At 37.7% G+C, this 127,506-nt stretch overlaps 4 protein-coding genes and 1 long non-coding RNA gene across 11 annotated transcripts in view; 1 reads left to right on the top strand and 4 right to left on the bottom strand.

The window, feature by feature from the left end:
• Positions 1 to 9,349: 9,349 nt before the first annotated feature.
• Positions 9,350 to 55,526, bottom strand: GFM1 (G elongation factor mitochondrial 1). Its single transcript, XM_058730333.1, has 18 exons — positions 55,310 to 55,526; positions 53,918 to 54,070; positions 52,240 to 52,372; positions 51,598 to 51,802; positions 49,077 to 49,193; positions 45,674 to 45,824; positions 41,780 to 41,937; positions 41,118 to 41,202; positions 37,872 to 38,009; positions 35,736 to 35,837; positions 34,054 to 34,110; positions 30,993 to 31,130; positions 30,030 to 30,112; positions 19,006 to 19,168; positions 17,210 to 17,354; positions 11,561 to 11,721; positions 10,528 to 10,581; positions 9,350 to 10,375 (listed from the first exon to the last, which is right to left on the bottom strand). Exons 1-18 carry the CDS (start codon positions 55,397 to 55,399, stop codon positions 10,244 to 10,246), a joined length of 2,265 nt encoding a protein of 754 aa, XP_058586316.1. The 5' UTR covers positions 55,400 to 55,526; the 3' UTR covers positions 9,350 to 10,243.
• LXN (latexin) lies at positions 23,823 to 29,998 on the top strand. 2 transcript variants are annotated; one of them, XM_058730335.1, is made up of 7 exons: positions 23,823 to 23,913; positions 24,078 to 24,321; positions 25,607 to 25,669; positions 26,735 to 26,912; positions 27,206 to 27,342; positions 29,352 to 29,414; positions 29,676 to 29,998. In XM_058730335.1, exons 2-7 carry the CDS (start codon positions 24,193 to 24,195, stop codon positions 29,772 to 29,774), a joined length of 669 nt encoding a protein of 222 aa, XP_058586318.1. In that variant the 5' UTR covers positions 23,823 to 23,913; positions 24,078 to 24,192; the 3' UTR covers positions 29,775 to 29,998. The 2 variants fall into 2 exon arrangements, with proteins under 2 accessions (XP_058586318.1, XP_058586317.1); XM_058730334.1 differs by lacking the exon at positions 23,823 to 23,913 and having other exon boundaries at positions 24,014 to 24,321.
• A 7,386-nt stretch (positions 55,527 to 62,912) lies between the features above and the next one.
• Positions 62,913 to 101,570, bottom strand: MLF1 (myeloid leukemia factor 1). 6 transcript variants are annotated; one of them, XR_009261923.1, is made up of 9 exons: positions 101,395 to 101,570; positions 78,394 to 78,541; positions 73,670 to 73,711; positions 70,030 to 70,113; positions 68,584 to 68,712; positions 66,709 to 66,868; positions 65,007 to 65,145; positions 64,192 to 64,254; positions 62,913 to 63,034 (listed from the first exon to the last, which is right to left on the bottom strand). XR_009261923.1 is itself a non-coding variant. In XM_058730327.1 (8 exons), exons 1-8 carry the CDS (start codon positions 101,439 to 101,441, stop codon positions 62,929 to 62,931), a joined length of 855 nt encoding a protein of 284 aa, XP_058586310.1. In that variant the 5' UTR covers positions 101,442 to 101,570; the 3' UTR covers positions 62,913 to 62,928. The 6 variants fall into 6 exon arrangements, 5 of the variants coding, with proteins under 5 accessions (XP_058586310.1, XP_058586311.1, XP_058586312.1 ...); XM_058730327.1 differs by lacking the exon at positions 64,192 to 64,254; XM_058730328.1 differs by lacking the exons at positions 64,192 to 64,254; positions 73,670 to 73,711 and having other exon boundaries at positions 101,395 to 101,569.
• Positions 101,571 to 106,768: 5,198 nt separating this feature from the next.
• Positions 106,769 to 111,386, bottom strand: LOC131511368 (uncharacterized). The gene is made up of 3 exons (XR_009261487.1): positions 111,226 to 111,386; positions 107,535 to 107,607; positions 106,769 to 107,020 (listed from the first exon to the last, which is right to left on the bottom strand). It is a non-coding gene; the product is annotated as an uncharacterized LOC131511368 (long non-coding RNA).
• Positions 111,387 to 125,076: 13,690 nt separating this feature from the next.
• RSRC1 (arginine and serine rich coiled-coil 1) overlaps positions 125,077 to 127,506 on the bottom strand; it is a 421,618-nt gene continuing 419,188 nt past the window's right edge. Inside the window, exons 9-10 of the mRNA XM_058730324.1 lie at positions 126,122 to 126,274; positions 125,077 to 125,444 (exon numbers count right to left, since the gene is read on the bottom strand). Coding sequence (XP_058586307.1) covers positions 125,352 to 125,444; positions 126,122 to 126,274 — 246 coding nt within the window. The 3' untranslated portion in view covers positions 125,077 to 125,351. The remainder of the gene's footprint in view (positions 125,445 to 126,121; positions 126,275 to 127,506) is intronic.

Raw genomic sequence — 127,506 nt, 5'->3', positions numbered from 1 at the left:
GGCACCTACCTGGTTCAGTCGGTTAAGTGTCAGACAGGCTCAGGTCATGATCTCACAGTTCGTGGGTTCGAGCCACAGCTCAGAGCCTGAAGCCTGCTTCGGATTCTCTCTCCCTCTCTCTGCCCCTCCCCTCGTTCATGCTCATGCTCTCTCAAAACTAAATAAATGTTAAGGAAAAAAAAAAAAAAAAAGGTTGTGGTCAAAAGACTTCATTTTAGATTTTAATCCTGGCAAGTTTCTCAAAAAATAGCAGAAGGTTTGAACATTTGATTAAATAGGCTCACAGATCATTCTGAAACCATACTTGTCTGTTTAACCAAAGTGATAAAAGATTTCAAAGGCAAGTGCAGAAGGTTATATAGTTGTGAGTAAAGCTTAGCTCTTTTAATAGTAAGATGAGACTTGGGTTTTTTGATAATCAAAGACCCAACAGAGACAAAACACAGAATCTTTGTTTTTCTAGGCAGATTACATTAAAAGTAAAGGAAAACTTTGTATACAAATTTTATAAAAAGCAAATCAGGAACTTAAGAAAAGGTTTTCCTTTTAAAATTTTTTTTATTTTTAATGTTTATTTTTGAGAGAGAGAGAGTGCAAGGAGGGGGAGGGTTAGACAGAAAGGGAGACACAGAAGCTGAAGCAGGCTCCAGGCTCAGAGCTGTCAGCACAGAGACTGACACCAGGCTCAAACTCATGAACCACAAGACCATGACCTGAGGCAAACTTACTGAGCCACCCACATGCCCCTGTTTTCAACAGAGAAAAACCAAATTCTAATTTTGCAACAGTGTACTTTTGATAAAACACATCCTTAAGGAAATTTATTTTAATCTTAGCCAGTACTGGACACAAATAAAATTCCTTTCCAAAGCTTCTTTTGCTATAAACCTTTCACAACATTTAAAAAAATAATTTTATTTATTTATGAGAGAGAGCCAGAGAACATGAGCAAGCAGGGGAGGCGCATAGAGAGAATCCTAAGCACGTTCGGAGCTGCCAGCGCAGAGCCAGACGCGGGCTCTATCTCACCAACTGCGAGATCAGGACCTGAGCAGAAATCAAGAGTTGGACGCTTAACCGATGGAGCCACCTAGGCACCCTGAGATATACTGGCTTCTTATCACAGGTGCCAGAGTCTCAGCATAACAGCCTTTTTAGCAGTTTTTATTTCAAAAAAGCCTCTTTTCCCTTTTTAAAATTCTATCTCCGGTGAAATAAAAGCAGAAGTAAACTATTGGGACTACATCAAAATAAAAAGATTCTGCACAGCAAAGGAAATAAGCAACAAGCCTAAAAGACAAACTGTTGAATGGGAAAAGATATTTGCAAATGACATACCTGATAAAGGGTTAGTATCCAAAATATAAAAAGAACCGATACAACTCAACACCCCAAAAACAAATAATCCAATTAAAACCAGGCAGAAGACATGAACAGACATTTCTCCAAAAAGACATCCAGATGGCCAGCAGATACATGAAAAGATGCTCAACATCACTCATCATCAGGGAAATACAAATCAAAACTACAATGAGATATCACCTCACACCTGTCAGAATGGCTAAAATAAAAAACACAAGAAACAACAAGTGTTGGAGAGGTTGTGGAGAAAAAAAAACCCTTGTGCACCGTTAGTGGGAATGCAAACTGGTATACCCACTTTGGAAAACACTATGGTGTTTCTCCAGAAAGTTAAAAATAGAACTACTCTATGATCCAGTAATTGCACTGCTGGGTATTTACCCCATAAATATAACAACACTAATTCAAAAGAGTACACGCACCCCTATGTTTATAGCAGCATCGTTTACAATAGCCAACACTTGGAAGATGAATGGATAAAGAAGAGGTAGTACACACACGTAGCAAAGGATGAATTCTTGCCATTTGCAATGACATGGGTGGAGCTAGAGGGTATCATGCTAAGAGAAATCAGAGAAAGACAAATACCATATGATTTCACTCATATGGAATTCAGGAAATAAACAGATGAGCAAAGAAAAAAAAGAGACAAACCAAGAAACAGACACTTAACTATAGAGAACTGAGAACAATAATGGTTACCAGAGGGAAGGTGGGTTGGCAGATGGGTGAAACAGGAGAAGGGGATCAGAGTTCACTTACCATGATGAGCACTGAGTAATGTGTAGAATTGTTGAGTCACTATATTGTACACCTGAAACTGATATAATACTATATTCTAACTATACTAGAATTAAAATTTAAAACCTAAAAAAATAAAAAACCCAGGGTGGGCCTGAATGGTTTCTAGAGTTCCATTTCTGGTTTTGTAGCAATGTGTAAGACAAAGACTGTTGTTTCCAAGTCCCTCAAAGAAATGAATTATAGCCTAAATATCTATGGGTTGACCTGCCTTTTCCTTTTTAAAAGTTTTTATTTTCTTATTTATTTGGAGATAAAGTAGGGGAGGGGCAGAGAGAGAGGGAGACGGAGAATCCCAAGCAGGCTCTGTGCTGTCAGAGGGGGGCTGGATCCCATGAACCGTGAGATCATGACCTGAACCAAAATCAAGAGTCAGACGCTTAACCGACTGAGCCACCCAGGCACCCTGATCTGCCTTTTTAATTAAAGTTTTAGTTTTTTATAGCAGGAAGATTTTCAACTAAAAAGGGAATCAAAAGATTTATTATGCCTTTGTAAAATCTGTATCAAGCATTTTAACAAAAGCCTTTTTTCTGAGTATAGAATTTAACCTTGGCTTCTATTAGTGCCTGAAAATTGGTCTTCCCCAATTCATTTGTAGGAGGGCCATGAGAAATTTTGGTCTTCTGTTTCCTCTCTGAAGGGAGGGTTTCTCCAGGGGACTGCCTGGACTAATAACCATAGTATAATCATGGGGTGGTAGAACTCACCTTAGAAGCCAGTCAAGGTCTCTGTGAGTGGGGTTGTAAATAACCATTAATCTAATTCTTCTCTAAATTTGGTAGGATCTTCTGAAAGTGGAGGAAAAAAGGCTTTTTAATTCACAGGATCTGCTGCTGTTCAGGAGACATGCAGTTTTTATAATGGCGGGGTCTAGGATACATCTGTGAAGGTCACTGCACAGAAATGCCTAAAGCTGAAAGAGCCTGATTGCAGCAAAGCGAGCCCTATGGCCTGTCCCAGGTGATTCTACTGAATTCCCTTTCTAGCTTTCAGCGTTTGCACAACTAGCCTGAGTAGCCTACTTTAAAACTAGAGATTAGACCAGAGTGTTCTCTGTAAATCTTCTAGGGAAAGTTAACACAGGCAGATGGGGCTGGATTTTAAAAAAGTGAATTTATGTTGGATGTGGACACTAATGTCCTTTTTTTTTTTTTGAGAGAGAGAGGTTGGGGGGGGGAGAGAGAGAGAGAGAGAGAGAGAGAGAGAGAGAGAGAGAGAGAATGCACAAGTAAGGTGGGAGGTGGTGCAGAGAGAGAGGCCCAGAATCCAAAGCATGCTCCAGGCTCTGAGCTGTCAGCACTGAGCCCGATGCGGGGCTTGAACTGGTGAACTGGGGGCTCACGACCTGAGCTGAAGTTGGACGCTCAACCGAGTCACCCAGGCGCCCCTGGACATTAATGTCTTAAGTCTAATTTTTTTTTCGTTTCATCCAGGGAGTCCCTCAGGTTAGTCATTACACTAATCAGATAATCAAGAACTCTCCATAAATAATTTTTTTCTTTCAAATTCAGCCAATTCAAAGGATCTCTCTTCTGGACACTGACAAGTAGGATCTTATTAATTTCAGTAGCAACTCAAAACAATAAGACCTTTTATGGCTTAATCAAAGGTACAAGATGTGTCCCTAGACAGGGCATAGATGACGCAACCCCTGTCATACAAAAGTTTACTCCCCCAAATTATCTAATTAAGCAAAGGACTTTGTTGCACAGGCAGTAAGGATGCTGTAGTGAAAATGGTGTTGCTGGTCTCCCACAAAAATGAATAGATCTGCTAATCTGTGACACCAGGCAGGCACAACTACAATGGAATTTTCCAACACTAACAAGCAATGAAGGACGAGACGACAAAGGCTCAGGACCTTATGGACCAGGACGTTTTATGAGAAACTCCCCTTGAGAACTGGCACAGCCAAAGTTCTTGTAAAAAGTACAAAGTGCTGCTTGTAACTGCACATATCAGAACCCAGGTCTATTTGGCCACCAAGGTGCCCCCAGTAAGTACCATCCAGGCGGCGAAGACCAGAGAGAATATTCTTACTGACCACAAAGTCAAGCTCTTAGGACATATGACAGAATAAAAGGAAAAATCTCGTCTGGTCTTTCTAAGCTTTAGCTTAGTGTTGGGTCTCTCAGAGCCAAATACCCAGGAGGGATGTGCCGTGCGGTTGTGGATTGTGTAGTGTTTGGCAGATGACTTACTGTCAATCTAACCTGTTCTGTGACCAACTTTCCTAACATAGGGGAGTCCCTGAGTTCGGTGGTGAGCACTCTAGCAGCTTTTAAGTGCTCAACCCATGCCCACCCATTTTGAAGCTTTGGCTTCCAAGATTTCCTCTGGCAACAGCCTTTCCCTCATGTGCACATTAACCCACAGCAAAGTTTATCTAAACAGACAGCAGTCTGATAAGAACCATTATTTCATCATTCTGTGAGGTTGGCTCAAACAGCAGGCTTCTAGAACCTATGCCTGCTTTCTGCCCTATGATTCGTTTTCATAACAAATGACACAAAAGACACAAAAGAGACAAAGGAAAACCAAGACCATCTCTGGGAGGAAATGGATCACTAAAACCGAGAGTACTCACCCACATTTTTACCAAGACTTGCTAAGCCCAATGACTTAGTTCCACATTATTTTTTCCTGCTAGTCTAAAGGAAAAAAAAAAGATTCTCATTACTCTCACTCCACTAGATTCTGCAGATTCTGGGAGGCTAACATGGTAAAAAATCTTACCTTCTGCTGGTTGATCAGATGTCCCAATATTTCAAAACTGCAATCTTCAGAGCAATTCTCCAGTGGAAGTTGATCCTGCCAAATATGCCAACTGTAGGGGAGGATTTTAAATTTTATTCTATCCATCAAGGTTCTTCCAGCTAGTCTAAGAATTTAATTGATATGAGACAGATTAACAAGAGGGGGGGAAAAAAAGGTTTTTTTACATGTGCAGAGAGGCCCAATAATGCAACTGAGACCTAAAAAAATGGGCAGTTTTTGGTTTTTTTTGTTTTTTTTGTTTTTAGCTTATAAACAATCTGTGAGGAATTAACGGGATAAAGAAAACTTTGGGAGCTTCAATTAGTAAAGAATTCTAAACTGTATTTGGGCTGGGGTGGTAAATTAGTAACAAGTAACAAGGGTTATTTGTATAGCTTTCTTGGCTTTGGCTTTAAATTTCCTATCTCTGGTGATAGGCTGTGTCTTTACCTTGTGTTATAGAGAGGGTGCCTTTTTGCATGATTTATTTCCTGCTTTCAGGGGCATAGACGGTATGGTCCAAGTGTCCTTGTGCATAGTCTGTCTCTTAAGCAACTTTTATTCAAAATAATCAGTATACCAAAGCGGGACATTGTGGGGCGGCCTGCCCTTGGCCATTTAATGGAATGCTTATATCGGTCTCAAAACTTGTTAGCCAGGTTCCTTGGCCAGTAACTGAGTAGGAGGCATCAGCTTTAAAATATACCAAAATATTACTTTTAAGTCTACACTGTTAGAAAATTAGAAGAGTTTATACTGAAGCAAAAAATTTTTATAGACATGGACTATCACAAAATAAAAACTAGGATGATACAGTCACTTTTTAGATCTAGTTTATATATTTTTACTTTTTAGATCTAGTTTAATCTATTTAAACCCCAATCCTTTGTATTCACCTTCCCAAAATCTGCCTGATTTATTTAAAGTTTTTTTTTCTTTTTATGTTTATTTATTTTTGGGACAGAGAGAGAGCATGAACGGGGGAGAGGCAGAGAGAGAGGGAGACACAGAATCGGAAGCAGGCTCCAGGCTCTGAGCCATCAGAGCCCGACGCGGGGCTCGAACTCACGGAACGTGAGATCGTGACCTGAGCTGAAGTCGGACACTTAACCGACTGAGCCACCCAGGCGCCCCAAAATCTGCCTGATTTAAAGAACCATTAAGTATTCTGAAGCACCAGAAACAATCATTTAAATGAAACACCAGATCTGCCACCTATATAATAATGCAAAGAAAAGACCTTTTCTAAAATATCAGTCTACAACGATTAAGTCATGACAAGACCAAGTCAAAACCAAAACCTCTACCTGAAGTTCTCTAAGTAATCTTCAAAAAAGGTCTGGAGAGCATTATAGTAATAGCATATTCAATGTCCTGTGATCTTTAATCAACTTTTTAGTATCACATTAAGGGCCAGAAAGGGCTTTCAGCTTTCTAGTCTCACTTATCTCAAAGTCCTCTTCCTCATAAAAGCATTTTTTAAATTAGTGAGATTAAGCTCACAAATGACCATTATTCAATCAGATATTAACCCTTTTACAGATTTCAGTATAACAGATTATGAAGAGGAATTCTACACATACAGACAACACACAAACACAATTGTCTAAATTTACAAAACATCCAAAATTTAAAGCAACTAAATATTCCTAATATCACTATTAGAACATCTTAAATTGCTGACCAAATTTTACTAGTATTGATTTTGTCAGCTAACTGTAGAGAAAAATTACTTCATCTGCCTTGACATAAAATGAAAAACTCTTAAAATCCCTAAGTCTTGTTTTCATTAAGAGCCTAAATTCTTCCAGGGCACCAGGATGGTGCAAGTTGGTTAAGGGTCCGACTCTTGATCTCAGCTCAGGTCATGGTTCGTTAGTTCAAGCCCCGTATCAGGCTCTGCACTGATGTTGCAAAGCCTGCTTGGGATTCTGTCTCTACTTCTCTGACCCTCCCCCACTTGTGCTCTTTCTCAAAATAAATAAACTTAAATTAAAAAAAAAAAGTCTAAATTCTTCCAAGTCACTGAGCCAATAACAGGTATATACAACATCACATTTATTTTCCTTATCTCTAGAACTTTCAAAATTTTAAGACACACAAAATAATACCAGGATTTTGTCTGCATTCCATTGACTTCTACTTTCTTTTTTCTTACCTGGATTATGAATTGTTAGAAATGAAACACATTCTGAAAGTCAGTTGGAAGTTTCTATATTTGCTCCTGAATGACAGTTCTTCATGACATAAGAGTTTATTCCACAGTTTCCCTCAGGTTAGAAAATTCTATGACCTGTTCTGTGACCTTGCCTAGCTTTCAAAGTCATACTATCACCTAACTTGCTTCCTGGCACTTATTTGAATGGATAAATGAATGAATGAATGCTCACAATAAATTGTAAATACAACAGACTATTTCAAGGATGCACTCCAGTGTTAGTTATTTGAAGACACTTTAAAAGCAACAATTAATGCTCTCATTCAACAATTTATAGTGTTAGCAATGCAAATAGGTGTCTTCTATAAAGGGATATACTTCTGCATGTCACAATTTACTACTACCTCGTGGATGTCTGGTTCCATTTGCATCAATTTAAAAACTCATCCGGATTTTAAAAATATTAAAGATGAAAAAGTCTAACACTTCAGAATTGATAAAATTTTAGTGATTTAAAACTAAACAAGTGAGCAAGGAGGAAAGAAATGGCGGAAAATTGACCATATTTCTTTAAAGGTAAAGTTATCAAACTGAGAACCTATATCCCAAACTCTAACATCATACAAAAGAACATTAATAATACAACACATCTAAACAAATCTTCCATTTCATGTCTTGGAGGTGCAAGATATACTGGTCTTTAAACTTTCCCGTATATTCCAATCAAGTGGAAAACTTTTAATGATTTTTTTTAACTTTTAATGTTTATTTTTGAGAGACAGAGAAAGAGAGAAAGAGAGAAAGAGAGAGAGAGAGAGAGAGTGAGTTGGGTGCTGAGCTGTCAGCACAGAGCATGACACGGGGCTCGAACCCTTGAGCCATGAGATCATGACTTGAGCCGAAGTTGGAGGCTTAACTGACTGACCCACCCATGCGCCTCTCAGGTGGAAAACTTTAGATCTTGAATCCAAAGGATCCAAGTATCTGGGGGCTGGAAATGGGAGTTTCTTCTTAAACTCCCCATATGACTTTTAAAGTGCAGTCAGAATTAGTGGGTTGGGAATCACTGCAATACTGACTGCCTAGAGCTGTTACTTGTCTCCAACACAAGTGATACGGTCTTTCTTGCAGCGCCCTCTTCGGATCCTCTGTCCCCTTCTCTCTCTGCCCCTCCCGGCTTGCACTCTCTCTCAAAAAAACAAATAAAACATTAAAAAAATATTAGCCAACAATTATCCTTCATTAGAGTAATAGATAAAAACGCTCATTTATGAATATTCTCTTTTTTTTTTTTTTTTTTGGCTACAGACTTTGGTTCGGATGCGGTCTCTTCCAATTTTAACCAAACTAATTAGCAAGAGATGGCACAAGATGCAGGTTCTGTTCCTACATCTGTCCCTACGTGATCCCACTCTTGTTACTCCCATCAGCCAGCCTGTGTTTTTGCCTATGAAATGCTGGTGTTAGATTAAATATCTAGGTTCTTTTCTGATGGTCTGTCTTTATAAGCAGAACGTTTACCAAGTTAAAAACACATCAAAATTTATCCATCACAGTTCCGATATTCCTAACTATTGGCAATAGCCAGAGAAACTGAGCTAAATTCTAGGAAGGTATTTCCTCACCAGGAACAATTTTCAAAGTCATCATTAATGGTACAAGAGGCTGACGAAATGCCAAAGCAACAGTATTATTCAGGCTTGATGCTACTATACAGCAACACACATATTCATAGGGAAAATGCACTTGGTTTGATGAATACAGCTATTTATCAACTTGAAAATTTAACAAGCTGTGTGGTTTTAGATGAATTACTTACCTTCTCTGTGTTTTTGCTTCCTCTATTACAAAACAGACACAGTAATAGTACTTTCATAGGGTTGTGAAAACTATATTAGATAGTGCATTTAAAGCATTTAGCAGATGCCTTGAAAACATGCTCAATACTTGAAAAAATCTTTTTCTAGAAACCTTAAGTTATAAAGCCAAACCTGTAAGTCAAGAACAAAAAGGAATTTAACATAATTATTTTATCTCTATCATCCACTAAGGGAAAGGACCAGGATATGTCTGCCACATCAGATGATTTGGGGATGAAGTAATTCTAAACAACATGGTAGAACTGTCTGGGAAAGTCCCACCTATTCTAGAAACAAAAACTTAACATTTGTTCTTTCACCATGTCAGTGAATACAATATATGATAAATTCCAACAGACCCCAATTCAACTAGCATTTACCAAGTGAATGAAACTGACAAGGCAGCAACTATGTAAATTATATTTTATTATTCAGAGCTTCGGAGAGATTAAAATAGGTAAGAATAAAATATGCAAGCATCTGCTTTTCATTTCAAAGGTCCACAAGAAACTGACATAAAAACAGGCAGTTACAAATGTGCAGAAGCCACAAGTTGAAGCAATCACCTATATATAAAACAGCTAGAAATTTACTAGCCATTTTAATATCCCTATGAAGAATCTGAGAAATGTTCTCTATTAAGAACATATGAAATCCAGTGTTAAACAAAAAAAGTTTGTTCAAATGTGCGTTGGTGGTACAGTGGTGAGCACAGCTGCCTTCCACAAAAAAGCCTGCTCATTAAAAGAGGACACCCCAAGAAGTGTCATGATACATGCAATTCACTTTCAAATTATTGTTCAGAGCAAAACAATAATTTAAAAAAATTTAAATACAAAGGTATGAGATATAAACAGATAAAGCAAATATGACAAAATAATTACTCGATGAACAAACTGTTAACAAGGTTGTTCATTATTATAAGGTCTAGATGGATTGTACAGGCCTGTTCTTTGTACTGTTTTAGCTCTTCTAGATGCTGAAAATTCTTAGGACAAAAAATTCAGAAAGGAAGTTGACATACCGTTCTAAGTTTAGAAGTATAACTGAAATCAGTCTCTTCCCTTAAATATTAAATATATTTCAGTAATAATATTTTATTTGAGGTGCTTCAATGAACTATAAAACCAATCAACAGAGTTGAGATATACATAGAATTGTCTTTGAATATAATAGAAGTTCCTGAATATAATAGGAAGGGCTTCTAAAATTTGTTTCAGCGTGAGTTCTTTCCACTGGAATCCATTAAAGTATCTAAATCTTACAGATTCAGTTACAGCTAGTAAGCTTAAAGTGAGGGAAGTTAGTTCTTGGCTTTTCCTTTTTTTATAGGAAGTTGACCTGTAGCTTCTAAATACTTATTGATGAGGTCTTCTTGTGTGGCCGGTGAACATGGCTGATATCTGCAGTACTCCATTGTGTATTCTCCCTTTCCCTAAGAAATTAAAACAACAAAAGAGATTTTGTTTGTTTGTTGTGGTACAACTACCAAGGAAAAGTCATGCAAAGACAAGATCTCACATATTTGAGTGCTGTGTAGGGTGGTTTCTTAAAGAACACTAAAGTAAAGTTTAAACACCTGCTTACCTCTGTGCATGACCTAAGTTCAGTGGAATAACCAAACATATCATTTAGAGGGACCTGAAAACAAACACAGTAGATATTTTAGTATTGTTTATTGAAAAATATTTTAGAAAAGACTTGTAATTCCTTTAGACTTAGGTTTCTACTAACCACTCTTGATTTAAAAGAATTAAAAGACAGAGAAATCTATTTTTGTTTTACTGCAAGTAAAAGCCTTATTTAAAAATAATTTCATTTGAGGGGTGCCTGGGTGGCTCAGTCAGTTAAGCATATAACTCTTGATCTTGGTTTAGGTGATGATCTCATGGTTTATGGGTCAGAGTCCCATGTAGGGCTCTGCACTGACAGCATGGAGCCTGCTTGGGATTCTCTCTCTCCCTCTCTCCCTGCCCCTCCCCAGCTCAGGCGTACTCCCTCTCTTCCTCTTTCTCTCTCCCTCCCTGTCTCAAAATAAATAACACACACACACACACACACACACACACACACACACACACTCATTTGACAGTCACAACTAGAAACCAAATCTTTCTGTTTCACAGGGTGGACACTACTGATGGCCTTCCCTCCTCAGAACCTCCACATTCTGGCTGCAGCTCAAGCACTGAGAAGTGTTTCTCCCATAAAAATGTCAATACAGCTTCCCTCTGGACACCTCAATATGCTGATAGTAGTGTGTTCTAGGCGGCCTTATGTAATGTGATATATGCAGGCAATGGACTTCAATATGATCCCAGTAAATCAGGGAGAAAATGATAAAACAGCTATACAAATAAAGCTTATAATGAGAAAGACACATAACTATGTAAGAAAACGACATATTCATAAAGGCACACATAAATCTTATTTTTAGCTTAGCAACTTAAGAGTTGCTCTAATAGCAAATTATAAAAATTGCCACACATATCTAAGCCACAAATACAACACTCAAGTAACCAGGATAATGTGTCAATTTGCTCTACACTGTCCAAAAACAAACTTTCATTTCCTTCTGTAGTTACTAAAAGCAAGATTGTCAGTGACCAATAGTACTTACCTCTGCATACAGCGTGAAATAGTCCTCAATCCCATCTTGTCCTGTGATTACCCCATGGCGCTTGTTAATTCCCGCAATCACTGGTCCCTGAAATTCATTTGGGGCTATGACTTCCACAGACATAATAGGTTCAAGAATACATAATGTTCCATTTGCCAAAGCTGGATTAAAAAAAAATTTACAAATTAGTTTATTAATCTTTAGACAAATGGTAACTCTTTTCTACTAGATATACAAAAAGGAAATAGAGGGTGTCCTCCAAAGGTATACACATGAGTGACAAGGTTAAAATATTTGACCTGGACTTTTTTCTAGTAGCAGTAATAGTCCCTCTCCTAAACAGAAATTCCAATAAGATAACACATAATTATAGTACTAATATTTCTATTACTTTATTTTCATCCTTAAACATTACTAAGCCGCAGAGAATAATATAAAAGAGGTCTTCACGCAACATTCAATCAAGTCCTTTACCATCTAAACTATCCAGTTGAGGGTTACTTATTTTCTCCCTCTGAATACTTTCAGGAATAAAGACAACTAACTGTTAAGTCTTTGACCAGATAAACTGATTCTTTATGGTTGGTCCCTAGAAGATGATTATTTTTATCATCAAATAACTTTTATCACATATTTGGAGAAAATTATCAAGTCACACCTGAGATCTGTCTTTCCTTTTCTAAACAATTCCAACATGGTATTGAGAATCAGAAGACCAGGGTTCTAGTTTCTGCCCTGTCCCTAATAAGTTATATGCCCCTAATAAGTTATATGCCCCTCATAAGTTTCTGCCCTGCCCCTAATAAGAAACCAGGCCTCAAGTTTCTTCACCTGCAAAATAAAGACCCTGGATGCTAAGAGACACTGAAGCATTAAAACGTGTATGTCCAATGTGTGTGTCCAGGCTGCTTTTTTATCCCCTTTAATATGTAACCAGAATACTTCTTACTGTGACAAATGCTGACTGAGGTTTAACTGTAACAATGTGAAGAGAATAGAATAAAATTTCAAACATTCATATTTAAATTTAATGTTATGATAGTATGGAGTATTACTTCAGCCTTAGACTGGATGAGTTATCTCTAAATAAAAACTGTAAGCAAAACACAGAAAAGATGTCAAAATATTTTAAGATAATCATAGTTTTCCCAGCATTAATTTGTTTATAATTAATTAGCAATCATTCTTGTATATTAATTAAAGCACTTCTCCTAAAGACACTCTTAGCTTAAGTGCAATAACTGTAAGGAAGGCAATTTAATATACTTGGATCTCTTTGAAATATTTTCTAATTCAAATCAAAGCTCAGACCTATCTTTGACTAATTAGTCCTAATTAGTGAATTTTGTTCTAAAAAAGAGAAATAACTGAACTTTGCAGACTCCTAAGCTCCATCATCTAAGCCCCGGAGAACCCTATACAGACATCTAAAACAGCAGACTAACAATTCTATGCAGTAGAAACAGCTCTATTTCTCATGACGTCTTGGGTTCTCACAACAGCAGAGCTTCCTTGGCTCTAAATAAATGCAATTAATGCAGAAAAAGGCACCCAGCAAGATGTGTGCAGACAAGATTTAGTACACACTATCTAGTATTTTCCATAGGTGAGTAACATGAGAGAGCTAGATTGCGAAAGGGTCAGTTTTAAAGGGAAGGAAGGGCTAAGTACACAGTGCCCATACTTAATTGTTGAGGATGTCCTGTCCAGTTCTCAGTTTCATATTCTCACATCCTGCTTTTCTCCTTTTACACCCTTCTTCCTCCCTCAATTCACCGGCTGACTCACTTCCAAAGAATCTTGTCCTTACTCACGCCTTCTTCTAACCCCCTGTGACAACACCCCAGAGATAATTCACCCTGCTAGATTCAATAGTCACATGGCAGCCAACTCCTAAAAGCATTTTTTCCTTCAAGCAGATCCACGTATGTGGTCTACGGCTTTTTACGATAACAAGTAAAGATACCAGTATCAGCATGGGAACTTTTAAGCCTGAAGTGGTGGGCAGGGGGGATATTATTTTTATTTCAGCCCACCAGGAATAACACCAGGATATTATTTTTTATTTCAGCCCGCCAGGAATAACACTGATAACACCAGGCCAGATTCTGAAGAAGCCATATGAGGCGGTAGTCAAAGGCTAGGACTTTTGTCTGGGGTTTAACTCTCAGCTCCGCCACTATTATGTAACCTTGAGCCATTCAATTAACTGCTCTGAGTCCCAGGTTTTCTCAGCTGTAAGGTCATTGTGAACATTAAGATATGCTCAGCATAATACATAGCACATAAGTGATCAATACATGTTATAGTGACCACTTGAGGCAAGAAGCTGGGGAATGGGTGGCATGTCACAGTACTAAGTCAAAGGTAACGTGAAGGAAAGAGTGATCAGCATTCACTGCCCAAGTCTGCATGTTCAAGTGTTTTCAAATACATTCTTATATTTAATTTTACATTCTTTCGTTTAATACTGTGGAATTACCATCTCCAAGCAGCCTGGGGGAAGTTCCAATGACTTGCACATCTCCACACAGTAAATGTGGAGCAGAGCTGGGATTTAAACTCAAAGCCCATCACATAATGGGGCAGGAGATCAAAGAAAGGGGACTGTCAAGTTAAATGAGCTAACCCTTTTTTCCAGGCTTTTATTTCTCTTGTAGATTGCCACAAGTGTGATGTTTCTGGGGAGACCAAGCATAGTTCTTTTTGTAAAACCTGGCCACAGAAAATGATGGCAATGGTCACACCTGTGGCCAAGCAGAACCTCCAATTTTATATTTCAGTTTTAGTTACATCACTGATTAATCTCCGGGACAAAGTTTAAACTGTGACTCAACACAGTTCCAATTTTCATTTTTTTAAATGAAAACATACCTGAGAATTTGAATTATTTTTCTTCCAATTTTGATAACAGAGAATAGCTCATAAGCCTCAGCTACCCTGATACGGGGTTCATTTATTAACGTTTTTACCCCCAAACTCTCATATGGCATTCAACAGAGGAATGTGAATGAAAAGTTGATTTTCTTACTGAACTAAGAACTTCCTTTTACCCTCATACACTTTTGTCTTTTAGTCATGGGTGATTAAGTAACAGATGGGGAAACAGCAAAGTAATTAATTTTCATGCCAGTATCCTGCTTATTTACACATTTACCTGGCAAAAAACAAAATTCCCAATTACCATCTAGTGCACACCCACCAGGCAGTTAATCACACTTAAATAATTAAAAAAGCAAATGGCACATATTCAACTGTTTAGTTAATATTCACATACAGACTGTTTTCATGGATATGTATGTGTATATAATGGGCATATATATCTACATTTAATTATATTTCATACAGGAGCAATTAAAAAAGATGATAAGGCTAGTTGTTAACTGACAACCATACCAATTATCTGGCTTTGGGTAAATTCTATCTTCAGGAAAGCTACCAATTTCCAGTCAAGAACCAGCATAGAACAATTGGTGATTTCTAACTTAACTGTAGTTGTAGAATGTATCACTATATATATATATATATATATATATATATATATATATATATATATATATATATCAAATCATCATGTGTACACTTAAAATATCTTACAATTTTGTCAGTTATACTGCAACAAAGCTGAAAAAAGTACATAAAGTGATTATAACTAATTTGTCTATCTTAATATATATTAAAGTGATAAACATCCTAGAGGGGAAGAGATAGGTGTTTTAATGTGAATCATGCCTAACAAAATCTTATTTTCTTTGTGACTTAATTTCCCATTTTCCTATCAACACAATCTTTACATTATGACAAGATTTCCAAACCACAGATTTTGACTGCATTTTTTAATAAAGAAAATGAAGGATTTTCTCTCCTATTCACAAGTGAAAAACTAAAACACAAATTATGAATGGCTTCCACTGGTTTAAGTAATATAAGGAATTAGAGCCTGGTCAAGAAATGAGCGACCTTCTCCAACCACTGCCCCACACCTGATCATAGATGCAAATGGAAGAACAACATGAAATCGAAGTCCAAAATTCATACAGAATCAATAAAACTGTGATTTATAGAATGCTTAAAAAATGTGCTATGATTTATCTGATTTTCCACTGTCCATTTTGATACTCTTTTTTTTAAAAATTTTTTTTTTCAACATTTTTTTATTTATTTTTTTGGGACAGAGAGAGACAGAGCATGAACGGGGGAGGGGCAGAGAGAGAGGGAGACACAGAATCCGAAACAGGCTCCAGGCTCCGAGCCATCAGCCCAGAGCCTGACGCGGGGCTCGAACTCACGGACCGCGAGATCGTGACCTGGCTGAAGTCGGACGCTTAACCGACTGCGCCACCCAGGCGCCCCCATTTTGATACTCTTTGATAAAAATATTTCTGAGATGTTTTGTGAATCATAATATAATTGCCCTGTGTTAAGACACTTATGGACATTATTAATAATGACTACAGAAGAGATGACAAAGAGAATAAACTTTCTGGGTTCAAGATACAAGTTTCAAGTTCCTTTGTTGAATAACCCCGATGTGAAATTGCTGTGTTACTTGCTTTTCTCTTTTAAAAGCAATGGGTCAGGGGCGCCTGGGTGGCTCAGTCAGTTGAGTGTCTGACTTCGGCTTAGGTCATGATCTCATGGTTTGTGAGTTCGAGCCCCGTGTCAGGCTCTATGCTGAGTGCTCAGAGCCTGGAGCCTGCTTCCAATTCTGAATCTCCCTCTCTCTCTACCCCTTACCCGCTTGCACTCTCTCTCTCAACAATAAACAAACATGAAAAAAAAAAAACAATGGATCAGATATATTTGCCATTGTTTAGGTTTCTGGTTCATCAGGGTTTTAATACACCTTTATTCTGTGTGAGAAAGGGTCACAATGTTAGCAGTTTTGCACAAGGTCTGCACTGTAAATAAAGTTTACTGAGTTCTTTCAAAATACTTTGCCATCCTCAAAATACCTAAAAGCCTACAATATCATACATAAGAAAATTACTTATAAATTATGGAATTCCTGACATCTAAATAAGTCACTAAAAATAGCATGACTGTAATGTTTCTATAAAATATTTCTTAGAATTCCGATCATTTCTATTTTCCCTATTAAAAACAGAACTTACAGATTATCTATAAATTTTAAGCAGACAAAAATTACTAGATAATTTATGAGAACAAGGTAGGCTTTTAATTTTGTAAGAAAGAGGGGCGCCTGGGTGGCGCAGTCGGTTAAGCGTCCGACTTCAGCCAGGTCACGATCTCGCGGTCCGTGAGTTCGAGCCCCGCGTCAGGCTCTGGGCGGATGGCTCGGAGCCTGGAGCCTGTTTCCGATTCTGTGTCTCCCTCTCTCTCTGCCCCTCCCCCGTTCATGCTCTGTCTCTCTCTGTCCAAAAATAAATAAAAAACTTGGAAAAAAAAAAAAATTAAAAAAAATAAATAAATAAAAAAATAAAAAAAAAAAAAGAAAGAGAACACAGCAACCTGTCCTCACTTCGATTCTATAAATATATGCCCAGAACCTGCCATGTTCCCTGGTGGGTTGCCTAGTGCTCTGGGGGGACAAGACTGAAACAGAAGGCAGGGCTGCCCTCTGAGGCTCTGATGGTCTATCAGGGAAAACAGACACAGTGTTGGAACAAGTGCCAGGACTCAGAATACCTTGTTTGAGAGCACCTTCTCCTGCGCGGATGAAAGAGATTTCATTGGAATCAACCATGTGATGTGCCCCATCTTGCAGAACAAACCGGAGCCCAGAGAGCTTGTGACCAGAAAGGGGGCCTTTCTCACAGGCATCCAAAAACCCCTGTTAATGAATGAACACAACCTCTGGAGTGAATGGATTTCACTTGCAGATGAATTATCAAGAATACCCAAACATTTTACTGTTTAGAAGTTAAGCATTTTTATGAATACTACATTTCATCCCTCAAGAAAAAAAGAAAAGTTTTAAAAAGTTCAACACCCTAACTATTTAAGTTTTATCACTGTGGCATCTAGATGAACAATACCTTGGAAAAGCATATCATTTAAAGGTGTGAGCTGTTTTAAAAATGATGCTGAGAGTGCTAACCCTTACCATCTTCAGGAACTGCATACCTGTCATAACCCATTATACAGACAGTCTGCTCTTAATCTTAAAAGGAGGAAACAGAGGAAAGGCAAGTAAGAGTACCTCCATCAAAACTGGCATTGGCTCAACAGCTATGACCTGAGCTCCAACCATACACCCATCCCTGTTGCGCCTCATTGGCAGATCATACATTATAGCTTTAGCATTATATACGTCAGTAAGAACCAGAATTCAAAAGTAATTTTATTTTTCCTAATGCAGTTCTTTTTTTAAAATAAAAGCCTCACTGAGGTATGACTGATAAATAATAAACTAAACATATTTTAAAGGTATAATTTGATAAGCTTGCAATTCTTTTTTAGTCATTTCACTTAAATATTTGTAGAGTTCCCCCAATTCAAGTTAGTTTTTCTTGGCAAACAATCACATGGCTGCACATGCAATACAAGGTATTTACGACACTGCAAGACTGTACACTCTGTATGTTGAAAAAAATATATGCTCTCCTTCACCTACATTTATCTTGGAGAATAGAAGACAACTTAAAAGTATGAGAATGACAAAATATTGTCTTGAAATTAAGTATATAATGAATGAAATACACTGATCCCCCCCAAAAATGCTTCCTCCACTAAAGCCAAAATTAAAATCTATTAGTAAATATTTCTAAGTTAAAAGGGTAAATGAAAACCTAAAAATCTCAATCTATGAGAACAGACAGTTGCTGAAGGATTACAACAGTCTTAAAGCCTATGACCTGATAAGCCAACAAAGCACTAACCCCTTGTATGTGCAAAGCACTTGGCAATTTACAAAGAGATGTCATAGAGTATTATCTGGTCCTCAAGTTTGTGAGGGATTGAGGTTTAAGTATTTTATTTACTCTCAGTTGAAGAAACTGCCTCTGAACACCATGATTTACCAAAGATGACATTAATAAGTAGCAGAGATGACAGGAGAACCGAGATGTTGGGAATCTTAATTATTGATTACAATTAATGAGGTAGGTTCAATTTATCAAAAGAAATATAATAACTATGATTAAGAAACAATGACTTCCCCCACATTGTCATAGCATATATTTATAGCTCTTGAACTTAATGAATTGAAGATTCTAAATCAGATGGAAAGCTTAACAATCAGATAAAGAAGCAGGACTGTAACTAAAATGAACTATGGGAGACAATGTGATAGAAATATGATTTGAGGGGTGCCTGGCTGGCTCAGTCGGAATAGAATGCAACTCTTGATCTCGGGGTTGTGAGTTCAAGCCCCACGCTGCGTGCAGAGATTACATAAATAAAACTTTTAAAAAATATATGATTTCATACCTTTATTAATAAGCTTGTTGAAAAAAATGTAAGAAAGTTATTTTTGTTTTTACCTTTTCTACTGCAGGCACAAACTGCTTTGGAATGTTTGCCCCAAATGTTTCATCTGAAAATTCCAACTTAGTGTAGTTCTCTGGGTCCAGAGGCTCCAGTACACCTATCACTTTTCCAAACTGGCCTGCACCACCAGATTGTTTTTTATGTGTAAATTCAAACCTGAAAGTGATTTGGGAGGAAAAAAAAATTAAGACAGCATTATGTAATTACCAAAACGAAATAACTCCTACTGGTTTAAATGAAAAACCGCATTTCACCATTTTTACTTCTTCTTCTTCTTTTTTTTTTTTTTACGTTTTTATTTATTTTTGAGACAGAGAGAGACAGAGCATGAACAGGGGAGGGGCAGAGAGAGAGGGAGACACAGAATCAGAAGCAGGCTCCAGGCTCTGAGCCATCAGCCCAGAGCCCGACGCAGGGCTCGAACTCACGGACCGTGAGATCGTGACCTGAGCTGAAGTCGGACGCTTAACCGACTGAGCCACCCAGGCGCCCCTTTACTTCTTCCTTTGAACATAATGACCTTGCCATAAAACTTCATTACAAAATTTATTTAAAAAGTCATTCTTTCCTGGGGTGCCTGGGCGGCTCAGTCGGTTGGGTGTCCAACTTCACCTCAGGTCATGATCTCACGGTTTATGAGTTTGAGCCCCTCGTTGGGCTCTGTGCTGACAGCTCGGAGCCTGAAGCCTGCTTTGGATTCTGTGTCTCACTTTCTCTCTGCCCTTCCTCCACTCACACTGTGTCTCTCTGTCTCTCTCAAAAATAAAATTGGAAGAAAAGTTCTCTCTTTCCTGTTTTTACTTGGAGTAAGTATGGTGGCATACAACACCAAAGTAATTCATGGGTTTAATTATGCCAATTCTTTACTTCATAAGTAGGAAAGTAAAAGTATTAAAAGTCCATCTAAGGTTCTTGTTCTTATAACCTACATTCCAAAGAACTCACCCTCTTCTTTTGGAATGCCTCCCTTCCCTGGGACACAGTGTTTTCTTCTTAAATCTCCACAACTGAAAACAGTCACTTGAAAATAGGAGCTCTGCAGTTAATCAGATGGTTTCTATTTGTGTTTACTACTTGGAAGTTATGGAGTGATAGAACACCAGAGAAGAGAGTTGCAGATGGATAAACACCCAAAAAGAATAATGGCAAAATAATGACCAACATTAAGTAAGTCATTTAAAGAGACACATATATAGACAGCTCAGTGTTTACTTCAAACCACTAATGATGACGTAAAAAGAATATGCACTTTATATGCATATTAAACATTTGTAAACATAGACTATTTCACTGAAAAAAAAAAATGTCACGAGTATCTACTGTCTGCAGGGCATTTCTTCCTTTAAAATGAAACCTTCCTAGGGGCGCCTGGGTGGCTCAGTCGGTTGGGCAGTCGACTTCGGCTCAGGTCATGATCTCACGGTTCATGGGTTTGAGCCCCCCATCAGGCTCTGTGCTGGTGGCTGGGAGCCTGGAGCCTGCTTCGGATTCTCGTGTGTGTCTCTCTCTCTGCCCCTCCCCTGCTCGCTCTCTCTCAAAAAAAATGAATAGACATTAAAAAAAAATTTTTTTTTAAATGAAACCTTCCTCAGGACCCTAAGATGAAGGAGGCCAGCCGCTATCAAAATTATCTCAGATAACTGCAGGTAAATGGACATTAATGAGTGTATTACATACAGATCTGTGAGTGGTTTGGAAGAAGTAAATGTTAATTTTGGTAGGAGATGCCAGCTTGGAATACGCAGATTTCATTAAAAGCCTAAGTGTGAATGTGCCTGATAAACTGCCTTTATATAATATTCCAGCTGCCAAGACTTTCAGGATGGGCTGTGAAAAACAAAATGCTGAAAGGTTAATTTTCCTGGGAGGGAAAAAACCATTTTTCAGAACTAAGAGAACAGAAGCAGAAGAGAAACAGCTGCCAAAGCACCACAGAATTACTGAAGGGATTCCAAAACCATGGTCCACTGACAAATTCTTGGGTATGCACAAGTTCTCTCAGACATTTAAAATTTTGTTTTCAACTTGACATAATAATATAACATCTGTACAAATATATTCTCGACCTGTGCTATCTATAGGTTAATCACTAACCAGGGATGCTTACATTTAAATTAAAATTTTTTAAAAATTAAAAATCCAGTTCCTCAGTTGTACTAGTCACATTTTAAGTGGTCAACAGTCAAAGGTGGGAAGTGGCTACTGTCCAGGGCAGCACAGACAGAACATTTCCATCACTGCATGAAGTTCTATTGGACGGCACTGCTCTGAAGGACCAGTTCACAAACAAGTAATCTATGCAGTTGCAGGGACTGTGTCTGAATCGTAACTAAGCAGATGCCAAATAATGGAACATGTAGGTACCAGGCTGTGCTAAGCAGTTTTTATGGACTGTTTTATTGACTCTTCACCACAAACTATGACGTGTGTACAATTTCTATCACCATTTTACAGATGAAAAGCCTGTGGTCAGAGAAGCTAAACAACTTGCCCAACATGATACGGCTATTAAGCAGCAGAGCCAGGATTTGCACCAAAACCAATACTCTTAATCAAACATTTTCCTAGAAGGCTAACAAGAATATAAACTTATGTAACCTGCAAGTGATGCATTCACTTCAAAAGGTATTAGAGGCTGGTACACTAAGACAGACTTTATAATAGCTCAAAAAAGAAGTGAGAGAACTAAGACATCACTTGGTAGGCAGCTAATAGGCCTGCTGATGGTAAAAGAACCCATACCTGCCATCAGACCACTAGCATGCTGTGAAAGGCAATTTAGTTTTGGCAAAACATCATCTCTCACGATAAAATTAATGTTAGTTAGAACTGTGTTGGTTTTATCTCTATTTTGTAGATTTATTTTGATTTTATTGTTGTACTAAGGTTGCAAGCCATAGACATTTTTACTTAGTTTTATGTTCATGTAGTTATATAAAATTATAATAATTTACCTGATCCCGGAGGGCCACAATGATTGTTACTTTAAAGGTAGCCCATACATTATTCAAATCTGAGGATAACAGACTTTTGACTAACCATTCATAAAGCTTTAGTAAATAAGATTTGAAGGACTCAAATATAGGAATGAGAGTCTCTTAATGCAGTTTATTTAACATCCAGGTAAATAAATGTTTTATTTAAATGATTTTAGTAATGTTAAAACATTTTAAAGTGATAATTTAAAGTTAAGTTTTAAAGTGATAATTATACTTACAAAAGAACATAAATTAGCATGTGTGCTGTTAGTAAATGTCTAATATGTTACAACCTACATAATTAGCTTTGACCTGCAAAGATAGTAACCATACTCATGCAGCTTCAAATGGTGACTTTATCTAGGAAACTCACATATTGTATTTCTCACAACTCTAACAGGTAATAGCCAGGAGATGTTAACTAGCAATTGTGAAACTAAAAATGTTATCAGCAACAAGCTCTTTCAGTATCATCAGAATGTACTCAGCCTTTCTTTCCTGGACATTATCATAGAAACACATGATTCAAACAATTCACACACACACACACACCCCACCCCCACACACATAATGAAAACCTAAGATGTTGACTGATAGATGAATGACTCACCTCCTCACCTCGCAAAAAGGAAAACAACCTTCAATTTTTTTGAGAAAAAGCCTTAGGAGGAGAAACTAACCCTTCATCCCCTACTTACTTGACAGCTATTGGCTAATATAACTAGAAAAGACAGAAATGCCTCACTCCTTACGTTTTTAAAAATATATACTTACTCCAAATAAGGACTTTATTAGTAAATTAAAGAGGGTATTTGAGGAAGACAATACATTACAAATACATTTTTAAACTTATTTTTAAAAGTGCCACAACACACATGATTACCCAAAGAATCTTCAAAAATCTATTTTGAGGAAAAAAGCAAAGAATCTTTATTTCCAAGCCAACAAGCTAAAGTGAAGGTTTGGCCATACAGATAAAAAGGAACCTTAACTTCTTGATCTAGAGCAAATCCAAACAACAGCCAGGCCCTTGAAAACTAAAACAAGAAGGTAATTAAGAAAACTGGAGAATGAAAATGCACTGTCTACTGAAAGTTTGTGCTTGCTTAAGCAGCTTTAAAAACTCTTGCCTTTGTTAGAAATTACTTCAGTGCAGTGCTTTAAGTTAAGTATGTTTTAATTCTTAAAAAAAAAAAAAATTGTTTTTTTGAGAGAGCAAGCAAGTGAACAGGGGAGGGGCAGAGAGGGAGAGACAGAATCCAAAGCAGGCTCTGCACTGTTAGCACAGAGCCCTATGAGGGCTCAAACTCACAGATGGTGAGGTGAGATCATGACCTGACCAGAAACCAGGAGTCTGACTTAACCGACTGAGCCACCCAGGCGCCCCTATGCTTTAATTCTTAAAGTAAAATTTTCAAAGTGATTAATAAAGTAAGAAGCATGGTTTATAGCAAAACCTCATTTTTCTAAGGTTAGTAAGGGAGAGAGGGGTGCGGGTGTATTTTTTATTTCTCCTGATCCCCATTAATACTATGGTTTGCAGTTTCTCATACCCTGATTGGGCAGCATTGGTGCAAACCCCACAGAAAGGGGGGATTAAACAGAGCCGGCTCTTGGACTCTCAGAATGGGAAGAAGAAAGTAGTAATGAACTCACTACCTAGAGCTCCTTTGCACTTTGTCCCTTTGCACACAAGGAAGGTGTGCTCCAGGCTGTGAAGCAACCATACTTCCATGGAGAGGAAAACGGAATCCCCAGAGGCGCTCCATAAAGGAAAAGGATAGAAAAGCCCTCCTGGAACTTCAGTAAAGGTCAATGAAAGGAAGACGTCCCTGCCAACCTAACCCACCTCCCCACACCTCCACCCCCTCCAGCCGGAAAGGCGGCCAGGACCCTCGCCCTGGCAGGAACCAGCGAGTAAACGTGGGCAGCAAAAGGGCGGTGCCGCAGGAGCCAGCGCCCCGCGGCAGCTTCCCGAATCGGAAGGAGGGAAGGAGGAAAGGGGGGGGACTTGGGGGGGGGCGGTAGGAGCTGGCGAGCCTGCCCACACCCAGCCCGAACCAGGCGTGCCGACTCTTCCACCTCAGCTACCCGGCAGGAGCCTGGACCAGCGAAGCCCCGGTTCTGTGCGCCGGTTGGGTCCCGTCCCTTAAGCTAGAGCCTCAGAGCCTCGGTGCATTCACCACCCGCCGCTCACCAAGAATGGAAATCCCCCCGACCCACTTCCCGGCCTCCAGGGCGGCCTCGGTGGCGGAGAATTGCATCAACTACCAGCAGGGGACCCCCCACAAGGTGTTTATGGTGCAGACTATCAAACAAGCCAGCATGGAGGTGAGTCCAACAGACGGCAGCGGGCGGGGGCCCGCACCTACTCGCTTTCCCTCCACTCCGGAGGGTCTCAGCCTCTTTCTTCGTGCGACTTCCCTTCCACTTCACCCTTGCCCGTTTGGGGACTAGGCAAGTCTAGGGAAGTTAACAGTTCTGGAGATAGTTGCCACTCCAGGGCAGTGAGGGCGGTTTGTTTTTTTCTTGGCAAGGCAGAGGCCGTTTTTTAATAGGCACTATTACAAAGAAATGGGAAAATGTTCTAAATGTGGGGCGGCATTTTACCCTTTACAGAGTGAAACCTGTAGGAACCATTCAAAAGAACCTTAAAACTGCTACTGTGTTTCTCATCTACTACGCTAATCTGAACAAAAACTCGTCTTCCAAACGATTCTTCTTTGCCTAAAATTTAAGAACAATCCTTACCAGACCCTTTGACCGAAATGAAGGGGAAGCAAAAGCAAGAGAAACCGACAACCAAAGTCAGAGAAAAGCATTCTGGGCTGAAGCGTTTCTTTAATTACCCAAACACCACTGCCACTGACTGCTGTAAAAGATGTGCTCCCTCTGGCAAAGGGTTACATTAAATGCTTACGGCCAAAGTTACCACTAACCAGCCTTGTTTCCATTTTACTAAAAGCTTAGTTATCTGATATAAAATACAACTAATAGGCTATAAGAGCTGACAGGGAGTAGATGTTACTTCAAAACTGCACCAGATAATGAGGTATAAACTCTTAATTGTATCTTTGATTCAAAAGTGAAATACCTAAACATTTGTCTTACTTGCTAAAGTTTCATTTTGTAGGTCCACTAATGTGTAAGTAAAAATAATACTTAACATCTCTAGCCACTTTGCAGTAATCTGCCCCAAAATGGAATTCACCTTCATTGAACACGATTTGGAAGGTACACAGGGCTTTCTGAAAACCTTTTCTTTGGTATATCCTGTTTTTCGTCTTAGAATCAAAAGATGTTTCACAATTTCTTTTGTAGAGAATTTAGGATCACAGATCCAGAGGCTGAAGTCCTCTGATGATTAAAAGTGAATTATAACCTGTATATATATATGTTTTTAATCCCCTCTCTGTTCTCATCCAAAATAAACCTGATAGAGGACTTCCTGAATCTGAAGTTCTATACATGGTGACATGCCTTTTTCAAGGTCTAAGGCTTTGATCATTTACCCCCGCCAGTCAGCCCTCTGCCCCCAACCAAATGAGAGTGTATTCTTCCAACAATACAAATAACTGAGTTACTGTTGTAATAACTCATCACGTTTTCTTAATAGGATATTCCAGGAAGAGGACATAAGTATTGCCTTAAATTTTCTGTGGAAGAAATTATCCAAAAAGTAAGTGAAATGTCCTTTATTATTAAATATAATTTGATTCTAGAAATATTTTAGATCCCCTTTGCTGATAAAATCGTATTAAGTTGTTGTGAAATCCCTGCCTTGAAAAAAATAATGACTATGCATAGGTCAGATTTTATGCTTTTTAAAATATATTGAGATACATGAGGTAATTCTATTGAGCTAGTTAGCAAAGACTCTACACATTTCAGTTCAAATAAATTCCCTTAAAAAATGTTATATACTCATAGGACAGTCTGAACTTATGCCTAATATGAACAAGTGAAGTAATTTACTCTCCAGTCATTATCACTTTCTTATATGTCTGCCTTTCTCATTCTGTTTTGGATTTATTTGAAAGATATTTATGAGCAATAAAATGACCAAATGATACCACCATGTCGGATAAGAATCTTTCAGTAATGGGGCAAGGAAATTTAAAAAAAATGCACTCCTGCCAAATAATCAGTGAGACAAACTTAAAAGAAAGGAACTGCAATTTGTAACACGACCATCTTGAAATTTTATAAAAAGCTTGCCCTTTTATTGAGCATAATTCAGAAGAGATACAGGCTAACATGAGATTTATTAAAAGACATCTAAGCTGCTAGACAGCCATCTTTCAAAGCAGAACCAATGCTACATTTTCTAACTTTATATGTAGATAAGATTACTATATCTGGGTTTGAGAATATTTCTGTTATTTCAGAAGCAGAGAGTGGAGTAACAGAAAGACTTAAAAAGTAACCAAAGGCTAGAGGTAGTATATAAAATCAGACTAAAATCTAGCCTTCCAAGTGGACACCCCATTAATACTGAAATAGTTAAAGTTTTAAGAAGAACTTATAAGATTATGAAACCCTGTAAGTTACAAAATAAGTTATCTATTTTAGATATCTTTAAGAAAACTGTAGGCCACACCCAATTAGATACCTCTGTAATAGACACTCTGAAGTTTCAAACACCATTAGAAGGCCAACACTTTTAATGTCGTACCTCAAGAATGACAGCTAGTGATGGATGGCCTTCTACATGTAAAGATATTTTGCAAAATGTTTCAAACAGCAAGTTACACTGAACTGTACAGCTGAAGTACTTTACCCTCTAACGGGACAAGATACTGCACCAGAAGTCAACTTCACTTTTGAAGGAGAAATTGGAAAGAACCCAGATAAAGAAGATAACACATTTTATCAAAGACTCAAGTCTATGAAGGAACCACTTGAAGCACAAAATATTCCAGGTATATAAATATGGCATGGAAAATTTCCTTTCAACTTTAAGATCAGTATTAATTATCCTCAAAACTGTTAGATGTTAACATTATGTTGGAAATAGACTGGCCTTTGCAAAAATATTCATTACCAATCTAATTCAACAAAAAAGGGCCTTGCAACTTTGTAGATCCAGGGCTTAAATTATATTCTGTACACATTTGAAGGAAACAAAGACATGACTTAGATTTAGATTTTCTTAAAGGTTAATACTGCATATATAAAGTAATTCCATTTATCATATAAATGTTTCCCTCCCCAGACAGTTTTGGAAATGTATCTCCAGAAATGAAGCCAGTTCGACATTTAGCCTGGGTTGCCTGTGGTTATATAATATGGCAGAATTCTACTGAAAACACATGGTATAAAATGGTAAAAATACAAACTGTCAAGCAAGTGGTAAGTGATTTGTATAACATATACTATTAACAAAGTTCATTTTACAGAAAGTGTGATGATTTATAATTGGATAAACAGTGTTCCTTTAGTCATTTTATATTAAAAATAGTGAGCCTGTTATTTTGAAGGAGTGAGACTTACAACCAAGGCTAAAAACAGTGAAGCTGCAGTTTCCAAGAGAGTGAAATATTGAGTTATAGGCAGTACAACATTCAGTTCTTGTGCTCAGCTTAAAACATTATATCCTTTGGCAATCTAAATTTTGTGTTCAAATTTCTATAGGTATGCAATACTGAAACTACCTCTGTTTTCCTCCTCTATTGAAACGGTGGTGCCAGTGTTACTCAGAGACATGCTGGCATTTTTTTGCCCCAGGGATCAGCCGGAACAAAAATATTACCATCTTAATCTTTGTGAGGCTTGCTGTATATAACTTTCTCTTATAACCTCTTTAGCCATAATCTACAACCTCCTTTCTTGTTGATAGCCTGGTGTTCCAAGTCTGATAGGACTATTGAGAACTGCCTCTTTCTAGACTTTAAGGAGATAAAGTCAGCTTTACATTTTAGCCTTATTAAGAGGTTAAAAAGTCAACTGTTGGTATGTAAAAGATACAAAGAAAAACAGTACAAAGAAACCACAACAAACAGTCTGAGCTCTGTCAGTGAAAAGGACTTTCCACATGACTTGTTTTGGCTTGCTGGTAACAAACTGCAAGGCAACTGGAGCACCTCTGCTCCACAGGCTTTTGTAACCACATGATACCTACGGGCACTGGGGGGCAGAACACCCTATCACAGTTGTCACAACATGATGCCAAATCCCTAACAAATCTACAACAACATTTTCAGAAACAGCCTTTTTCTAATGCACTTCTGTAGATATCAACTTTGGTTACAACATTCCTGTAGGGGTACTGAGGCCTCAAATAATTGAGTAACAGGTCCAGGTTACAGAAATTATACAGTCATAATCATGGTTTTCAAGGCATGTTTTTGTAGCAAAATATACACAAGACAGTACTAGTAGTTTTATGAAAGAAAACTCCTGTAACCGTTCATCCAAGTTTTAAAGCATTAACTAAAATTTCAGCAGAAAGGTTTATTGCACATTTATAATCCCTGTTAACCAAAGGAGCCACAGCAGCTCGTGCTGTCCCTCGGAGGCTAGGGTTTGTTTCAATACATCGATGATAAGCCAAGAACCTTGTACAGCAAATCTCTGGTGAATGTAGTTTAAAGTCTGTGGATGCGGTATTTCTGTGTATATGGTGTACATGGTATAAATACTTTGTGTGTCCAAAGCAATAAGCAGCACAAAGCTTTAATTATAAAACCAGATAACTACATTCATTAAGTTTCACTATTCTCAATTTTTAAAAAGAAAATTTCTATTATAAAATTGGTTTCCTTTAATGTAAACACTCATTCCAGTAGTTTATCCCTTAAATAATGCTTTTCTGCATAATGGAAACATTAAGGAATCTTAAATGACACTCTTTAATCATAATACTCTAAAGCAGCTACCGCAGCCCAGAACCTAAAAAGGGTACACAAAATTCATTTATTTAATTTATTCTGTGAGAGAGTGTGTGTGAGTGAGGGAGGAGCAGAGAGATAGGGAGCAAAAGAATCCCAAGCAGGCTTCACACTGCCAGGGCGGAGCCCGACATGGGGCTTGAACTCACGAACCATGAGATCATGAACCGAACCATCAGGCGTCGTCTGCTGAAAAGACTGAGCCACCCGGGCACCCCAAGGGTACACAACTTTTAGAGTACCAGGTGGAAAATCATGATTTTAAAATGTAGGTTGAAATAAGACTTACTTTATAAGAACACAGTTTATCTGATCAGGCTAAGTAAATCATAACATTCAATTTTTAAATTTTTACTTATTAAATGCAAGTATTATAATCATCTAGTAATGAAAGCTCAATTTTAAAATGAACATATCATTTCTGCCAAAGATATGAAGTTTCAAACACCAGGTTTTTATTTTTTATGATAGCAAAGAAATGATGACTTCATTGAATTCGACTACACCATTCTACTTCATGACATTGCATCTCAGGTAAAGTACCTATTACCTTTATCTGTTGGGACTTTCAAAATGGAGACTTGTAGCCACAGCGTATGCCTAAGTCATAATTCTGACTCTAAGTAAGAATTCATGTAAATTAAAATAGATACCAGGCTGAAGTATATTATACTGGTAGCCATTTAACTTCTTTTATGCTGTTCTTTGTAAAGACTATTTTGTCCTATAAACCCAACACTGTTTTCTTAAATGTTTTCTGAATTTTATCACAGCGTTAGTTTCCTTTACTTGCAGGAGATTATTCCTTGGCAAATGCAAGTTCTCTGGCATCCACAATACGGTACTAAAGTAAAGCATAACAGCCGTCTGCCAAAGGAAGCACAACTGGAATAAATGAAGATCCTAATGCTGGATGAAGTGTCAACATGCTAAAAATGCTGTGTATTCCAGATCTTCATGGATCCCTAGCTTATGGGGCCAAATTGCAAAGTGTCACTCTGTATAAATGTCTTCATTACAGTATAGAACTATACAGATTCTGTAACGGTGTCATGATGTAAAAGTGTCCCAATACTAATAGTGGTATGTATATCCCATAATAAAAAGCTTCAGTCCCAGTCTCCTAGTACGTTTGTGTTGCATACTTACGGGACGGGGGCAGTAATGGTCTCCCTGAAAGCAACCTTTGGCTTTCCTGTGACACAAGGACAGCCATATTCTCTTTCCATCCTCTAAAAAGAACAGGGGAGATAATATTTTGGTATGTTTAAAAAAATAAACTGAAAGAAGAACAATCTTAAGAATCTTAACTACCTCTGAAGCACTTGTCTAAACATAATAGATAAAAAAAAAAAAAGACAAACTTTAAATCACTTAAGTATCTTAGAAAGGTTAGAGACATGATATTAAGTAATACAAACTGCTTTTAAAGATTTTATGTAAATGAATTCTACTTAAGACTCATGAACTTACACTTACCTCTAATCTATCCACTAAAACTTCACACCTTTTTTCTATACTATTACATATTCACTGGAATGTTGTCAGTTTTCTACTGTCTTAACTTCTAAAATGTGATCACAACCAGAATTTTTAATCGTAAGTCATACAGCTTTTGTTTTCATTCACAGATACAGAAGAACTTTCCTAGGAAAATATGGCCCATCTACTCTATTATCTATATTCTAATGATCTTCAAGTACTAACTTGAAAAGAAAACAGGCAAGAAATGGCCTGAAGAGTGGATACTGATGGGCCAACTTCCTCAGCAGGTCTCTCCCAACAGGAGGTCTCCCTAAGGCTGGGTCCAGGATTTACCTGACCCAACTAACAATGACATAGGGAATGGATGGATGGTCTTATCGCAAATACTGAGCCTTGATTCTAGCAGTCTGCAATATTTTACAAATAAAAGGATTCAGAAGTCAAAAAGAGTTAACTTGTAACACATAGTAACATTTGGAACACAGTATGCCACATCTGGATAGAAACCAGAATGAAGTCTGAAGAACTACTATTAGTTTACAGTCATTAGACTGAGAACTATTGACTTGTAATAAAACAGAAACATAAATACAATGAATTTAAGTTAATTTTCTTGTTATTCATTACCTGAGCATAGATTTCCAGGTGTAATTCCCCCATTCCAGATACGATTGTCTCTTTGCTCTCAGTGTCGAAGTGGACTTTAAATGTAGGGTCTTCTCTTGTAAACCTGCTAATACCTTTTGAAAATTTTTCCAGATCATTCTTTAAAAACAGAAAGTCATTACACATTTTACTAAGCATGATAAGCAATAGGACTGTTGAAAGAACTTTACTGAATGAAATCAAATACATTAACAGCTAGGAAATAACAATGATCCCCACCTAGCTCCTAGGCCATACCCTTTCAATATTTATTTGAGCTTGGACACCACACAGTCAAGACAGCAGTGAATGGCTGGCTGATAGAATTCTTTCTATAACAAGATAGAAAACAAGAGTCCAAGACTTACCTATGCCCTTTCCTATTCTCAGATATACAGAAACTATCCACTTGTGGGGAAAACTGCCCATGAAGGGGAAAGAAGAACCTATGTTACTGTTACGTTTTAGAAATCCTATACACAATCAAAGGAATCAGTATATTTACCAAGACTTGACTGTAGCTTCAAGCAGAACAGTTAAGACCAAGAATAAGGCAAATGCCACAGTGGGACTTCCCCCTTTCAAAACAACCTGCTTGGATGTGGCTGGATGTGCCTTTATTCTTCTTAGATGTAATTCCATACATGGTAAGCAGAATAATGGTCCTCTAAGGATATGTCCTAATCCTCCCAAACCTGTGAATTTACTTTATGAGGTGAAGGGGACTTTACAGATATGATTAAGGTTACAGACACTGAGATGGGGAAATTACCATGAAGAATCTGAAGAATCTTTAAAAAGGAAGAGGAGTACAGAAGGTTAAGTCAGGGAGACAGAATGAGGGAAGAAGAGGCAGAAGACATTTGAAGCACAAAAGGGACTCATTTCATGGTTGACAGCATTGAAGACAAGACATAAGCCCAGGAAGATGGGCAGCCTCTAGTGACCGTCATCTGGGAAATGGAGACCCCAGTTCTAACAGCCACAAAGAGCTGGATTTTGCCAACAATCTGAGTTAGCTAAAAATAAAATGTCCCCTGGAGCCTCCAGAAAGGAAAACAGCTCTGTCAATACCTTGATTTTAGCCAATTAAGAACTACCTCAGATTTCTAACACTGTAAAAGAATATACTTGTGTTATTTTAAGCCACCAAGTTTGTGGTACTTTCTTATGGCAGCAATAGGAAACTAACACACCCTGGATCACCAGTATTTAACAGCTATCACATGTGCATGGAATCATTCTATATGTGTATGCTCTGTGTATGTTCCTCAAATTCTAACTACAATGCTGCAAGACAGAATTATCCACATTTCACAGGTGAGGAAACTAGGTGTAGATAGGTGAAGTGACTTGCTCAAGGCCACAGAGCTAGTGCATGGCAAAGCTGGGACTGAATCCTGGGTCAGTCGATCTCTGAAGTCTCTTGCCTTTTCGCTACACTATGTATTTTCAACTTACTAGAAAATCATCCCTGCCCCACTATCGAGATTCACAACTTTATGCAGTGACTTCATGATTTGAATTAAATTTGACTTTACTCCAGCAAGCAGATGGCCCTAAGACACCAAAAAACCTTTTAGATACTGATGCCTTTGATTTCCCTCCACTGTTGTGAACTATCAACAGTTAAATACCTTACATAGACTCTAAATTAGGAATGAAGAAGCATAGTATCATTAACTTCTGTCCCTGAACGTTCTGAAGGGAAAAGCGAACAATTTTGCAAAGTACCTAGAACTGTGGCATTTCACTGTGTGGTAAGATGCAAGGTTTGCCTTTTCTCAAATTTCTGATATGGAAGGATTTAATGTTTCTTACTCCCTCAACATCCTCTTTTCTGTATCGAGAAGGGTCTGGAAAATCTCATTTCCTCAAAAAAGAGGAAGTAGTACCTGTTAATGTATTCACAAGACAATAAACCAGAGTATGTTCTGTAAACAATAGCTCCCAAATGACAAGAGGTCATAAAATGTTCACTCAATGCATGAATGAATTCACTTCAATTTACGATATTAACATGACTATTATGAATGTCAAAGCAACTTTAAGACTCAGTTATGACAGCAATGCAAATTAAACCTATTCAAGCAATTCTGGTTACATAAAAAGCAAATGACATCAAGTCCAATCATAGAAAGAAAAACAGTCTTGTTTTAGGCTTTCCACATTATAACCAGACATGTACTTCCTAACTACCACAAATCCAGAGATGTATTATAATCCATGAGGCAATTATTCTATACAGTAATCTAATGTACTTCAGTGGGGTTTTACTATAACTTAAGACAAATGTCCCTGTTTCCCCTTTTCATTCCTTTATGATGTGAATCTAGGAAAATATTCTTATTACTTTGGAGCTAGTGATATTGTAAAGAGTTGGAAAGCACAGTCTCATACCAATTTTAATACCACCAATTTTTTCAGATATAGTGTGAAAAGTAATTACTACCAACAGACTGGTTGTTTTTTTTTTTAAGTTTATTTATTTATTTTCAGAGAGAGAGAGAGAGAGCGAGCAAGTGGGAAAGGGGCAGAAAGAGGGGGGGAAAGAATCTCAAGCAGATTCCACACTTCCAGTATAGAGCCTGATGCGGGGCTCAAACCCACGAAGCCACAAGATCATGCATGACCTGAGCCGAAACCAAGAGTCAGATCCTTAAGCAACTGAGCCACCCATATGCCCCCAGACTGGTAGTTTTAAAAGGTGATCTCGGGGCGCCTGGGTGGCCCAGTCGGTTAAGCGTCCAGCTCTTGATTTCAGCTTAGGTCATGATCTTGTGGGTTCCTGGGATTGAGCCCTGAGTCGGGCTTTGCACTGACAGTGTGGAGCCTGCTTGGAGTTCTCTCTCTCTGCCCCTCCCCTGCTTATGCATGCATGCTCTCTCTCAAAATAAATAAACATTAAAAAAAAAAAAAAAAAAGGTAATCTCAATACCAAAAGAAATAGAGACCATGAGATTGCTGGTTATCATAAGATACTATATGCATTGTGAGCTCAAGTTTTTACTGTGATACACTGAGTTTGACACCCATCTCCTACCTTGTTAGAAGGCTTCATTGCTATTGAAATGACAGGATCAGGAACATGAATTGACTCCTAAAATATTTTTTAAAAGAACAGAGAAGAATTCAAATACAGTACTGTTTGGTCCAGGAATGAATTAATTTTAATGTGCTACTTACAAAAGTATAAATACTAGTCAACATGTTTAGGCTAGACGATATATAGTGTGATATATAGTGTGGTCTGTTTCATATTAAATGTATCAATATAATACATTAATAAATGCACACATTTACATTATCTCCTCACTCCCCAAATAACAAAAATAAATTATTTATTAACTGTTTAAGACCTCTAAGTTTACTGACACATTCAGTTTAAACATAATCATAATGAACCCAATGCCAAGATGTGGAATTTCTTATTGGCTAGTGGCTACATGTACTGTTGCCATCTTTTGATAAGTTACTTTATTTAATCAAAATATACCATGACCACTGATAAAACAGAGAAAGGGCACTAGATTCTTTATACGTATGATACCTCATTCAATCAATCACAACTCTGACAAGCAGATGTTATTATCCCCATTTTACAAATTAAATTATTAAGGGCTTGGAAAGAAGACAAAATAACTTGGCCAAGGGTCAGTAAGGAGTATAGGGCAAAGGTGAGACTCTAATCAAGGTCTATTTGCTTCAAAGCCTAAGCACTTCCCACAACCTCCAGTCCCTCATATTATTAGTGACAAATATTTAGAGAAGGCCTTATCAATAATATTTGTTTACAAAACATGCCTCTTCTCTAGATCCCCCCCAAAACCTGTACAGATTTTGACTTTTTTGTAGTATCTTAAGTCAAAATGTAAAACCATAGATATTAGAGAATATTTATTTTATACAGAAAAACTAAATTATAAAATTATGACTGAGTCACATAATACAGGAACTATTATAGTGCTCATCTATTAGGGATAGACCAGTTCTTATGTAAAGAACCCACTATAAATTCCTTCACTGCAAATTCCTATCCCCCTGTGTATTCCTATTCTTTCTTTACTGAATTCAGCTTGAACAGATGATTTTACTGTCAGAGAGCCTGCTCTCCTACAGGTGCAAAAAAGGGAAATGAGTGAAGGGGATTCACAGGCAGGAACTGCTCAAGCATGCTCTTTCCTTTGGGATCCTTCAGCGACAAAAAGCCATTGAGTTCCACAGGGCAGCCTGTCTGCAGTAAGACTGTTTAGTTGCACTTTGCCTTCAAGCAGGGTTCCACTCTGTTATCCCCTAGTCTACATGTTCCAGTTCTCTGGGGGACTGAGGCAAGGGTCCACTCTGGCTGCTAGATTAGTAAGTAAGGGGCACTCCACTGGGACCGGCCTGATTATGGCAACAGGAATTAGAAGGGAATCCCCTCTGGGGAGGCAGATCTCAAGAGCAGAGGAATCGGCACTACACAGTCCCGGTGTATCTAGTGAAGAGTTCTCCCTCCATGCTAAACCTAACAGGACCGTGGAATTATTTTACTAAGAAAAACCAGATAACTTACATAGAGCATTTGTCTGACATCCAAAGAGTCACCCACAACAAATCTACTGATGCCTGTGGCAATAAATAAAAACTTCTGTGATTGTTTTTTCTGAAGTACTAAATGTACTATATAAAAACAAAGACTTTTAAAACTCAAATGACAAACAGCTTTGAAATGAAATGACATACCATAGAAAGGCCACTATTATTTTTGTTTGTGAATGTGTCTCCGCTAGCACAGTCGATGCCAAACAATGCACAGATGTCTCCAGCATACACTTCCTCAACATCCTAAATAAAGAAATAACACAAAATAATGCTTGCAAGTAATACAAATCAGGACATAGTAACTAAAAAGTAATTACACAATAAACACATTGTACACAAAGAAGTATGGCAGCATCTCACCATGGATTCTACAGAGAATGAATTATAGAACCAGTGCAATACCAACAATCAACCACAGCAAGATATAGCTTGAATAGGGCCTTTATTTAAACCGTATCTTGATTGACAAGATTTTACTTTAAATGGACATTTAGAGCTATGGCATCATTATTTGGAGGATATGTAGTAGTGACAGTACACAGAGCCTCACACTTCTAAAGTGATTTCTATGGATTAAAAAGGATGTATTACACCTGGGTGGCACCTGGGTGGCTCAGTAGGTTAAGTGTCCGACTCTGGATTTTGGCTCAGGACATGATCTTATGGTCGTGAGATCGAGCCTCGCATTGGGCTCTGTGCTGACAGCATACAGCCTACTTCTCTCTCTTCTCTCCTCTCTCTCTCTCTCCCCCTCTCCCTACCCCTCCACTGCACTTGTGTGCATGCACGCTCTCTCTCTCTCAAGATACATAAAAAAACAAACAAAAAAGGATGTATATTATACGTGTTGCCACAGTCCAACAATGACATATGTATGACAAAGACGTAAGAGGAAAAACTGCAAAGGAAGTTTTGAAAACAAAGGCAGGGGAATTCAGCTCATGTACTTAAAATAATTTTAATTTCTCACAGATGCAAGCAGTCAAGTAAACACAGGAAATCAAGAACAAAGCACTGGTGCCTCTTAAGTTTCCTAGTTTTTGTCCACTTATATTGACAGTTCATTCATAACAGCTGTGGCTGTGAATGAACAAGTGTGCCTGAGTCTAACATTTACACAGATAAACACATCTCCTAGCCTCTGGCCAGCCCATAAAAACAAACAGCTGTGACAATCACCAATCCCTCTATAATGCCCCTGCTGCCTATCTCACAAAACAGCAATTGCATCCAATTTTGAAAGACTGCTCACTCACCTTCCAGGAGAGACAAAGTTATGGTTACCACAAATTTCTGAATGTCATAAGCTTTTGCTGACAAATAAACCTCTCTAGGAATAGAAGTGACTTGGGAAAGAGCAGGAGGAGGAGACAACTTCACACACTTAGCATTTCTACCAAGACTTAATCCTAAAAGACCACAGAAGGCATGGATAGACTCAGAACCAATTCAAAAATTCAAGCCATAAACCAAAGTTTATTTCCCAGATAAGATCTTCAGAGGCTCTAAATCTTCAGATGGATTTCAGCACCAATAAGGTCCTTCTGGGGGGCTGGTTCTATAATAGGAATAAAAAGCTCTAGGGTTAAATAGGGCTTTCACACAGGCCATACTTGTGAAAGTTAATTCCCTGAAATGTTGGACACTGTGTATGAACTAATTACTCTCAATTGCCTCTGAAAACCACTTACGTTGTCCTAACACCTATTACACACTCTTTGTGATGGCAGTTCTTGAGAAAGGTGCTGAATCTTGTGTTCTGAGTCTTAGGGAACTAATTGTCCTTTCTCCTTAACCTTAGCCATTGAGGAAATACAGCTAATCACAAACAGTGGCATAAAATGTGTCCTTAACATCTAGTAATTTAGCCCATACCAAAGTGAGACATCAGAATTATAGCAGGGGCACCTGAGTGACTCAGTCAGTTAAGTGTCTGACTTCGGCTCAGGTCATGATCTCACAGTTCATGAGTTCAAGCGCCAGGGTGGACTCTGTGCTGATAGCTCGGAGCCTGGAGCCTGCTTCAGATTCTGTGTCTCCCTCTATCTCTGCCCTTCCCCTGCTCACACTCTCTCTCTCAAAAATAAATAAATGTTAAAAAAAAATAAAAAAAAATAAAAGAATTATAGCATATCTAAGTAAAAAGGAAGAAGTTAGGAAAACACATTCAAGTAGAAGTGATTTTCTTGTGGGGCTCAGCATACCAAGAAGGAAGATCTATTTCACGTGAATTGCATTCGCGATATTTCTGATCTCCCAACAAGGACCTCTACTTGCCTCCATCATGTCGGCATGCATGCGAACCAGCCGTTGCACCCGCACTTTCTTTCCCGTCCGCGTGTTACAGATGGTGTCACCCTTCTTCAGTTCTCCTTGATAATTGCGGACATATGTTAACTGTCCAAATCGCCCAGCCTAGAAGTCAAGATTAGGTAAGGGCAGAAAGAAGAAAAAAGAGATGTAAGAATCAAAATTAGGAGAAAAACTTCACAACAACCTCCAATTATTCCCTATCAATTTTAGTAGTATACTTTATATATGTGTTTTGGTTTATTGCCATAAAATACTTAAAAATATCAGCTTTGAATATACATGAGTTAAATGGTTGTTGCTGGTCTTTTTGGTATCACAATCCAAGATATTACTTCTGATTCTTCTGAAATAAAAATTAGAAAATAATTTTAAATTGTATATGTAATAAGGAAATATCCTTTTGCCTTCTAATATTATTTCATAAGTTCAGTTTAATACAATTAAGATGCAAACACAAATCAGTTATAATTATTGGAAAGACAATATATATTGGAAAGAGCAAAAATATTATCAGAAATGGTAAAGCTGTACTATACACCTAGAAAACCTTTGATAAGCACCTGGAAAGCTATACAAATAAGCATTTTTTTTTTTTTTTTTTTTTTTTGAGAGAGAGAGAGAGGGCACAATTGAGCAAGGGACAGAAAGAGAGGGAGAGAGGGTGAGAGGAAAGGAGAGAGAGAAGTGGGGGTCACCCAAAGCAGGGCTTGAACTCACGAACTGTGAGATTACAACCTGAGCCAAAGTCAGATGCTTAACCAACTGAGCCACCCAGATGCCCACAAAGAAGCATTCTTTAAAATAACTGAATATAAAATAATCAAGGATCAATTCCTCCTCAATCTTAACACTAACCAATTAGATATGCTTTAAAAGTTGCCAATTCTTCCCATGCTAATTTACAGGTTTAACACAATAGCAAAAAAATTCCCAAGAGGAATTTTTAAACATTTGATTAATGATTTTAAAATTCATTTAGAAGAATAAATGGATAAAAATAGAAATTTCTGAAGAATTAAGGCAGTAAGAAGCTAACCCCGACTGATATAAAAATATATTAAATATTCCAAACTTAAAAAGTACAGAAGTACTATTAAAATGTCACTAACATTCTTTGCACAGCTAGAACAAACAATTCTAAAATTTGTATGGAACCACAAAAGACCCTGAATAGCCAAGGCAATTCTGAAATTTTAACAAAAACAAAACAGGAGGCATGATGATTCTGGATTTCAAGCTACATTAAAATGCTATGTCATCAAGATGATATGGTCCTGGCAAAAAAACACACACATAGATCAATGGAACAGAACAGAGAACCCAGAAATGGACCCACAACTATAAGGTCAACTAATCTTTGACAAGGCGAGAAAGGAATAACCACTGGAGAAAAGACAGTCTCTTCAACAGATGGTGTTGGGAAAACCAGACAGCAACATGCAGAAGAATGAAACTGGACCACTTGCTCATACCAGACACAAAAATAAATTCAAAACGGATGAAAGACCTAGATGTGAGACAGGAGGCCATCAAAATCCTAAAGAACACAGGCAGCAACTTTTCAACGTTGGCTATAGCAACTTCTTACTAGACATGTCTCCGGAGACAAGGGAAACAAAAGCAAACATGAATTACTGAGACCTCATCAAAATAAAAAGCTTCTGCAGAGCCAAGGAAACAATCAGCAAAACTAAAAGGCAACCAACAGAATGGGAGAAGATATTTGCAATGACATATCTGATAAAGGCTTAGTATCCAAAATCTATAAGGAACCTATCAAACACAACACCTAAAAACCAAACAACCCAGTTAAGAAATGGGCAAAAGACATGAAAAGACACTTTTCGAAAGAAGACATCCAGATGGCTGACACAAGAAAAGATGCTCAACATCATTCACCATCAGGGAAATACAAATCAAAACCACAGTGAGATATCACCTCATACCAGTCAGAATGGCTGAAATTTATTAATAAGACAAGAAACAACAGGTGGTGGTAAGGATGCAGAGTGGAACCCTTTTGTGCTATTGGTGGGAATGCAAACTGGTGTATCCACTCTGGAGAACAGTATGGAGGTTCCTCAAAAAGTTAAAAATAGAACTACCCTATGATCCAGCAATTGCACTATTTGGTATTTACCCAAAGAATACAAAAGTACAGAGTCAAAGGGGTACATGCACCCCAATGTTTACAGCAGCATTAACTACAATAGCCAAACTCTCTCTCTCTCAAAAATAAACATTTAAAAAAATTCTTAAAATAAATAATACTCAATGCTGATAAAGATGCACTGAAATAATACATTACTCTGAGAGTATGACAGGAATCTGGCAAAAAAGCATTCATTCCTTTAATTCAGTAATCACCATTCTAGGAATCCTAAGAAGACATTCTTACATATATATATTTTTAAAAGCTTTACACATAAAAATTGTCACTGCAATGTTATTTGTGCTTTTTAATTTAAAATTATCTTTTTCTTTTACAAGAAGTGTATTGTAAAAATTTTTTAATGAAAACTAAGAAAACGCCTCCAAAATATAATCCCATTACAGAAATAACCACTCTTAACACTTCGAAATTATCTACCTTTTTTCTCCACTTACAACATATGAATAGAAGCAACGACACCCTAACAAAAAGTACACCCCCGTACTCAAATCTTGGTTTCTAATATCATTCTTGATTAAAAAGAACCAAAGCACCTAGAGAAATGGTTGATTCTAGAGCTGGGACAGGGAGTACACATGATAAGCCTGGAGGATCCTATAGTGCCACAAAGTCAGGAAGTATTCGAAAGAACACAGGAGCAACCGAAAGAGCTCCAATGGCCAAACCTGGGCAACAAAATAAATAACATACTATTCACTGTATCTCACAATAAATATCCATGAGGCCATATTGATACAAAGGAATGACTGAATAAAAATATAAATGGGGGAAAGAAGACAACACCCACATAACTGACAGTGGATACTGTTCCCTCAAGGGGGTAGAGCATAATTCCTCCCCCCTTAAGCATGGGCTGTGTACAGTAACTTCCTTCTAAAGAGGCTGTATGGAAGGCGGGGGGGGGGGGGGGGGAGAGGGGGGAGCCTTTTAGCAGAGCAATCTGTAACCAAATCTTTCATAGTCATTTTGTAATAGGAAGAAAACCTTAAAAGAATATTTCTACATATAGCAATTAAATACATTAGAAAGCCACTTACCTCCAGTTTAAAAGCCAGGCCTACAAATGGGTGGGAACTGTTTCTTTCAGAGTTCATTAAGATTTTGTTTTTCTCTTTTGAGTCACTTAAAAGAAATGTAAATCTGTGAGATGCAGTATTTGATACTTCTTGTATATCAATTTGTTTCATCAGAGTATTACCTGGGCAAAAGCACATGCATGCTAAACATTTATACCTCCCATAACTGAAATTTCACTGAAAGAGATGAGTAAGAATAACTTCTCAGGGCTTAATTACTACATTGTGACAGGACCAGAGTAGACTAAAAACACAGAAGTGCCAGTTTAAGAAAAGAAAAATAATCAATGAGACCTTTAAAAAGTTTGTTTCTCAAAGCTTTTTTGGGGGGGTATGACCAAAACCAGCTGGTCCCAAATGAAAAAATTTACTAATGATGCAAACCTTGGTAGATAATAAACCATACTTCTTTCTAACTCACAAACAGAATATGATATGGAAAGTGGTATAATATTTTTCTAGATGTCAAAAGTGTTATCCAAATAGAAATGGGCGATTGATTTTAGTAAATTACAGGGAAAAAAACACAAACACAACTTAATCAAAAGAACCACTCTTAAATTCTTTCATAGTACGTGTTAAAATATTTGTGTATAAACTAAGATTCAATTTCCAAGACTTACTCGTCCTGATTGAGAATAGCATAATTTTGGACTTCAGATGGATTTGGGAGGTATTCTAAAACAGCATCTAGAAGGGGCTGAACTCCCTTGTTCTTCAAAGCACTTCCCAAAAAGACAGGAGTAAATGACCTATTTAGAGTAGCTCTTCGGATTGCACGCTACAAAAGAAAAAAAATTTAATAATTACTAACTTTAAAAAAAGTTTTGTATTTCAAATCAATTAGAAACCAACAAGTGAATAAAATGAACTGGTACTCGTTGGAGTACAGGCTATTGTGCAGACTAGAATCAGGTCCTCTATAACTTAAGGTCAAAATACAAGAAAAAAAAAATCAGTTCCTTATTCAGGGCTAGGAAGCGATTCACTGTATAACCACTTTTGACACTCTTGCAGTGTCACCAATTTTCAATACGACCAAAAATACATACATACACATAAAAAAAGAGGCACACACACACAGAATTGTATGAACAGTATGCTAACAATTATGTAAAACATAAGGAAAAGTAAAACACACAATCTCTGGAAAGATACACCACAATCTATTAACTGGTAACCTGTTATCAGGAAGAGGCAGAGAACTAGGCAAATGGGAATCACATGAGAGATTTTTTCTTTACTGTATACTTTTGTATGTTTTTAAATGTTTAAAACAATGAAAAATAGCATCTATTAAAAAACGTTTAATTAACAGATTTTTCTTTTTTTAAAAATAACATACATACAGGAAGCCAAGGAGTACAAATCACTCACAAATTGAGGGCCATGATTGTAACAGGCTCTAAAATAACAACCTCCAGGTCATACCCCACTCTATTGCAAGCACTATTAATGTGTCCCAGCTGTATGCCCCAGGTGGCCCTCCCAGCTAAGCAGGCCTCTGAGGAGCTGTAGGTCTTAGCAGCCGGAAGAGGTCAACAGCAGTGCTGTAGCCACAAGCCGCCACAGCAGAAATACAGAGCCAGTGTACAAGTCTTTCTCAGTCCTCATGAAAAAATAGAAAACTAGCTACTCCAAGAAACATGTACAATCACAATTTTCTAAACAGCACCACAGTGAACAGTAGCATAACAGCTGCATACGATAAAGGGAGTATAAAACAGGGGAAAATATGCATAACAAGAAAGAAATTGCTATATGAAATTATCACAAAAGCTTGTTTTTGCTGTTGCTAGGATCCACAAATGGCTACCTTACTAACGGCTTAGATTATCCCTATGCCACATGATCACAACTCAGACTTTCTGCCCCTCTCTCATATGCAAGTAGGGACGTAAAAGAATCTTACCACGTTTAGTTTAGTTGAATAGAGAAAAACTTGAGGGTGGTAGATTTAACAAGAGGTTTATTTTTCCAAAAATTTCCCTTGTTTTCATAAGAATCACTTGCACACTTGAAAGTTATTGCCTTTCCACTGTCCCTAATAATATATCCAATAATACATAAAGTATACCCATGTATCCTATGCAGAAAACAGTAAACAGAGCAGCCCTGAAACGACTAGGCTTAGAAAAGCCTGTTTGCAAGGCTGGCCCCCTGGAAGGTGTCTGGGAACCTGGATTTCAGGAGGGTTCCCAGCATTCCAAGAACCATGAATGGTTTGCTGGGCCTACACTGTTTGCACAGTGTGGTGTAATGCTGAACACCTGCTTTCCTTCTGGGAGTCTGGAATATGGGTACACACTAGGCAGAGGATGTCTGTGACCAGCCCTTCATAACACCCAGGGCACTGAGTTTCCAGTAGCTGGGATTTCACAGGTGAGGTCACCACTCACTGCTGGAGGAATGAGGCCTGCCCCGCCATGACTCCACTGGGAAAGGACTCCTGGAAGCTTACACGTGGTTTCTTCTGGACTTTACCTCATGTGCCTTTACCCTTTGCCGGTTCTGCCTTGTATCCTTTCACTGTATTAAATCATAGTCATGAGTATGATAATGTGTTGAGAACCCTGGGTGATCCTCATGAATCACTGAACCAGGGAATGGTCTTGGGGATCTCTGACACAACCCCAGTAATAGATAAAATCCTAACTCTGCGCTGAGGTTCCCAGGACACAATGCTTGACCTATACCTTCCTACATAGTTTGTGAATGCTAAAGGACTCAAGTTATGAGATATATTAAAGCATCCTCAGCTTCAATAGGGTTCTTCCCTTGTGCATCTGATCTACTATAACCCCCATGAGTACAAGGTCTTACACACAATAATTATTTACCTGATCTCTGCTAAGTGTACCATGTGGTTTGGTAAAATGAATGTTTTTTTAATGGTAAAATAAACATAGAATTTATCATTTTAATCAGTTTTCAGTATACAGCTCAGTGGCATTAAGTACATTTACACTGCTATGCTATGCCACCTCCACCTCTATCCATCTCCAGAACTTTTTCATCATCTCAAATTGAAACTCTGACCCATTAAACTCTCCATTCCGTAACGCACCCCTCTGCCACTGCCCCTGGTAACCACTACTTCTGTCTCTAGGAATTATGACTATTCTGGGTACCTCATGTAAGTGGAATCATACAATATTTGTCTTTTTGTGTCTAGTTTGTATCATTTGTATCATTTGTATCGTCATAGTTCATCCATGCTATAAGGTGTATCAGAATCTCATTCCTTTTTAAGGCTGAATAATATTCCATTGCATGTACATACTCATTGTGTTTATCCATTCATCCACTGCTAAGCATTTGGATTGTTTACTGGTTTTTGCCATTGTGAATAGTGCTGTTATCAACACAGGTGTACAAATACCTGTTTGAGTCCCTGCTTTCAATTATTTTGGATATTACCCAGAAGTGGAATCCCTGGATCATATGGTAGTTCTAGGTTTAATTTTTTTTTAAACAATGGCTATACTTTCTCTACAGTGACTGCATCACCTTACATTCCCACTAGCAATGCACAAGAGTTTCAATTTCTCCACATCCCTGCCAATACTGGCCATTTTACAGAAAATAACTAGGGATGCCTGAAAATATTTTATTTACCAGAAAATAACAGGAATGTCTGGGTGGCTCAGTGGATTAAGTGTCCGACTTTGGCTCAGGTCAAGATCTCGCCGTTTGTAAGTTTGAGCCCCACCTCAGACTCTATGCTGACAGCTCAAAGCCTGGAGCCTGCTTTGGATTCTGTCTCCCTCTCTCTCTGCCCCTCCCCCACTCGCACTCTCTTTCTCTCAAAATTAAAAACATGAAAAAAAAAAAAAAAAGAAAGAAAGAAAAGAACATTAACAGAAAAAAACTGATTCTGGGTTTTTGGTTTTTTTTTTTTTAAATAGCCATCCTCATAGATAAAGTGAAATATCATTATGGTTCTGATTTGCTTTCCCTAATGATTACTGATGCTGAGCATCTTTTTGGTTGCTTATTGACCATGTGTACGTCTCCTGTGGAAAAATTGTCTATTCAAAAAATAAATACCAGTCTCAGACAGATATCTTATTTTTATAGAATTGATCAAGTGAAGAAATCTATACAGCCCTTCTAAATAGTACAATACTACACGTATCAACATTTAGTCTGCAAACATTTAACAGCCTTGTCTCTTAATCTGTCTTTATTGCTATAACGCTTCTATATTTATCTTCCTCTTTCTTAAGGTATACCCAAGAAGTTGGATGTTTAAATATCTTTTTTTTTCCTATAATAAACTGTAACTGCTTTCCCATTTTAAGATGTTACAGAACTCCTTACTTTAAAAAAAAAGAGTTATATGTCACAGCCAAGTATTTTTCAAAAAAAAATCAACAATGTTAAATAAATTTGCTCAGATTTCATTAATAAAAGCCATGCATAAAAGCATCATGTCTTTTTCCCACAAAAAACAAACAACAAAAAACCCCACCGCTTTTTCTGGTTAATTTAAGACTTATTTTGAGAGCACTTGCCTTTAAATCAGAAATTGAGGGGATTTTTTCTTCCAGGAACATCTCACCAAGCTGCTCATCTGAATTGGCAACACATTCAATCAGCTCCTGCCGGTGGTCAGCTGCTGCTGCCCTGAATTCTGCTGGAATTTCCTCATATCGAACAATTTGACTAAGAAAAGAAATGCTTTGTGTTGCTATTTTAAGGATATTCAATTAAAAATAAAAAGCACCAGAAAAATGAAACTAGACCACTTTCTTACACCATTCACAAAAACAAACTCAAAATGGATAAAGGACCTGAATGTGAGACAGGAAACCATCAAAACCCTAGAGGAGAAAGGAGGAAAAGACCTCCTGACCTAAGCCGCAGCAATTTCTTGCTTGACACATCCCCCAGGGCAAGGGAATTAAAAGCAAAAATGAACTATTGGAATCTCATGAAGATAAAAAGCTTCTGCACAGCAAAGGAAACAATCAACAAAACTAAAAGGCAACCAACGGAATGGGAAAAGATATTTGCAAATGACGTATCAGACAAAGGGCTAGTATCCAAAATCTATAAAGAGCTCACCAAACTCCACACCCGAAAAATAATCCAGTGAAGAAATGGGCAGAAAACATGAATAGACACTTTTCTAAAGAAGACATCCAGATGGCCAACAGGCACATCAAAAGATGCTCAACATCGCTCCTCATCAGGGAAATACAAATCAAAACCACACGCAGATATCACCTCACTCCAGTCAGAGTGACTAAAATGAACAAATCAGGAGACTATAGATGCTGGAGAGCATGTGGAGAAATGGGAGCCCTCTTGCACTGTTGGTGGGAATGCAAACTGGTGCAGCCGCTCTGGAAAACAGTGTGGAGGTTCCTCAAAAAATTAAAAATAGATCTACCCTGTGACCCAGCAATAGCACTGCTAGGAATTTACCCAAGAGATACAGGAGTGCTGATGCATAGGGGCACTTGTACCCCAATGTTTATAGCAGCACTCTCAACAATAGCTAAATTATGGAAAGAGCCTAAATGTCCATCAACCGACGAATGGATAAAGAAATTGTGGTTTATATACACAATGGAATACTACGTGGAAATGAGAAAGAATGAAATATGGCCCTTTGTAGCAATGTGGATGGAACTGGAGAGTGTTATGCTAAGTGAAATAAGCCATACAGAGAAAGACAGATACCATATGGTTTCACTCTTATGTGGATCCTGAGAAACTTAACAGAAACCCATGGGGGAGGGGAAGGAAAAAAAAAAAAAAGAGGTCAGAGTGGAAGAGAGCCAAAGCATAAGAGACTCTTTAAAAACTGAGAACAAACTGAGGGTTGATGGGGGGTGGGAGGGAGGGGAGGGTGGGTGATGGGTATTGAGGAGGGCACCTTTTGGGATGAGCACTGGGTGTTGTATGGAAACCAATTTGACAATAAATTTCATATTAAAATAAATAAATAAATTAAATTAAATTAAAAAAATAAAAAGCACCAATGAAAAAGATGAACCCTAATGGCTAAATTTTTTTTAGATGAGAAAGAACTCTGATATATTTGCATTAAAATGAAATGTAAAGACTAACTTTAAAATTTACACAAAGGTTGTACTACTAGTAAATGTAAGAGCCAAGATTCAAAGCCAATCTGACTCCAAAGCTCATATGACTCTTGAAAATTCTATTAACCAAATTAACCAGAACATTGTAGTCACTAACAAGCAGAAATAGAGACCTCTCTTTCTATTATTAACAAACCCAATTACAGAATATTAACACAGAATACATTAATTTGCAGTAAAAAAAAAAAGGTTAGTAAATATGACAAACTCTTCAACCTTTACCCCAAGTTCTCCATTCCTCTAGGGGATGAATAGGTAAGACTCACAAATAAAATATACACAACTGAGAAATGGATATACTTGATGTTTAAAAACGTCAGTCTCAAAGACTTTCAAAGTATTTCTTTAAAAATGGAAACTAATTTCAAAAAAGTAATCTTTTCAGAAAACATGTTCCTAAAAAAAATAAAAGAAGTCAACTGCAAATAGTCAGAATATAATTCTTACTATCCTAAAGAATGGTCTTCACAGCCTTCAGATCGTAATTTCATCCTTCCTGTCAAGCTCCCTGGTTCTTACTCTTTCGGGTCAGAATCATCTGTGGAGGGTTTTCAAAATTTACATACCCAGTGGTCTAGGGCTGGGAGAGGGTTCAGGTATGTTAAGAAATTTCATCTGTGGTGGGAGCATACAACAAAGTTTAAGAGCCTCTACTTTAGAAGACAAATGTGTGCCCTGGTAATTCTGGGAAAGTGGATTTATTCACTCATTTACAAATATTTTTTGAATACTTATGTACTAGGAAGTTCTAGGGCTGGGGACACAGCACTGAATAAACTTTATTAAAACATCTCTGTTCTCTTGACCTCACATCCTAAGAAATAGATGGTCACACAAAAAGTGAGAGAACCGCCTATATTCTTTCTCTGCCTACAAGACAGTTGAGGACAAATGATAGTTAACTGATCACAACACCCTTCACCCACCTGCCAGCCTAGCAATCCCAGTTTTATAGCAGAGAAGGAAAACCTCTCAGGAATTATGTTTGGAGAAACTGCCACGGGGGGCCACTCCTCATAAGGAAGGGTAGTTTATGATTTCCCACATTGTCCAAAACAGTGCCACTCAAAGTGTGGTCTGTGGATCTACAATGGCAGCAGCACCTGGGAGCTTTCTAGAAATGCAAATTCCAGGCTCCACCCTAGATCTACTGAATAAGAATCTTCTGGAGGTAGATCGAGGAATGTGCTTTAACAACTTTCAGGTGATTTTTCTGAATGTCAAAGTTTGAAAACCACTGGGAAATTACAGTGTTTTGTATGCAGAGGCCACTCAAAAGGTGACTGATGGACCAAGTACCAGGTCAAAAAATTACCGATTTGCTTCTTATATTACCCAAACCACATTTGTACTATTTTTAACTGCTATTACATATTATCCTTTTATCTTTATAATCTCATAAAGTAGGTAGAGCACTTATGATCCATGTATTCTTCCCAGATTTTATCACAATACCCAGGACATAGCAGCTGCTCCATAAAACTCTGCAGAATGAATGAACAAAAATGAACAAGTAGAAAAAGAGATCTATTACTAGCTGGAGCTGAACGCCTCCTTTTACCATACCATGCATGTCACAACATGATACAAATTACCCAAAAAGTAACATACTCTCCCTTGGAATAAATACTAAGCAAAATGGGAAGCAACTAGGATTAAAGGCATTAAAACAAAGTCATTTTGAAGTATAGTCCTCCAGCCACATTTTAAAAAGATGTTTTCTCTGTGTTTAAAGAACTCATCCTTTTCCTTTTCTTTGATGCTTTTTAAAATGTAAGATTTTAGTAACATATTTCTAACTTACCCAAAGTCTCCATCGAAGTAAATGGCTCGTTCCTCAATAAGATCTATTACACCTTTAAAATCACCCTCCAAACCAATGGGTATCTGCACAAATGCTGCATTATGACTCAGTTTAGACCTGAAAAATAAAAATACATAGTTTACTTCATTTTTTTCTCCCTAAATCCCTTTGAAACAACAAAAATACATCAATGGCAGATGTTGTGGAACTGGGAGGGAAGATATAAAACAGTTGGGAACAGCCAAACTCATCAAGCTCAGAAAGCCAAAACCCTATTTAGGCAACAAAAGAACTCTAAAATAAGTGTTTTCCCATCAGACCCCCAGAATACTCTGGATTAAAAACAGAAGGGGGAAGAAGAAGTCAATGGTGGTTGGTCAGAAAATTAAAGCACAGTGGGAAGTGGGATCACCTTGCCCAACTCTCATTCTTAGACCAGCTGACTTTAGCAAGCAGACTATAGCTAGCTGAAGAGGAAATTCTTACAGGAGACCTCTGAGCGTGTGTGTTAAAAATCAGACACTCACCGTTAGGTTGTACCCTTTTTTTTTTTTTTTTAATTTTTATTTTTTTTTTAACGTTTATTTTTGAGACAGAGAGAGACACAGCATGAACGGGGGAGGGGCAGAGAGAGAGGGAGACACAGAATCGGAAGCAGGCTCCAGGCTCTGAGCCTTCAGCCCAGAGCCCGACGCGGAGCTCGAACTCGCGGACCACGAGATCGTGACCTGAGCTGAAGTCGGACGCTTAACCAACTGAGCCACCCAGGCGCCCCTAGGTTGTACCCTTTATCAGACACGATCACTGAAGGGATTCAGTAGCAGGAATTCTCACTCAAGAAGAAATATGCTCTAGCTACCATTGTTAAGTCTACACTCTAGGCTCCCATGTATAGCTATGGATAGGTAACTAAGAATCACCAAATATTTGAAGGTTACCAATAACTTAAAAGAGAGGTGTGAGCTCAAAAGCCAGTACTAAATTCCAAGGAGAGAGTTACTAAAAGAAAAGAAAATGTAAAGACCTGAGAAGTAATCACCCCTATTAATAAAGATGTTGCGATAAAAGAGAAGGATTATGGAAATTAATTACACAATTGCAGAAAAAGAAAAACAACAGGCTAAATAAAAGAAGGGACACACATGACTATCAGATTTATGATCTGGAAGACTGACCTCAAGAATTCTCTCATAACCCAATCCAAAATGAGAAGAGAAAAAGATGTAGGAGAATGTACGGTAGAAAAGTTAATACATGGACACCGGAACCAGAAGAACAGATGTTAGAATTTCTAACATCTGTTTAATGAGAGATACAGAATGCAGATAAAAGGGAGTAGAGCAGAAAAAGAACCGCAGTAGTCAAATGCTAAAAGAGAATTTTCCTGGAATTCAGACAAAGACTTGGTGGAAACAGTCCATCTCTTGCCAAGCACAAGTAAAATAGAATAAGGACAAAAACTGAAAACACTTTGTTTTGCCAGGAAAATATTACAAATACCCAATAAAGAAGAATTTCATGTTCATATTCCCAAATACAATCACTTCCATCAGGCACACACAGCAATGCTGTCACTTGGAAGTTCCTCAATACCGATCTTGTCACCAGACACATCACTCTTTGTCTCTCTACTACTCAAACTTGACTGTCTATTTTCATCAGCTCTGCCATGTGAATTGTAGCTAGGAACTTGGCAGCTACATTTACACGTCTACAAAAAGTGCAAAGTGAAACTTCAACTCTTTTCAAAGGCTATGTGAAATATACAGTATTGGGCAAAAGGTACAATGCTACAACTACTACTAAGTTACATCTGCTACAGAAAGGAAGTGTTACTCTTAGCAAATATGTTACCATATGAACCCAAGGGACTATATACCATACTATTTATGGATGTTAATTAAAATTCCTCATGTAAAGGTTAAAATAGGTGATGATTCTCTAGGTTTGTCTAAATAAACTACTTTCAAAATCTACTCTAGATTTCTCTAATCACAGCAAAACAGTGAATTGCCAGATTGTTTTCTGAACTCACCTTAAACCTCCCTACAGTTTAAGTCATATTTTCCCCGTTTTACAGAGAAGGCAGTTGATGAGATTACAACCACAAAACAAACTATTGACATCAATCTTTCTTTCTTTAAGTTTTTAAAAAATGTTTTATTTATTTTTGAGAGAGACAGAGACAGAGTATAAGTGGGGAGGGTCAGAGAGGAAGACACAGAATCTGAAGCAGGCTCCAGGCTTTGAGCCAGCACAGAGCCCAACACAGGGCTTGAAGTCCTGAACCATGACCTGAGCTGAAGATCATGACTTGAGCTGAAGTCAGATGCTTAACTGACTGAGCCACCCAGGCACCCCTGACTTCAGTGTTTCTTTTACTAAGTGACTCACATAAATATATTTTTTAGAGAAAAAAAAAATTAGGAATAAAGCTTAATGACACTGAATTAATTGTCCTTCTGGACATAAACTTTCTTATCCAGATCATCCCAGCCCCTCCTGTTCTAAGGCTCAGTACCTCATTTGCTGCAGGGCCCTGGCTGGGTTGGAGCCCGTTCGGTCCAATTTGTTAATGAAAGTTAGAAATGGAACATTATAGCGCTTCATCTGACGATTAACAGTCATGGTCTGGCACTGCACCCCTCCAACAGCACAGAGAACAAGGACTGCACCATCCAACACTCTCAGGGCCCTTTCAACTTCTATTGTGAAGTCCACGTGTCCTAAATGAGACAAAGTGTGTGAGGTCTTAAAGAGCAGTATGAATTTTTATAACATGCACAATTATACGTTTTTATATCTCTGCTCAGGACATAAGCCTTCTAATTAAAATGTGGATTTTTTCAACCACCATACCATTTACTAACCATGAGGTCCAGGGACCCAACTCTTCAAAAAACTACTAGGGCACGGGGCACCTTTAAATCAGCTACAGCTTGTAACAAGCAAGAACCTTCCTGCTCACCATTTATTTGTACTATTTTTCAAGGGAACCACATAAGGATGAAGTGCTCTAGGTCCCAAGTCAGATTTCTCTAACAGGAATTCACAGTCACACTTTTGAGTATTATTTGACACTCAAAAATGAGCTGGGTCATAATAAAGAACTAAATGTGCTTTTGTCAAAACAAGCTGCAATAAAACCAAGAATTCAACTCACCAGGAGTATCTATAATGTTGATATTGACATCTTTCCACATGGTATAGGTGGCTGCTGACTGAATAGTGATTCCTCTTTGTCTCTCTAGTTCCATGGAATCCATGACAGCACCAACTCCATCTTTACCTTTCACCTAAACACAAACACAGCAATTCAGATTTCCCTGTCCCTGCATCCCAAGGAGAGAAATCTTTACTGAGAAGGAACTAGAACACACACAGTTAACTGATGCAATTTTTCGAGAAGGCTATTACCAAACCATGTCTTGTGAAATAGAAGAGTGATTCCAGGTTTTGCCCTCTATTTACTGCCTCTCTTTTCATTGTTATTCTCAGCACTACTAACATAGAGCTATCACCTCAGTCGTAGAGCCAACCTTGTTTCCTTCACACTGTTCCTGCCCACCAGGCTTGTGGCAGTCCATGAGCAGAAGTTCAGAGAACAGATTTTTTCCCTGCTCTACTACATGTGGATTTTGAGTCCTAGGTGGGAAGGATTCAGCTTTCCACGTACTTGTGATTTAACAAGATGAGATTCCTCTGAAGAAATGGAAAGTTATTCAATGTTACGGTAATTTCTTCAGGAGACTTTAAAGTTACAAAAAATCGTTTTCTTTTCTTTTCTTTTCCTCTCTCTCAGTAATGTATCTGTCTGCCCACCATCAGGTCACAGCTGAGGTGGGGCCTGACCACGCCTCCAGATCCAAATGTGGATTCTATGCCCAAGGCAGCAGGTGAGCCTGGGCACACCAGGAGAAGTGCTGTTGGGCTGCCAGCACTTTGAGAAGTCCCAAGGGCCACCCCCCAAGCCCCAAGCCACACTCGTTGGCAGGTGGGAGGGGAGCTGCATCCCAAGTGTGGGGGCACAGGCCTCATCCTCACAGCAGGCAGGCAGAAAGCACGAGGGGGCCCCTGCCTCACAAAGGGCATTTATGGAAACGAGGGGGGTGGGGGCAGGTGCAGAGTCTTCCCGCTGCAGCTGTGAGTTGCACGGCTCGGACACAGTGTTCCAGGAGTCCATGTGGTGGCAAGGCACTTCTGCTCCCAACTGTCCAGGGAGCCCCTGGCTTCCAGATGCACTTCCGGAAACACTTGTCCTGCATCCTCCACAGCAGCTCCTGCGCCACAGCCACAGCAACCTGCACCTTCACCTGCTCCATGCTGAGCCCCGGGTCCAGTTTGCCACCGCTGGACTCCCTAAATCTGAGCCCAAACCACTCACCACTGCTCCACAAAATCCAAAAAAAAAATTTTTTGACACGTATATTTTGTAACTATAAACATCATACTACATACAGTTTTAAAGTGTTTTTCCACTTTATAAACATCTCTCCATAACATTAAAAATTATGTAAATACTACTTTAACAGCTGCTTATTAATACATCACATGACTTTTTAACTGAAGTATAATTAACGATGTTACATTAGTTGCAGGGGGACTTAACATTCCTAAAAGACAATTTACTGAGAATCTACACAGTGATGGTCTCTAGGAGGATTCCTCACAACCACACTGCAAGCCAGTATGAACTATCCCGTTTGTGGCAGGTCTCTGAGTAAAGGTCCACTGTTACCATTCATTTAATCTTTCAGGTTTTGTAATGTTTATTAAATCGTAATGACCAAACAATTAAAACTAAGCTCTCGCTAACCTGGAATCAACCATGAACCACATACCTCATGCATCTTTGCAATTCTGCCAGTGTAGTAAAGCACTCGTTCTGTTAATGTAGTTTTCCCTGAATCAATGTGAGCTGAGATTCCAATATTTCGTATCTTTTCATTAGGAATCACCCCTGATGAACACCATCGGCAGACTTTCCAATTAACCTGAAAAAATAGGAGAGCTTGTATCAACGCACTTTCTGTAAGAGATAACAATGGGCAATTAGAATTTGGTTGGTTGGTATCTTTCTACCAATGTATCTCAATGGACACCAAACATCATTTGAGATAGCTTGGAAAAGCAAAAGAAGGAATGAATGCCTCAACCTATGACTCTTGTAACCAAAGGAGAAACTACAAGAGAAGACAGAAGGGATACACACATTCTTAACAATAAATAAATCTGAGAAGATATACAGGTATCAAAGAAGCTAATTAATTAAATAAAAGGGGACAGATACTTTTCCAAATGTTACAGGTTTGAAATTATACGCTGGGGCTGATAAAACCAGAAAGACAATTTCCAACAAGTACTTTAATAAGAAATAGTTTTTAGTTTAAATTTTACTTTGATTTTTTTCTCCCTTCTCCCTTACTGTAGTGTAGTCCACAGCTAGCAAGGATGTTTGCAGTCTCCAAGGTAGCCTACGAAAAAATTTCCAATTCCTTCTGTACAAAAACAATCACTCTTTAAAAACTTTATTTTATTCTGGCGGGGGTGAGGGTAAGGAAGAATCCTGCATTTTATGGAATCAGGACACAATATAAGCCTCTATCTATAGGACTGCATATCCAAAATGTACTGCAGCACTTCTGAGGAAAGGAAAACAGGAGACCTTAGAAAAGGTGGGCAAATACTAAATGGTTTCTGGTGGACACTTAGACAAAATTCCATTAATATCAGCAAGGAAAGCAAACGATGTTTGCATAGTAGTAAAGGCTCAGGTCCTACTTAATCCTACTCCATTCTGCAACTTCCGCAAAAGACAGAAATGCAAAGAAAAGTACCGGGAGGTTTGAACGCCAAATCAAATAACCCAGCCCAAGGACACTGTGCAGTGAAAAGAGCACTAGATGATCAGCCAGAAGCCCGGAGTTCGAACCCTGAGCACACTAATTTTTCACCTGGTCTGACCTTCACTCCAGTCACTTCTCTTTAAGGTATACCAAAAAGAGGCTTAACCATAATCGGTGGCCTTGTCCACTCTCCCAAGGTACTGAGACGCAGCTCACGAACGAGAACATGTGCAGGTACCGAAAGGCTTTTCAGCACTGAGGCACGACAGCTCCTTTCCGGAGCTGTCAGGAGGTCCCAGGGAAGAAATCACTGTTCCCTAGCCCTGGAGAACAGCAAAGTCCCGTCCACAGTCCCTGGTTCGGTCTCGCCTCGCCGGGCTCTAGTACCTGCTTCCCCTGCCATCCCAGGCTGGGGGGGACCCGCGGGAGCGGCCCACGCCCCAGAGCCGCGGCGACGGCTGCTCCCAGCAACCTCATTGAGGCGAGCGCAGAACTGGTGTAAAGGTCCGGTGGCTCTGGGTCTGCTCAGCAACCAGCTCCACAACTGGAAGCGTTCAAAGTCACGCCGGCAATCAGCGCCGGCAGAGCGCATCCGGGGCGAAGGACGCTAGGGAGGCGAGAGGAAGGGAAAGAGAGGCTTCCGGACCTCAGAGCCGAACAGCGCCTTCCGACACCTGGGCGCCCTCTGTAGACTTGGAAGAGAAAGTGTCGTCGCTTTGACCAGCTAACCAAACATTTGCATGCTCCCGGAAGGACGAAACCTTTTAAACATGGTTGTTTTGCGTATTCATTGTTGCTGTCATGTCTCTTGTGTAGGTTTGAAATTTTTCATAACTTCAAAAAAATCTGAAATAGATTCCCCTCCATCAAAGTGCCTAGAAGGTCCTGCTTGAACAGCCCCACCAAGATAGCAATGTGGAGAAATGTTTGCAACAGAATTTTAAGTGGAAAAAAATGCATTATTATCTATGTCATTACAAATACGAAAAAAAAAAAAAAAATGACCTGTAAGACATGACCTGAAAAGAACGTGGAAAAATTAACTATCAATTACAGGTGTTTTTTTTGTTTTTTTTTTTTCTCATTTCAAGAAGTTCATTGTTTGATGTTAAATGTTACACATTCAGTACTTATGGAAGACCGCATCTTTGTCGATTCCACTTGGATGTCTTAGGAGTATCTCGCACTCTGTATGTCTAAAGCAGAGCTTCTGCTCTTCCTCCCAAAATCTTCTGCAGTCTTTATCTCGTGAATGGAAACTCCATTCGAGTTGCCTTGACAAAAAATGTTAGTCACTTCGACACCACTCTCTGACAGCTCTGGTGTAATCTGTCAGTTTATTCTATAGGCACCACCTTCAAAACTAGGTCTAGAACCTGACCTTGTCTCCCCACCTCTCAACACTGCCATCTCTCAACCTAATTGCTGTATAACAGATTTCCTAAAGGATCTCACTGCTTCTGCCCCAAGGCAGTTCAGTCTATTCTCAACACTGTGACTAGAGGGCTCCTTTTAAGCCAGCCCATGTCATTTCTCTGATGAAAATACTCCAGTGAGTTCATTGTTCCTGTTATCTCTACTTGTAGGTTCAAAATTTTTCATAATTAAAAACAAAAAACTGCAATGGTTTCCCCTTCCCCTCAGAGAAAGTGCTGCCAAGGGCCCTGCTTGAGCAGCCAGGCTAACATGGCCGTATTTCCCTTGCTGGTTTTGCTCCAGCCACATTGGCCTCCTTGCTGGTCCTCATATGACCAGACTTTGCTCTTCCCTAAATAGTGTAGTAGCTTTTTCCTTTATTTTCTTTCTCTGTTCAAATAGCCTTATCAATGAGGTGTTCCATAAGGAACTCTTCTAAAACAGAGGGCTCCTCCCTTACTATCTTCTGATGCTGTTTCATTTTCCTTCCTTCCTATACCTGTTTATTGTCTGACTCTCCCAATGGGAATAAGTTCCATAAGCAGAGTGATTTGGTTTTGTTAATTGCTGTATCCCTTAGCATGTGTTAGGTGCTCCACAAGTATTTGTTAAATGAATGTGTGAATGAGAACAAATAAACAGAAATCAAATTACAAGAGCCAAGAAAAGAAAAACCAAAATCTCAATGATGAATTTCAAATTTACTTTTTGTAAATCATCCATGTATTAATTTGCAATAAAGGATTTGTAAGCTGATTTGAGGAATAAATCCATTAACGTTGAACATAACTTTAAAACATTTTTTATGGACTTTCAAAAATTTACTCTTTATAAACCTTTATATGTATTTGTTTAAAATATATAAATTAAATACATAATTATGAAAATTATAATAAAATTAAACTTTAATAGTTTCTTTAAGTAAAAATTCATACTCATTATCTTGTGTGTATACATATGTATTCATTTTTCTGTAATTATTATACCAAATATACTTAATTAAGCATTTTTAACCAAAGTAATCAACTTTTCTCTACTCCAAAGAGAAAACTGAAAGGCAGAACACCAAGAGCTGTCTAGCTAAATTTTTATGAGTACATATTATAGATTAAGTTTTAAAGTGACAAAATACACATATATAATATCATCCAAAGCATTTCCACACTGTTAATTCATAGTCATTTTATAATGTATAATAAAATTGAAACTATCTCTAGTGACCAAAACCTTGTATCCATTTTTACTTAGAAGTTGTCCAAGTTTCATCCAAGAATTAATTTAATTTTTTCTTAAGTCTGGAAAAGTTAACTGGGGATCTGAAAAATTACATTTTTAACTATCACATTCAGTCCTTATAATTGATAGTATTATCATAATCTTATAAGATTAACCCCCCCCTTAGAAGACATCTGTGTTACAATTTTATTTAAACATCATTTTATATTTTGTAATCTTAATGGAGTCAATGATAACTTATACTTGACCCATAAGACCAATACAGGAAATTTGTAAAGTTGTTTTGGTTTTTTTTTTTGAGAGACACACACAGAGTGTGAGTGGGGGGGCGGGGGGGGTGGGAAATGAAAGAGGGAGACACAGAATCTGGAACAGGCTCTAGGCTCTGAGCTGTCAGCAAAGAACCTGACCTGCGGCTTGAACTCAGGAACCATGAGATCACGACCTGAGCTGAAGTTGGAAGCTTAACCAACTGAGCCACCCAGGTGCCCCAGAAATTTGTAAACTTTAAATGAGAAGTTCAACCTTAGTTTTATATAAACTAGTAGATTTTATTAGCATTAATTTTATATAATAAAAACTGGAAGAAGACATATAGTTTATTTTAAATAGCCATTCATTTACCCAGATCCATCCACTTATCAGAAATATTTCATAAAGCTTTTTAAAAAAACATTTTATAAACCTTATATTCATAATCATTAAATCATATTTAAATCTTTTTTAATGTTTATTTAGTTTTGAGACAGATATAGAACATGAATGGGGGAGGGTCAGAGAGAGGGAGACAGAGAATCTGAAGCAGGCTCCAGGCTCCAAGCTGTCAGCACAGAGCCCAACGTGGGGATCAAACTCACAGACCGTGAGATCATGACATGAGCTGACGTCAGATGCTTAACCAACTGAGCTACCCAGGCACCCCTCATTAAATCATATTTAAAAGCTCCTCTTTTATCTTTAATCATACTAACAAAATCTATTTAACAAAAGCTATTACTTAAACTGTCCATATTTTTATGCAAAAGCAGCACAAATAGTTTATTAGCTTTTTTTCTCTTAGACATTTTAGATTATTTGGTGTAGATATTCCTAGATTGCACATATGACAGAATGACTTTTTTTTTTTAATTCATCTTTAAAAATTTTCAAATGGGAGGAAAAAATAGGGAGAGAAGTAGAAAAAATGGTGAGCCAGATGGCATATTAAAAAATTTGAGTTTGAGGGGCACCTGGCTGACTCAGCAGTAGAGCAAGCAACTCTTGAGCTCGGCGTTGTAGGTTTGAGCCCTACATTGGGTGTAGAGATTACTTTAAAAAATTAAAAATCTTAAAAAAAATGTGAGGTTTGATGAGGTTTTTTGGGGGTGACAGTCGGATTCGTGGGGTCCAGAGCTGACAACCAAGAAAGAATTCTTGAAGACGTCTTTGGTGCAAAAAGGTGATTTTATTTAAAGCATGGGGACAGGTCCCTTGGGCAGAAAGAGCTGCCCTGGGACCATGAAGAGAGACTGGTTTTATACTATGGAGTTGGGGGGAGGTAAAGTCTAGGGGAAGTTTCCAGTGAGATTTTCATCTGCTAAAGAAAACTCACAGGATACTGGAGACCTAGCTATTGTCAAGCTAAGGTTGTTTTCCCTCTAGCAAAGCAATATCACACATATCCCACCTGGGGATGGGGGTGGGGTGTTTGCGGACTGTCAGCTTGTCTTATGCTCCCTCATCAAGGTTGAGCAATAATCTATTGGTATTAGGCAGTGGCCAAACAGGAAGTGGTTAGAAGGTCTCCACTAATTAGAGCTAAGGGAGACTTATAGAGAAGAGGCAAATTATTTATATTATTTATATATTATTTACTTATATTTATATTATTTATTATTTATATTTATTATTTATAAAGCAATTATTTGTTTGGCTGTAGTTTAACTGGTTGCCTTATATGGGAAAGCCTAGTTGGCTATGATTAGATGTCTTTAGGTTTCAATTTCTTAACTTTGAGGCATTATAGGTTTGTTTTGGTTTGCTTACATGTACTACTAAAGCATTAAAGCCTCAGTCTAATAGTTTCCTTGTTTAATTAATAATATACATATGAAAGTATTCCTGTAAAAGCTAATTACTTTCCCTCTTCAATACAGGATAAAGTTTAAATATAAGCCATACAAAGCTCTGAAGTATGAAATAAAAGATGGCCAGTCTTCTACATTAACAAAGTGGTCTCCTTTAGACAAATAACACAAAGGCTCTCCTGAGGTTTTGTTTCTTTGTTGTTTCTTTGATATTGTTCTTCAAGGTGCCTCTCAAGTGCAAGTCTTGTTTATATCCAAGTCCCCCAGAATGGACATTACAATTCTCTCCTAAATTATGCCAGGAGGTAGTACAAGTCTATTAGGTGACAAACCCATGAAAAACTGCCTGGTGTTCTATCAAATGTAAAACACTGCTATGTTTGTCTCAGGCTTTAACCCTAATGTTAAACCACATGACTACTGACCTGAGAAACATGGTTAGAAGGCAACATGGGTGGATAGAAGGTCTCTCCCAAAGCAAACTTCTCATGCAACTGACAAGACTGAGGAAAGTTTTCACAGACAAATAATATAAGATGGTGGGCAAGTAGAAGATAGGAGATGGTGTTTAAAGTCAAATTCACGAGAGGACACCAAAGTCTGATCAGAATCCCCAAACCCCAAGAGACAATAAACATAACACTGGAGACTAAGAGATCATCAGAACGCGAATTTACTGCAAGATCCACGTAATCAGGGACAGAGGGTTCTCAAGAGGTCTCAGATATGAACATTATTACCAAATTGAAAGTCCTAATACACTGCAGTCAGGGTCTTGGTCACACTTCAGTAGAATTTCCAATTTGCCCTAGCCCAATCAGCCTAAGACCACTGTCTTGGTCCATTCAGGCTGCTACTATAAAAATATCATAAACAGTCGGGGTGCCCAGGTGGCTCGGTTCGTTGAGTGCCTGACTTCAGCTCAGGTCATGATCTCGCAGTTCACAAGTTTGAGCCCCATGTCAGGATCTGTGCTGACAGCACAGACAGAGCCCGGAGCCTGCTTCCAATTCTGTGTCTCCCTCTCTCTGCCCCTTCCCTGATGGCACTCGGTCTCTCTCTCTCAAAAACAAATAAACATTAAAAGAATACCATAAACAATATATTGGCTTATAGAAACAGAAATTAATAGAAAGGGAAAGGGAGCTCTCTGTAGTCTCTGTTATAAAAGCACTAATCTTATTCATGAGTCTGTACCCTCATGACTTAGTCACCTCCCCAAAGCAAGATCTCCAAATACCATCATATTGCCACATTTAGGGCACCATCTGATTCCAGTGTGCTCCTGCCCTGCCCTGTAATAAAGGATAATGGAGTCATGAAGGCAGAGTAATGAAAACCTACTACTGAGACTGCCAGGTACCAGGAAAAACTCTAATGTGGCAAGGAGCCTAAGTAAGCAACTTGGCCTTATTGTCAAGGCCACATTCACCGAATAGTTACTATCTTTCCATTCCCAAAAGATCCAGGGTTCCAGAAAGATCAATTGTCATCCACAAAGAAAAAATAATATGAACTACAAGCTACAGAGAACCTTCCTTCCTATACTGGTTGGCCTCAGCAGTATATGGTAAAAATAATTCTGAAAAAAAGCGATTTCAGCATCATGTGAACATAAAGAATTGACATTTAATCTCCATATGTCACATATTTTTACAAGTGGCCCCTTATGAAGCACTGTGGCATAAGAAGAAATATATAATTTAATTTTTATTTACTTTCTATGGTAAACAAATTGGGAGGAAAAAAATAGGTATGGATGCTCTAATTGCTATATGATGAATAAAAGTTATACTGTTTTAATGTATTTATTAAAATGTGTTTTCATACTTGAATATAATGATTAAAGTTATCACCAATGTAAGATTTAAGCAGAAGGAGAATAATTACAGTGTCGATTCTATTGGGATTTTGCTCTATCAACTGAATTTATGCAAAAGTGTTATTTCGAATTTATGCCTTATGACAACTTCCCAATATGTTATATTATTAGTACACTAAATTACGCATACCAGGAGAATGTTAACAAATTTAATACACACTCACTTTTTGTTATAAAAATGAATTGACATGTATGCATCTTATTTTGGTAACTAATTAAAAGTATGAAACACCCTGACTGATATAATACAATCAGGAGAGCATAAGAACAATCACATAGGTCTACTTCCAAAGTTAAAAAAAACAAGATGTTAAGATTATGAAGTGATAGTGGATTTTCTGTTCTTTTTTTCCCCCTTGAAACAGAACTTAAGAGTTAAGATTTTATATTCTCATAAACTTCAAATCTAACTTCTATAAAAACAGATTAATGTTTGAATTCTAGAATAAAAGAGCTAAAGCTGAATTTTTAAATGGTATAAAAGGGAACAACTGATTTACTAAGTACCTTGCTCAAACACACAATCTCCTGTCTAAGAAATTTTGAGACAATCAATCATTCAAGTTTACAGAATACCAAATGCATTTTTCTAAATGTCACAAAAGGCTGAATAGAGTTTCTCCAAGGACACTCCAACTTCAGAATGTTAACTGTGGAGACAGATTAAGCTGTTTGTAGGAAAGAAGAGCAGAAATATGCTACCTTAATAAGTTAAAGACAAAGGTCAATATAAAGTCTGATGAATGTTAAAAATGTAATCTAGAACAAAAAAGAATATACTATAAAAGAAATTATAAGCCTAAAACTCATATATATTAGCAATTTTAAATCTCTTGAAATTCAGAATTGATTATTTTTCATGTAATTTATGAAAATAATAACTAATTTCTCATAAAACAGTACTAGGGTGCTTTGCTTTATTTTTTTTTTAAATCTTTAAGCTAGCTGGCTACATAACACATAAAATTTGATTTAAATAATTTTATCTTTATTAACATCACTGTAGTATTGTTAGTGAAAACCAAGACTATTTTTTTTACCATTTTACTTTCTTATAATTAATACATATGACAAAACTAGTTCTAAATTCAATCTGGAACATATAAGAGAACACATAGCCAATAGGAAGATAACTGAGAAAGCAAAATCAGCTTTAAAAATCAGTATGTTTTAAAATAAAGAGTTTTATAAAAGTTTAGCAACTTACTTAAATTGTTGAAAATCAAAGTTTTATTCCTAAAGTAGGGACAATATAAAGCTAGCACTTCCAAGATCATTCAGATATCAGAAGAAAGTTGTTAAGTACAGTACTGATTTAACAAGGGATTGGTCTTATGTGTATTACCCAGCACCATTACTTTCTCTGTTAAAACAATCAAAACTAAACAAATCAACTGCAAGCCTATTTATTTTTTGTTGATTTTCACAGGTGATCCTTTGATGTTGAGTTTGTCCACAAAAACATTTGATCTTCTTCCATGTTCAATGGCTGGACTTTGATGAGGTTTCTCCCTGAGAAATATAAGATGAACATTAATGCCATTTTTTAAATGGCCAATGGTTTACAATTCAATACAAACATGATCAAACCACTGTAATTTATAGAGAGTTTTATCTAAAAATTCAATAATAGCTTTCAAAAACACATGGGAGGGGTGCCTGGGTGGCTCAGTTGGTTGAGCGTCCGACTTCAGCTCAGGTAATGATCTCACAGTCTGTGAGTTCAAGCCCTGCATCAGGCTCTGTGCTGACAGCTCAGACCCTGGAGCCTGCTTCGAATTCTGGGTCTCCCTCTCTCTCTGCCCCTCCCCCACCCATGCTCGGTCTCTCACTCTCTCTGTCAAAAATAAATAAACATTAAAAAAATTTTTTTTAAAAAGCAAAACACATGGGAGACTATTTCATTAACATTTAAGAAAGCAACAGCTACTTTCCTGAGATGTTATCCGACATGCTAGCCACTAGCCACATTATTTAAATTTAAATTAATTAAAATAAAATAAAGTTTAAAATTCAGTTCCTCAGCTGTCTCAGCCATATTTCAAGTGTGGTTTAATAGCCACATGTGGCTAGAGGCTACCATATTGTATAATATAGATACATAACATTTTTGTCATCACAGGAAATCATTTCAGAAAGTTCTATTAGACAATACTAGTTTACAAAAAATGCCACTGATGGGGCCACAGATGTAAGATCATCTATAAAGAACATGTTTTCGGGGTGCCTGGGTGGCTCAGTCGGTTAAGCATCCGACTTCGGCTCAGGTCATGATCGCACAGTCGGTGAGTTCGAGCCCCGCGTCGGGCTCTGTGCTGATAGCTCGGAGCCTGGAGCCTGCTTCAGATTCTGTGTCTCCCTCTCTCTGACCCTTCCCCGTTCATGCTCTGTCTCTCTGTGTGTCAAAAATAAATAATCATTAAAAAAATTAAAAAAAAAAAAAGAACATGTTTTCTCTAACAGGGACCTGGATTTCATAATCATAATTAGCACTGTAAAGTTTTTATCAACAAACTTTTCAAAGTGAGACAAATATTGTCTAAAAGTAACATGGGAGCAAATTTTCTATAGAAAATATTAGGGCTCTAAGTTCCTAAATAAGTAATTTAAAATAAAAGATGCTGGCACAGGACACTCTGCACAAGGCTTCAGATTTACTTGGTACCCACTTGTCCATCGCTGGTTCTGTGAAGCCCTCCACCTTCTGCAGCAATCCTCCACTCTCTTATGGCCTAGAATAGATTTCTGTTTTAAGGCCTGGTGAAGCCTCTCTCTCTCTCTCTCAAGTGTAATTTTAATAGGAATTAGGTGCTGTTTTCCATTTTTTCCCCAGAGAACCAAATTAAATTCTAACTCTACCATACACATTAAATGTACAAAAATCTCTAATCTTTAAGGTATGGCTTCAGCACATTTATATTTCACAGCTATTCCAAAAGGTAATCCCAAAGAAGGCTAAAGTTTTTGAAAAATTCTTCCAAAATATCTAATATCTAATACCTAATATAGGTGCAGATATTGTTTATTATACAAGTGTCTAAAAATGCATTTGCCATTGACTTGTTAGGGAAGTTTGTTAAGCCTTTCCAATAGAGCCCCTCTCCCCTTATCATATCTCTAGACACCAATATGTTCACCTGGCATGAAATATATGACTCCTACTCTATCTAGACTAAAAACTGTTTTACAAAAATAACTATAATATATCACACTTCCTTAGAAGGATTTTAGCCCCTATCTTCTGAGGCATAATTTGCTAGTGAGTTACTAGGGATACAATCTTAAAATATTATTGGTTTTTAGATACAAATTCAAATTTGTGTGGCATACTCAGATATAATGTAAAATTATTATATTCTTCACAAAATATACTGTTGATATAAACAGATGTTAATCAAAACTTCCTTATACAGAGGTAAAATTTCATAACTTTTCTTCTAATTCTTCTTTAAAAAGCACAATTTATTTTAGAAATAACTTTTACCTTCTTTTAAGTTCTCGGGAGCCTGAATTCTCATGACCGACACTTCGCATCCTAGGGTTTTCCACATGGCGCCACTGTCCCGCTGGTCTGTACTTCAAAATCTCATTCTGCCATTCATCATCAAAAGCATGAGCATCACCTACATTAAATATAAAAATAAAGGGGCAAGTATTAAGATATCAACTGTCAGTAAATGCTTTGTTTCCACATACTTGATTCTGGCTTTGTGCTTCTATCATCTAACCTCAAGATAGATGCAGGTAAGTGCTCCAAATATAAAGGTCTTTGACTCAGGGTAATACTTCCTTTTTTGTTTGTCCCTCTTTTATTCCTATTGACAATTTGGTTATTGACGATCTGGTCTTTCATGCATCTGCCTGGATATCATATTATTCCACCCAATGGACCCTTTGACCAAATCATACTGATTCACAGTCTTTTTTGGGGGGTCATCTCCTGGTGAACATGCTTTTCCTCTGTACTTGGAAACTCCTTCAATAACAAGCACTTCCTATTAACCTCACCATTTTCCTACATAACTTGGCCTAACACACAAGCTTCTGTTGTCAGTTTCCTGATAGGTTGCACATCTTGACTGTCACTTTATGTTGTTATGAAGTAGGTAATCTGACTTTGATAATAACAGCTGTTAAATGGTAATACTGTTCTTCCAGATGGCCTTTATAATGTATGTGTTCGTTCACTAAATTTTTCCTCAACATGTTAATTATTGTGAAGTACTCTTCATATGTTTAACTATGACAAAACTACAAAGGTTAAAATTAAAGAAAGGTTAAGATGTAACTTCCATCTCATCGCCGAAGAATAATTTTATCAACCCAACCTTAAGAGAATTTCTTTTACTAAAATGGTAATTTAAACCCTTTATTAAGACAAAACACTTTTTGAAAATGCTTTTTGAAAATGAGAGATGAATATAACCCAAAAACTACAATGACAAGAGTTAGGACACTGAAAGAACTTAAATGCATTGAAGAATGAATATAAAATCTAGAAAATGTAAAGACTTATTTGACATATACATGATATACTATCTAACAGTACAAGGAATTAAAATCTTATCTATACAAAACTTCAAGTGTCTGCCAGTAAAGAATGGTTTAAATAAAATATGGCCTATTCAAGATAAAACTTTTAGGTAACCATTTAGAATATTTTTGAAAGACAACATCATAGGTAATTGCTTTCACAATTATAATGGTGAATTAAAATAAGCACAATATAAACTAGACAATAAAATACTAATTAAAAAAAGTTTATGTGTTTATATATACATAAAACTATTAAGAAGAAATATAGTAAAACAGTAATAATGGTTATTTGAGGTTGTGATTATAGATAATTTTAATTTTCTTCTTTCTTCATTTTTTAAATATACCCCAGAAATATTAAAAAACTCATTTTGTCTACTGACAGTCTTACCAAATGACAATTCAAAAGATTCCATTTCCAAGTATAAAACAAAAAATAAGTAACATTACCAAAACCACTATAAAAAACAGATCTACTATGAAACAATGAATACACAATTTTATTACTTTGATAAGGTAGTCCATACACATACTATTCATAACCTACCTCAAAAGGACATCTTATGAAATGTTTCTACAGAAAACATTCAAGTTCTACCAGTACAGCTGCTGTTTTAAGAGGAAGAATGCTACTTTCTGTGACAACTTACTTTCATTCATATTGATGAACTCTTGGTTGACCTCTTCGTCTCCAGTTTTGTTGTTCTTTGACTTTTTAATGACATGAGCTCTGTCGTGAAGATGATGACCAACAGCCATTTTTTCTAGTCCACTGTCAGAATCTCTCAATGCTCTCCTAGTTTCCTTTATCTATAAAAGTGAGTTATTATTTAAATATATATAGAATATTTATAATTCTAAATTTCTCAGGACCTCTTTACCTATAGAGGTAAGACCATGAATCTACAGCTGCAAAAATACTGGGTGCTCAGTTCCCCTGCTAAGTTGCAATGAAACTGTGATAATAGTTCTCTGATATTTCCTGGACTGCTCAAAATTAAAATGTCTAGGGCAAATAGAACCAATATAATCTAACCTTTTTTTCTAAATTGTAATCAAATATTAAAACAAATAACTTAATTATATAAAACTTAGTGCCTTCAACACTGTCCTTAACAATGTAATAGTTAGGAGTACATGCTAGCATTCCTACAAATAAAGGCGACTAATTATTCAGTAGTCATGTTGATGGGCTTGAAATCTCATGGCTCCTACATATCAACTCTATGGGTCATTAGAATATTAGTGATAGCCAAAGACTATTAATAGTAGCATGGTTTGCTGTAGGATGTCTATAAATAAATTGCTTACATTTAAGATGCATGTCACTTATAGCAAGTTAAAATGAAAATGTCTGCCCTATGGCAAGAGCATCATTAAAAGGTATGTCTTCATATGTAAGAACTAAAAAATGAACTACTCACACCTATTAAATAGGCAAACCTAATTTTTTTTTTTTACTGTAAGTACTAACAAGGAAGTGTAGAAATGGGAACTCATTATCAGACTTTCTGGGAGCCAACTGTTTCAATCGCTGTGTGATAGTAACTTCGTAATTTCTAGGTAAAGATGAAGGCACTCACCTCCTACAAACCAACAATAACATTCCTAGACCTTTTACACAAGGAGACATGTATAAAGATAAGTAAGAGAGAAATTAGAAATATCTATCAACAGAAAAATAGATTCAAAACTGTGGTATATTCATATTTTAGATAATATATAGAAGTCAAAATAAATAAACAGCTGCACGTATCAACTCGAATAAATCTCAGAAGCATAGTACTGAGCAAAGTCAAGTTGCAGAGGACACAGTATGAGTTGCAGCATGAACCCATTTATATAAAATTTAGAAACCCGTAAAATAATTCATTATATTGTTTTTGAAGCATACGTAAGTAATAAAATTGTAAAAATATACATCAGAAAAAGTTCCAGATATAGGAAAATGGTTCTTTTTGGGGGAGAAAGTAAAAGGGAAAAGGAACCAGGGAGGGATGAGTGCATGGAAACTTAAACTGCATCTGTAACATTTTTGCTTAGAAAGAAAACAAAGCAAGAGACAACGTAAAGCAAATAGAGAAAAACTTTATGATTTAACTAAACTGAGTGGAAGGAATATGGATATTTATTATATTATTTTCTATATATTTTCTGTACACTTGATGTATTTTATGAGTTAAAAAATTCATTTACTTCAGATATAAATTAAAAATTGACACTTATTTCACAAAACAAAGACTTTTTTCAGGTCTACTTACCTGGTCAAGATGTAAAGGTAATAACAAACATCAATAATAGAAATTTACATGAAAAAGGCACCTGAGGTGGGGATGGGGAGACAAAAAATTGCCTTAAACTAAGGAAAGGCAGCTAGCATTACTGTTTTTCACAGTGATATGTGTCTTCTCCCCCTCATCCCTACTCCCAAAGAACTGTATCAAGCTTTAATAATTAAAATTTGACATAGGTGATGTATCATTCCAAATTTTATAAAGCTCCAAGAATGCTCAGAAAATACTTACTCCTCCTGGAGCCCTACGGGTTTGAGTTGAGGCCTGGAAAACCTTTGGTGGTTCATCTCCTACTTTGGAATAAGTCATAATTGAGGAAGAACTAAATGAATGTCCATTTGGATCCACTGAAAGGTGACCCTAGAGGTAAGTATAAAATGTAAATCCAGAGAGTTTAGTCAAATATGAAGACTTATGTCAGAGGATTCAGGTAAGTAACAATACTAGCTAGACATTCTACTAAGGCTATGGTGTATCCAAATGGCACCTCCAGGAAGGTCCTAATCTCCTTCCATTGTAGGTACCAATTTTCACTCTTCTTGTGAGGAATAATAACAAGTGATTCACTCATAGATCCCGAAGTCTTTGAGATCACAGACTTGCAGCTTAGATTTAAATATAAATGCTGTGCCCTGAGGCCTATGATGCTATTATAGTTAGTGGTTGACCCTTGTGTGTAATTTTGCCAACAGTGAACCAACTAGCCATATACCAAGAAGTTTTACACCTCCTGTGGGTACCAGATTGCTAGATTACTAATGTCATTAATAATGCCCTAGATTTGGACATTCTGAAATGATCCTTAGATTCTAAACTGGATGACTAAAATAATATGAGTCTTCTTCATCAATATGAAGTTATTATTTTTTTTTGATGTTAATAGTACAAGTAGAAAAGTAAGAGTATTAGTACTAGCTTGTAACTATTTGGATTGCATGGATCTAATCCAGTGCTTAACATCACTCCTAAAATGTCTGTTTTCAGCTTTTTAAAAAAACAATACAAAACACTAAAAATTTCCTAGGTGCTACAAATCCTTTTAAGTAGACAAGTTACAAATAATTAAAAAATCTAAATTCATATAAAATGTCCATTTACAATAGTGACCTTCAGCAGAACAAATGTTTTTGAGGTTGTTTAATTTTGAAAGTTAATTAATGATATTTTTCAAACTCATAGTTTGTAAAATCAATTTGGTAGGTTGTGACCAGGATTTTTAAAATATGAACTAAAACAGAAAATATTGGCACACTCTGTAAATAGTACGATCATTTTCTCGCAAAACTTTTATTTCAGGTATATTTTTATAGTACACAAGTATTGTGTACTGGGTCATACTGTAAGATATATTTTTCAACCACTGTGGACCATGATTAAAAAAAAGTTGAGGGACGCCTGGGTGGCTCAGTCGGTTCAGCGTCCAACTTCGGCTTAGGTCATGATCTCATGGTTCGTGAGTTCGAGCCCCATGTCGGGCTCTGTGCTGACAGCTCGGAGCCTGGGGCCTGCTTCAGATTCTGTGTCTCCCTCTCTCTCTGTCCATCCCCCACTCATGCTCTGTCTCTCTGTCTTTCAAAAATAAATAAACATTAAAAAATTTTTTAAAAAATTGAAAGTCATTATAATATGGGTACCAATAACTGAAAATAATGTTCTCATCAATTTTTTAGTACTTACAAAGTTTCTTTGTAATTCCTGCATACTGTTTCGCATATTTAACATCATTCGGTCCATTGCCTGAAAAGGGTTGACATCTGTATGCTACAGGATATTAGGAAGTATGTTATTAACTATATGTACAACACAAAAGAAGCAAATCAACCTTCCCAAAACAGCTGAAATTTTTTTTTCTTGATTTTTGCAGTGGGATCTTATGCAGTAATCGACCAGGCAAAGATAATTTAAGGACTATACAAAAAAGTGATTTGTTAAGGAAAAAATGGAAGCATATATACAGAATCCCAAACAACCAACATATAATTAGGGAGTTGCAACACTATAAATTCATGCATACATACATGTATATATACATATACACACACATATATAAATACATGAACATATACAGATAAACACACATTCATCAACTTTCTCAAAACACAATTTAGTTAATATTTAAATGCCGAGCAGTGTCTGGGCTGGGACAGCTCTAGAATATAATAGTTTTCAAGTTTTTCCTTCCTCCCTCTCAATACATCAACATGCAAATAAATAAAACTTGGGTATAAGATACCAATGTCACTTCCACTAGTACAACACAGGTGACAGAAACTGCCTGAGGGTGCAGGCTGTCCTTATATCATAAGAGGATCCAAGGGATAGAGGTTAATTCACTCTACTAGTAGGCCTAGAATTTGCCACCTACCATGGAAGGCTCAGTAGGGCATTCCCTTGAAGCATGACATAGGCTTCTTTAGAATAATTAAGAATTGCTCTAGACTAGTGGTTTCTCAGCCAAGATTGACTTTGACTCTCTGGGACATTTGTCAATAATTATACTCATTTTTGTGTGTCACAACCAAGGAGGTGTATGACTGTCATCTACTGAGTAAAGGCCAGGGACACTGCTAAAATCCTACAAGGCATAGGACAGTCCCCTACTCCCTAGAAAAAGAATTATCTGGCTTCAAATGTCAATGGTGTCGGGTTGAGAAGCTCTGCTCTACAAAAATCAGTCACTGATTTTAGTTTTTATCACTAGAACACTCACCAGAACTTAAAAAATGAAGCACACATTTTAGTGTGTCACCCAATGCATTATTTACTATTATAAAACAGAAGTGTTTGATTCAAGGAACTTCTCCACTTAAACGGGAGTCTTCTGAATCCTGTAAGGGACTATAGTTTAATGCTAGTATTTCAGTCCCTCTGGAGATTCTTTTGCTGTATGCCAAGCTGGGACTCAATAAAGAATTATCAAAGGCCTGTCTCTATCTCTGCCTTCCATTGGGTTTTTATTACTTGTAACAATGGGAAATAGATAGGAAAACTAAATTCTTCTTTAGAACTTGCACTTATCACATCAGGGAACAAAGACACATTTGTGAGATACTGATACATATATCTTTGGGTACACAATGCGCAATCTGCATTTCAGGGATTCAACACAATTCAGGAAACATTCCGAATATTTTGTTTCAACACCAGGTTGAGAAATCAGGGCTGTATAAAAGACAAAATTCATGAGCGTTAGAAGGACTAGCCCAAGTAAGAAGACGAGAAGGAAGAAAAGATCAGATGTTTGGGTACATTCTGCCGTTTTCTCAATTCACTGTCACATCAGCCATTTAAAAATTTATCTGTACTTGCTGTGGGGTGGCCCAACACCTTGGAGTGACAAAAAGTGGGGGGTACAAATTAGAGCTAAGATTCCAGTGAGCTCCTAAGGCCTTTGGGAACTTTGAACACATGCTCTTCTCTCTGCCCTTAATGTTTTTATACTGGCTCTCAGCATATCCTCTCATGATTCAAGTATTACCTCCTCAGAAAGGCAACCGGTCTAAAGTAATCTCTGCTTCACCTTCCATCTGTCACTATATCATTACCCTGCTTCATCTCCTTTAGTGTACTTCAAAGTACTTTATCTGAAATTATTTTGTTATTTATTGCCTGTCTTCCTTCTATAGAAATAATTTCTGTGAAGGTAGGGTTATCTTCTCTGTTTTATTCACTACTATATTCTCAATACTTTCAAAATAATTCCTAGCACACAGGAGGACTCCCTAAACATTTGATGAATAAATGAACAAACTATCTCTAACTCAGCTCAAACTCATATATTCAATTGATACCAGATAAATTGTAAACCAGATAAACTATTGCCTCAAATGCAAAATATCCCAAACAGAAATGATCCTTTGACCACCCCTGTTCTCTTATCTGTTCATATGAGTATGAATGCTCTGTTCCTTAGCTCAATGGCATTCCCATCTAGCTAATTTCTCATGTCAAAAAATGGCATAATACTTTCCTTTTCTCTTTACTGTTCCTTCAACACAACAAATCCCCAAGTTCTACCCATTCACCTCTTTAACTCTCTTTCAAACGAGATTATTTCTCTTTATCACCACGGCCATTACCCAAGTAGAAGCCATTAGTAATATTTCCCAGAACACTTTAACAGCCTCCTGGCCTCTCTGTCTCCACTTGGTCCCTTCTAGTCTTTCTTTCCCCTATAGGCACAATAATCTTTCAAAACTGAGAACCTGACTCTATTGCCATTTTGGTGAAAATTCATCAACTGCTTCCTTATTCTTCAGATAATATCCCCAGTTCTTACCAGCACAAAAAGAAGTGCCTGATTATCTCCATATCTTTATCTGTATCTACTCTCCAACTCATGCTCCAGGGCCAAGTGATCCTAAACATCTTTGAGCTTCCTAGCTAACAGGTCTTTGCACATGTGTTTTCTTCTGTGTTGAACACCCTTGTTCTCCCCCTCTCCCTGCTTTTCCTGGCTAACTCCTAATAATCCTTAAGGTTCTGGAAATCTCTGATTAACTTCCACCCCAACACCACAAAAGGTCTAGGTACCAGGCTTTTTTCTATCTGTGCTTCCACAGCACGCTGAACTTCTTGATCATTTTACTGATAAGTGAGCAGTTATAGCACAGAGTTAATTTGTTGTTTGTCCCACTAATAACTCTTGTGAGGAAGGACAAATATTGTATGTCAAACTTTAAGGAGACAAAGGGCTAAAGTCTAAAAAAGAAAATAAACAAACTTTTGCATAAGAGCATAGATGCGTCCAAAGGAAATGTTCTAAGGTCATGCTATTCTCTGCTACTCCTTAGACTGCCTTTAAGTATGTTAGAAACTAGCATCACAGAAAACAAAGAAATAGCAGGAGAAAAGCTGGTTGCAGAGTAGCCATACTTGGACATGGGAAAGGAAAAGCAGCATGAGTAAGTTAACAACAGAGTGCTAGAGAAAGCAGCCAATCTGAGCTTCTGCAAATGTGCTCTTCTAGCTACAGTTAGGTACTTTTTTATCTTTTGGAAAGTCACCACAGCATATGGAAGTGTCCAAACTCTCAAACACAACTATGGGGATCCCTTTTGTAAATCAAATGAATATTCATCTATTAAAATGCATTTTTTCTCTTTGAAGACTGATTTTATTTATGTTGATATGACTTAATTCAGAAAAAAACATGCCTGAACACTCTAAGATCAACACATGAAACAGGTTTCAGTACAAATTCTAAAAAGCCATTTTGAAATTAAGTGAAACTGCATGCCAATTCACTTTGCTTGAGTTAATGAAAAGTACTTGTCAGAAAATACTGCTAAAATGGTTTGTGTCTCATGATACGAACCATACCACCAAAACTGCCAAAAGGCATAAGAGAATTCATTACCTAGGAAAAAAATCCAATTAATTTTGGTTATGATATGTATAATGATAATCCCTGAAAAAGAAAGAAATATACTACATAATCACATAGTTCTGAGCTGATAAAATTTTTAAACCATTTAATAAAAAATCCTCAACATAGATTTTAAAAATTACCTGCTTATTATTGTTATTCAAAACCATATACCACTCTTAAATATGACTGCTATATACTATTTACCAGAAACAGTTGAAAGAAAAAGTCTTTGTTATAGATTAAGACAAACATTTCTCAAAGGAAATGCAAATTCACACCAAAGGTATAATGATTAAAGTATCATCTTTCCTTTGCTCAACTATTCCATATTTTTAAAAGATGAGTTGGGGCGCCTGGGTGGTTCAGTCGGTTAAGCGTCCGACTTCAGCTCAGGTCATGATCTCACAGTTCATGGGTTCGAGCCCTGTGTCAGGCTCTGTGCTGACAGCTCAGAGCCTGGAACCTGCTTCAGATTCTGTGTCTCCCTCTCTTTCTGCCCCTCCCTGGCTCACACTCTGTCTCTCTCTCTCTCTCTGAAAAATAAATAAATATTAAAAAACAAAAGATGAGTTAACCTACCTATAACTGATTAAAAATAAGCAATTACCTACATTAATAACATTTCAAAAGATAAGTAGAGACATTGGGCAAAAAAATTAATGAGAATCTCCCAAGAACTAATATATAGAATAAAAAATATAGACTTCAGAAAGGATTACAAACACAGATTTAAAAATATATAGGGTCTTTGATAAAAAAATGTTAAGTATAATAAATGGAATTATCAAAATTAATAGTTCACAAATTGTATTCCTCAGTATGTACAGATAAGTAAAAATAAAATTTAGGCAGATAAATATAAAAATTAAAAATTTTCATTACTTGGAGGTTTCAAATATTGAAAGTAAAATTTGAATTTTTGGGTAAATGGTATATGTAAGGTTTTACCATCATTCAGTGATAATTTTCTCCCTATGTAAGTTATGGTGAAAAATAGAGAAAATGTGTATTTATGTTAAATTGTATAATAAATTATATCAGATGATATATATGTATACTATATATTTAGAAGAGTAATCTCCAAAGTGCAGTGAATGCACAAATAAAATTTCTCTATTTCTTTTCGCTTCAAAGAAAAATATTAAATTTTTTTAATGTTTATTCATTTTTGAGAGACAGAGGTAGAGTGAGAGCAGAGGAAGGAAAGAGAGAGAGGGAGACACAGAATCCTTAGCAGGCTCCAGGGTCTGAGCTGTCAGCACAGTAGCCCTATGCAGGGCTCAAACCCACAAACCATGAGATCATGACCTGAGCTGAAGTCAGATGCTTAACCGACTGAGCCACCCAGGCGCCCCTAAAAGAAAAACATTTTAGATTGACTCTGGTGCCATCACTCAATCTAAATGTCTGATGGTCACATGTCATACCTTGAATTATAAATTGCTTAATTAAATATATTTACAGATTAAATTATCTAGTTTTAAACAAAACTAATCCTCCCAAAATGGACAACTGGCTTAAAAATATCCCCATAGGAGCACCTGGGTGGCTCAGTTGGTTAAGTGTCCGACTCTTGGTTTCAGCTCAGGTCATGATCTCAAGGTTTCTGAGTTCGAGCCCAGCATAGGACTCCATGCTGACAGTGCGGAGCTCGCTTGGGATTCTCTCTCTCCCTCTCTCTTTGCCCCTCCCCATTTGTTCATGTGCTCGCTCTCTCAAAAATAAACTTAAAAAAAAATTAAAAATCCCCATAAAATTATCATGAATTGAAGAAAATGCTAATAATATAAACAAGAAAACAGCATAGTTAGCTTCACCTACTTTTGTAGGAGTCTCTGCTTTCTTCATAAAATGGCTGATAGAGATGACAAATGTCAAGAAATGGGCCAAAAATTAAAAAAAAAAATCAAGATGTCTAGCTGAAATGTAGATTTTCATCCACCATGCTTAAAAGCAACAGCTAATGGCTCACTCCTTAATCAAAAAAATTTATAATTTCATGAGAAGAGAGAGAAGCTTAATATGAATTTTGATGAAAGTTCAAATGGACTAGGATAGCTAGCATGCTCAAAAAGCCTACTGTTTTCTTGGCTGTGCTCTTTTCAGATAGTAGCAGTCTTTTCCATCTTCTGCAGTCAATTTCTATTTGTTCCTACCTTCACATCTAGTTATAAAACACTGACTTAGAAAAGTTCAAGCTGGCAGAGAGGTCTTTTGTTGCTACTGTTTGTTTGGTTTTGCTTTAATTAATTTATTTTTGCTATTACATTTAGTCTTTCACACTTAGACATACACGTGTCAAATATATACACCCTACAGGATATAAGGAGAGCCAATCCTCACCAATATAAGTTATAAAGGCACACACACAAAAAAATGAGTCTTGGCTAAAAGAGAGGCTAAATGTTCCTTGGAAAAATCTGTTGTAACCAATTTTATAATTTATAATTAATTACAACTTATAAATTGTAATATTTTAAAAATTATTACTTCCCTAGGAAAATACTCAGTACTCTTGGCTAGCAAAGGATTTCTATACAGTTTGAACAACAAAAAGTGGATTGGTGTTAGCATTCTAAGATAGCTGATAGGATATAATGTCATTCTCCACTGGGAATAAAATTGCCACTTCTTCCTTCTTCTAGAAAAGCTACAAATAGCTCATTTATGCACATAAATACAAAGTACTATATACAGCCCTATTCTTGTCTTGCTATGGTTATAGCAGATATACAAAATATTTCAATGCTCATATGAAAGATAAAATTTCAGAATGTGTTAATTGATTTTCTCTGCACTCCTTGATAATTTTTCCTTTGATCTTAATTTTAGACTTTCATAGAAACTGATAACCCTAAAAGTAAAGTATATATATATATTAAAATGTATGTTACATGTATATATTATTTATATATTTAAAATATATTTATATATTTTAAATGTATATATATTTATATATTTTTAAAATATATATATATATATATATATATATATATATATATTCACTAAATGAAAAAAAACCAAATTGGAATAAAAGTAATATATATTGGAATAAGATGAAAAAGAATGTGAAATTTTCATTTAAATGGTAAATGTAGGAGTATCTGGGTGGCTCGGTCAGTTAAGCTCACTCTTGGTTTCAGCTCAGGTCATGGTATCTCATGGTTTCGTGGGTTCGAGCCTGCACTGGGCTCTGTGCTGATGGTGCAGAGCCTGCTTGGAATTCTCACTCTCCTTCTCTCTGCCCCTCCCCTGCTCACACTGTCTCTGTCTCTCTCAAAATAAATAAATAAACTTAAAAAATTAAAAAAAAATGGCGAATGTAATTTTATCCTTCAAACCCCTTGAAATATTCAGCCTCTCTTTTATTTTTTTTATTTTTTAAAAAAAATTTTTTTAACATTTATTTATTTTTGAGACAGAGAGAGACAGAGCATGAACGGGGGAGGGGCAGAAAGAGAGGGAGACACAGAATCGGAAGCAGGCTCCAGGCTCTCAGCCATCAGCCCAGAGCCCGACGCGGGGCTCGAACTCACGGACCGCGAGATCGTGACCTGAGCCGAAGTCAGACGCTCAACCGACTGAGCCACCCAGGTGCCCCTCAGCCTCTCTTTCAGCCAAAACTTATTCTTTACTACATATTTATAATTTATACTGGTGAAATATGGCTCACTTTTTTCCCCTAGGTGTGACACATATGATATGTTTATATCTAAGTATGAAAGACTTATGTAATAGCAAAACTTAATTAATAGAAAACAAAAACAAACTGCTGTGGACTTTTATTCTAGAACTGCCATTCTGAAGGAAAAAGCAAAAGAAACGAAATTAACAGGGAAGAAAGTAGTTAAGGTATGTAAACATCCTAGATTTTTTAGTTCAGTACGTTTGTAACCTCCTAGCTTTGCTCTTAGATAAGACTTATGAAAATATACTGCAGTTATGCAAGATTTTTAGATACAGTTAAAAGTTAATCTAAGTTTGTTTTTTTTTTTAATTTTTTTTTTCAACTTTTTTTTATTTATTTATTTTTGGGACAGAGAGACAGAGCATGAACGGGGGAGGGGCAGAGAGAGAGAGAGACACAGAATCGGAAACAGGCTCCAGGCTCCGAGCCATCAGCCCAGAGCCTGACGCGGGGCTCGAACTCACGGACCGCGAGATCGTGACCTGGCTGAAGTCGGACGCTTAACCGACTGCGCCACCCAGGCGCCCCAAAAGTTAATCTAAGTTTTGAAGGTCCAAGGAAGCCATGCAGAAGTCTGTTTTCCTGGTCCTATAAAGTATTACACCATAGCTTTCGCTGCTTTTTTAAAGTGGGAAAAAAAAGTGTTGCATAGGTTAGGAAGGATAGTCCCCACACCTGTTCTAACTTAAGACATGGGAGGAAATTCTAAGATGACAACAAACTATATGCACATATTGCTTTAAGTTTGGCTTATAATATATAACCCTATGGTCTTAAAGTTTTGGTAGCACAGTGGAATTCTATAGAGTTAATTCATTGTTAAAAAATTTAGCTTTCCAACAGGTTCCCCCTTTTATATATAACAATTATCTCTATAACACAAACATTATTAATAGCTTAACATCATAGATATATTCTTCTGTAATAATTTTCCTCAAATTCCCATAGGACTTTCTCGCTAAGTTTAAAATAAAGAACTTACAGTCAAAGAATTTTCACCATCATCATGTCTCATGTGATTATGAGCTCTTCCTCTGCCATCAGAGATGCTGAGCAAATCTCTTCCAAAAGGTTCAGAAAAACTTCTCATCATCTGTCGCATACTTTCTCGGTGTGCAATAAAAGAATCGCTGTTGAAAATACATATAATCATTCAAGAGTAAGTGTTGGAATTTAAATAATTAATACGTAGGCAGCTAAATACTACAAAGAATTATTTTGGTCTAATATTCTTGTTGAAGAGACAAAAGAAGAGTTTAGGCAAGTAGAATTATCTCGCCAAGACCCACTAACTCATAAATACAGAAACTGTTCCATTTGCTATCTACTATAATTCATCTATGTAAAAATACACCTTTATTTATCCTTTATTGTATAAAAATGACAAACACAAACTGACACATCTTGGGTAGCTTAAGCCAGCAATAAGAAAAATGGCAAAAAAAAAAAAAAAAGGACTGGAAAATTTTGCTACCAGGTAGAGGTCATTCTAGGTAGCCACCAATATAACTTCTACTGAGAACTAATAAAGAATGCTGGCTTGGGGCACCTGGGTGGCTCAGTCAGTTAAACATCTGACTTCAGTTCAGGGCATGATCTCATGATTTGTGGGTTCGAGCCCGGTGACGGGCTCTGTGCTGACAGCTCAGAGCCTGGAGCCTGCGTCAGATTGTGTCTCTCGGTTTCTCTGCCCCTCACCCACTCACACTGTCTCCCTCTCTCCCTCTTTCTCAAAAATAAACATAAAAAAAAATTATGCTGACTTATTTTTTAACTCTTATTTATGAAATATAAGCATTGAGAACTATAGCTATGTTACAACACTGTAAATATACATTATCTTAATAGTCTACAGATAGCTATTAAGTAGTCTACTTAATAGCTACTTAATAGTCTACTTAATAGCTACAGATCACCTTTATGAGGCTAACTTTTGTTTCTAAGAACTCTTAAGTTCTTAGAACTCTTTCTTTTTTTTTAGTTTTAGAGAGTGAGACCATTCATGAGAGGGGGAGAGGAGCAAAGGGAGAGACAGAATCCCAAGCAGGCTCCACACTCAGCGTGGAGCCCGATGCAGGGCTGAATCCCACGACCCTGGATCATGACCTAAACCAAAATTAAGGGTCAGACGCTCAAATGAATAAGCCACCCAGGCGCTCCTGCTAAGAACTCTTAATATCAGAAATCACTGCATAGTAAAAATATTTTCTAGTCTTAAGATAGCTGTTCTCAAACTTTGAAATTACCAAGCAGGTAATGAGGTTTGAAATGCAGATTTCTGTCCTCCCCACCCCCCACCCCCCAACATTCCAATCACATTTATTAGTTCTGGGTGTGATTTGTGGACATGCATCCCTGGTGATCTTAACTCAAGCAGTCCTTTCACCAACCTTTGAGGAATAGTATCCTTTCTGTGTACACAGTACCCAAATTAATTAGAACCCAAGCCTGCTTTCTGAACCTGTGTCCATAGCTGTAAAATGAGGATAATATTGCACATCCCTGTTGCTGAGATTAAAGCATGTAATCTGAAGGCACAAAGTACAGTATCTAGCCCATATAATATGTTAAATGTTAATCTCCCTTACCTTCTCCTCTTCTTAGCCCATGTATGAATGCTACTTCCTATTATTCTATTATTAATATTAAATACCTCTCATTGAGAAAAGATATGTATTTTATTTAAAAATACATATAGCAATAACCATGTTCCAGGCTGTTTTCTATTTGTATAAATATCAGTGTTCTTAATCTGATGTTATCCCAATCACCCCAAGTCCCATTCAAGAATGTAAAATTTTAGGGGTACCTGGGAGGCTTGGTCAGTTAAGTGTCTGACTTCGGCTCACAGTTTGTGATCTCACAGTTTGTGAGTTCGAGCCCTGTGTCGGGCTCTGGACTGACAGCTTGGAGCCTGGAGCCTGCTTTGGATTCTGTGTCTCCCTCTCTCTCTGCTCCTCCCCTGCTCATGCTCTCTCTCTCTCTCTCTCTCTCAAAAATAAACATTAAAACATTTTTAAAAAGAATGTAAAATTTTATTGCCTTTATAATAAGGTTATATATAATAACCACTATATAATAGTGGTTTCTTAACTTCATTTCAGTTTGAAAATCACTGACCCACTGGTCACTTCCTTACTGCTCACTCTAGAAGTTAAGGCACATCACCACTGGAGTGCACTTTATCAAGGCAATCTTACTCTTCCCTGTAGTCTGTTGGAGCCCCCTAATAGTTTGTCCCCCTTTCAGACTTCCCCACCTTAGTTTCATCCTCCTGGGGTTACCCTTCCCACTTCTCATTCTAAACTCCAACCTTCTAATGTCATCATGAGGAAGCTCAAAAATTCTGTCTTCCTTCAGTAGTCTCAGGCAGAAAGAGCTTTCCTTTGAATTGTGCAGTATTTGTATACATAACCCTATCTCAAAGGAGCTCAGATTGAGTCATATTGTCACCTTGGAGGTTAAAAAAATAATAATAAAAACTTCAAGTGCAAATGATTAGTAAACCACTCAACTGGATTATGCTTATGTTTTAAAAGAGGTTTTCATTTTAATTCAGCTTTGTTTAGGTTTAATTTAAATATGAAATTTATCCATTTTAGTCATACTGTTTGATGAATTTTGAAAAATGCATATAGTAACAACCACCACCACAAAGGTGTAGAACATTTCTACCCCCAATGTTCCATCCTGCCTCTTTGCAGATAATTAGCTCCCTCTAACCCTAGTTACCACTGACAAACTTAAAAAAAAAAAAGAAAAGATAAAGAAAGCCTATTTATTTATTTTGAAAGAGAGCAAGTGGAGTAGAGACAGAGAGAGAGAGAGAGACAGGAGAGAATCCCAAGCAGGTTTCTCATGGCCAGCGCAGAGCCCGATGTGGGGCTCGAACTCACAGACCGTGATATCATGACCTGAGCTGAAATCAAGAGTTGGATGCTTAACCTACTGAGTCACCCAGGCGCCCCACCACTGACAGGCTTTCTGTCACTATAGTTTCACCTTTTCCAGAATTTCATATAATGGAATCATACATTATGTTGTCTTTTGTGCCTAGCCTTTTTTACTTAGCATAATGCTTCTGTGATTCATCCACGTTGTTCCATTTATTCAGTTTTATTGCTAGGTACATTGTATGTATATGATTATGTCACAATGTAATAATAAACAGTTTCTAGTTTTTTGCTATTATAAATAAAGCTTCTATAAACATTCATGTACGGTTTTTTATGTATATATGGTTTCATTTCTCTTGTGTAAAATAACTAGCAATAGGATTTCAGAGTTGTGCGGTGATTGTTTAATTTTATAAAAAACGTGAACTTAGAGTTCTAGTTGTGCTACATTCTTGCTTGATAATTGGTATTATCAGTCTTTTTTATTTTATTCATTTGAATGGTGGTGTAATAGTATCTCATTGGAGTTTTATTTTGTGTGTCATTCATATATCTTATTTGATAAAATGTGTTCAAATTTTTTCCCTATTTAAAAAAACCAGATTGTTTGTCTTATTGTTGTAGACTTGTAACAGTTCTTTATATATTGTAGACATAAGACTTTTATCAGATGTTTGTCTTGTAAGTATTGCTTCCTAGTCTTGGACTTGCCTTTTCATTCTCTTAACATCAACTTATTCAGCCACATGGATCTTTGTTAGGTCTTCAGTTTCGCCAGACCTTTGCGTAGTAGTTTTATTTCTGACTTAGTTTTCTATCTGTGTTGTCATCTTTGCATAACTAATTTCCATTCTCAAAACATTTTATATATTTCTATAAGCTGCTTTCAATTATTTTTAGAAGATGAGGCATAAGTACAATTTTTAAAATGAAGGGAAGAATTGAAGCAGGAAGTTAGATAGAAGTAGACAATCTGAGGGAAGTATAGTTAAAAAAAGTAAACTGTGTTGATTATTTTAATGTACCTTCTGAATTTCCTGTCTAAAAGTTAAAAGGCTTATTTGTATTTTATACCTTCTAATATGAGAAATTTATTTTAGGTTTTCTTACAAAAATTTTTGACATTATTGAACTTAATTTCAGTTAGGAATATTATCAACTTGATTATCTAGTCTCTGGTAAACTAATGAACTCACTAATTTATATGTGTGGTAGGCAGCTTCTAAGATGGCCCCCAATGATCCCCTTCCTTTAAGTATGGGCTGGATTTACTGACTTGCCCCTAATAGAATGTGGATTCTGCTTGGGCACTGTATTAGCATGATGACTCATTCTGGGGCAAGCAGCTGCTATGCTGTGAGACAGCCCTGTGGACAGGCCTACCTGCATGAGCTTAGAAGCAGATTTTTGAGACGTCAACAACCACGTTTAAGAACTTGGAAGTAAATTCTCTATCGGTCAAGCCTTGAAATGATGGCAGCCTTGACTCACAACTTGATGCAGCCTCCTAAGAAGCCCCGAGTCAGAACCACCCGGCCCAGAACAACCCAGAAAGCTGTTTCTGATTTCTAACCAACAGAAATGATATAATAAATGTTTGTTGTTTTAAGCTACTAAATTATAGCAGCAATAAATAATACCTATTACATCCCAAAGCACAGCATATAACACATCCAAAACTATCCTCATTCTAATTCTTCAATTTTGTTGGTTTTATCTAAAGACTAGGAGCAAAATGAATGCAAATCTATAAAAATAGTTTGTCTGTAGGTCTGTTTGGTATCATGAAAAATTTTTTTTTGATTTTCACCAAATTTTGAGACTATGTTTGGGATGGTATGAATTAAAATATAAGCTTCCACAAACCTCAGGAGGATGGGGTTTCTCGGACAGGTGGTCTTAGTCTAGAGCAGTTGAAACAGACACAAGAAGCCCTTGAAACTGTTGATTAGAAGACACAAGTCTCATGTATTAAAGCACTTGAGCCAGAGAAAACCAACTCTGGTTTAAATGAATACCCTTTCTCCAATCAAAAGTCACTAAGGAAAAGCTTCAGAACTGCAGATATTGATTGCAATACAGATGCTTCTCTATGTAGCATGCACCCAGGTGAGTGGAGAATGGTAAACTCTCCCCAAAAATGGCACAGACCATCTGATATACAGAATGGTTCAAATTCAATAAACATTTATCATGTATACTGAGTGTCAAGGACAGAGGTTGATTACTAGTCTAGAGGAACATATAGTCTGACACAAAAATGAGACTTATATGTTTTAGAATTAAGATTATAAAAGTTGGATATTATATTAGTTTAGTCAATGTAAGAAATTACTATAAATTTAGTGATTTAAAACAAAAAATTTACTTTCTGACAGTTCTGGAGGTCAGAAGCCCAGAATGGGTACCACTGGGCCAGAATCAAGGTGTTGACAGGGCTGCATTCTTTTTGCAGGCTCTAGGGGAAAATGTTTCTTTCCTGTCTCTTCAATCTTCTAGAAACTGCCCATGTTCTCTGGCTTGTGGCCCTTCCTTCCATTTTCAAAGCCAGCAACAAAGCATCTTTAAATCTCTCTAACTCTTCTACATTCAAAGAACGCTTGTGATTAAACTGAGCCCACCTGGGTAATAAAGGTTCTCTCTTAAGGTTACTGTAAGGTGATTAATAACCTTAATTTCATCTGTAATCTTAATTCCCCTTGTCATGTAAAATAACATATTTACAAATTCTGGGGACTAGGACATGGGCGTCTTTAGAAGGAAGGGACGTATTCTAAATACTTCAGATATAGTCCAGATATAGTCCTAAAATCACAGTATTTAAAACAATTTCCAACTGTTCCTCCTAGTCTGCATAAAATAGTCTCAGAAGATTAAAACGCTAGAAAATACAGCCTGTGATTAACCTGGCACTAGAATGCTGAATGGGATTTCTATGACTGATGATTAAAATAGTAATACAGAATATAAACCTAAATTATGACAAGTCAATAGAGATCTTGAAAGCATTAGCTCCTGAAGTACACTCCAATGGCAGCATTCTCTCGGCACTAAATGGCCTAATTTGTAATTATTATTTCCTCTTATAATTCAAGGTGACTTTTGATGTCCTTTCTTAAGACTACTAAATGATCACATGGGGCACCTGGGTGGCTCAGTTGGTTAAGCATCCATTCGGCTCAGGTCATGATCTCTCAGTTCGGGAGTTCGAGCCCTGTGTCGGGCTCTGGCCTGACAGCTCAGAGTCTGGAACCTGCTTGGGATTCTGTGTCTCCATCTCTCTCTGCCCCTTCCCCACTTGTGCTCTGTCTCTCTCAAAAACAAATAAACATTAAAAAAGATTTTAATAAAAGACTACTAAATGATCACAAAGTTAAAAAAAAAAAGTAAGAACAAAATCCATACTGATGAAAACTACTTTCTGTTCTCGATGTAGCAAAGTAAGTCATCTACTATACTTCCCCTCCCTACCCAACCCAACTCCTGATACTCTTTGAGCTACTGTCTTCTTCCCTTTAGCACTTAAAATCCTCCAATAGTCATCTATACTTGTATCCTTTACTTTCTTGTAGCTTTATTTTTTTACAAATGCCTCTTTCCTTCCCTTCACTTTCACATTAAAACGCCAAGGATTCCCTCAACCTTCCTTCCAATCACTGAAACCCAAAGATCATTCCGGTTCCTTGAATACTCAGCAGCACATCTAACTTTGGAGACTTGTTTGATAAATGTCTCCTTTAAATTCTCCTTTGATTGAACATTTTCCTTCTCACCCTTGACAGAGCTTCCAGAGAGTCAAACGTAACTAGCGTGTCAAGATGTTGACACGCTCAGCCTTGAAGCAGCTGGGTGGGACCCAAGCCTGCCAAAGCCACTGGCGCGGGTTACTTCCGGCTTCCATCAGACTTTCCTTCTTCTACCCCAAGGTGCTTTGCAAATATTTTCTAATTGTATATGACATTAAAATGTTGAAAAGTACCGTCTCCTAAAGACATATAGTTCCCGACTTATGATGGCTGGCCTGACGATTTTTGGAATCACAATGGTGTGAGAATGCTATGCATTCAGTAGAAGCTGCCCTTCGAATTTTGATCCTTTCCCGGACTAGCAACACATGGTACCATACTCTCTAGTGATGCTGAGCAGCAGCAGCAGCAGCTTCAGCTCCCAGTCAGCCTTACAATCACGAAGGCAAACAACCTGTACACTGAGAACCATCATGTACCCATACAACCATTCCATTTTTCATTTTCAGTACAGGATTCAATAAATTACATGAGATATTCAACAGTTTATTGTAAAATAGGCTTTATATTAGTTGATTTTGCCCAACTGTAGGCTAATGCAAGTGTTCGGAGCACATTAAAATAGGGGAGGCTAAACTATGGTGTTCAGTGGGTTAGGTGTAGGAAATGTATTTTCAAATTACACTATTTTCAATTTACAGTGGGTTTATGAGGATGTAATTCCACTGTAAATTGAGGGAGAGCTGTACTTTCTCTAGGCTTTACCCTTTATCCATTCTTGTGTTTTTCTGGCTTCTGCGGGAGTATTCCTTTTAACTTGAACATTCTTAAAAATCACAGGAGGTACTTATTAAAATGCAGAGTCCTGAAACATACACCCAAGGATTTTTGATTTATTGTATCTGGGGCATGGCCCAATAACCTGCATTTAAGCAAGGATTTCTATTAACTCTAATGCAGACATTCCAAGAACCTCACATGAATAAACACTAATCTATCCTCTTCAACCATTTCATCAGGAACTTCTAAGTTCAATTTCTGCTTGTTTTGATACAAATGTCTCCATTTATTTTACAAATATTTACTAAATACCTATGTAAAAGGCACTGTGCCAGGCAGTGGGGATAGAGAGCTGATCTTTGTAGGGCTAAAGCCAATTTTCAACTTCATATTGGCCAAGACATTGTAATACTTTCCAAAATACTCAGGAGTATAAATTACAAATAATGATAAAGTAATTATTGGACATTTGCCTATTTCTATCCTGGTAAGTCTTTAACCTAACATTTCCAACACTTTTTCCTTAGCCTTTTCCCCCCCCCCCCCAACTTTTTCCTTTCTTCCTCTTTACGTCCCTGTTTCTATTAAAGGCACAGTCATTATTCTCCAAGTCGTCCAAACTCAAAACTTCAGGAATGGGCTGGATGTTAGTTGGGTTTTTTATCTGTCCTGTGCGAGCTTCAAGAGATGAAAAGGGTGAACTCTGGTTCCATAGGAAGAATAAAGAAGATGGCAAGTGCCATCAATCTCCCTCTACCAAGAAAAGCTGAGGTTGGTTTGCTTCTTAATTATCATTACTTCTTGAATTTTACTATTTCTTTTCTGGATTCTAACATCTATTAATTTGACCACAGTAAATTTTTAGTAGTCATGTCTAGATTTCTTTCACACTCAAACAATGGGCATCTGGGCACACAAATCTGACTATTTCTCATCACTAGTTTGAGGATAATTGCTTCATTATCTTCCTTACTTAGTGTTAAGAGAAGTCTGATGACAATCTGGTTCTCATTCTTTCTAAGGGAGCTATACTCTCTGGAAGGTCTATGATTCTTTATACATTTTTTAATGTATCAAAATTACATTATTATTGGTCCAGGTATAGAATTTAAAAAATGTATCCTGCCAACCCTCAAATTTCCCTTTTCAATATGTGTTCTAAGGATTTCAGTATTTTGTTAGTTTCAGAAATCGCTCTCAACATATTTCTTTGCATATTTGCCATCCTATCCATTCCTTCCTTGTAGAACCTTGAACCCTCTGTGATTTTGTCCTGCATATTGGAAGAAATCCCTTGGCTCAGTTTCCCAGGTTACTAGTCTTTGTGAAAATTCTCCTTATCTCATTTTTGTTCATTTTAAGATCAAAAATTTAATTTCTGGTATCTCTGGTTATTTTTTTTTTTCAACGTTTTTTATTTTTATTTTTGGGACAGAGAGAGACAGAGCATGAACGGGGGAGGGGCAGAGAGAGAGGGAGACACAGAATCGGAAACAGGCTCCAGGCTCCGAGCCATCAGCCCAGAGCCTGACGCGGGGCTCGAACTCACGGACCGCGAGATCGTGACCTGGCTGAAGTCGGACGCTTAACCGACTGCGCCACCCAGGCGCCCCTCTCTGGTTATTTTTAAATGACTGCACTATCCTCTGACATATGTAAAGTTTTTCACATTCAATACATTTCAACCTCTTATCAACTGCCTTTCCATACTTCAGACACTAGAAAGCTTAAGACTTGGGGTACCTAGGCGGCTTAGTTGGTTAAGTGTCCAACTCTTGGTTTTGGCTCAGGTCATGATCTCATGGTTTGTGAGTTTGAGCCCTGCATCGGGTTCTGTACTGACAGCGTGAAGCCTGCTTGGAATTCTCTCTCCCTCTCTCTCTGACCCCACCTTGCTCTCTCCTCTCTCTCAAAACAAATAAATAAAACATATATATATATATATATATATATATATATATATATATATATATGTTTCATATATATATGTCTCATATATATATGTCTCATATATATATATATGTTTCATATATATATGTCTCATATATATATATGTCTCATATATATATATGTCTCATATATATATATGTCTCATATATATATGTCTCATATATATATATATGTCTCATATATATATGTCTCATATATATATATGTCTCATATATATATATATGTCTCATATATATATGTCTCATATATATATATATGTCTCATATATATATATGTCTCATATATATATATGTCTCATATATATATATGTCTCATATATATATGTCTCATATATATATATGTCTCATATATATATGTCTCATATATATATATATGTCTCATATATATATATGTCTCATATATATATGTCTCATATATATATATGTCTCATATATATATATATATATATATATATATATATATATATATGAAAGCTTAAGACAATTTTGTGGACTCTACAGCAAAGTTTCTGGATTTAGGTTCTGCCACTTACGGGCCATTATCTGAGAATTGGAAGGTGGAAGTGCAAAAGAGTCTGTATGTACTATTCTCTTTTTTGGTAATCATGATCACAGAAGTACACAGTCTTTCCGTAGCAGTGTTAGCAGAACTCCAAGTGTCTGATCACTAGAGTTTATGAGTATTGGGGAACAGGAAAGGGAAATCCATTTTGCCAGTATGGGTCCTAGCAGGGACACCATGGCTTTGCAGCCAGCAGCAGTAGCAGCAGCCTTCCAATTCAATAATTCCTAATGGGAGAATTGGCTATTACGCCCTTGGTGGTCTAGATCTGTGACTTGGCTTTAGGAGTCATTCTTGAAAGTTTAATCTAGAGTCTGTTTCTTAAGCCATCACAACGATTCTCTAAGCTGTTTAATGTCCTGTAATAAATTCTTCCTAAAGTTTCTTCCTAAAGTCACCAGAGTAAATTTGTTTTCTGCAACTGAACTAATGTAGGTAGGAAGGTTTACTTTCGTCAGCTTTACTCCCATTCCAGCACTTCTAAGTAGTATTGACTATTCAAACTATTTTATCATTTTTCTTTTAAGTAATCTTCACTATCTTCTTTTCTACTTTCTTTCCCTCAAAAAGAAGGCATAGGTTACCATTATTGAGAGTCAATGGAGACATTTTTTATTTTTATTATTTTTTTTTTTATTTTTTATTTTTTTAAAATTTTTTTTAACGTTTATTTATTTTTGAGACAGAGAGAGACAGAGCATGAACGGGGGAGGAGCAGAGAGAGAGGGAGACACAGAGTCCGAAGCAGGCTCCAGGCTCCGAGCTGTCAGCACAGAGCCCGACGCGGGGCCCGAACTCACGGACCGTGAGATCATGACCTGAGCTGAAGTCGGCCGCTTAACCGACTGAGCCACCCAGGCGCCCCAATGGAGACATTTTTTAAAAATTCATGCTAAAAATAGTCTTGTTATTTGTGAAAGCCTTCTTCATAAGTAGACTATTGGAAACAAAATAACATACAGAAAATATTGCTTGTCTTTTCCACTAGATTAAAAGCTTCTTGAGGAAAAGGAACAGATCTCTCTTGTTCACTCCATGTCCAAAATTACCTAGCACACAGAGGTTTCTTTACTGATGGAACAATAATGAAAAACGGATAGGAAAAAAGTCATTAAAAAACTTTTCAGCACTTCTAAAAAGAATTTAAATGGAATATTATGCTACCTTTAAAAGAGCAAGGCAGATGTTTATGTGCTGACATGGAAGGATTAGCACGATATACAGTATACCCCCATTAGCAAGATATGTAGTATACCTCCATTTGTACGAGAAGTTCATGTATATATGCTTATAAATATATAGCATATATCCCTGGGAAGCAATGCAGCCAACTGGTTACAGTGGTTGCATGCAGGGAGGGTAACAAAGGACCAGAGGTGAGAGGGAGTCCTTTTTTTCCTGGTCTCAATAAGCCATGTTATTGAAGGACAACACATACGGAAAAGTGCACATATCATAAGCATAAAATTTACTGAGATTTTTCCCCATCTTAACCATTTTTAAACACACAGTTTAGTGTTAAGTATATTCACATCATTGTGAGGAGGGAGTCTTTTGTCCATGTATTCTATACATTTTGAGTTTTTGCCATAAGCATGTATTACATATTCCAAAAACACCTTTTTGAAAATGCAAAGCACGTAGATACTTTATAAAATAAGGTATTAATTACAAAATGTTGGATGTTACTGAATTTTAAGATTTAAAAAGTTTTAAAAAGTTTTAAAAAGTCTTATAATGCATACGTAAATATGGAAAATTGATATGAGAAAAGACTTCTGTAATTCCAAATCAAACGAAAATGTTCACTCCAGGCTGTATAAATGCGTTTTTCTTTCTTAATAGTACTAAAGCTTATCTCTTGGCAAATCCCACTAAAATGCTGTAAAATAAAGTATGCCAATTTATCTTATTCTGTGAAAACCCTAAAGTTATTAACTTGTCAAAGTTTATGGTGAGATGCTGTTAAATTTTGTTTAATAAATTAATATTTCCCAGATGTTATTAATTAGGCATTCGTTTTTTGTGTTTTTTTTTTTTATTTTTGGGACAGAGAGAGACAGAGCATGAACGGGGGAGGGGCAGAGAGAGAGGGAGACACAGAATCGGAAACAGGATCCAGGCTCCGAGCCATCAGCCCAGAGCCCAACGCGGGGCTCGAACTCACGGACCGCGAGATCGTGACCTGGCTGAAGTCGGACGCTCAACCGACTGTGCCACCCAGGCGCCCCTAGGCATTAGTTTTAAAAATATGCTAAGGCAGGGGCACCTGGGTGGCTCAGTCGGTTGAGCGTCCGACTTTGGTTCAGGTCATGATCTCGCGGTCTGTGAGTTCGAGCCCCGCATCGGGCTCTGTGCTGGCAGCTCAGAGCCTGGAGCCTGCTTTCGATTCTGTGTCTCCCTCTCTCTCTGCCCCTCCCCTGCTCATGCTCTGTCTCTCTCTGTCAAAAATAAATAAACATTAAAAAAAAAATGTAAGGCAGAAACTGTACTCCAAAACAATATGTAGTTGTGAGGCCTTTTTGCTTTAATTAAACTTGGGACATAATTCCCGAAAATGAATGTAGAAATTTATTACACAGAATGTTGTGAATGATTGATTCTACCATATACGGTGCAAAGGTGAGTGCTTTTAACTTATCTAAAGGATTTTTTTTACTGTGCTTAAGTAAATTAGATCACTGCTTTGCAGTTCAGAAACACATCTAAGCAGTGAAGTTTTACTAAAAATAAAGAACAAGGTGTCAATAATCCCATCAAACACAATTTAATCTTCTCAGAAAGCAGTGCCATTGCCCAGGTACACTTGATAATATTACAAAATATTAAAAATAAAAAGATGAGGAGCGCCTGGCTGGCTCAGTCAGGAGAGTGTGTGGCTCTTGATCTTGGGGTTAAGTTTGAGCCCCATGTTGGGTATGGGTAGAGATTACTTAAAAATAAAATCTTAAAGGGGCGCCTGGGTGGCTCAGTCGGTTAAGCGTCTGACTTCAGCCCTGGTCGCGATCTCGCGGTCCGTGAGTTCAAGCCCCGCGTCGGGCTCTGGGCTGATGGCTCAGAGCCTGGAGCCTGCTTCCGATTCTGTCTCCCTCTCTCTCTGCCCCTCCCCCGTTCATGCTCTGTCTCTCTCTGTCTCAAAAATAAATAAACGTTAAAAAAAATTTAAAAAAATAAAATAAAATCTTAAAAATAATAAGTAATAAATATTGTCTACATGAACCTATAGGGAGGCTATATATGAGAGTATTTCCAGACTGTTTTATTCTACAGATCTGTTTATTCTTGCCCAATATCAAATGAGTAAAGAGACAGTTAAACAGAAAAATATAGCAGAAAAATAGCAGATCCTCTACATACCTTACCAACATGATAATTTCCAACCATCTCTGCATTAGGACCACTGCTGGTCTAGATGATTGATAACCACTTTACAAAACATGTTTGACAAATCCATATTCTAAAAAATTGTAACATGTTAGTACTCTTACTTCTCCATTTACTCTCCTGCCATAACTCTCTTATCCTTTACATACCGATCCACTTGGTAACACTGCTCTATTTTCCAGCCTCTTCCTTGCTCACTGACAAATTTTATGCAAAGTCCTAAAAGAAAGTGTTTTTTCCAGTGTGTGCAGGTTAAGGTTACTCTTTTTTTTTTTTTTTAATTTTTTTTCAACGTTTTTTATTTATTTTTGGGACAGAGAGAGACAGAGCATGAACGGGGAAGGGGCAGAGAGAGAGGGAGACACACAGAATTGGAAACAGGCTCCAGGCTCCGAGCCATCAGCCCAGAGCCTGACGCGGGGCTCGAACTCACAGACCGCGAGATCGTGACCTGGCTGAAGTCGGACGCTTAACCGACTGCGCCACCCAGGCGCCCCTAAGGTTACTCTTAATGAAACAGAATACAAAAAATTTTTACAGGAAAATTAAACTATTCTTAACCAAATCAGTAAATGAATCGCTCAGGATGAATAGTCATTTTAGATAAATGATAGGTAGTAACTTAAAAAACACAGTTGTACCAAATTCACTCAGAAAGTAAAATAAAATGAAGACCCCAGACATTAGCTTTATTTAGATAGTATACATATTTCATCCTTTCCAACTAAAAACACACTAACATAATAAGAAACAAACAAGTAAAGATATCATACATACAATGCAGGAAAATATCATAAATAAGGTCATTTTTCCATGAATTCTTGTGGCATTTTTAGTTTGGGATTTCTGTCTTATTGATAAGAGTGTTAGGCACAGAAAATGAAAGAGACTACTATTCCTAAATTTTCCACCTGTTAAGGATTTCAGAATCACTATTTAACAGTATAGGCAACTAGCATTATAAGGAAGTTGTAACAATTTAAAAATTAAATAGATCAATTGTATACAATGAGCACCTTAGGTTTTAACAGAATGGAGAGCAGAAAGGGAGTTGTTTTATGCTTCAAAAAACAAGATGTGAAGATCAAGTTAAGTTCATAATTAAAGAATCAGAATTTGGTGTCTGGATCTTCCACTTTTTACTTAAAGAACAGAGTTTCAAGTAGTTTTTTTTTTAAACATTTATTTTTGAGAGACACAGAGAGCAAGTGGGGGAGGGGCAGAGAAAGAGGGAGCCATAGAATCCGAAGCAGGCTCCAGGCTCCCAGCTGTCAGCACATAGCCCAACACGGGGCTCGAACTGATGAGCCGTGAAATCATGACCTGAGCCGAAGTCAGCCGCTTAACAGACTGAGCCACCCAGGTGCCCCAAGTTTCAAGTAGTTCTAAGACCCATAAATGAGTTGTCTAAGAAGCGATTTTCTAATTCTTAGCTCAAAATCTAGGTTATTCCAAAATATTTCATATCTAGATGATACTTAATGTCAGATGATACCAAGTAATTGGAATTCTTTTAATTTTATTACATGTGTTATGGTACTGTGTTTATGTTAGATGACCATATTTCTCAGAAATGTATTTGGAAATACATAGGGGTTAGATGACAAGAAATCTGAATTTGCTTTACAATACATTAGAGACACCAGCAGCAATAGAGACAGATAAAGCAGGTATAAATTTTGAAATTCTGGGTGACAAATACACAGAATTGCTTTTTAAGTTTTTTTTAGTTTATTTATTTTAAGAGAGAGGGTGAGTAGGAGAGGGGCAGAGAGAGAGAGAGAGACAGAGAGAGAGAGAGAGAGAGAGAGAGAGGGAGAGAGAGAGAGAGAGAGAGAGAGAGAGAGAGAGAGAGAGAGAGAGAGAGAGAGAGAATCCCAAGCAGGCTCCATGCTGTCAGCACAAAGCCCATCTCGGGGCTCAATCCCATGAACTACTGTGCATAATCATGACCTGAGCAGAAAATCAAGAGTCAGATGCTTAACTGACTGAGCCACCCAGGTGCCCCAATACACAGTATTGTTATACTTCTGTAGTATGTGTTTGAAATTTTTCATTAAAAAAAATCTTAGAAGAACAAAAAGAAAAAGAACTATGTGGAGTTAAAGGATTTCACACTACCTGATGTTTTAAAGTGGATGATCCAAAAGACAGTCCTTTTGCTTAGAGCTCTATATTCACTGGATATTTACAGCTTAGAACATGGGTACAAGTGTAGATATTAAAATATTCATTCTTATTAATATGCAGTCGCTTGAGAAAACCAGTCAACTTTCCCTTTAGATATGTGGATGAGCTTGAACTGCAATGAAGAAAAATACTTCAGGGGTGCCTGGCTGGCTCAGTTGGTTAAGAGTCCAACTCTTGATTTTGGCTCAGGTCATGAGCTTGTGGTTCGCGGGACTGAGCCCGCCGTGGGGCTTTTTGAAGACAGCACAGAGCTCTTTGCAGACAGCACGGAGCCTGCTTGGGATCTCTCTCCCTCTCTGCCCCTCTCCCACTCACGTGAGCACACACTCTCTCAAAATAGCCTTAAAAAAAAAAGAAAAATACTTCAGAGAATACTAGATTTTGTTCTGTGAATAAGTGAGTATTTAACAGCTATTATTTTCCTATAGAAACATAAAATTTAGTAAGATTTATTATTCTGATTGCATTATAATTGGGCTACAAATTCAATAACTAAATGTGGCTCATTTAATATGTTGTCCATATCTCTTTATTTAAATAAAGTAGATATATTTATATATAGAACAACTGTTAAAAACGTCTTTGTTTTTTGAGTGACATGAACAAAAGGCTGCCTGTTGGAAAAAGCATTAAGACAAAATTGGGCTCACAGTCTGGCTTTTGCACCTGTCCGAACCATTCAGGAAGAAATCTGGATGGGCCCTCCCTGAAGTGAGTTCAATTCTTGTCTACCCAGAACAGCAGCTGCTCAGAGATAAGACTTTAAAAGGTCTCTTGTTCAACCTTAAATTCTTTTTTATTAAAGCCAAAATCTCTTGTGGTAGCAAGGAGCTATTTTATGATTTTAAAAATTAACCTAATGCAGTTTGTTTTCTCAGGTGAGAAGTCAATTGCTTTTATATTTTTCTACCTATTCATATTATTCTCTTGAAAACATCTTGAGAATGTTTCATTCTAGGAAAATAAATTGGAAATATGATGAAGCCTTATAAAGTTCATATATTACAAACTGGTCATTTCATATACATAAACTAGTTTAAAGTTAATAATTTGAAACGTGGTCAAAGATTTATACAAAGGGGCACCTGGGTGGCTCAGTCAGTTGAACATCCAACTCTTGATTTTAGCTCAGGTCATGATCCCAGAGTCATGGGATCGAGCCCCATGTCAGGCTCCATGTTGAGTGTGGAGCATGCTTGAAATTCTCTCTGTTTCTTTCTCTTTCTCTCTCCCTCCACTCCCTCCCCAACTTGCGCTCTCTCTAAAATAAAATTTTAAAAATATTCTTTGTCCATCCACAGGATGCAATACTTTGCAGACACTAAATTCATGCTTTAAAGAATATCTAAAGACTAGGAAAATGATTGTGGTATATGTTGAGGAAAAGAGTGTATTTATGACCATAAAGCTTTGTTCTAATATTGAAAAATATTTTTCACATATGGAAAATGGAAATGAAATGCACCAAAATGATAGTAGCTAAAATCTTGGTTGCATGATTTCCTTTACCAAACTTTCTATAGTTTTCAGATTTTCCATGAGGATGCATTTTCATTTAAATAAGAAAAAATTTACTTATGCTATTATGATGGCCATACTACCTCTTTTAAGATTGCTAACACAAACCACAACCAAACAGAATGATGTTTGGCACCAAATGTACTTTTTCTACTTCATATTATTTATCTATCACAAGCTAGGAAAAATAAATTTTTGCCCCCTGACCAAAATTAACTTAACTCAGACTGGGAATCATTTCTTTTTTTTTTAGATTGGGAATAATTTCAACATAAAAGGCTTTTTAAAAAATATTTATTTTTGAGAGAGAGAGAGAGAGAGACAGAGCATGAGCAGGGGAGGGGCAGAGAGAGAGGGAGACACAGAATCTGAAGCAGGCTCCAGGCTCCGAGCTGTCAGCACAGAGCCTGATGTGGGGCTTGAACTCACAGACCGCAAGATCATGACCTGAGCCAAAGTTGGAAGCTCAACCGACTGAGCCACCCAGGTGCCCCAAAAGGCTTTTTTTTTAATGGATAACATATTTTACTTCAAAATAAGTTCCTGTTTTTAAGACTCTCTCTCTCTCAGGAATGTGTATATATATATATATATATATATATATATATATATATAGCCAGTTACAATTTTATTTGGCCAGTACAATAATATAGTAAAAAGGAATATATTTTTCTTTAAACATATGGGTCTCAGATAATTGACACGGCAGTTCCATTCATCAAGGGAATGCCTTCCTTCCACTATACACAGTGATGGTAAAAAAGTTATCAGCAGATTGTTACTGCTCTCTTGATAACAAAGAAATGTTCCCTAGTTCCAGTGAGGTATACAGGTCCATAAAGAAAATCCAAAAGTGATCCAAGTTTTAACACTAGAAATAATGCATATTACACTCAAAAGAGAATCTTGAGGGTTTGGGCCATGACTTCTACAAATTTATAATACAGTCCACAGCATTAGGCATATAATAGAAACCTAAGAAATATTTGAAGAATGAATTACATTTCCATAGGCAAGTCTTTATTTCCCCACTGTTTAGAAGCACAGTTTAAAATGGTGATGTGGCAGAAGTCTTTGATGTTAAAAGGGTTGTAGGAACGACTATGGCCTCTCCCATCCTTTAAGTACTCCCCTACTTCTGTGTGGATTTTTACAATGTTTACTGATAAAACCAAGCATTATGATATGATTAGATGCTACCAAATGTCATCTCTTGACCCAGCAACTATGTCATAATCATGTTATGCTCCTTAGCTCCTCAATCGATGGTTTGTACCTAATGAACCACAGAATGCCCCAAAAGTCTACCTTAGAAATTCTTTCAGTTCAAGGCTCATAGTGTCTCATTCCATCAAATATGATCTTAAAATCTGTGAAGTTCATTTATAATATCTATATTAAATATCTATATTAAAATATTTCTGAGAACAAACTTTTAGGTGCTAAAAATCACAATAGCTGTTAGGTCTTAACATAAAATGGGATCCTGAAAATCCAAACCTTAACCCAAACATTCATTGTTCACAAAAGCTTATTTAGAAAGGTGCTTTTGTTTTATTGCCTGTTTTATGACAATATTCTTATTCAAGAAAATATCAGTCAATGAAATGTCCATGGACTGTATTCACTTTCAACTCAGTGACTAAATCAAAGCCAGGGTTGGGCTGCCTGGGTGGCTCAGTTGGTTAAGCAGCCAACTCTTGATTTCAGCTTAGGTAATGATCTCACAGTCCGTGAGTTTGAGCACCATGTCAGACTCCATGCTGACAGTGTGGAACCTGCTTAGGATTCTCTCTCTCCCTCCCTCTCTGCCCCTCCCTTGCTCACGCATGCTTACTCTCTCTCAAAAATAAACATTTTAAAAAAAAAGTCAAAGCCTTCAACTTCCTTCAACTACCTCCAAAGAGCAAAATAATTTTTTTTTATTTAAAGAGATTATAGATATGTAAGTTTTAGCTCTTACTGAGAGCAAAGAGATGGGAAGAAGTAACATCCTGTGAAAATATGTAGGGGTTCTTTGACCAAAGACTGGTCATAACACATATGGTGCCCTAAAGGAAAGGCTAACTATTTATTTATTATTATTATTCATGTTTATTTATTTTTGAGAGACAGAGAGAGACAGAGCATGATGGGGGGGTGGGTGGGGAGGCAGAGAAAGAGGGAGACACAGAATCCGAAGCAGGCTCCAGGCTCCAAGCTGTCAGCACAGAGCACGACGTGGGGCTCGAACTCATGAACCGTAAGATCATGACATGAGCCAAAGTCGGATGCTCAATCGACTGGGCCACCAAGGCGCCCCGAAAGGCTAACATTTACAATGAAAACTAAGGCCAATAGATTTGCCAACTTGTTTCTGAGCCTTTAATATCTAACGGCTGATATGTGGTAACATAGCTGTTCTTTGTAGACTTGCATGATCAGAATTTCCTTCTGTAGTTCAGAAGATTCAAAGTTCATGTTTCTGCACAAAGTAGACCTATATACCAGATATATGTAAACTTCTGTACTAAATAATCAATGCTTTTAGGATACAGTATAGATGCCAAAACCCTTTGAACCTCAAATTAATTTTCCTGTCCATACATACGTATTTCTATTTCTTATTAAGCAAACATAAGTGAGAAGGGAAAGTGACATTCTTGAAAGCAAACTGCATGCCAGAAATGCCAGTTTTCAGCTTTTATGTTCTGACCCAAATTACAGGTATTATTCAGTTAAGAAGGAACAGCAATTTTCACTGAATTTCAGTTTTGCAACATCAGATATTCCCCCCCCCAAAAAAGTTCCAAACATATAATAAAACACTAAGCTTCAACATATCACTTTTAAAGTTTCCTTCTAATTTTCTCATGAAACATTTAAGACGCACCATTTATAGTAAACATTGAAAATGAACATATTTGGAGGCACCTGGGTGGCTCAGTCAGTTAAGCGTCTGACTCTTGATTTCAGCTCAGGCCATGATCTCAAGATCATGAGATCAAGCCCTGAGTCAGGCTCCACGCTGGCACGGAGCCTGCTTAAGATTCTTTCTCTATCCCCACTCTCTCTTGCACTCTCTCTAAAAAATTAAAAAGTTAAAAAAATTAAAATGAACATATTTGAATCAAGACTATAGATTTTAATTGTTTTTTTTAACTCAAATCTTTTAAACATTTGACAATTTGATTACAGTATTTTACCAGTCTCAAGTTATTTAATAATTCTAATTTTATATCCAAAAAGTATTTTTTGTTTGCTCACTTTTGAATAATTAGCAAATTAGACAGTGTGCTTATATTGGTATCCTTGATACTGAACTAATGGTTATTTAGACAATGGTAGTGTTCAAAGTAGGGAGTGTCAACATCAACAACTGCATATGTTGAATGCAAATACTTTCAGCAATCAGCTAAATACCAGATTAACTTTAAAACAGTGTAAAAGGACACCAGATTATCATTAAACAATATTTACTGAATACTTTCTACATGTCAGACATTAAATTAGCAACAAAGGACCCCAATGATACATAATGTTAGTAATAGGGCTAATATTTGTACAAAAGATGGTGGGCATAGAACCTTTCTGTGTTCTTTAAGGTCAGTGGATGATTTGATAAGGAGTCTACCATCTTTATGAATTCCTTATGTTTGACTTATATTGAGTAATGGATATTCATTTTGTTTGGGGTTGGGGTCAAGGGGACGTGTCAAATGACAGATTACTGGAAATAAATAGGAACTCACATTCTCTTTCTTCTTTACTCCCCTACCCACCCAATTATGTTTACTCTTTATATAGTTAAATGTGGAGCAACGAAATTATAAGCATGCATCTATTTTATAAAGTTAATTACAATAGTTTTATCCTCAATTTATATGAAACGGCTGCCTGCATTTGAAAAAGTCTATGGAGAGCTATAACTGATGGTCCTTTCCATCCTAAGCATGGAGAAGAGTGTTCTTTGATGTATGCTTACTATTTGTGATCTGTTACTATTTCTGACCCTGACTCTTGGGTTCATTGCTTTTGCTCAGACAGTTACCCAAGAGTTTAAATTACACTTTTGCGAGACGTTTTAAAGAAGGTACTAATTATACACTCATGGTTTAGTTAAGGCCATTGCTCTTTTTGATATAATCAAGGACATAATACAACTCAAAAGTTGTCTACCATAATCTTCTTAACTGTTACCCATTGTACTGCTGTCACAATTACTTAGGAACCATTTCAACAGCTCAACTAATCTATGGATATATTTAGTCCCTATTCTCAGAGGCTTTTACAAAAGCAAATCATAATATAGCACAAAATTTAAAATTTGTTAAAATGACATTAATTGTAAATGTCCCAACAGCTCCCAAACAAGTTAACTACAACAGCACAATAAATTTGCCTGAATCCATACACTCCTTAATTTTAATGAATAATCTTTAGAATAAAATATTAATCATTATATTTTTCTATGTTAATCATTTCATCTTTTTTACCATTAATTATCCTTTCAATTATTATTTTCATGTTATTTGGTTTAAAATATTACTAACACATTTAAGCCACCATGGTATTTTTCTTAAAAAACAATGAAACAATCTATGTAGTAAACTGTCAACATTTTAAACTTCTTAAAAAATGTCTCCAAGTTGCATAAAGAATTTAACTGATTAAAATAAATTAGGACACCAAGTCAAAATTCAAACTGGCAAAACATTTGGGCAAAAGAGTATCACAAATCATCCTGTCTTGGGAATTCAACTAGATTGTACTACTTTTATATAATCGCCAAAGGAAGAACTTAAAAAACCCACAGGCAACCTACCCACCCCCAAGAAAACTACATTATAATGAAGTAACTAAGTTTTGGATGCCTTCTTCCTAAGGCATCACATTAATTCACTTGGGACTGTCCACAGGGTTGATGCTTGTTTACCTGCGGTGTTAAATGCACTCTCTGCTTCCCTGTCCTATTTGCACTTTGACAGAAAAAGGAGTCCCTTTACAAACAAGCCTAGCTTTGTGACAAAGCAAGCAGAAACAAACCAAACAGTGAACATGGCAACTTCCAACCACTCCGTGGTGAGGGACAGCATAACTCTCCAACTTTCTTGTGCTCTCATAAACACATACTATGAAAAATGCTATTTTAAAAATGTTTCCCTTGGGGCGCCTGGGTGGCTCAGTCGGTTAAGCGTCCGACTTCGGCTCAGGTCACGATCTCGCGGTCCGTGAGTTCGAGCCCCGCGTCGGGCTCTGGGCAGATGGCTCAGAGCCTGGAGCCTGTTTCCGATTCTGTGTCTCCCTCTCTCTCTGCCCCTCCCCCATTCATGCTCTGTCTCTCTCTGTCTCAAAAATAAATAAACGTTAAAAAAAATAAAATAAATAAATAAAAAAAAAAATAAAAATGTTTCCCTTTACAAACAATTGTCATCTTGTAAGACATTCCCTGCCCCTCATTTGGGATCGAAACAGGTGTGAAAAGGGTCCTCTAAGCATAATTCTCACCAGAAATTCCACCTAAACGGCAGTTACCGTCACCTGCAAAGCTCTGCGGCTGCCAAGGCGGACCTCTGAACGCGGGAACTCGCTCGGGCATCCGAAGTCCAGTGCCAGGGGCCGGCTCGCACCTCTCCCCACCTCACGCCCCCAAATCCTTGTCTCTCCTCCCTCGCACGTCCCCAAGTCCTCTCCCTCCCCACGGCCCCCCAATCTTCTCCCCCCATACACCCCCAAGTCTTCCTCTCTCCCCCAAGCCCCCCCAATTCTTCTCTCCCCAATCTCCCACACCCCTAAATTCTCTTCTCCCTTCCCTCTCACGCCCTCGAGTCCTTTTCTTCTCCAGACCGCCTCCCGGAGTTAAATTCCCTCTCGTCCTCTTCGGAGTTTTAAGTCGCTCTAGTCCCTTAAAAATAGCTCCCTTCAAGATCCCTGAATTCCCGCGCAACCGTGGGCTCCCGCCCCTCCCTCCCCACTCACGAGAAGAAGGGATCATCCTCAAAGCTGCTGCTCAGCATCCCGAACATCCTGGCTCCGTCACGGGCGGCGGCGGACGCGGACAGATTGGAAAAGGATGTAACTCGCCGCGGCCGCGACCCGAGCCAGCCTTCCCCACACAGTCAACGCTTCTCTCCCGGCTGCGAAGGCGGTGCCCGCCGGGAAAGGCGGTGCATGACGCCGAGCTGCTTTCCCATTGGATGCTGTTATCTTGACGTCACCAAGACGAGGCGTGGAACAACGCGCCGTTGCCATGGCAACTGTAGTCAACACAGTGGAGGCGAGAGGTTTGGCTTCCCTCCAGTCAGGCAGCCCTTCATGAAGACTCCTGAGGGACGAGATAGCTTGTTCCTTGGAACAAGGAACACAAAAATTAGACCACTCTCTGTGTGACCTTGGGCAAATCGTCCTCGGCATTTGGGCTGGATGGCTTCCAAAGATCCATTCACTTGCTGCATTTTGTGATCCACAGGAGTCATATGCAAAAACACTGTGGTAGTTGGTCAAAAGCTGGGCACAAATAATGAGAAAAAATGTGCAACAAGTTTTTGAGTACAGTTAATAAATAATGTACTCAGTGCTTGAAAGAAATGAGACTTATCAAGTTTCACACACTTATTTGCCTTTTGTGAGTCTAAAATTCAACAAAGCAATATTTCCCAAAGTGGGAATGCTTGTTATATGTAGATATGGCATTTCAAAAGAAGATGAGAGAGTTGCTCTCGTTTTGGTCTTCTTTCCAGTCTCCATTTCAAGGCACAAGTCTCACTCTGCTACTAATATGTCTTTAATACGTCTCCAGAATTCCTTAACCTAACAGAGTAGACCCAGTCATAAGGCCTGAAGCAAGCCCCCATATCCAACTAAAATTCCAGTACTATATAGTTTTGTTTTAATTGTATCTACATGTGAGCCTTCTGTTTATGGCAAAGGAAAATGGTTTTAAATTTAAAACAGTGCAATACATTAATAGCTAGTGTCTACAAATGTAACTGAAAAAGTGAGCTAACTTAAAGAAATAATACAGGTGGGATTCGGACATGGTGCAGGGGAAGGATATAGGACAGTGGTACTCACATTACTGAGTTTTGGAAAACACTGTCCTGAGACCTTCCACTAGTCTAAAGGCAGGTGGAGGAGAAGGTAGAAGAAAAAGAGGACATTAAAGAAAGTGAAGAATGATAAGAGTATAAGAAGAGATGCACTTTGTATGTCTACCTTAAATACAGTGCGCACCCCAGACTCTTTAGGGGGCTGTTCTGTGGAGACAGAGGGCCATCCAGGGCTCCACAGGGCTTCCTGGGACCAGGCCAGAGAGGTGGCACTCTTCCAGCATGAAGAAGCATGCAGGACCTGATTTGGAGGTGGCAGGAGTGCTCAGAGGTTATTTTGGGAGCTGGAAATTTAATCCTTTGGACCTCTTACCTCCCCACCTTTAGCCAAGTTCGCTGGCAGCCTCCTTTTCCTGAGACTGGTGGTGTGAGGTAGGGCAGATTTTACGCTGTCCAAGTTAAGATAGCATAGCCCTTCCAGGAAGAGGATATTTTCTTCTCCTCTGGCCTCAGAATGAAGTTCAAAGAGCACATACATGTTAGAGATTTTATAAATTAGTTTCACGGTAAAAAAAATGTTTTAGAAGACTTGAAATTATTTTCTCTTTAAAATAGTACAACCCAAGATGTTAAGGAGGGACAGGGTTTTTAAAAATCTAAAAACAAAAACCCCCTTAAATGAAATGGGGTAGATTATTGGTGATAAATGATAGTAAGTATTAAAATAGCTTTGGATTAAAGTCGAATAAAGGTACTTGGAGGAAAAATTTCCCCCTTGTTTCCACTGGGGTTTTCCTTAGGCCCACATTGTTAAAACATGAAAGCTTTATTCCAGGCACAGGTTAGTGACAGAGTTACCTGGAGATCCAAAAAGCAATTTGGGCCTAATAGCAAATGCTTTAAAAAAACATAATAATAATGGAGAAGAGTTGAAGCTAAAGAGACCTCATAGTTTCAGACCTGATGTGTAAGATATGGGAAACGAAAGAAGTACGAGAGGATGAATTTCCCAACAGGGAGCAGTAGAGGCTCAAGCAGGATTACAGGGGAGAGGGGCCTAGATTTGACTATAAATAGAATCACAATAGCTAATTGTAAGCACTTCATGTGCATTAACTCATTGAATCCTCACAAGATTTTTGTGGAGTAGAGATGGTTTTTATATTCAGTTATAAGTGAGGCAACCAAGAAACAGAGAGGCTAAGTAAATTGCCAAGATTCACACAGCTAGTTATTGAACAGGGATGGATTCCTGGCACTTTCCCTCGTGTGGCTGGTCGCATGAAATGTGGGTGATTGGTCACACTGAAAGATGCAGGATGAAAGCAGGTAATAATTTCTCAGAATCATACTGACAAACTAAATAGTGGGTCCAAACTAAAAAGCATAAGATTCAGTGGAAATATATTTAAACCAACAATTCAATTTTTATAAATATTTATTGAGGGCCTACCTTGTGTTAGGCACTTATCTAGACACTAAGGTATTGGAGAACAAAACAGACAAAAATCCCTGTCCTGGAATTTATATTCTTGTAAGAGCGGAATAAAAATAAATGGCATAGAAAGTAGTATGTTAAAAGGTGATAGGTGTAAGGGGATGGACTTGTGAATTATGAATGGGAGTTCTGTGTAGGACTCATCGAGAAGGTAAATCTGAGAAGAATCAGTGGAAGAAAATGGACATCTATCAGAAAAACACTCCAGGCCAACGCAAAGGTCCTGAGGTAGCATGTGTATGTAACATGAGGTAGTCTGGTATATATAACATACGATCTATTCATATGTCCTGAAATTTACCTTCAGAGGAATGAGATGAGCTAAGTAAAGTGAAAATTATGTTTTGGGATAATAGCTCCTATGTATACGTCCTATGTTCCAGGCACTGCATTAAGTTCTTTACATACATTTTCTCATTTAAGCCCTACAGCAGTCCTATATGCTAAGATGTTTATACCCATATTACATGTGAAAAAGCTGAGACCCATAGAAATTTGGTGAATGTCCAGTCAGTTCAAATCCAGATTAGTCCAACCCCAAAGCTTATATCCTTGCCACCACCCTACTTTGCCTCCCTATAAAAAAATCAATCATTTGCTGAGCACTTCTATGTACATACGTAATCTTTAACCACACCTCAACTTATGTTTCATTAGGAAGATCACTAACTGAATTGAGAAAATACAGAGAAAAGCATAAGACCAACACTAACCTTACAACGCTATTAAAAACACCAAGAGTCAAAATGTCAATGAGTCCTCTTTTCTTTTATCCATTAATTCATCAACTATTTATTAAGGACCAATTATATACCAGGCACTGTTCTAGGCATTGAGGATGCAAAACTCCCTGGCCTCTTGGAGCTTACATTCTAGTAGACAGCTCTTTCAGCAGCTAATTCTGCAATTATCATTGTTACAGCACTTCAGAATTTTTAAAACGCTTTCAAAGACATTATCTCAAGTGCCCAAGAAGAAATAAACAGGCTCTTGAGTGCTGGACTTTCAGACTTAATCATAGATCACCAGAGCCATCAGTGGTAGGCCATTATAAACACCTTTACCACAGTTACTTTCAATGTATCTAGGGTTTCATTGTCCTAATCCATTTGTCTTCAGCTGTGTTCCAGGAATGAGATGTTACAGCAAATTCACAGGGGGCATCATGAGACACTTAAAATTTTGAGAAACTTGACATCTTTTGGACATTGCACAAACTAGTAGCTTGAAATAGTTCACATTCAATATTAGATTGTGCTGTATTCCTTTAGATGATGCATATCTTTGGAAAGCTAGGTTTTTAAAAATTACTATGATAAAAAGGAAGTACCCCGTGGAAATCCATGTGGAACAGGAATTGCCGGTGGCAGAGTTTACTCTGTTTCCAAAGTTTGAGAAGGCGAGCTGTGCTCGAGTAGAACACATCTGTTAGTAAGTATGATTATTAAAAAATGACATAAAATTATTTTTCTTTCAATTTATGTGCATTATTTTTTTTAAATTTTTAATGTTTATTTATTTTTGAGAAAGACAGATAGAGGGCAAGCGGGGAGGGGTGGAGAGAGAGGGAGACACAGAACCTGAAGCAGGCTCCAGGCTTTGAGCTGTCAGCCCAGAGCCCGACACAGGGCTCGAACCGACACAAGCTGTGAGATCATGACCTGAGCCGAAGTCAGATGCTCAACCAACTGAGCCACTCAGGCGCCCCTATGTGCATTATTTTTAAAAATACTCCTGAGTTTTTAGGACTTAAGTTGTTTGGACCTTACTACATAGTAAACAGAATTGTTTGGTATTTCCAAACAGCTCTGAGGCACTAAGGGCTCATGGACTGAGATAGTTTGGAAACCTCTGTCCTAACCCCAGGATTTTTATTTTTCCAAATTTCTGTTTTTAAATTGAAAATTGTGTCATGAATATGTTTTCTCTAAAAGATAGGATTAATTTTCTTCTTAGCGTTTCTCTTCTTTTCATTTAGCTGTCTTATCAGCCTCTGATAGGTTTACATCGTCCTCTTATGGTAGATGGGGGAATGGTGCATAGAAATGACGTGACATCTAATAAGAGCATAGATCCCAAGGTCTTCAAACTCCCTGTCAGGGCCAACTCTAGTCAGTATGGCATCATTGTCCAAATTGGGAACAGCTGCCTCTCTCTCAAGATACCTTTACTGACAGTAAAATTGTTTAATAAATACACAAATCTGCAGTGCGTATGATATGCTTGGTGTCCCCTTAGGTGTTACACATTTGCCCATGGCAGCCCCACTCCCAAGCCTGAATTCCTTCCACCAGACAGGAGTTAATGAGTATCAAGCTCCATCCACAAACTCATGGGCTCTCTCTCTCTCCCCCCGCCACTGCCCCCCCCCACCTTCTGTGCACTGTCCCTCTCAGACAAAAAAAATTATGTATTTTCCTGCAACTAAACTTAATTTACATTCTGAGTTCCCATTTCATTGGCAGTAACATCCCCCACCCCCAGGGAGACAATGCCAAGCTGTAGTGGGTTTTCAACCATGCTGCCTCCCTGAAGGCGTCTTTATTCCACTCACTGGCTGGAACCAAGGCCGCTGAGCACCTCACCATGTGCCGCGCAATACAGTACAGGGAAGAATTGTCTTGCCCTAAATGCCAATAGGACCATCTCTGTGAGAAATAACACTCACATTTATCCTCCAGTGCCATAAAAATCCAAAGCAAGTTTGAGTTTACAGAAAGAATTTTCCAATGTTCACTTCTTTTTGGTGCCTGCTACTGAGCCTAGGGCTGGAGTTTTATTCACACTGAACTATAAACAAGCAGCAGACTTTTTCAGTTACATTTATTTTCCATTTCTGTGGACGTGTACATTCATTCATGGCTGGCTGTTTATTTTTCACAAACTGTAATTGAGTTGTTTTACTGGAAAAAAATGTAAAGAAGATGTCACTTTCTGGAGTATTGGTAACTACTATCTGCCTTGGTGGAAAGATGCTTTTAGGCAGCCTCTTGGGGGCAGAAGCAGAGGCTCCGGGCCCTGGAGTGGGACTAACATTCAGGTGGTAGACAGGAAGCTCCTAGGAGAGAAGCAAAGGAATGTTTTGTTTTAGTAATGGAAGGCCAGAGAGGAAGGAGATATTAGAAAAGGCTGTGGAGGAAGTGAAGACACACTATAGGCTCAGGGCTGAGCCAAAGATTATACTATTGTTAATATATGTGGGCAAAAGTTTTTGGCTTTTCCTACGTTTCTCGGAGGTAAATCTTTGAGGCTTGGATACTTGGGACTATATGTCATGATCTTTTTAAAACAAAGACTTAGATAAATGCTCTCTTTCATTTAGCAGTAGTTTCCATTTAAAAAGTGTGTACCAAGAGTTTTACAAACTTTCTCTCAATGGACTCTTTCAATAACCCTATGAGGGAGGCATCGTCTCCATTTTGCAGATAAGAACACAGAAATTCAGACAGGAGGAGTGATTTGCTTCCCCCCTAAGGATTCCAATACTGATCTAACAATTTCAAGGTCATTTTCTTCTCACTACACCCATAGCCAGCTCTCAAACAAAAAAGGACTCAATAGTATGGAAGTACATAAACATGAGGCATCCAAGATTGTTCAAACTTTGATGTAGATTGTTTGGTTTAAGTACATGAAGAGGTTTTCCTGAAAAACAAACAACAAAAATATTATTTAATGAATAAAACCAAGACTATTGCTCCAAGGGCAATTTTAATGACAATGTAAAATACAAATATGTTATATTAATTTTTATTTGTAGTGACAAAACTCAAACTTTCTACAGAGCTCTTAATGGATCCATATGTAGTTGATAAACATCCACATCCAAAACCTGATTCATTTTTTAAGTTTACTTTTAATTGAGGTATAATTTAAATGTGATAAAGCACACTAATCTTTTAAAAATTTTTAACGTTTATAATTTATTTTTGAGAGAGAGAGACAGACAGAGTGTGAGAGGGGGAGAGGCAGAGAGAGATGGAGAGGCCTTTTGTGAAGCAGGCTCCAGGCTCTGATCTGTCAGCACAGAGCCCGATGCAGGGCTCCAACTCACGGAATGTGAGATCATGACCTGAGCCGAAGTCGGACACTTAACTGACTGAGCCACCCAGGTGCCCCAAAGTTCACTAATCTTAAGTATACAGCTCAATAAATTTTTACATACAAATAAAACAATGAAAACACAGCTCAGTTGAGGATATAAGACATTTCCAATACCCCAGAAATTCCCTTATGATCCCTCCCAATCTCTCTCAAAGGTAACCAGTATTCTGAGATTTGTTTCTTTTGCTTAACATCATGTCTGCAAATCATTCATGTTGTTACATATAGCAGTACTTTATTCTTTTTCATTGCTGTGAAGTATTTTATTGTACGCATTTACAAGTTACTCATCTACTGTTGATCAAGTTTTGTTCCTTTTCTTCCTTTCTTCCTTCATTTCTTCCTTACTACCTTCCTTCCTTCCTTTCATTTTTTGGCTTTTAAGAATAAAGCTGATATGGTCATTCTTGTGCATGTCTTGATTCATTTTAAAAATCAGTTTAACATTCAGCTCTTTTTAATCTTATCATCATTGAGATTTGGGAAACTTTTCTCTACAGGAAATAATTTTATAAGGATTTTTCTATTGTGTCAACACTTTGATGTTTGTGACTGTCTCTATTTCTTTTGTGTGTAGAAGAAACACATTGCTGCTTTTTCTAAAAAATGAAAAATTTTAGAATCATAGAGCCTAAAACAAGTTGAATAGTAGAAAGTATTCTTTAAGAAATACTGTTGAGGTCATCTGTTCTCAGGAACTGTTTAATGTGACTGTCTAAAGTGCTATTTTAAAAGTTATTTTTAAATCTTTGATAAGATTTGGAGAGAATTCAAGCTGTGGGTGGCTGTCTCACTATGAAGGCAATGATTTGAGAAGTCTGTCCAGGGGTTAAGGGAATTACTTTGGAAAACATCAAGAACTTGAAATGCCTTCATCCGTTTGTCTTATGCTTAGATACTTCTACTATTTGAAATGGTAGGGGAAAAAATGTGCTTCCATCTTAGAAGAGTTGTTTTTAATTTCAAGGCCATGCAAGTTTTAATATTATCCTGGGCATATATTTTGGGATAATAAGATAAAGTGGCGTCAGGGGGTTAATAAGTAGCTCCAAGTGATACCTAGTTTCTCCTTCATTCATATCTCCCATTGCTATTTTTCTAGAAGTAAGTAAACACAGGGTTTAGAGAGCTAAGTAATCTAAGGACATATTGCTAGGAAGTAGAGCTGGGATTGAAGGCCAGCTTGTCTGACTGTAGACTCTGGGCTCTTATTAATACACCACGCAAATCTTTGCTGGCGCATGGTAGACTGTCTCCTTTCCCTCCAGATGATGGCAAGGCTATGACCTGGAACTGGAGTCAAAAACACAACAATAAAGGCCAGGCAAGGAATAAAAATGAGGGAAGCGAGATAGGTAAGATGGTAAGAATTAATAATCAAAATAACAACAAACACTATTGTGTCAGGCACACTCAAAGTGCTTTACGTGTTTTAACTCCCTCAGTCCCCTGAACCATCTAATGGGATGGACACTGTTATTACACCCACTTTACATGAGAGGAAGCTGAGGGTCACAGAGGAGAAACCACTTGCTCAAGGTCACACATCCAGGAGTCTGGACCGGGAACCCGCACTCTTAACCCTGTGCTGTAGGGCCACGGGCTCCTGGAGGGGGGCATGGTGGGGCACTGGGGGGCTTGCCCCCCAGCCAAGGGGGAAGTTGTTATTCAGCTCCAGATGATTGCCCTGCAGAAATTCATGCCCACTGGTGATATGGAATTTCATATGGAATCTCCCAATTTTTTTTTTTCAACGTTTTTTATTTATTTTTGGGACAGAGAGAGACAGAGCATGAACGGGGGAGGGGCAGAGAGAGAGGGAGACACAGAATCGGAAACAGGCTCCAGGCTCCGAGCCATCAGCCCAGAGCCTGACGCGGGGCTCGAACTCACGGACCGCGAGATCGTGACCTGGCTGAAGTCGGACGCTTAACCGACTGCGCCACCCAGGCGCCCCGTGGAATCTCCCAATTTTTAAAAGCTAGCCATTAATTAAAAACAAAATACCTGAGCAAGACAAACAGAACAAGCCTGTGGACTGGATCTGGCCCGCAGGCTTTGAGTCTGTGATCTAGTTACGGAGAGTGTGAGTTTTCATGGCATGAAAGGATACCCGAGCCCGGTAACATCCACATATTGTCTTCTGAACGTAACTCAGAACTGTGTTGACAGCAAGTCTTGTACTGTGAGAGCTAAGTGTCCTGACTCCTCACAAAAGGCCTTTGTGAGTGGACACCAGTCACCACCACATCGCTGGCTACCCATATCTTAAAATACCAGGGCCATGAGGCAGTAGTTTCATTTCTGCAGGATCTTTAGATTGCAAACTAATATTTTCGTCTGGTTTGCAAAAGTCCAGCATAAAGTTATCAGGTTCTGGGTATTATATTAACTTTCTAATTCTGTGCAGTCTTTTTAAAAATTTTTTATTTTTTAAATATGTTTTTTTAAGTTTTTATTTATTTTTGAGACAGAGAGAGACAGAATGTGAGCAGGGAAGGGGCAGAGAGAGAGGGAGACACAGAATGTGAAGCAGGCTCGAGGCTCTGAGCTGTCAGCACAGAGCCCCATGCGGGGCTTGAACTCACAGACTGCGAGATCATGACCTGAGCCGAAGTCGGACGCTCAACCGACTGAGCCACCCAGGTGCCCCTCTAATTCTGTGCAGTCTTAAAGTGGTCCTGAAATCATCTTGCCTGTGCACTATTTACTTGTATTCCAATTTTCCCTTTTTTGAAGACTATCTCCCTGGATGGCTTTGGAAAAATTAGACTCTAACAATGTAGGTAATACAATTTCAAAAGCCCATTTATCCACATAAAAAGAATCTGTTAAACTAAATGGGATTGGATGCTTCCAAGATTTCTTTTCCCTCTTAGTATTTGTCACTTGTTTACTTACATTTGTTCTGTCTCTAGCCAGGGTGTATAGGAGAGCCATAGGTTTTAAACAAAAAGCTTACTAGGCAACATGGTTAGAATTTTGTTTCTTTTACTTCATTTTTTTTTTTTTCCTTTCAGATCTTAATATTCACACTGGGCATGTATCCTAGGTTCTTAGGGGAAAAAATATTTAAGTACTGTTACCAGTTTCTTAGGGCTCTCATAACAGACTAACAACAAACTGGTTGGCTTAAACAATAGAAATGTATTCTCTTACGGTTATGGAGGTTAGAAGTCAAGCTGTCAGCAGGGCCATGTTCCGTCTAAAGGCTCTCAGGAAGAGTCTTTCCTTGCCTCTTTCTTCCTAGTTGACAGTGCTCAGTGTTCCTTGGCTTATCCCTGTATTGCATTGATTTCTGCCTCTGCCATTACATGGCCTTCTCCACTGTATCTGGATCCAAATCTCTCTCTCCTTACAAGGACACCAGTCACTGGATTTAGGATCGAAACTAAGCCAGAATGACCTCATTTTAACTTGATTACATCTGCAAGGAGCCTATTTCCCAAAAGGGCACCACAGGTTTGAAGTGGACGCGCATTTCGGGGAAACACTGTTCAACCCAGTGCATACATCTATTAGTAATTTCTACAAAAATAATCAGAATAGGTACAAAACAAAATTCTTAAAATTAATCATTAAACACGACTTGAAATAAAAGCCAACAATGAGCTGGCAGCTTGAAAGTGTATACCTTCATAAAACTTTATGGTAGGCATTTTGGATATTAACGTGATTTTTCCAACTTCTTCCTACCTTTTCCGCTCTCATTATCTCTTTTGCTCTATTTTCTTCATTGAATTGTTAAAATTTCTCTTTTATCTTGCTGTATTTTACGAATTTTCATAGAACACCTGATGCTTTTCTGGAAGCAAGAATGGTAACAGTAAATAAAATAATAAAATAACCACTGTTAATTTGATGGTAGTGTTGAGATATTGGCCTCCATTTGAGAACAAACTCATTATGAGATGCTTTCTAACGTGATAAAATGCCAGTGTGGATCTCAGAGTGATGTCTCTAATTGCCTAGACCTTTTTGCATTAGGTATCTGCATGAGTTATAACTCCTTTGTGAAGATAAAAAGGCTGCTGCAAGAAATTGCCCCAGTGCTGTAAGAGCTGTCCGACTGGAGGGCATCTCAAATGAGATTAATGATGTCTGCCTTAATATAAGAAGATTTAGCATAACCAAGATTGTGGATTCTGCAGAAACCTGTCAGCACTCATTTATTTGGAATAAATATTATTTTTAATTAAAGTCCTAAGGTAGGTTATCCCTGAACTAATGAGATCTACAGTGATTTCCTTTGGGAATTAATTTTCTTTCTTAATTCTCAGTCATTTTGATGATTATGGTTCATTCACTCTTCCACATGGCAGTTTTATATGACATGCTGATTTCTAGCTAAAGGCACTAAATAACCCTGTATTTGTTTTCACATGGCACTCTCATTTTCTAATTATATTTATCATTTAACCCAAACCTTCTTATAGGTTTGTCTGTCCAACTTAGCTGTATATGGTGAGTTGGCTTTATAAAGTAAGATCACTCACAAGAGAATAAAGCTTCATTCTAAGTGAAATGACAGGAAACATAAAAACATAAAATAGCATTGCTATTTTAAACTTTTTTTTTAATCGATTCTGGGTCTTTGCTAGGCACTGTGCTGAATGTTTTATACACACCAACTCTAATCCGCATAAGAACTCTGCAAGATAGGAATTACCATTTCTGTTTAATAGATCGTGAAACAGAGATTTAGGAAGCAGAGCAGAGATTTAACTCGATAGCTCATGTTCATAGCACCATGCCATGCAGCCTCAATGGTGGCAACCACCCAGCTTTCGGCAGACCTGCATATAAACATCAGTGCTTTTCCAGTATGTGGTTCAACCAGATTTTCAGTGACTCAGTAGCATTGGTGTTCTGACTACTATTGCTAGGCAAAAACCACCCCAAAACTGTGTGGTATAGAAGAGCCATTCTATGACACTCATAGATTCCATGGGTAAGGAATTTAGACGGGGAAATGATGAAGGCTAATCTCTGGACCCCAGTTAGGGTGATTCAGGTGTTGGAATTCACTTACAGGTGGGTTATTGACTGGTTGGGACTACGAACCAGAACACCAACCTATGGACTTTCCATATTGCCCGGCTTTTCCCACAACAGGGCAGCTCCTGGGTAGTTGGTCATCTTACATGGCAGCTCAGGGCTCCAAGGGTGAGTATCCTGAGAATTAGGATACTTGGACGTTATGCCGTGATACTTCTGATGCATTCTTTTGGTTAAAAGCAAGTCCCTAAGACTGACCCAGATTCAAGGAAGGGGACTTAGCCCCTCACTCCTCAATAGGAAATGTATCAAAGAATTTGCAGACATGTTTTAAAGCCATCACAGTGGAAACAAATACTCTACTACATGCTGCTATTTCTGGCTTACATGTTGGAGTTGGGGTTCTCATCTATTTCCCTTGTTGGACCCCATCCCCTTCTGTCAATTCACTTGGTTTCCAGACCTATAAGCAAGGGCATGCTTCAGGCAAATGGGCCTCTATTACTAGTTGGGGCTTCTGCCCCTAATTTCTAAACGATCTGCTACCCCTGACACATTGACTGGGAAAGAGTAGAAGCATTAGTAGACCTGTTTTCAACCATTTCTTCTAAGGACAGAAAGAGGCAGACTGTGCCTCTCATTTACCTTAGATGGTTTCTCTTGGTTTCTCAGGAGCAAGAGAAGTCTAAAAAATTCAAACTTATTGCTTCACTCACATGCAATCATGCAACTGGTTAATTCAATCTTTAGCAAATTAAAATACTTGTTGACAGGACTCTGCTGGTGAAGACAGAAATCACCGATAGAAGGTTGCTAGATAGATGTAGAATTAGAATTGAATTCAGCGTTTTCCATGTGCTTACAATATAAGATGAATGAAAGGGCTTTTCTTCCCCCCTCTAGAGGAGAAAAAGTTGAATAAAGACATGGAAAGTACTTAAATGTAAAAGGAGGTGGTTGGGAACCAGAATTAAATTGATGATTTGGTGTCTCCTTTCCCTGGACCCTCACCCAAGAGATCATACCATTATGACATAAAGTCAAGCCGAAACATGCATGCCAGATCTCTCTTAAGGTGATACATTCAGGCTCAGAGAACTACTCTTAACTGATTAGTATTGGCCTGGAAGAAAGCTAAGGAGCAATAGTGATTAGGAATTCTTGGGCTCTAAATGCCACTTACTTCATATTTGAGATGTTTGCACATAAAGCTATTGCTGTTACTGCTTAATATAACTTCATGAAAAAGGTATCTAGCCTTTGGAGAGCTGGGAAAGGGAACATGCCCCTCCCTGCCCCCAGCTGTGTTCCTTAAAATTGTTTTCTAAATTAATGGGCATTTGAATGTGTAGATGGTCTATGTAGCTGAGTTTTTTCAGGATTTTACTATATTTATATTAGTTTCAGGTGTACAATACAGTGATTAACCAATTCTATACATTACTCAGTGCTCATCAGGACAAGTACCCTCCTTAATTCCCATCACCCATTTCATCCATCCTCCCACCCACCTCTCCTCTGGTAACCATCAGTTTGTTCTCTATAGTTAAGAGTCCATTTTAGGATCTTACTATATTTTTAAGGGAAATATTATTTTATGATTCATAATTATCAGAGTATTTTCTACTATGATGAGCTAACACACTACATTTCCTAATCTTTCTTGCACTAGGAAAGTAGTCATTTGATTAAGTTTTAGTTGGTGTGGTATAAATTTTGAAGTTCTTTTAAGTTTTTAATTTAAATTTTAGTTAATACACAGTGCAGTATTGGTTTCAGGAATAGAATTCAGTGATTCATCATTTACAACACCCAGTGCTCATCACAACGAGTCCCCTCCTTAATGTCCGTCACCTATCTAGCCCATCTTCCACCCACCTCCCTCCATCAACCCTCAGTTTGTTCTCTGTCATTAACAGTATCTTGTGGTGGGGCATCTGGGAGGCTCAGTTGGTTAAGCGTCTGGCCCTTGGTTTCGGCTCAGGTCATGATCTCACGGTTTGTGAGTTCGAGACACGCATTAAGCCTGCTTGGGATTCTCTCTGCCTCTCCCTCTCTCTCTTCTCCTCCCCTGTACATGCTCTCCCTCTCTCTCAAAATAAATAAATAAACGTTAAAAAAAGGAGTCTCTTGTGGTTTGTTTCTGTCTCTCCTCTTACCCCCTTATGTTCATCTATTTTGTTTCTTAAGTAATCCATGTGAGTGAAATCATATGGTATTTGTCTTTCTCTGACTGACTTATTTTGCTTAGCATATACCGCCTCTTCTGTATCCATTTATAATTCATTGACCATTTGGGTTCTCTCCACAGTTTGGCTATTGTTGATAATGCTGCTATAAAACTTGGGGTACATGTACCCCTCGAATCTGTATTTTTGTGTCCTTTGGGTAAATACCTAACAGTGCAAATGCTGGATTATAGGGTAGTTCTGTTTTTAGTTTTTTTGAGGATCCTCTGTACTGTCCTCCAGAGTGGCTGTACCAATTTGCATTCCCACCAGCAGTGCAAGAAGGGTCCCCCTTTCTCCACATCCTCGCTGACACCTGCTGTTTCCTGTGTTGTTCATTTTAGCCATTCTGACTGGTGTGAGGTGGTATCTCGTTGTGGTTTTGATTTGTATTTCCCTGAGTGTGAGTGATGTTCAGCATTTTTTCATGTGTCGGTTGGCCATCTGGATGTCTTCTTTGGAAAAGTGTCTATTCATGTCTTCTGGCCATTTCTTAAATGGGTTATTTGTTTTTTGGGTGCTGAGACTGATAAATTCTTTATAGATTTTTGGATATCATGTGCAAATATCTTCTCACATTCTGTAGGCTGCCTTTTAGTTTTGTTAATTGTTTCCTTCGCTGTGCAGAAGCTTATCATCTTGATGAGGTCCCAATGGTTCATGTTTGCTTTTGTTTTCCTTGCCTTTGGCGACCTGTCTAGTAAGAAGTTGCTCCAGCTGAAGTCAAAGAGGTTATTGCCTGTATTCTTCTCTAGGATTTTGATATTTTCCTGTCTCACATTTAGGCCTTTCATCCATTTTGAATTTATTTTTGTGTATGGTGTAAGAAAGTGGTCCAGTTTCATTCTTTTGCATGTCGCCATCCAGTTTTCCCAACACCATTTGTTGAAGAGACGTTTTTTTCCATTGGATATTTTTTCCTGCTTTGTCGAAGATTAGTTGACTCTACGGTTGTGGGCCAAGTCTCTTTTAACTTTAACCTCTTGGTCTTTTTAAAAGGGAGAGCGTATATCCTTTATGCTGCCTGGAATGTGGGCATGTGGAATGTGAGAATGTTGGATACAGCTTCAGCCATGTTTGAAGCATGTGGTGGAAGCCATCTACTGAAGACGGTGGAACAAGAGCCCAAGTCCCTGACATATGAGTCCATCACAGCTGTCTTTAAATGTCCTTTACTTGAGAGAGAAACATTTTTCTTATTTGAGCAGGTTTGTTGTTGCTATTGCTGTTATGCTATTGTTATGAAACTGATATACTTAATTAGTCCTAATTGATACACTGCCCTTGAAGATAACTTTATCAGTTTTGGTCTCAGCAGGAAACAGATGACATACTAAAAAGAGTTTAATGAAGGTATTAAATACAGGGATGTGGGATGTGGGCAGGGTTAAGGACCCAATTCAGGCAGTAGTAGCTACAGGAAACTGTTTCAGCCCCTGGGTCTGAAGGGATGAGAGGAAGGAGCTGTTAGTATAACACAGTGAGAGATGCACCTTTGGGAAAGGGGCTAGCCTACAAGAGCTGTGGCCTTAGGAAACCAGCCACAACTGAAACATGGCCCAGCAAAGGTATAGATTTTCTCTCCTCCTTCTTCTGAAGTCCTGCTGGTGCTTCCTATTGGCTGAACCCAACCAGAAGCTGGAGGGCAAGGGAAACTGGGTGATGCAGTCTGTAAAGTTCAGTCTCCTGGGACACTGTGAAGAATTATTTTGAAGAGAATATGGAAGGAACTAGCTACATAAAATGTATTCTGATTATAAAATTATTTTTAGTTCTTAAATTATTTGAAGAGAGTGATACAATCTTAATTTGCATAAAATAATCTAATTTGTTTACTTACTGGTGCTGTTATAGTTGAAATGCGAAATGTGCATATTCTGTGACAGCAATTTCACTTTTAGGAAATCTATGCAGCCATTAAAAAAGAATGAGGCATGTCGGGGCGCCTGGGTGGCTCAGTCGGTTAAGCATCTGACTGTGGCTCAGGTCATGATCTCTTGGTCTGTGAGTTCGAGCCCCATGTCGGCACTGTGCTGACAGCTCAGAGCCTGGAGCCTGTTTCGGATTCTGTGTCTCCCTCTCTCTCTGCCCCTCCCCTGCTCATGGTCTGTCTCTCTCTGTCTCTCAATAATAAATAAACGTTAAAAAATTAAAAAAAAAAAAAGAATGAGGCATGTAGATGTATCGCTTCAAAAAAGTTATTGACGGCATATCAGGGAAAAAAGTTAATTACAGACCAATCTGTTTTCATGGTCTGAAAAGAGAGCCCATGCACCAATATCTCCACAGAGATATATATTTTTAAACATAGGGCAAGGTTGGGAAGGACTGTTAACAATGGTCACTTTGCAGGGAAAGACAAAGCAGTGGCATAACAGGAGGGGCAGACATTTCTTTACATTAAAAAACTGGTTGCATACAGATGGCTTGACTTTCCTTTTGTTTTTAAAAAATCTTTTTAATGAAAAAAGCTCACAAATCACAAAAATGTTGAACATATCACTTAAGAAAAATGTTAATTCTTTTTATTTACTTATTTATCTTGAGAGAGAGAATGTGAACAGGGGAGGGGCAGAGAGAGGGAGAGAGAGAATCCCAAGCAGGCTCCACGCTGTCAGCACAGAGCCTGGGGTGGGGCTCGAACTCACAAACTGTGAGATCATGACCTGAGTTGAAATCAAGAGTTGGATGCTTAACTGACTGAGCCATCCAGGTGCCCTGTAAAAGGTTAATTCTTGATATAACTTTCACTATCTATATTCTTTATTCAAGCTGTTGCTTGTATTTATGCAAGGCTAGCAAATGAGCAGATTTAATAAATTATATGAGACCATTTGCTAGCAGGGTATATTAAATTATATAATTTATAGAAAACATATACATGAAACTTGAGAAAATTTTTAAGTACTTAGAAACAGAATTAGTTTAGTAAAATAGTGGCCATTCATTTAATGTACACATTCCACATTTGAACTAGAATCCAATATTCAAATCCCCCAATAACATTTAAATATTACATCATTTTTTTTTTGACTCCCAAAGTAAAAATACATTTTAATTTCATGCTGTCTTTGCTGGTAAGAGGACAGACATTTTTTTCCAGAGATTGTGAGAATTTTAAGGTAGCTTCTCAAAAAAAAAATAAATAAAAAGAGATAAAAACATATTTTTATAACTCTTTTAAAGCTAAGCTGTAAATGCCTTTCAAAGGGATTTAGAAATTAATTGAATAACGTCTCTTTGGAATTACATTGCACAGGTATTATAGCAAGATGAAAATGCTTTAAAATTGGAATTTCAAGTGAAGGACAACAAATAAAAATGGAGTCTCTGGTATTTTCTAGGTTGTGGTGAATGCTAACACATTTGTTCTTATTAATTATAAAGAAGGGAAGTTAAAAGTCTCTGAGCATCTTTTCTGAAAGTAGCCCACATGACCTTAAAACATAAGCTTGGTTGTAAGGAGAACAGTGTGAATGTGAATAGGGCTTCCCCTTGAATTGTTTTTGTGGAATAGCTATTAAGTAACACAGGACAGGCTGATTATGCTCTATGGTAGGTATATAAATTTTACTTTTAATTTTTTAATGTTTATTTTTGAGAGGGAGAGAGAGAGAGATAGAGTGTGAGTGGGGGAGGGGCAGAGAGAGAGGGAGACACAGAACCTGAAGCAGGCTCCAGGCTGAGCTGTCAGCACAGAGCCCCAACGTGGGGCTCGAACTCACGAACCCTGAGATCATGACCTGACCTGAAGTCGGATGCTTAACTGACTAAGCCACTCAGGCGTCCCTACAATTTCTTTTTAATGAAATAAACATGGAGAAAAGCATATTTATGGGAGATCATTGTTTTAGATGCCTCTCCATTTTCACCTCACACACTTGAGATTCCAGGTGATTCATATACACAGCATTTTGAGCAGAGTCATGCAGTGGAAGTGTGCTGGGCCCATATACACAGCATTTTGAAAAAGTTATTTTTCAAACTATTAATAAATTAGTTGCCATAGGAGTTATCTTCTCCAGGTCAGTTAGACTTACTACAGCAGAAAGAGAAAAGAGAAAAGCTACAGTGCTGCTAAATAAGCAATCCAGTGACAGAATTTGTTTAAAAAAATCTACCTAATCTTTAACAATAGTCATTCAGTCATTGTGCTGGCATTTGGAAAACATTTATTTATTTCTCAATTATTTAAAATTTCAATTTCATTTTTCATTTTATGGCACAATTTTTGTGGAATAAGCACAGGCAGATAGACTGTAGTTATGGAGTTTATGGAAGACAAGGGATTTTAGCAGTTAATTTTTAAAAAAGACCAAGAAGGGAGCCTGCACTCTACTATGTCTTTCACACTGTGGGATTTAAGCCCAAGTACCATGTTGCAAGATGCTAAGAGAGGGTTAGGGTCAGTTCAGTCCATCATTCAGTCTGAGAGCTGTAGCAGGATCATTTTGCCATTCCTTCTCAAGATCTAAAAATAAAACGGTACATTGTTGAGTTTACGGTGTGTATTACTATATTGGTAGCCTTTATTTCTTGAACACTGGCCTTGCAAGGACAGCAATCATAGGAGCCAGCGGGTGGACCCTGAATGACCACATCCACATCAGCTGCAATATCATTTAAGCAATAAAAAAATTAGACCAGAAAGTCTGGTGTAGGATAGAACTAGGAAGATCCTTGCTTAAACTCTGCTCCATTTGTCAGAGTCCCAAATGCAACAGAAAGCACTTTCTACCTACTGATGACATTTTATTTTAGAATTTTTTTACTGTGGTGTAATAAACGTAACAATTACCATCTTAACCATTTTTACTTAAAAAAAAATTTTTTTTTTTTAAATTTTTTTTTTCAACATTTTTTATTTATTTTTGGGACAGAGAGAGACAGAGCATGAACGGGGGAGGGGCAGAGAGAGAGGGAGACACAGAATCGGAAACAGGCTCCAGGCTCCGAGCCATCAGCCCAGAGCCTGACGCGGGGCTCGAACTCACGGACCGCGAGATCGTGACCTGGCTGAAGTCGGACGCTTAACCGACTGCGCCACCCAGGCGCCCCCAAAAAAAATTTTTTTTTTAATGTTTATTCATTTGTGTGTGTGTGTGAGAGAGAGAGAGAGAGAGAGAGAACAGGGGAGGAGCAGAGAGAGAGGGAGACAGAATCAGAGGCAGGCTCCAGGCCCTGAGCTGTCAGCACAGGGCCCGACGCGGGGCTCGAACTCATGGAGTATGAGATCATGACCTGAGCTGTAGTTGGACGCTCAACCGACTGAGCCACCCAGGCGCCCCCATCTTAACCATTTTTAAATGTACAGTTCAGTGGTACTAATACATTCACATTACTGTGAAACTATCACAACCATCCATCCCCATAATTCTTTTCCTCTTTTTAATTTTTTAAGATTTTAAAAAAAAATGTAATCCTTCCACCCAACGTGGGACTTGAACTTACAACCGGAGATGAAGAGTTGCATGTTGTACTGACTGAGCCAGTCAGGCACCCCTCTTTTCACCTTGTGAAACTGAAATTCTTTACCCATTAAATAATAGCTCATTTCCTCCTCCCTCAGCCTGGGCAACTACCATTATGCCTTCTGTCTTTATGATCTTAACTACTCTGAGTATCTCATAAAAGTGGAACCATACAGTGTTTGTCTTTTTGTGATTGGGTTATTTTACTTAACATAATGTCCTCAAGGGTCATCCATGTTGTAGTATATTGTGGAATTTCCTTCCTCCTTTTAAGTTAGTTACCATATAGTGTTATATTATTTTCAAGCATACAATATACTGATTCAACAGTTCTATGCATTACTCAGTGCTCATCACGACAAGGGCACTCCTTAGTCCCCATCACCTGTTTCACCCATCTGGTAACCATCAGCTTGTTCTCTGTAATTAAGAGTCTATTTCCTGGTTTGTCTCTTTTTTTCCCCCTTTGCCCATTGTTTTTTTTTTTTTTTTTTCTTTTCCTTTTTTAAGTTTATTTATTCATTTTGTGTGTGAGAGAGAAATAGAGAGCACAGTGTGAGCGAGGGAGGGGCAGAGAGAGGGAGAATCCCAAGTAGACTCAGGGCTGTCAGTACAGAACTCGATGTGGGGTTCAAACTCATGAACCTTGAGATCATGACCTGAGCTGAAATCAAGAGTTGGACTGCCACCCAGATGCCTCTCCATTGTTTTGTTTCTTAAATCCCACGTATGAGTGAGATCATATGGTATTTGTCTTTCTCTGACTTATTTCACTCAGAATTTCCTTCCTCTTTAAGGCCAAATAACATTCCATTGTATATATAGGCCACATTTTACTTATCCATTCATCTATCCATGGACACTTGGGTTGCTTCCATGTTTTAGCTATTGTGAATAATGCTATTATGAACATGGGTGTGCAAGCATCTCTTTGAGACCCTACTTTTAATTCTTTTGGTATAGAATTTTTTTTTGATTAATTGTACTGGCTCCAAATAGCTGGGGTCATTTAATGTTTATTTATTTTTGAGAGAGAGAGAGAGAGAGAGAGAGAGAAAGAGAGAGAGAGCAAGCAGGGGAGGGACCAAGAGAGAAGGAGACACAGAATCCAAAGCAGTCTCCAGGCTCAGAGCTGTCAACACAGGGCCTGACACGGGGCTCGAACTCATGAACGGTGAGATCATGACCTGAGCCGAAGTTGGATACTTAACCAACTGAGCCACCCAGGTGCCCCAATAGCCTGATTCATTTAAATAGCCAGACTATTAAATAGACTGTTCATTCAACATGGACAAATCCATTCTTCCTTCATTGGAAAGTATTTATTGAAAGACTTGTTTGTGTCAGGAATGGGCTAGATGCTGGGATCCAATGATAGTAAAAATAACTTGGAAATACAGATGATAGAGCATTTTCTTTGATTTAGAAAAAAACCCCCATGAATTAAATATATTGATTGTCTATCCCTATGATAAAAGGTGAAGATGATTAGAGAATTCACAAAATGTTCTTTCTTACCTCCATTTTTACTCCTGTTCTGCTGTAAAGACTCAAATATTTTCTTTTTTAAGTTTATTCATTTATTTTTGAGAGAGAAAGAGAGAGAGAGAGAGAGAGAGAGAGAGAGAGAGAGAAACCCAAGCAGGCCCTGTGCTGTCAGAGCAGAGCCCAGCATGGGGCTCAATGTCGTGATGGGGAGAGCATGACATGAGCTGAAACCAAGAGGCAGTTGCTTAACTGAGTCACCCAGGCACCCCTCAAATATTTTCTTGAGAGGCAGGGCCACTTGGGTCTTTCATGAGAGAGATTCTTCCCTGCATTAGCACTGTGATGGTTCCCAGCCTTCTAGCTCAACTATTAGGAAGATGGAGGGGGGTGGCTGTGAGTTCTTGTGGCTCCAGGAGCTATCTTGTTTGTCAAGTCTTTGTCAGTTGGGATTTCTTCCATGAAGTCTTCTTTAATTTTCTAACTTGGAGTAATTTCTCTTTCAACTGCAACCATGCCCTCTCCTCTGCCACTAAGTATTCTATTAGTTATATCATATTACATGTCTGGGCTTCATAACTAAGCCTTGAGGAGGCAGGATCCCCACTAGATTCACGTGTGTATACCCACCTGCACGCACTGTGCCCAGTGCAAACTAGGTATTCAAAAAAAGATTAATGAATAAGTGGGTAAATTTGACTGAAGAAGACCTGAGGTCCCTCCGGTAAGTAGATGGCAGGTCGTTAACTGCAGAGCAAGTAGGATTTCCTGTGTTCTTGGCAGGGAGGGAGGGGATGGAATCCATTGGCTGTGGCATTTCAAGCGCATACATGTGGAGTACATGGATGTTGAGGTGTAGCTTTTGCACCATAACATGCAACTATTTGTTCTGTATTTCATGAAGATGGCTACCATGCCAGAGTGTTATTTTGCCAAAATAGTATACTTTTTCTATAAAGGGCATTCTTTTATGTTATTTTACTGAAAACCCGAAGAAAGCAGGTCCACTATTAGCATCCTCATTTTAATGTGAGGATGCTCAAGTGAAGCAGGTGAGTGACTTGGTGTTCTTATTCCATTTTCCCTGAGGATGCAGTCAGAAATGAAAAACCAACTTATATTACTAGCACTCATCATTTTGTATGAAATCAACGCTTCAAGAAACACTGAGGTCTCATGTTAAGTCCAAATTGTTATCATTAGTCAAGTGACATGAAAGGGATTATTCTGTTTTATAGACTCATTATATTAGGATATTAAAGAAAGCCAGGATGCATCACCTAGCTTGAGTATGGTGATATATTTGATAGGAGTCTCTGAGGTCTTTCTCATTAAATTTGATTTGGCTTGTGTGGTAATATTGTAGGCTTCGACAGGAATGTAAGTAAATGAAGTTAATAATATATTAAAATGAATCATACTGGCAATCAGGAAAGAGGGGAATAGTCATTGAGTTTCTGCAGGGACTAAAGTTTAGTTAATTAAAAACAAACTTGATTCTTTATCTCTGTATTTAGCTTTAAAATACAAATCAACTGTAATTTAAACTTCTGTATTTGGGCTACTTGCCACAAAGGAACACTGGTGTTAAACATAATTAAAGTATATAATAATATTTTCACTATATTACAGGTAAGGAACATGAGGCATACTGAGAAAAAAATGCCTAGTCCAGGCTCTCTGGAGAATAACTAGCGGCCCAAATGACAACCCAGAGTCTTGCCTAGACCACTAAGGTATACTTTCCAAAAGGGTGTACTTTTACTGTTTACAAGTTATGCAAAGAATGAAATACAGAATATTTCAAAAATTGTAAGCTCTTTTTTAGTCACTAAAAACGTGTCTATCTATATTAAAAACCACACAAACCTTAGTTTATGCTGGGCACTTTTACTGAGAGCTAAAAAGAAAAAAAAAAACCCAGGTACCTATTTTAGAATGTGAACCATTCTTGTATGAAAACAAGTATTTTGTCATCAGTCTATTTTCCAGACCTTTTGCACCTGGAATCTTAATATTTTTAAAAAATTTTTAACAGGAATTAGAATTGTAGTAGTCTCAGAAATATAACAAAGATGGCTTTAAACTGTCCTAAATATTGGTAATCTTCTCCCAAACACTTTGCGTGTGTATCTTGTATTCTGAGGTATAGTCTCCAGAGAGACTAAATTAGAGTGAGACCAGACAACAGAACAAAATAGAAAGGAAATATTCATGGCAGTTGTTGAAAACTAGTTTTGTAAGGCAAGGCCTAGAGAATCTTATCTCTGGCATGTTTAGCACGGACTGCATAGTTGATTTTCATTCAGCTACTAGAGAAAGGTATTCTACAATGACAGACAGCCTTATCAAAATTACAATTAGCTGGCTTCCTCTGCAGGGAACAGCAGTTGGTTAAGTAAGGCTGAAATGAGAGCTCTTTTTCACTTTCCTCAGAAATGATTTCCCCATCTTGGGTATTTGGTCAACTGAGGAGGTCTAGCATGAATATATGATTTCTAGAAGAATGAGCTGGGATCTGCTAACATGTTTAAAAAGGAATACTTCGTAAATGCTGATCTCTAAGCAAAAATCATTAATTTATTTGTCAAGAATTTTAAAAAAATGTTTTTCTTTTAAGATTAAAATACTCATTCTGCTTAGATTGGTTAGAGTGCTTTTTATTCTGCCTAAATTTTTATAATAAGGTGAAATAAAAGATTCAAAAATGGTTTCATAATACATGGAAGATGAACTCTCATATGTATAGGATATAGTTTGATTCTTACATATGCAAAATTGTGTTCTTACATGACGACTGGTATCTTCCAAATTGTACTCAGAAACACTACTATGTACCATTTATTTTTATTATCACTGATATTTTTAAGATTAGCTTTATTAACAGTATGACATTTTCATGCATTGTTAAATTTCACTAGTTTTAATATTCACAATGTTTAAGTTCAAATCAACAAATAGTCAAGCCTACGTGAGAAAAGAATGAAATGGTATTACCTTTTAATATAATCAGCTAACTGCTTTTTAAGAGTAAAACGTTAATACTGGGATTTTAAAACCTAAATTTCCAATGTTACTGTCAATTCAACCATATGTATTTTACTTAGGCCACAGGACTGCCCATTAGCCTTTCTTGTCGGAGAGCAATTAATCTCTTGAACCACTTTTCCTCAGCATCAGCTTTCTCAATAAATAGCTAAAAAAGGAAAAGAAAAAGGAAAAATGTTATAGTTTGCCAATAACTTGGATTTGATCTTACATAACATGAATCATAGAAAACATCTTTCTAGAATACATCTTTTAGCGCAAATTTTGGCTACTTCTCAATTTAACAATTGCCTTCTCAATTGAAGATATTCTATCTGGACTTAATGTTCAGAAAGTCTTGGAGTAAAAGGACCAATATCAGCATCATGTGTTAACAATTTTACACCTTATTTTGTGAAGTGTATTTCCTATACCCTTTATCAGAGACACAGTGGAATGATACCACTTCAGAGTAGACAGAAAAATATGTGTGTGTCAGTGACATGTTCACAGTCAATGAACCAACTGGAGCTGAACCAGAATTAGATCTTTTAGTGCCAGATTAAAAAGAAAACAAAAATCTTTTTTTTTTTTTTTTTTTTTTTGCTTATTTTTGTTAAGCATAGAAAGAATACTTCTAAAAGTCAGACAACATGATTTGGGCCACACCAGATTCAATGTCACTGCTCTAAGGGATGGGGGTTAGCTGTTTATTTGTAACGAATAGGAACATATGAATCCTTTTCTTCCAATGGTCTTCTTGTCATCAGCAAAAAAGGACAACAGTTTGAATTAATTTCAGTCAACTAGACTTCAATTGACATTCTTACGATTTAAGGCTCTTACATTTGGATGGGCCAGAGAATTGTCATCTTGGTACTTGATAGTAGTGGGGATGCTGCTAGGGTCTATTTCTTTTTCAGTACTGGGTGGATCAGCAACTACCGATGTTGGTCCTGATGCTGCAGTTGTGTGCTTCACGTCACCAGGTTCCACCGACTGAAACATAAAATATGTTATTAATTAGATCACAACACACAATTAAAATTTTGCTTTAATAATATCTCAGATTTTGAATTGTAATTGTTCGTTTAGTCTCCTTTGAGATAAAGCACGAAAAGACCCTAGGTTATTGAATAAGAAACAATTAGTCATAAAATAAGCAGATACAAAAACATTGAGAGAATGTTTATCATTTTTTATGATCAGCATACTTTTCTTAAGAAATTGGTACTTTGAGTCCATACTATGGAAAAATATATTTCATAAATCTAAATTCTATTAGTTAAAACAAGCTTGTGACAAATCTCCAGCATTTAGTTGGCCTCTTCAGATATAAAAAGGAAATTCAAAGGTTATTTTGTTTTTGTTTTTTAAATAACACCCTCAGTGAGATAAATTTCACATATCACTATTCATATAACTCTTAGCATATGCACAGGGTTTTGTAACCAACACCATAAGCAACTTCAAAATATTTTCATCATCCTCCCCAAAAACCACATACCCATTAGCAGTCACTGCTCCCCACTTCTCCCAGCCTTCCCATCCCTATGCAAACACTAATCTACTTTCTGTCACTATGGATTTGCCTATTCTGGATACCTCATATAAAAGAAGTCATAAAATATGTGGTTTTGTTTTCTGTGACCAGCTTCTTTCATTTATTATTATTTTAAAGTTATTTTTGAGAGAGAGGGAGAGAGAGAGCGAGAGAGCAAGCACAAGCAGGGGAGGAGGCAGAGAGAAAGAGGGAGACACAGAATCTGAAGCAGGCTCCGAGCTCTAAGCACAGAGTCTGGTGCGGGGCTTGAACTCACAAACCATGAGATTATGACCCGAGCCAAAGTCGGACGCTTAACCGACTGAGCCATCCAGACACCCCAGCTTCTTTTACTCAGCACGTTTTCAAGGTTCATCCATGTAAGGTTCAGTATATGTCAGGACATCATTCCTTTTTATTGCTGAATGATATTCCATTATGGAATATTAGGTGCCAGGCATTGTGCTCAATGCTGGGCACGTGAAGACTAATAAATCGTTGCTGCTGCCTAGAAGGAGCCAGCAGTGTTATGCTTTCTCAGGTTAATTCCAGCACACCCCTCCCTGAGAAAGAAGGACAGGGAAGTGGCTGATTAGCAGCAAGTCTGCAAGGGATAACATGAAATAGACTAGATGAGAAGTTGGAATTGAAGTTAAAGTACTGGTTCCGTATGTGTAGTTTTTGAACT

This window comes from Neofelis nebulosa, chromosome 5, assembly GCF_028018385.1.
Source record: "Neofelis nebulosa isolate mNeoNeb1 chromosome 5, mNeoNeb1.pri, whole genome shotgun sequence".
NCBI classification, from domain to species: domain Eukaryota; kingdom Metazoa; phylum Chordata; class Mammalia; order Carnivora; family Felidae; genus Neofelis; species Neofelis nebulosa.
Note: the sequence above shows the minus strand (reverse complement) of the source record. Positions and strands in the feature narration are given on the sequence as shown.

Bases quoted from the DNA above. Each gene is read 5' to 3' on its own strand.
- MLF1 (XM_058730327.1), bottom strand. From the start codon at position 101,441: ATGTTCGGGATGCTGAGCAGCAGCTTTGAGGATGATCCCTTCTTCTC. The intron at 78,542-101,394 runs GTGAGTGGGGAG...TATTTTCAACAG, and splicing joins GAGGATGATCCCTTCTTCTC to CGATTCTTTTATTGCACACC. The intron at 73,712-78,393 runs GTAAGTTCTTTA...TTTTTTTCCTAG, and splicing joins ATGGTGAAAATTCTTTGACT to GTAATGAATTCTCTTATGCC.
- LXN (XM_058730335.1), top strand. From the start codon at position 24,193: ATGGAAATCCCCCCGACCCACTTCCCGGCCTCCAGGGCGGCCTCGGTG. The intron at 25,670-26,734 runs GTAAGTGAAATG...TGTTTCAAACAG, and splicing joins TGGAAGAAATTATCCAAAAA to CAAGTTACACTGAACTGTAC. The intron at 27,343-29,351 runs GTAAGTGATTTG...TTTTTATGATAG, and splicing joins TACAAACTGTCAAGCAAGTG to CAAAGAAATGATGACTTCAT.
- GFM1 (XM_058730333.1), bottom strand. From the start codon at position 55,399: ATGAGGTTGCTGGGAGCAGCCGTCGCCGCGGCTCTGGGGCGTGGGCCG. The intron at 38,010-41,117 runs GTAAGTGGCTTT...CTTGACTTCTAG, and splicing joins GCCTGGCTTTTAAACTGGAG to GCTGGGCGATTTGGACAGTT. The intron at 19,169-30,029 runs GTAAGTATGCAA...AATCACTTTCAG, and splicing joins ACCATTACTGCCCCCGTCCC to GTTTGAATTTACACATAAAA.